Source organism: Alosa alosa, chromosome 7 (assembly GCF_017589495.1).
Source record: "Alosa alosa isolate M-15738 ecotype Scorff River chromosome 7, AALO_Geno_1.1, whole genome shotgun sequence".
In the NCBI taxonomy this organism is placed as follows: Eukaryota; Metazoa; Chordata; class Actinopteri; order Clupeiformes; family Clupeidae; genus Alosa; species Alosa alosa.
The window spans coordinates 25,552,960-25,697,138 of NC_063195.1; the positions used below are offsets into that span (position 1 = coordinate 25,552,960).

The following is a 144,179-nucleotide window of genomic DNA, read 5'->3' on the forward strand; positions in this document are numbered from 1 at the left end:
TCATTTAGGTCTATATTTTATTGTTTGTAACTGAGTCACTATTGTAACTATTGTTTGTAACTCAGTTTTCCAATGAGCAGCAATACTGTGTGTGCTCATGCAGGAGGTCTGCGCATTTGATAACGACAATCTGGAGACGGTGCTTTTGTCTTCAGCAACAGATTGTATAAGGTTGACAAAAGGGTTGCGATATGGTGAGGGACAGGTCGTGTTGCGCTATGAAGGAACATGCGTAGCCTACTTTCTAAACGTAAAAACGGTCAGCCATAGATAAACGTAGCCTACCTCTGTCGTGGTGGCTAGTTGCACCAGGCAGGGAAGATGTCCTGAAGTGCACGAACGTTAACCTTATGGCGGTCTTCTGATTGGTGGCGTGCTAAAACGTTTTCCTATTGCATCCATAAACAATTTTCTTTCAGCGAACCGCGCAAAAGCAAACCCCCGGCGCTTTAATTTCTTTACACCATGGCTTGTTAGTTCTCCCCCGTTTCCAACAGCTGCCCATCTCCATTTATTTTTTAACTTTTGACACCAGCCTTCCTTTAGCAATAATGCATCCATGACAGCTAGTGGCCTTGCCAAATAGACGCACACAAATCATGACGCTAATATGCGAGGTTCTGGTATAAATGAAAAATATTTTATAGCAAAGTTTTAAGTTGACTATTTTAATTGTATGGTTATTTTTTGTCAACATACACTCACAACCTACTGTCGTTAAAAGTGAGGCCTAAGCAAAATAGGCTACAAGGCTGTCTGTGCGTCACAAACAGACTGACCCCCTTACTCAACAGTTCGCGATGATGACAGTGATATTATTATTTTGTTTATGCTAACACGCTCAGTCAAAACCTTCCGTCGCAAATTGTGAAAAACATTGTTGTACATGTCATAACAGACGGGATAATAAATTGCATAGGCTACGGTTTATATTGCGTCGCTTTACACATAATGTTAGTTGCATTGATTAAAAACTGTAACAATAATAGTAGCCTACATCGGGTGGCATAGAAGGCTATCTGTTCAAGTCATAGGTGACACCCAAAATGAATGACCTCCCCTGACAAGAGTTCGCGATAGTAAGAAATTGTCTACATTGATGCACGGAAAGAACACAGCCTACGCTTCTTCTCCGAATTCGCACATAGAGCTCACAATATCATATCCAAAAAAGTTAAACGGATTGGCCAACCTCATCAGCTGTCTCTAATGTGTCACTATAATCCAACTTTTAGACCGTTATAGTCCTCCATATGTGTTCTTTGGAAAAGCAAAGGTGATAGCCCCCCTCCTATTTTTTTTCTCATCGGATCTGCATCGATCTCAAATATGACATTTCTAAAATCAAATTGACGGAAATCCGTCCTATGACGGAGAACTTTAATCCTTGTGGACTTGGTCATCTGTTCTAACAGGAAGTCATCGCTAACCTGCATGTCAGAAAGAAAAGGTTTGATGTCATGTCTAACATAAGTGCTGTGGACTCTCTCTGTCATGTTGTCTAGCATTACTGAGCTCTTGAAAGAGCTCGGTTACACTTTTATCCCTGATGTGAGAGCGGAGGAACCTTTTTAACCCATTCACTGTTAAATCATCATGGTTAGTGAGCATTTCCCTGAAAGTACCTGGCTTAGTTATCTTAAGCACAGCTCTAATAATTTCAGCCTCGCTAAACCCCTCTTGTAAAGCAGTGTCAATCTGCTTACAAAGACCATTAAAAGAAATGTCAGAACAAGTGTCAGATATCTGACCACTGTGTATTTTACACTCTCTACGTGGAAGCAGAGCAGTAACATCAGACAGCCTGACTACCTGGTCTGTTACAGTTGAGGATAGGCTTGTCCTACCATGGTGGGCACCATGGATGCCAATGACGCTCGGCTGGGCTGGTCTCCCTGTAGGAGCAGGTGCATGAACATCTCTGTCCATGAGTGACGTGTGTGTGTGCATGTCCATGGATGACAAATGTGTGTGAGTGTCCGTGAACAACGGGTGTATGTGAAGGTCTGTGGAGGACGGGTGGGTGTGAATGTCCACTGATGAATGTGGGTGGATGTCCCTTGTGGCAGGAGGTAAGAGTTGGTGTGTAGGAGTCAGTGTGCCGTCCATGCGAACGGTGGAAACACAAACCTCACCAGACCCAGAGTCTGCCGATGTAAGTTTCTGCAGCAGGTCCTGGAGGGAGAGGAGTTGAGCCATGCCTTCATCTTCCATTGCCTTCAACCTCTCGCTCCTGGTGTAGTCGATGATTAAGTCATAGAGCTCTGGCTCACTGAGGCCCTCAGTGCTTTCACCACCATCTTCAATTGACCTGGCAACTGACTGCAATTGACTGGAACTCAGTGCTGGAAGCTGTTTGATGATCTGGAGGATCAACATTCGCCGTGGGGTTGCTGTAGTCATCGTGACGTCTCACCGGTGACTGTTGCTCTCTGGATGACGCTCAACACAGCAGCCTTCCCTGAAGCTTGGACACCTGGTCTCACCGTCGCAGTGACTGTCTACCTCGCTTTGCGATGCTGAATCCCGGACGAGCCCCCAAGTGTTACCGGCCTCAGACCTAGGGGAATCTGGGCAGGTACAAGACCACAGGCTGGATAGCACTGTGGGTTGAAAAGAAGTGGAGATACAGAAATTATGTCTTTCTCAAGCACTGGACGTTTATTTTCGAGTAAAAAATCATTCAAGAGAGCAATAACAGATAGGCCTAGCACACACTATGGCACTGGACATATTCCAAAATATACAATTATAAAATATACTATAATAATATAATATAAACATTGAAATACCTCTTGATATTATAAACCATAGTTTCAAACATTACTAATATAATAAATGCAATCAATAGACCAATATAGAAAGCATTGGCATATATAATATACAATACAAAACACTTTACCTAGATAGTATAAAATAGACAGTGGTATACCTTTATAATATATCCAATATGCTTCAACAAATAACACTATACATCAAATGACATTGTATGTAAACCATACAATGTCCTAATACATTCCAGTGTAGGCTACATATACACAGGCTACTTGGCTATCGTGTTATCAATTAATTCTTCAAAGTGAACACCCATAAAATAACCTTCATCAAATACATTAACAACATTTTCATTAATCAAATACTTAGAATACTATACGATAATAATATAAAAACTACCAGTGAAACTGTTCATGTGACTGTCATAACTATTCACCAACACAACGCATCGGTCTGCCGTTTGCGTGTGTCTACATGCACGCGCACACCAACTGACAACACTGGCGGCAACGTACATTGAGAACCTGACAGGCTCTAGGTGGCGCTATACATGACATGAGTGGTTATGGAATGGGTTGACATGGCCCCTTGAGATCAACATACAAAAAAAAAATGGTCCTCCTAAACCTTACGGTTCGAGAGATATTCACAGAAAACTCTGTCTGCCCTACCCTCCTGTCGGGGGGTGCAGTCCAGCGGGGGGACTACAGATCAAAACGAAAAACGATGGTTCCATGCTATCCATGTGGGGTTACATGCCCACCAAGTTTCCTCTACCCCGGTCTTTCAGTGTCCCGGGAATCCTTGACGGAAATTTGGACATGCAAAAAAAAAAAAAAAAAAAAAAAAAAAAATCTGACTAAACCTATATGACCGCCGCTTCGCTGCGCGGCGGTCATAATAACCTACTGTCAAGCAGTCAATTGGCTACAGTGCAGTCAAGAGTTGGAAGTAGGGCAAATTAAATCACAAAGTGGGCCATACAGTTGTCTAAGCCTCTATTGCTTGTAGCCTATGAAAAAACGTCTGCTAGATAGGCCTAGTTTAAATCGCCAATAGCCTACCCTATTCTGATTAGTTCTTAAAAGTTATTTCTCCACTACTGGCTCATTCATCAAACAGGTGCTTTCTCTTCAACCTCCACAAATTAAGCTACAGGTAATTCTGTCAAGATGTTTTAAAAAAATTGTGTTTGCGATTGACAACGTTGTGATAAATAGGCTATAATACTAACTTTGCGGGTTGGGGCTGCGAGGCTTGTGGGTAAATTTGATCTACTGAAAGGGTATTATCAGGTTCCTTTGTTTGCTCGTGCTCAGGAGGTCTCTTCATTTATTACTCCATCTGGGTTATATTCATACAATGTTATAAGTTTTGGTCTTTGAAATGTGCCTGCCACCTTCCAGTGGTTGATGAATCAAGTTTGGGAGCTTGGGTGTTGGGTGGTCCTTGGAAGGATGTGCAGTTTATCTGGATGATGTGGTTTGTTATAGCGATACGTGTTAAGACCACGTAGTACACATCCATGCCTTATTATATTAAAGGTTGGCCGACGTCTATCTAACCATAAACTTGGCCAAGTGTGAGTTCTCAAGGGCCACTGTAATTTATCTGGGGAATGTGGTGGGACAAGTACAACCAGTCCAGCCTAAAGTATTAGCCATTGACTATTTTCCACCCTTTACTTCCAAGAGCTGATGAAGTTCCTAGGGATGGTGGGGTATTATAGAAACTTCTGTCCGAACTTCTCTACAATTGTAGCTCCGCTAACTAACTTGTTGAAGGGTAAGACTACATTCGAGTGGTCTTCTGTCTGCCAGAAGGCATTTGATAACGCCAAACTCTTGTTGAGCACGGCACCGGTCCTGGTGGCTCCGCGACTGAATACACCTTTTCAGATTCAAGTGGAAGAAATGGAGAAAAGTAACCTAACAATGTGATGTTACCTTGAGTCAGGGATACACTTTAGTGTAGCATCTGGCATGTGTTTGTTAGCTATCATTTTCTTATTTTCCTTGGTCATATCACGGCTGCGTAACAGAAAGTGAGACCGATAAACAGCGCCCTTAGAATCAACTGATATGTAGGTCTGCAAAAATAACACAAAGAGAGGCCAATCACTTGCCTGTTATTCTCCCTCTCTCTATCAATATTGCATGAAATCGACGATAGTCTCACTCCAGACTATGGTCACTGACCCCCCCTGTCTGACAGGGTCCTGACAACATACAGTGTTGATGTGACTGTCCAAAGTCTCTGATTTATAAGCTGATTTATATCAATGTAAAGTATGATGAACAAATTGTGCCCCTTTCTTACTTTTAAAACCTTTAGTGGTGCGTTATGGATGTGACATTATGGATATTACATAATGTGAATTTACAAGACTGGATACTTTATTTTACCTCAAAGCTGATAAACGTCTGTTTCAAAGCATTTCACCTTAGTGTTTACAATTGACATTTCAGAGATTATTAGGCTGATCAAAACCACAGGGAGGCCTAAGCAGGCTCGGACTGGTAATCTGTATAACTGTACAGGGCCGGTCCACATGTAGGCCGGTGACCTCCGGGATTTTTTTTTTTTTTTTTTAAGTTATTTAGCCTATTTGCGGCCCGTCATGTAGACCTAGGCTTAGCCTATAAATGCAGTTGCATCCATTTGGATTGGGGGGTGACAGGTCAATCATTTTGGCCTCTTCATGACAGGTTCAATGTGTGTTACGATCGCGCCCCCCTGCCCCACCCCTCAAGTGGATTTGTCCAAGCAGCCGCTTGGTTTGTGGGGAAATATAGCCTACGAGTCCATGCATGGTAGCCTAGGCTATATAAGTGCCCTCCGCTGGCTGGTGTTCACATCATCGCAGTTTAACCGTAAACAGCAATCAGAGGTGTCTAATTTTATTCCATAAATATATTGTTTTTATAGACGTAAGTTGCACGCGCTACGAAGAGCTTCTATTTACTGCACTATGTAGGCTAATGTAGTGCGGTTTGTCTGTCAACAAAAAAAAACTCCGGGTACCTACAATTTTCGCACAACTTGGTGGAAAAGTGTAGCACAGGTTAAAAAAAACCTATTCATGTTTGGACTCAAAAGGAAATTCAAAGTATTCACCCATATAGTAGCCTTTTAACTCACGACAGTGAAAGTGGAACTTGGAAAGTGGAAGTCTCTCCACCGAGTGTTACATTAGATGCACAATCAATCGCGAGTCGATGCACGTAAAAAGTATCAACTGGTAGGTTAGTAAACGGCGGTAGCCTAATTTTGCAAAATGTGATGACGGCACACAAACTTGGGCAAAAACGTTTAGTATACACTTGTGGTGATAGCCTACAGTTAATGTGAATCGCTGACTATAACCAATGTAGAAGATTTGCACCAAATAGGCCTAAAGGCTGTGGTTGTGTTTCTACAACATGTTGGCACAAATCGTAATTTCTGTCAACTATGACGATCTCCATGCATGTTCAGTAGCCTATATTTTTCATTTAGTCAAGCAGTGACATGTGGTTTAATCAGTGTTGGGCAAGTTACTTCAAAATCGTAATATATTATGTATTACTTATTACTGTCATTTCAAAGTAATTCATTACATTATAATATTACTGTCTCTGAATTGTAAGGCATTACACTACTATTGTATTACTTTTAAGTTACTTTTACCAAAATATCTAGAAATATGGATTTGGAATTCTAAATGCAGTTTATTATGCTCAATGCAGCTCATTGCACTTCTAATGGAGGGTGATGTGGTACAACTTAATGACTGAGCTAGGCTTAAGGCTACAGTAGAATGCAATAGGTGCAGTGATGGCTCATGATGCAATACAAGGAACAATCATAGCCAGAATTTTGTTTAAAGAAGACAAAAGGTCAAAGTCTGGTCAATTGTGATAGAAATGCTGTAACTTTAGGCTTAGGCCTACTCATTAAAATCAACAGAGAGCCCACTGCCTGTATATAGTAACCCAAAACTTAAAGACATGACAAGATAGGCTACACAGTGCAGCTACTGGCCATTTTGGTGCCCTAACTGGTGAAATACAGTATGTCATCATATGGCCAACTATTAAGATGTAATCTGCCTGTTCCCAGGGATGGGTAGTATTTCTGAAACATGTAATATGTGTTTCAAATGCAAAATAGTATTTTGTCATTTGTATTTTATTGGGTTGAAGCAAATGGCTCTGTATTTTGTATCAAAATACTTTATTGGTGTGTATTTTTGTATTTTAAAAATACTGCAAAATACTAAATGTGAAAAACACAAAAAAGTAGATACTACACACAGGTGTAATGAATAATTGGTAATTAGGCAACAATGGTTTATGTTTATCGCAATCAGCTAATGTGAGAACAGCTGTGTTCAACAACACTTACAGCTTTTCAGTGGTACGCAAGTAAAGATGAGCAAGTTCTATATATAAAAATATAGAAAATGACGTCATAAGACTGGCAGCCTTAACCCTCTTACCCCCCACAAGCACGCCATATGGCAACTGTGGCAAGGAAAAACTCCCATATTCCAGGAAGAAACCTTGAGCAGAACCTGACTTAATAGGAGCCCATCTGCTTCTGGCTGGCTGCCCCTCCAATAGTAGCAGATGTAGAATAATCTGAAAATGTAGTCTACAGGATAAGATGAGTTAACTAAAAGCTTTCCTGTACAGGTATGTTTTCAGATCTTTTTTAAAAATATTTACTAAACTCGCCTGCTTGATGTACAGAGGCAGGGTGTTCCATAGTTTGGGGGCATAATGGATAAACGCAGCTTCTCCACTTTGTTTGTGGAGCACTTTGGGTACGACTTTGGGTACGATATGATGACATACTTAGGTTAATACTGTATTTCACCAGTTAGGGCACCAAAATGGCCAGTAGCTGCACTGTGTAGCCTATCTTGACATGTCTTTAAGTTTTGGGTTACAATATACAGGTAGTGGGCTCTCTGTTGATTTTAATGAGTAGGCCTAAGCCTAAAGTTACAGCATTTCTATCACAATTGACCAGACTTTGACCTTTTGTCTTCTTTAAACAAAATTCTGGCTATGATTGTTCCTTGTATTGCATCATGAGCCATCACTGCACCTATTGCATTCTACTGTTGTTAGCCTTAAGCCTAGCTCAGTCATTATGTTGTGCCACATCACCCTCCATTAGAAGTGCAATGAGCTGCATTGAGCATACTAAACTGCATTTAGAATTCCAAATCCATATTTCCAGATATTTTGGTAAAAGTAACTTAAAAGTAATACAATAGTAGTGTAATGCCTTACAATTCAGAGACAGTAATATTATAATGTAATGAATTACTTTGAAATGACAGTAATAAGTAATACATAATATATTACGATTTTGAAGTAACTTGCCCAACACTGATTAAACCACATGTCACTGCTTGACTAAATGAAAAATACAGGCTACTGAACATGCATGGAGATCGTCATAGTTGACAGAAATGACGATACTGATTATATAATAACCTATAGGTCCAAATCTAAATGTTTGGGTTCAGTTTATGAAGTGTTGCTACAGCATGATACTGTGTGTTTGTTATTTATGGGGGGAATCAGGGGGGGATTTTGGTATCGGTGGGCTTGTGTGTGTGGTCGTCGGTCCAGTAGTGGGCCGGTCCAGGAGAAAATTGCCAGGGCCGAATTTTGTTCCCAGTCCGACCCTGCTTTAGACCATTATTAGCCAAGGTATGCTCATGCGTTTGGTAATGCCCTGTTGAAACCCCCCATAGGACTTTTGGTTACCCAAAATGCATACTGACAATAAAAGTATGCATTTCTGGGGTTTCTTGTAGACTATTGTGGATTGTATGTCAGGTTCTGACATAGAATGACTACACAAAATGGAATAATTACACAAAAGTCTCTATTTTTGTATTTTCTTTGTTGGCTTCATGGGTGTGTATAAGATGGACTATACATCTGCACAACTAATATTGGATAAAACAACATGAATAATTAATTCCTATGGATTCCTGTGAATATTTCAAGACCAGCAATGTAGTGGTAAAATAAGAGGTGGGTGAACTATGAATTTTGTGATCACGAGTTTTTGTGCTCCATGCGGTATCAGATTTTTAGAAAAGGCATTCAGAACTTGTTTGAAGATGGTGGAGGTTATTGTCCAATGTTTATAAAAGTGGCATTAAGTGGTTCATAGAGTGTTGATGAGTGTACATATTGTTATATTATAGTGGATAATACAGTGTGATTTTTAAATGTTCAGTTGTAATTGGTGAACAAATTCTTTTCAGAGGTGGATAAACTACTTGCGTTTAGCCTCCACTACATCCCTGTTCAAGACCCAATGCTGCATCTACTTATTGCTAAGGATATAGGCTACAATGCAGCTAGAAGGGAAGCATTAAAGGCAAGGAGAGGAGGAGGGCGTTTTTGACTAAATTGAATTGAGACATAGCCTACTACTACGTGCTAACGTTAACGTTACTGCCATCAAGCTGCAATGATTTGCTGCAAATGAATGCCGCCCAAATCTGTCGAGTCATCTTGTAGTGGTGCGTCAAGTGCAGCGTATATTCACATCCACTATTGATGACACGAAAAATAATAACGGTAACTCCACTGAAATTATTTGACTGAAATTATTTGAGTCAGTTTTGTAAAATGTAAGGAGTAGAAAGTACTGATATTCGTGTTAAAATGTAAGGAGTAAAAGTAAAATGTCACCACAAAAATAAATAGTAAAGTAAAGTAAAGATATCTGAAAAATCTACTTGAGTACAGTAACAAAGTATTTGTACTTCATTACTTCCCATCTCTGCATACACACTCACTCACACACACACACACACACACACACAAATATATACACTGACACACAGATATACACACTCACACAACACAGATATACACACTCACACACACAGACATACACACATACACACACACACACAGATAAATACACTCACACACAGATATACACACTCACACACACACACACACAGACATACACACAGATATCACACTCATACACACTCACACACACACAGATAAACACACACAGATAAACACACACACACACACACACACACACACACACACACAGATATACACACTCACACACAGAGATATACACACTCACACACACACAGACACAAATACACAAACATACACACTAGGGGACTTTACATTGCACGCGGCATGCACTTTGCCCGCTGCTCTCACACACACACCTACAGATACACACACACGCACACGCACTCACACCCCATGCAGATACACACACACACACCATATACACTAACTCTCACAGCTACATGCAGACACACACTCACAAGCACAGACACACACATTCTATTTTAACGAGCCGAAGCTCCTGGTAAATAAACAATGTTAACATATTTTTCATATTTATTGTTGCTATTGGTCTCAGTGTTCATATCAGTGTGGAAAGTCCTGTCAGAATACCCTTATTTTAACAAAAAATAACAATTTTAGCAACCTTTAATTGAGTATACGCATATTATCCCACCGGTAATAAAACTCACTTTTTCATGTACTATTCTACTTAAAAAAAAAAAAATCTTGATTATTTCAAAGGGTTGCTAATAAGACATGATTTGCATATTTGCATGTCTGGGAAAAATTTGGGTTTAAATGGGTTAAAAGTTATGCAAATTAATTCACTGATACTAATTTTGCCCCTACTCTAAGGCATTTTGTTTACCAATGAGTCCAACTGTCACATCCATAATGCTAGAACTGCCCAAGGAGTGAAATTAAGGGGTTGGTTTCGTAGTGTACAGTACAGACAGGCTACATGAACGTCTCAAGGACTCTAGCTTGATTGTCTAGTTTATCAACATTCCTCCCCCATCTTAATAATTACGCTGGCATATGGTTTCTCATGGCTTTTTTATCTTGCAAGAACAATGTCACTGCTGACACTCAGAGGCGCACCTTGTCAACACGCAAACCAAGCAACTGCTTGGGCCCCCGACCTGGTCTCAGCGCGTTTGCCTGTGGGTCAAGCGAGAATTTCGTCCAGAGATTGAATGATGTATTTTGCGTGCTCCTGCCTGTTGTACAAACAGTACGTGCATATGTAGGCCCTATGCTATATGGCTGTTCAAAATGGCTGTGTATGTATGGCTGTGTTCAAAAAAGTTCAAAGAATCCGCACATATTTAGGCATTGTGATAAAGGTCAATCGAGGGTGCAGTGATGACGGATCAACATCGGATTTTGGCATTTAGCCTACTCAGTGAAGTTATAGTAGGCTAATGTTAATTGGCAGAAAGATCGAACATGGTTTGCTACATCTATACGACAGTAAACTTCAGCTAGCTAGCGGCAGTTACAACTAGTTAAGCAAGGAGATGGTTAACGTTATGTTTGTATTAGGGATGTCAGCCATAACATGTTAATCGCGATGCAGTAAGGACCAGTATACGCGTTAATTTGTTAGAACCCGATTGACGCAAAGTGCGTCAAAAATAGACCCTTTCTTTATTGCATGACAGAGCAGAAGTGGGGCTTTCCAACAAGACTACACACTTGTCTGTACGATCAAGTATGAAAACAAAAGAAAATCATGAAATTAAATCAAATTGCATCATATTACAGCCTATACTTCTCTGCGTTCACCTGCTCACCCATTACTCTCGTTTGAATTACTCGCAAACCCGTGATCGCATAGATATGGCAAGCATATCAGATGAAAGAGGGGACACAGGGCTATCCATTGGTACCATGAATATCGATACTTTTGGCTTATGCAAACAGACGAAGTAACTGCAAAATAATAACGTCATGTACACAAACCAACGCTGCACACCCTCGTTTGAATTACTCGCGGACCTGTGATCGGATAGATATGCCACGCACGTCAGATGAAAGAGGAGACACAGAGCTATCATCTGATATCAATGACATCCTTCTGGGTTATAAAACAGAAAAAGTGACAGCAAAATAATAACTTCATATAGCTGGACTTACCCCACGTTTACGAATTTGTATCTGTTTTTGTGGCAAAGCATGTTCATAATCCGGTTTTGAAATCCTAGCAAATTCCTGCATGGCATCCAATTCAAGGCTCACATTGCATCCCAATTTGTTTAACAAAGAAACCCCTTTTTTGCTTCTACTTTGTTCATGGAAATGCAGTAAAAAGATGTAGAGAATCATTATGAGTGCATACACCATGCACTCAAAATTATATTTTGTGAGATACATTTCAAAGTATAAGAATTTTTATAATACGTTTTTTGTATTTTTATTATTTAACATAAAAACCTAATGGTGATATAACATAATGGTTAACTTGTCGGTAGGGCCCCCTTGGAATTTTTGCTTGGGGCCCCCACAGACTCTAGAATCGCCTCTGCACTGACATGTGGATGATATACGTGGACACAAACTCACTCTTGTGATCAGAAGCAGAGAATGAGCCGGGGAGAGATTAACCAAGACTAACAAAAGAGAGGTGAAAAGGACTTACTTGAAACTGTTCTGTTAAAATTTGGTTTCATCCAAGACGCTGGTCATCACATTAGTAGACTAGTTTAGAATGACAAAGTTTGCCACGCGACGTTACATCTGCATTCTCCTGGCTTGGGGTCTCATCATGGCGGTGATGCTTCACTTGTCTGTCAAGAAGACACCGCCGGACATACCTGTGATCTACGTCATCACCCCAACTCATACGAGACCAACGCAAAAGGCCGACCTGACCCAACTGGGCAAGACCTTGCGCCAGGTCCCGAACCTTCACTGGATCGTCGTAGAGGACGCCGACTTTAAGTTAAATTTCTTATTAAATTTGCGGATATCGTACACTCATCTGAATGTCCCCAAACCCGATTATTGCAAGTCAGGATGCGTGGCCAGAGGGAGCGAACAGAGAAACCTCGGCTTGGACTGGCTTCGGCGGAACAGGGGACCCCTTGACTCTGGTGTGGTGTACTTCGGAGATGATGATGACAACACATACGACCTGGAGCTCTCCGAGGAAGTTTGTGTTTACACTACTACATCAGAATCAAGGCTTAGGCTAATTGCCAACCCTTGTCTACATTGTATCGCACTGAACTACTCATTCAGTAGTTAAATTGGCAAGCATATTTGGATCTCTATTATCTGATTTGGAGTGGGGAGTTTTGACCAGTTGGCTTCTAACTTGTAGGCCTACATGAGTCACTAACTGCATGTGGCATAACATTGATTTTAAACTGTGTATAAAAACAGCTTATTATAAGCTCACACAACACCCCACCCTTTTCGTTTTCCTCGCCAGATGCGTTACACAAAGCATGTGTCGGTGTGGCCAGTGGGGCTGATAGGCTTCGGTACAAGCGGCCATTGGTGCGTGACGGGAGAGTAGTGAGCTGGAACACGAGATGGAAGGAGATTCTGTACAGACATGGCAGGCAAGTGCTATGGCAAGCCATTTTAACATATAACAGCTAGACTGGATATATGTTGCAGATATCTGTAATTCAGTTTTGCCTAGTCAAAACAAACATTTCAGATATCCGCATGTTGCAACTACATTCTTCCTATCCATAATTGTCATTTCAGATATCCACAATTGATTGATTATGGCGGGGAAAGGAAATTACATATTTATGGATATCTAAAATAGAACAACGTCATGCACAATAATTTGCACTAGTCATAATGACGTTTGAGATATCTTTAACTTTCATTCTGCCTAGCCAAAACTGAATTACAGATATCTGCAATTGTCCTTTAAGATGTGTGGCGAGTTGAATGTTGTTTTCAATGAAGTCATTGCAGATATCTGTAATTCAATTTGCCTAGTCAAAACTGAATTACAGACATCTCTATCTGTCATTTCGACTAGTCACAATTATGTTACAGATATGTTGAATGACAATTCCAAATATAGCCGCAAGCGGCAATGGCGGGCCCGAGCACCTGCGGGCCGCAACCCGTGACATTTCGGAACCCAACAAAGCACCGACGTGGTGCGCTTCTGAAATGTACATATTTGATGTGTGTGCTAATCTGATTAATCTGATGCATCTGATGGTGATATCCAACAGACATGGAAAAAACACATTCCTTATCTTGCCAATTGGTGGCGCTATGTAAGGCATGTTAATAAGACATTTGAATTTCATCATCATGATATCTAATTTTGTGTAAAATTTCAGATAAATCAGTCAAAGCATTGAACATTTTTGGCACATTTCCTGCTTGGCCAGATGGTGGCGCTATACTAGGCATGTGAATTACACATGTGAATATCATCACAATAATGATATCCAATATTTTGTAAAGTTTCAGATCAATCAATAAAGGCATTGCCAATTTCTGCCACATGTTCCTGCTTGGCTAGGTGGTGGCGCTATGCCAGGCAGGCTCATAGGGTGTCTGGATATCATCATAATCATAATATCTATTAACCTGAGAAGTTTCAGACCATTCATTCAAAGCATAGAACATTTCTGGCACATTTCCTGCTTGGCCAGATGGTGGCGCTATGCTAGGCCTGTGAATTACGAATGTGAATATCATCACAATAATGATATCCGATATTTTATAAAGTTTCAGATCAATCACTTAAGGCATTGTCCATTTCTGGCACATTTCCTGCTTGGCCAGGTGGTGGCGCTATGTCAGGCAGGCCCATTGGGTGTCTGGATATCATCATAATCATGATATCTATTAACCTGAGAAGTTTCAGACCATTCATTCAATGCACTGTGATTTATGACACATTTCCTCTTTATGTTGTGAGATATTAAAATCATATCAAATATATAACATATCAAAAATCCCTTCACAATTTAACATCAGCGACATCTTGGCATAATGTTTGCCAAATTTCACATGAATCTGACAAACCGTCTAGGAGTAGTATGTTAAAATTGATCATGTGATATCAAATGTAATTGTCATTCTTTCTGTTGCCAGTTGGTGGCGCTATGCCAAACATGCATTATGGGCATGTTTGGCATAGGTCTTCAATGACCTGTGAAATATAAAACATTTCAAGCCTTGCATTATGCATTTATGGGCATGTGAATATTATCATTAACATGGTCTTCAATGACCTGTGAAATATAAAACATTTCAAGCCTTGCATGGTGAGTTATGACACATTTATTGTTTTTGTTTATGCCTTTATGCCTGTGTAGCCATTGTGATACCAGATGTGTGTGCCAAATTCCAAGACTTTTCATCCATGCTAACCACCTCAAAAATAGCGTGAACAAATAATAATAATAATAATAATAATAATAATAATAATAATCTGGATCAAAACAATAGGGCTTCGCACCTCTATGCCTGTGTAGCCATTGGACGCCGATGTGCTTCGGACTTTTCCCCATAATAATAATAATCATTACAAAAAATAATAGGGGGCCTTTGCTCGGGCCCTAATAATAATCATTACAAAAATAATAGGGCCTTGCGCCCTTCGGTGCTCGGGCCCTAATAATAATAATAATAATAATCCTTCCAAAAACAATAGGGCTTCGCACCTCTTGGTGCGCACCGTCGGTGCTCGGGCCCTAACAATGATATTATAATATCAAGTTGGTATGAACAGCCTCCATTGCTTTGAAAATGGAAGCATGTAATGACATGATGCTAGCTATAGACATAGACATTTTCTGTTTGCAAATAAACTAAAGTGAATTGGGTGTGCCTGTGACATCCAATCGTCGGTCTGGCACACCTGAAATATTTTTGGCTTACACGGCTATGCTTGTCTGTTCTTGACATCTACTTTTTTGATGTCATTGTGCTTGAGATATCTGACATTTTCATGGAGACAATGGGACATGGTTGCCTTTGTCAGTGTCCTTATGTGAACTTGCACAGGTCAACTTGTTCATCTTTACTTGCATACCACTTCACACCAGTGCTTCAGACCAGAGCTGATGCTTCAGCAATAGCTGTCACTGAAAAGCTGTAAGTGTTGTTGAACACAGATGTTCTCACATTAGCTGATTGCGATAAACATAAACCATTGTTGCCTAATTACCAATTATTCATTACACCTGTCTGTAGTATCTACTTTTTTTGTGTTTTTCACATATAGCACTTTGCAGTATTTTTAAAATTACAAAATTACTATTTTGCATTTGAAACACATATTACATGTTTCAGGAATACTACCCATCCCTGGGAACAGGCAGATTACATCTTTATAGTTGGCCATATGATGACATACTTAGGTTAATACTGTATTTCACCAGTTAGGGCACCAAAATGGCCAGTAGCTGCACTGTGTAGCCTATCTTGACATGTCTTTAAGTTCTGGGTTACAATATACAGGTAGTGGGCTCTCTGTTGATTTTAATGAGTAGGCCTATGCCTAAAGTTACAGCATTTCTATCACAATTGACCAGACTTTGACCTTTTGTCTTCTTTAAACAAAATTCTGGCTATGATTGTTCCTTGTATTGCATCATGAGCCATCACTGCTCCTATTGCATTCTACTGTTGTTAGCCTTAAGCATAGCTCAGTCATTATGTTGTGCCACATCACCCTCCATTAGAAGTGCAATGAGCTGCATTGAGCATACTAAACTGCATTTAGAATTCCAAATCCATATTTCCAGATATTTTGGTAAAAGTAACTTAAAAGTAATACAATAGTAGTGTAATGCCTTACAATTCAGAGACAGTAATAGTATAATGTAATGAATTACTTTGAAATGACAGTAATAAGTAATACATAATATATTACGATTTTGAAGTAACTTGCCCAACACTGATTAAACCACATGTCACTGCTTGACTAAATGAAAAATACAGGCTACTGAACATGCATGGAGATCGTCATAGTTGACAGAAATTACGATACTGATTATATAATAACCTATAGGTCCAAATCTAAATGTTTGGGTTCAGTTTATGAAGTGTTGCTACAGCATGATACTGTGTGTTTGTTATTTATGGGGGGGAATCAGGGGGGGATTTTGGTATCGGTGGGCTTGTGTGTGTGGTCGTCGGTCCAGTAGTGGGCCGGTCCAGGAGAAAATTGCCAGGGCCGAATTTTGTTCCCAGTCCGACCCTGCTTTAGACCATTATTAGCCAAGGTATGCTCATGCGTTTGGTAATGCCCTGTTGAAACCCCCCATAGGACTTTTGGTTACCCAAAATGCATACTGACAATAAAAGTATGCATTTCTGGGGTTTCTTGTAGACTATTGTGGATTGTATGTCAGGTTCTGACATAGAATGACTACACAAAATGGAATAATTACACAAAAGTCTCTATTTTTGTATTTTCTTTGTTGGCTTCATGGGTGTGTATAAGATGGACTATACATCTGCACAACTAATATTGGATAAAACAACATGAATAATTAATTCCTATGGATTCCTGTGAATATTTCAAGACCAGCAATGTAGTGGTAAAATAAGAGGTGGGTGAACTATGAATTTTGTGATCACGAGTTTTTGTGCTCCATGCGGTATCAGATTTTTAGAAAAGGCATTCAGAACTTGTTTGAAGATGGTGGAGGTTATTGTCCAATGTTTATAAAAGTGGCATTAAGTGGTTCATAGAGTGTTGATGAGTGTACATATTGTTATATTATAGTGGATAATACAGTGTGATTTTTAAATGTTCAGTTGTAATTGGTGAACAAATTCTTTTCAGAGGTGGATAAACTACTTATGTTTAGCCTCCACTACATCCCTGTTCAAGACCCAATGCTGCATCTACTTATTGCTAAGGATATAGGCTACAATGCAGCTAGAAGGGAAGCATTAAAGGCAAGGAGAGGAGGAGGGCGTTTTTGACTAAATTGAATTGAGACATAGCCTACTACTACGTGCTAACGTTAACGTTACTGCCATCAAGCTGCAATGATTTGCCGCAAATGAATGCCGCCCAAATCTGTCGAGTCATCTTGTAGTGGTGCGTCAAGTGCAGCGTATATTCACATCCACTATTGATGACACGAAAAATAATAACGGTAACTCCACTGAAATTATTTGACTGAAATTATTTGAGTCAGTTTTGTAAAATGTAAGGAGTAGAAAGTACTGATATTCGTGTTAAAATGTAAGGAGTAAAAGTAAAAAGTCACCACAAAAATAAATAGTAAAGTAAAGTAAAGATATCTGAAAAATCTACTTGAGTACAGTAACAAAGTATTTGTACTTCGTTACTTCCCATCTCTGCATACACACACACACTCACACACACACACACACACACACACACACACACACACACACACACACAAATATATACACTGACACACAGATATACACACTCACACAACACAGATATACACACTCACACACACAGACATACACACACACACATACACACACACACAGATAAATACACTCACACACAGATATACACACTCACACACACACACACACAGACATACACACAGATATCACACTCATACACACTCACACACACACAGATAAACACACACAGATAAACACACTCACACACACACACACACACACACACACACACACACACACACACACACACACACACAGATATACACACACACACACAGAGATATACACACTCACACACACACAGACACAAATACACAAACATACACACTAGGGGACTTTACATTGCACGCGGCATGCACTTTGCCCGCTGCTCTCACACACACACCTACAGATACACACACACGCACTCACACCCCATGCAGATACACACACACACACCATATACACTAACTCTCACAGCTACATGCAGACACACACTCACAAGCACAGACACACACATTCTATTTTAACGAGCCGAAGCTCCTGGTAAATAAACAATGTTAACATATTTTTCATATTTATTGTTGCTATTGGTCTCAGTGTTCATATCAGTGTGGAAAGTCCTGTCAGAATACCCTTATTTTAACAAAAAATAACAATTTCAGCAACCTTTAATTGAGTATACGCATATTATCCCACCGGTAATAAAACTCACTTTTTCATGTACTATTCTACTTAAAAAAAAAAAAAATCTTGATTATTTAAAAGGGTTGCTAATAAGACATGATTTGCATATTTGCATGTCTGGGAAAAAATTGGGTTTAAATGGGTTAAAAGTTATGCAAATTAATTCACTGATACTAATTTTGCCCCTACTCTAAGGCATTTTGTTTACCAATGAGTCCAACTGTCACATCCATAATGCTAGAACTGCCCAAGGAGTGAAATTAAGGGGTTGGTTTCGTAGTGTACAGTACAGACAGGCTACATGAACGTCTCAAGGACTCTAGCTTGATTGTCTAGTTTATCAACATTCCTCCCCCATCTTAATAATTACGCTGGCATATGGTTTCTCATGGCTTTTTTATCTTGCAAGAACAATGTCACTGCTGACACTCAGAGGCGCACCTTGTCAACAGGCAAACCAAGCAACTGCTTGGGCCCCCGACCTGGTCTCAGCGTGTTTGCCTGTGGGTCAAGCGAGAATTTCGTCCAGAGATTGAATGATGTATTTTGCGTGCTCCTGCCTGTTGTACAAACAGTACGTGCATATGTAGGCCCTATGCTATGGCTGTTCAAAATGGCTGTGTATGTATGGCTGTGTTCAAAAAAGTTCAAAAAATCCGCACATATTTAGGCATTGTGGTAAACGTCAATCGAGGGTGCAGTGATGACGGATCAACATCGGATTTTGGCATTTAGCCTACTCAATGAAGTTATAGTAGGCTAATGTTAATTGGCAGAAAGATTGAACATGGTTTGCTACATCTATACGACAGTAAACTTCAGCTAGCTAGCGGCAGTTACAACTAGTTAAGCAAGGAGATGGTTAACGTTATGTTTGTATTAGGGATGTCAGCCATAACATGTTAATCGCGATGCAGTAAGGACCAGTATACGCGTTAATTTGTTAGAACCCGATTGACGCAAAGTGCGTCAAAAATAGACCCTTTCTTTTTTGTTACATTGCTCCGGAACTGTTCATTGCAGCGAGATCAACGCAAAAGGCCGACCTGACCCAACTGGGCAAGACCTTGCGCCAGGTCCCGAACCTTCACTGGATCGTCGTAGAGGACGCCGACTTTAAGTTAAATTTCTTATTAAATTTTATGATATCGTATTACTCATCTGAATGTCCCCAAACCCGATTATTGCAAGTCAGGATGCGTGGCCAGAGGGAGCGAACAGAGAAACCTCGGCTTGGACTGGCTTCGGCGGAACAGGGGACCCCTTGACTCTGGTGTGGTGTACTTCGGAGATGATGATGACAACACATACGACCTGGAGCTCTCCGAGGAAGTTCGTGTTTACACTACTACATCAGAATCAAGGCTTAGGCTAATTGCCAACCCTTGTCTACATTGTATCGCACTGAACTACTCATTCAGTAGTTAAATTGGCAAGCATATTTGGATCTCTATTATCTGATTTGGAGTGGGGAGTTTTGACCAGTTGGCTTCTAACTTGTAGGCCTACATGAGTCACTAACTGCATGTGGCATAACATTGATTTTAAACTGTGTATAAAAACAGCTTATTATAAGCTCTTGACATTCTAACCTGCTGTAGTGTCAACAAAAACCAACCATAGTAGCTTATCATAACGAGTAAAACATGAATAGCTTACCTTGGACACTCATTAGGCTACATGCATGGTTGAGTGTTTGTTTGTTCACTCTGTGAAGACACCCATTATGTCCTCAATGCACCCACGGCAGTTGAATAGCTTACTGTCTTTTGAAAGAGAGTTGGCATAAAGTCTGGAAAGACTGACCCGCCGTCTTGCACAGTAGCCTCACATTGCACCCGTCAAAACGCAGCTTGCGCGCATTATGGACTCGCCGAGTCTGATCTGACTGTTTGCACAGCAAATTAAGAGTGAAAGTAAGTGCTGGTTACTCCTGTCCCCCATTCGTATTAGTACAAGCATTGATTTTATTTTAATTTTTAAAGAATTAAAATATAAAACATAAAAATTCTTATATTTCAACATGTATCTAACCACAGCAAGATCATAGCTCTACATGCATTTAATGTGTGTGTAGGGCAGACTGTCCTGAATCGGGCAATATAATTGCCATGTTGGAGGGATACTCTGGGGCTGGGCAATTTACAGAAATATGTGGTGTGTGATTTACGGAAATAAATGCCATTTTTTATTTAGTGATGAAAAATGACCTTTCTGAGATCCATATCTGTGACACAAACTGATCTGACCTGACTTGACCCGAGGTTGCGTGTTAGCCTGCGTGCCTATGGTGTATGCACTCATAATGATTCTCAACTTTTTACTGCATTGCCATGAACAAAGTAAAGGCAAAAAAGGTGTTTCTTTCTTGAACAAATTGGGATGCAATGTGAGCCTTGAATTGGATGCCATGCAGGAATTTGCTAGGATCTCAAAACCGGATTATGAACATGCTTTGCCACAAGAACAGACAAAAACGTGGGGTAAGTCCAGCTATATGAAGTTATTATTTTGCTGTCACTTCGTCTGTTTTATAACCCAGAAGGATGTACTTGGTATCAAATGATAGGTCTGAGTCTCCTGTGGTCAAAAATATCCAGGCAACACTCAGGTGTGAGGAACCACTGCAGGTTTATTCACGATACCGGGAGCAGGTCACTAGCAACAGCATGTTCCAGTAACACTACTCAAAGTTCTCTAGGGCGAAGCCCCATCTTTTACATGTTAATTACATTGGTAATACAAATCACATGAGTGCAATGGTCTTTTCCAAAAAATCCTCATACATGCAGAAATACAACAATACATATACACTTCTTGGACATAGCATGTGATCCATGCGCCATACGCAAGTCATGTGGCTACTCCAAGTAAGTAGATAATTGGTCAATACATTACATATACATCCTTCAGCATTCTCTTGCCATAGTCTAGTTCCTGTCGGGATATTCCTAATATTACTGCCTCAGGCAGAATACCCTTAACTCGTGACAAAGGGGGTCGCATGACCTTTATTAGAAAATCATGACATGGAGAGAGCAAATGACAGACAAAGCAAAGTTGATGCACAGTATTGAATGTATAGAAAGCATATACAGAATATAAAAAAAAATTTTAGTAATCCAAAATTTCTCCTTCACTCCTCTTTCATCTGACATGCGTGGCATATCTATCCGATCACAGGTCCGCGAGTAATTCAAACAAGAGTAATGGGTGCGCAGGTTTTTTATTTTCATACTTGATCGTACAGACAAGTGTGTAGTCTCTTTGGAAAGCCCCACTTCTGCTCTGTCATGCAATACAGGTTTCATCTTGCTGCAATGAACAGTTCCGGAGCAATGTAACAGAGAAGAAAGGGTGTGTTTTTTGACGCACTTTGCGCCAATCGGGTTCTAAGGGTTAATGGGCAATCGTAGACTAGGATTTGGGGGTGGCACCTGGGGTGGCCAATCGTATCTGAAGGGTGGCCTTTGCCAACCAGAGCCACCCCTCTGGCTCCGCCCCTGCTTTTTATCTTGCAAGGACAATGTCGCTGCTGACACTGACATGTGGATGATACGTGGACACAAACTCACTCTTGTGATCAGAAGCAGAGAATGAGCCGGGGAGAGATTAACCAAGACAAACAAAAGAGAGGTGAAAAGGACTTACTTGGAACTGTTCTATTAAAATTTGGTTTCATCCAAGACGCTGGTCATCACATTGGTAGTTACAATGACAAAGTTTGCCATGCGACATTCCATCTGCATCCTCCTGGCTTGTGGTCTCATCATGGCGGTGATGCTTCACTTGTCTGTCAAGGAGACACCGCTGGACATACCTGTGATCTACGTCATCACCCCAACTCACACGAGACCAACGCAAAAGGCCGACCTGACCCAACTGGGCAACACCTTGCGCCAGGTCCCAAACCTTCACTGGATCGTCGTAGAGGACGCCGACTTTAAGTCGCCCCTGGTGGCTAAGTTCTTATTAAATTTGCGGATATCGTACACTCATCTGAATGTCCCCAAACCTGATTATTGCAAGTCAGGATGCGTGGCCAGAGGGAGCGAACAGAGAAACCTCGGCTTGGACTGGCTTCGGCGGAACAGGGGACCCCTTGACTCTGGTGTGGTGTACTTCGGAGATGATGACAACACATACGACCTGGAGGTCTTCGAGGAGGTTCGTGTTCACACTTCTATATCGGGATCAAGGCTTAGGCTAATTGCCAACCCCACATTAAATTGTCTACATTGTATCGTACTGAACTAGTCATTGTTAAATTTGCAAGCAGATTTGGAACTCCATTATCTGATTTGGGGATTTTTGACAACTTGTGCATAAGTCACACTGCATTGGTTTTAAACTGTGTATAAAACGTCTAATAAGCTCACACAACACCCCACCCTTTTCGTTTTCCTCTCCAGATGCGTTACACAAAGCATGTGTCGGTGTGGCCAGTGGGGCTGATAGGCTCCCGTCGGTACGAGCGGCCGTTGGTGCGTGACGGGAGAGTAGTGAGCTGGTACACAAGATACCCTGGAAGGAGATTCTGTACAGACATGGCAGGCAAGTGCTATGGCAAGCCATTTTAACATATAACAGCTAGACTGGATATATGTTGCAGATATCTGTAATTCAGTTTTGCCTAGTCAAAACAAACATTTCAGATATCCTCATGTTGCAACTACATTCTTCCTATCCATAATTGTCATTTCAGATATCCACAATTGATTGATTATGGCGGGGAAAGGAAATTACATATTTATGGATATCTAAAATAGAACAACGTCATGCATAATAATTTGCACTAGTCATAATGACGTGATCTCTCATTCTGCCTAGTCAAAACCAAAGATTCTAGAACGTAGCAATCTAGAATCTTTGGTCAAAACTGAATTACAGATATCTGCAATTGTCCTTTAAGATGGGCAACCAGATTTTCTGTTCTAAACAACCAAACCTAGAATGGTGTTTTCTATTGCTTCACTGTGTTCTTTCTTTAAGGATATGTGGATTCAATTATGTTTTCTATGTCATTGTCATTAGATAAACTAAATGTTCAAAAACGGGGCTCTGACAAGGAATCCAAAGAGAAAACTTTGACAAAAAAATAGGCCTAATTTTTCTGGCAGATGACCTGTCTATATAAGAGAACACCGATATTGTGACTCTGGTGATGACTCAGATGGACGTGCAATCTCAATATTCAATATGATTATGGGATTTTGCTGACGTTTTTGCCCAAAGCAACTCACAAATAAAAACAATACAATAGTTAACATTAACAGTGAACAGTTTTAAAATGTTAAAATGTTAAACTACATTAAAGAGAATAGCAATAATAAACAATAATGCCAATGCAATATCAATGATCAATAGCCTAATGAAGATAAACAAATACTATAATATACAAACCATAACCCATAAGATTAACCAAGTGTATGGTGAACAGATGTGTCTTTAGACCCTTCTTGAAAGACCCAAAACTATCACAGGAACACAGAACACTCTTCCCAGAGGAAACTTTTGCTTCTCATTTGTATCCCTTCTGTTGCTAAGGAGGCAAAATGGTGATTCTCTTTTAAGGATAATTTAAGTATTACTTTTTGTGTGTCAAAGATGAGACACATAGCAATAAGACAAGTAGGAGTCACATAAGAGATATTAGTTTGAGAAGCAGGAGAAATACAGGAGATCTCTTATATGTTAGTCTCACTTACAACTTGTTTCTCCTTAGGAGAAATAATAGAGCAGATGGAGTCACATAAGAGATATTAGTTTGAGAAGCAGGAGAAATACGGAAGATCGCTTATATGTTTGAGTGTAGTCTCATTTACAACTTGTTTCTCCGTACCACATCACCCTCCATTAGAAGTGCAATGAGCTGCATTGAGCATAATAAACTGCATTTAGAATTCCAAATCCATATTTCTAGATATTTTGGTAAAAGTAACTTAAAAGTAATACAATAGTAGTGTAATGCCTTACAACAACAAAGAGACAGTAATATTATAATGTAATGAATTACTTTGAAATGACAGTAATAAGTAATACATAATATATTACGATTTTGAAGTAACTTGCCCAACACTGATTAAACCACATGTCACTGCTTGACTAAATGAAAAATATAGGCTACTGAACATGCATGGAGATCGTCATAGTTGACAGAAATTACGATACTGATTATATAATAACCTATAGGTCCAAATCTAAATGTTTGGGTTCATTTTATGAAGTGTTGCTACAGCATGATACTGTGTGTTTGTTATTTATGGGTGGGCTTGTGTGTGTGTGTGGGGGGGGGGGTCGTCGGTCCAATAGTGGGCCGGTCCAGGAGAAAATTGCCAGGGCCGAATTTTGTTCCCAGTCCGACCCTGGTTATTAAGTTACCATAACTGTGTTTTTCTCTATCAATCGCGACATAAACTCATTGGTTTATTTTTTCTTTTCTTTCCCTTTTTCGCGGGTTGGGCAGTTATAATGCGCATAAGGTATGTTCACCTAATTTGAGTCAGAGCCGCTTGCTTTGTAAAGGTGTTTCTGTCCTTTCAAAACTTCCTTAAAATAGTGTGTTTACCAACCAGAATTAAAAAAAAAATCCCGGGAGGGAAATCTCCCTCATCCCAGAACTTTTAAAAATTGTGAAACACCCCTATAAGCCCACGTAACCACGTGCCACATATGGTGCGTACTATGGAATACAACCCTAGCGGAGCCCCTGCTCCTCCATCCAGCCTTCCTGCGGATACCCTTGCCTCTTTTTTAACAAACAAAGTGGCGGCAATCAGCAGTCAATTCTCTATATGCCCACAAGATGCGACAGACTCAGATATTGTACTGAGATATTGCAACCTCTGGTGGTTGCTGGAACCAGTGGCGATTCTAGACATTTTTAACAAGGGTGGCACTAGTGAGGCACTGATTAATTCAAGGGTGGCATGAGGCAAAATATCCAGATAAACAGAAACAGGCTCAAGATGTGAAATTAACACAAATACATTAGGGAAACCAGATGCAAACACTATACTCATAAATTGAAGGACAAAAAAACACAAATATCTTACTCTCACATAAAATTTCTTTGTACTCAAATAAAATGTAATACAAACATATTAAAGTTAATTATCAAAGTTGTCTGTCACTGGGCTATGCTGTGCTAAAACCAATTCCATCATGGGGACATTGAAATATAATCCATTTTATTCTATTCTATTAAATGAAGATATACAAATATACTCCCCCACAATAACTTATATCTATGGCCATCTATTTTTGTAGCTATTAAAATATTTTGACCTGCTTTTTTGTCTATTTGTTTATTTTCTTTAAAGTTCTCAAGAAACTTGAGATTGGTATGAAGGAGTGTGTTGTGTCTGTGAGCAATTTGATCTTCCTGAATCTCAATATTATGATCACAACAAATCTGGGCAAATTATTATGACCGCCGCGCAGCGAAGTGGCGGTCATACAGGTTTAGTCAGATTTTGTTTTTCTTTCTTTTTCGCATGTCCAAATTTCCGTCAAGGATTCCCGGGACACTGTAAGACCGGGGTACACGAAACTTGGTGGGCATGTAACCCCACATGGATAGCATGGAACCTCCTGTTTTCATTTTCATCTGTAGCCCCCCCCGCTGGACTGGACCCCCCGAAAGGAGGGTAGGGCAGACAGTTTTCTGTGAATATCTCGAAAACCGTAGGGTTTAGGAGGACCATTTTATTGTATGTTGATCTCAAAGGGCCATGTCAACCCATTCCATAACCACTCATTTCATGTATAGCACCACCTAGTTAAACACAAAAAAGTAAAAATGAGGTGTTGTAATCGCAGGTATCTGTGACCTAACATACCGGTAGTCAAAACTGCACGAAATTGGAAGTGTAGGATCAATATGACACCCTCTGAATGCACGCCAAGTTTCGTGGAATTCCGTTCATGGGGGCCACACAATAAATTAATTTATGTTACTATACACCAACTGGCCTGTAGGTGGCCGGAGACAGTTTTCTGTGAATATCTCGAGAACCGTGAGGGCCTAGGAGGTCCACCTTTTTTGTATGTTGGTCTTAAGGGGGCATGTCAACCTATCCCATTACCACTTATTTCATGTATAGCGTCACCTAGTTAAAAATTGAAAAGCAAAACATTAGGTGTTTTCATCACAATATCTCTGGCTGACATGGTCAAAACTGCACGAAACTGAAAGTGTAGGATCATTACGACACCCTCCGAATGCATGCCAAGTTTTGTGGACTTTCGTTCATGGGGGGCCTTACAATAAAATAATTTATGTGTACATTTAGTGACCGTACACCAACAAGGATTCCCGGGACACTGAAAGACCGGGGTACACGAAACTTGGTGGGCATGTAACCCCACATGGATAGCATGGAACCATCGCTTTTCGTTTTGATCTGTAGCCCCCCTGCTGGACTGGACCCCCCGAAAGGAGGGTAGGGCAGACAGAGTTTTCTGTGAATATCTTGATAACTGTAGGGCCTAGGATGACTAATTTTTTGCGTATGTTTGCCTCCAGGGGTCATGTAAACCCATTCCATATGCACACATGTGCATAAACAGATACACACGCACACACATACATTCACAGTAATCCTACGTATGACACATACTCACACAGTAGACATATATACGCATGCATGCACATGCACACACACAGGCACATAAACAGGCAAACACACACATGCACGCACACACACCCACCCACACACACATAAACATAAACATGTACACGCACACATGCACACAATTCAAGAATTTCTCAGAATTATGAACAGGCAAGATGGGGGTGGAGTTGTATAAAATGTATATTACATGTGAAATCTATGAACTAATCATGTTTTGGTACTTGTTGTCTAGCAGATACCAGTGAGAATTGAGTGTGCATAATGCAATTCAGTGAGATAGTTAGAATCATATATGCCTTTCAGCGTGACTTATTTTTGTGGAAAACATGTGCTGGACTGGGCGGCAGTCATATTTTATCTAGTTAATTAAATTTTCACGTGGGGTAACTTGTTGCAGGGCAACCACACATAAACGGTTCCATGTCTTCCGATTGGATGATTAATGATCAGTTTCTTGAGTCTACATAACAATCTTTTGCCAGCTCCATTCACATATAGGGCTGTATTTTGGGTCACCAGAGCATGGCGTAATACTCGTTATTCACCCGCGCAAAGTTGAATTCGGTATTTTGCACGTTTATTTTTTAAGCATTGCGCCCAGGGGTGTGGCAATTAACAACCTAGGGAGGGTCCTAGCCTAAAAATCGCCATCATACACCACCTAAACCTGGTCAGAAGTCAATGGCGAGTTGTTCATATGCTATTTTAAGAGCGCATGTCACCAGTGCACGCACCATCGGCAGGTGGCAGGTGCACGCACCATCCTTCTATCATTCATGAACGCACACCAGCGCACGTCCATGCAAAGCATTACAAATTGCACGATTACAATGGGAAACATAATTAGAACAAAGATATTACGAAATAGTGTACATCTCATAATGAGTAGTTATTCACCATCATTTGCAAATTGGTAATGACGGTTAAAAGTGATTAGGGGAGAGGCGAGAGACACGTATGGAGCACAGCTGAAGACGCACTGTCACGAGATATAAGCAACTCCTCTGCAGGATAAATGTTGTTTTATTCAGTCATTTGAGCAATATTAGGGTAAGTGTTGCTTTTTCCAGCCTATGTTTTCGGTGGTAACCCATTGTCAGTCAATAGTGAAAGTAACTGCATATAACTGTCTTGTCGTTGACTGACTCCTTGGTGAAGTTAGTTTCACTTTGACAATGAGTTCAAATAGACGAGTGCAAATGCGTGAAGGCTATGCTAGGTTTTAGTAAAGCATGATTTAAGAATGACTATTCTATACGGTCTCGCAAGCAGCCTCCTTCAAATGCGCCTTTGAATGCCAAAATACCGATGCATTTATTTGACATATCGCGCGTTGCGCCGTTAAAGGGAATGACAGATGTCATTCTCATTGGTTTAAAATTATGTTACGCCCCAAACACACCCATATGACTGATTAAAAGACCTAGGAACACCTTGTTACGCCATGCGCTCCACTTTTGATAGCGAAACCCCTCCCAATGTGAACTGGACATCCTACTAAATTTGAATAGACTTTTGACGAGTGACGATGCACTTTAGAATGTCATGATAGGGCCCATAGACTGTGGCTAATCCACAAACTCTAGCATTGTTTGTGCCACATTTATAGCACAATATTAACAATGATATGCATAATATCAAGTTGGTATAAACAGCCTCCATTGCTTTGGAAATGGAAGCATGTAATGACATGATGCTAGCTAGACATTTTCTGTTTGCAACTAAACTAAAATGAATTGGGTGTGCCTGTGACATCCAATCGTCGGTCTGGCACACCTGAAATATTTTCGGCTTTCACGGCTATGCTTGTCTGTTCTTGACATTCTAACCTGCTGTAGTGTCAACAAAAAACAACCATAAGCTAGAGATAGATAGATAGATACTTTATTGATCCAATAATAGCTTATCATAACAAGCAAAACATGAATAGCTTACCTTGGACACTCATTAGGCTACATGCATGGTTGAGTGTTTGTTTGTTCACTCTGTGAAGACACCGTCTTGCACAGTAGCCTCACATTGCACCCGTCAAAACGCAGCTTGCGCGCATTATGGACTCGCCTTTGGAGTCTGATCTGACTGTTTGCACAGCAAATTAAGAGTGAAAGTAAGTGCTGGTTACTCCTGTCCCTCACTGATGATCGAGGTTCTTGATGTCTGTCCAAAGGATATTTTCCCAAACATTAATAACTTACTTTGGCCAATCGGTTACACAGTCTTTGATAATCAATAAACAAAGCAGTTCACGTGTTGAATTGACTTATAGGTCTATAAAACCCATCTCTAAAATAGGAACTGAATTTGTATTCTGCCTTAAAATAGTTTATGGCTTATTTTTTCCTACTTAGATCTTCATTTAAGTTTGGAAATGAATCATGGTGCAGCCTGAAAGTGAATTATTTTTGCGAGTAGCCATATCCTATTTTCATGTGCGGTTTTTGATTGTCATTACGCGATCACGTTAATTTTTAAAGCACAATAGGCACAATTTATATTTTCATGTCATTTGCATCCCAACTGTCACGTCTCTCCTCACTTTCAGTCGGTTCTCATAGGCACACCTTAATTATAATCTCTGGCTATAACGATAACGTTCTAATTAAATGGAGTATCATAACAATAACGTTCAAATTAGATCTGCTGCATAGTGGAGATTGAAAGGACCCAAAAAGTATCATCCTTCTGTAACGGATGCCAGCTAGCTTAGCTGTGCTTGTGGACCGTTGGTAAACCTCACTCCCCGACGCCTCAAGAGTGCTGCTGGCATGCGAGCCAGTAGCCTGGGCTATTGGCTCAATTGTTAGCGCGCTCGCCTCCCGATCCGAGGTGCTGCTTTCGCTGGTTCGAGTCCGGGCCTGTGCAGGGCTGAATCGCGCAGGTTCAACACAACGCAGGTTACATTGGTGCCGTGACCTGGATCGGGAGTGAGGTTTAGGGGGGTGAGTGTAACGGATGCCAGCTAGCTTAGCTGTGCTTGTGGGCGGGTTCGAGTCCGGGCGTGTGCAGGTTCAACACAACGCGGGTTACACTTGCATGTAATATGCTGTTGCTGCATTTTGACATTGTAAACGTTCGGAAGACTGAAAACAAAAGCAGTTACAGTTAACACTTAATGACCTAGCAAATGTACTGGCAGATGCAATAGGTAAATAGATATCTTTGTGTGTTAGCACAAGCAGTAGCCTGTAGGCCAATAAAGACAAGTGTGTTTGCCACTTACAGTTCTATTGTCTGACACTTCAAACTGCTGCAAATGCATCAAGAAAGGTCCCGCCTTAGACCATGTTAACCCTTAGAACCCTAAGCTGTTTTTAGGGCATTTTTACTATACCTTTATTCATAAGGATTTATTCTGGTCACTAATACATTTCAAGTATTAGTACTAGCATTGATTTTATTTAGATTTTTAAAGAATTAAAATATAAAAAATAAAAATTCTTATATTTCGACACGTATCTAAACACAGCAAGCTCATTGCTCTACATGCATTTAATGTGTGTGTAGGGCAGACTGTCCTGAATCGGGCAATATAATTGCCATGTTGGAGGGATACTCTGGGGCTTGGCAATTTACAGAAATATGTGGTGTGTGATTTACGGAAATTACATTACATTACATTTAGCAGACACTTCTTGACCAAAGTGACTTACATATGTCAGCTATATTACAAGGGATCACATTGTCCCCGGAGCAACTTGGGGTTAAGTGCCTTGCTCAAGGGCACAACGGTGGGGGAATTGAACCGACAACTTTCAGGCTACTGCACGCCAGCCCAACTCCTTAACCACTACACTACCACCGCCCCGAAATAAATGCCATTTTTTATTTAGTGATGAAAAATGACCTTTCTGCGCTCCATATCTGTGACACGAACTGATCTGACCTGACTTGACCCGAGGTTGCGTGTTAGCCTGCATGCCTATGGTGTATGCACTCATAATGATTCTCAACTTTTTACTGCATTGCCATGAACAAAGTAAAGGCAAAAAAGGTGTTTCTTTGTTGAACAAACTGGGATGCAATGTGAGCCTTGAATTGGATGCCATGCAGGAATTTGCTAGGATCTCAAAACCGGATTATGAACATGCTTTGCCATAGAGAAACACACAATAGCGTTGGATTATAAACTTTGCCACAAGAACAGACAAAAACGTGGGGTAAGTCCAGCTATATGAAGTTATTATTTTGCTGTCACTTCGTCTGTTTTATAACACAGAAGGATGTACTTGGTATCAAATGATAGGTCTAAGTCTCCTCTTTCATCTGACATGCGTGGCATATCTATCCGATCAGGGGTCCGTGAGTAATTCAAACGAGAGTAATGGGTGCGCAGGTGAACGCAGAGAAGTATAGACTGTAAATATGATGCAATTTGATTAGACAAGTGTGTAGTCTCTTTGGAAAGCCCCACTTCTGCTCTGTCATGCAATAAAGGTTTCATCTCGCTGCGATGAACAGTTCCGGAGCAATGTAACAGAGAAGAAAGGGTGTGTTTTTTGACGCACTTTGCGTCAATCGGGTTCTAAGGGTTAATGGCCAATCGTAGACTAGGATTTGGGGGTGGCACCTGGGGTGGGTAATTGAATCTGAAGGGTGGCCTGTGCCACCCAGAGCCATCCCTCTGGCTCCGCCCCTGGCTGGAACATCTTTTTCAGCATTCGTGCCTCTCTCCGTGAGTGAGATATCTAGATTCCTGACATGTAGCCATCTTACCACATGCTTGTTGGACCCTATACCTACGAGCCCACTTCAGTCCATCCGCCTGACCATCACACCAGCTATCACACGTCATCAATGCTTCGCTAACCTCTGGCACCATTCCAACAACGTTCAAAACGGTCCGGGTAACAACGCCTCAAGTTGAGAACTGCCTCTCTCACTCCTACCTTTCCTATCCAAAAGTATTGAACGAGCAGTCTCCAAACAGGTCTCTGAATTCCTTTCACAGAACAACCTTCTGGGTCCAAATCAATCTGGGTTCAAAAGCGGGCACTCTACCGAAACAGCTCTGCTGTCTGTAACAGAAGCCCCAAAGGAAGCCAGGGCGACCGCTCAGTCATCAGTACTCATTCTGCTTGAATTATCGGCTGCCTTTGACAAGGTTAATCACCGCATCCTTCTCTCTATACTCTCGAACATGGGAATCTCCGGCTCTGCTCTCTCCTGGTTTGAATCCTACCTCACAGGATGCTCGTTTACCAAAGGCTGCAGATAAGTCTAGTAGAATTAATACAGATGACTAAGCAGAGGACTTACCTACTCTTAATGCTTCAGTCACACACAGTAGAGCAGTTTCAGTAGAATGATAGATAGGATAGATAGATAGATAGATAGATAGATAGATAGATAGATACTTTATTGATCCCCAGGGGAAATTCAAGATAGATAGATAGATAGATACTTTACTGATCCCCAGGGGAAATTCAAGGTCTCAGTAGCATACAGGCATCACACACACATTCACTAACAGCAGAAAAAAGTAATTAAAAGTATATAATATAAAAAACACAACTAAGCAATAAGGACAGTAGAAGATAAAGAATATACTAAAATACAAATTATACTAAATAACACTTAATCTAAATCAATTCTAAAAACAGTATCCACATAGTGGGTGATTAATCAAGAGGCACTTGCAATGCCTGGGATTCTCTGTGCATAGTAAGGTAAGATAGGTGCTCTGTGTGAGTGAGTGTCATGGTGATGGTGCAAATGACCACTCTTGAAACCAGACTGCATAAGGTCTAGCACAGGGCTGCCCAATTTTGGGCCCACGGGCCAAATTTGGCCCGCCATCGATTTTTTTTTGGCCCGCGCTCTGGTCAGAATTTTCTGTCTCAACGTTCTATCAACTCAAAAACTGGTTGCATTTCAGACGGGGCGGTAGGGGGTGCTATTGAGCTTCTGTCAGTGCAGATCCATAGTCGTGATATGATGATGACAAGTGTGAGGAAGGCTGAGGAGAAGCTAGTCAGGGGCGCCTGCAGGAATGAATGCTATGGTACGCACACCTATCTAATTTTGTGTTGAGTTGAGTTGAGTTGATTTTGAACGCAATTACTTTACAGAAAGGAATCTTTCATTGTAAATAGACTACTGTCATGCAGTTAATGGGACACTGTGCAGAGTTGGGAAGTTATGGTAGGGCAACTTATGAATAGCCTACAGGGGAAATTCTCTCTCGTTAGTAGCCTGATGGTACGCAGGGTACGTGCTGTGCTACACCTGCAGGCACGCCTGAAGCTAGTTAATCTGAATGGTCATTGCTCAATCAAATCTATTTGTAATAATATTTTGTTTGTTACTTATGTGTATTGATATTGTATGAATATTTATTTTATTATTCCTTAATATGTCTTCAACTTAAAATGTATGGAAAGATATTGTGTTGCACAACAAGTTTTTAAAAATATGGTTTCCATTTAAGTGCAGTATGTCTCCATTCCTGGAGAAAAAAAAAATGATTTTTCTAAAGAATGTGTCAATTTGTCCCATAAGGGCATGTTGTGTTCTATATAAATTAGGGCTGTCAAAATAACCGATTAATTTTGATTAATTAATTTGAGAAACAATAACTGATTAAAAAAATGAGTGCAGATTAATCGATTCCGTATGACCTTTGACCCCGAGCCGTTCTAGTCAGTAAAATTTAGACTGTAATATGAAGGAGAGAGAAGAAAACGTGCTGCCTGGATCATTGATTGGAACATTTACTTTTAAAAAACGGCCTGATGGTGTTGATAAAAAATAAAGTGTTGAAAATGAAGTCCTCTGCAATGAAATGCCTTGTATGTGAAAAAAAAACTTCTTCCCGAAGCACTTTTGAATTTATTTCCTTAGCATATTAGGTCATATCATAGATTATTATGGCAATTAATTGAACAGTGAAAATAATAATAAGTTTTTGAGTTTTTGAACTTTAATGTCACTAATGCTGATTATTCAATGATTCATTAGAATTTAAATATTTAAAATACTTTCACAGCAAAAAATATATATGCGATTAATTTAGATTAATTAATCACAGAGTATGCAATTAATTAGATTATTTTTTTTAATCGATTGACAGCCCTAATATAAATTATTAATTCATATTGATGCAAATAACTTTATTCCAAGACATAAAATTGCTCCATATATGCTTTTCTTCAAAGATTTTGATTGTTTCAGATAGACTGTATATTTCTACTCCTTAAAACAGCCAAATGGATGCATTTGATAATATTAATTCAAGCACTGTAAACACAGTGCAAAGATAAGCACAGTATAACTGTACGTACACACCGGCGCCGACTTGAGCTTCCAACGATGCTCGGGTCGCCCTGTCAGAGACGCTTATCAAAAAAGTACAGGGAAGCTTTGGACACTTTGGCCGCTCTGACGAGGCAGCATTTTACATTCGATCATGTTCTATCTTACTACTTTATTTAAAGGCCATCTATTCCGATTGGTTGCTGGTCATTGGTTGCTGAACCGTGTCATAGCTCATTACCATAAAGTTGACTTACTTTCAACTTTCTCCTTGACGCTCAAGTCGCTCAAGACGCCCAAAATGCGATGCCGACGGATTTGCCGCTTCTTGCAGCTGAGAGAAACCGGCTTCCATTGAAAATGAATGACTTCCTGAATCTTTGGAAGCTCAAGTCGGCGGCGGTGTGTACGTACAGTAAAGACTAGTGTTTGTTTTTTCTTAAAAAAAATTGTCTTTTTTATAGAATGTTAATTTTGCACAAATACGCAATACATTTAAATTTAATGGTCCACGGCATCCCTGGTCTAGCAGGTTGTTCTGATATAGGAAGTCACAGACTTGCTTAACGACCACTTTCTCCAAAGCCAATAAGAAAGGAAGACAGGTCTGTAGTTCTTCACATCAGTTGGATGAACTGTAGTTTCTTTAGCAAAGGTGTAACCCATGCATGCCTGTTGAAAAGAAGAAGGAACTATTCCAGAACTGAGTGAAGTATTGAACACATGCATGACTGCCGGCAAAACAGCAGGTGCGATAGACTGCAGAAGAATAGATGGGACAAAATCCAAAGGGCATGTTGTTTGATGACTTTGCTGAAGCAGTAGAGGAACCTCTTCTTCATTAAGAGGAGAGAAAGAGTCCAACGATGCCACACATGCAAAACTCTCCTTATAGGCTCATTAAACTGAGCACTTATTTTAGCAACTTTTTCAGTTTAAAATGTTGCAAAGTCATCTGCTGACAGTGAAGTAGCTGATGGTGGTGGTGGAGGATTGAGAAGAGACTTGAAAGTTGAAAAAAGTTTCAATTAGCCTCGTGAGCTTCAGTTTTCCATTTGCAGATCAGTCTGGCATCTTTTCGATAGAGAATATTTGGAGCAGTTCACCAAACGAACGGCCAATCAGCATTGGTTTTGAGGCGGGTTTAGGTGTGACGCAACGTACAACATGACAGCATCCACAGATGAGATGAGCGTAGCTATCGCGCAAGTTTTATCCGAATTAGAAAGTATTCCTGGGGAAGCTGTGAAGCTATGAGTCTCAGCCATGCAGCTGGGAGGAATGAACGACACAGACATTCTCCACGGCCGATTCCAGTCCATAATGGAGGAATATACTTTCTTCAGAAGTGTTGGGCCTACCGTGAAAACTTGGTGGGGATGAGGTTTGTTGATGAGGGTCATGTCACATGCAAATGGTAAGTTTAAAAACGTTAACGTTAGTTACGTTACCTAATGTAATTGTATGTTAAACGAAGGCATTAGAAGAACACTTCGTTCATCTGATTGGTTGATTTGGCCCGTCGATAACCAACATAGGTGGTGATAGACAGATGGTTCATCCAATCAGCTAATCAGTATTTTCGCCCCTTCCCAAAAGTTCTCCAACGGAAAGTTCCCAGATGGACATGCAGAGCAAATGCGAAGCATCCATCTGGCGGAGTCAGGTTAGCTCTCAATCTTGCTCTGATAGAATTCCTTTTTTGCAAGTGTAATAGTGGATGAAAAAGATGATAGCAAAGACTGGTAACTAAGATCATTTCCATCTCTGACAATATTATAATTTACTTAGGGTTTTATAATCATGAGTTAACCTCTGTAAATTTGTATTTGATAGATGTATTTTGCTAAAATGACACTGTTTTTAATGAAAATGTCCGTATAGCATAGCCAAAAGTGTAAAAATGTGCCATTTTGGACTAAGGCCGCCATATTGAATTTTTGGACAAAATTCAAGAGGCCCCGTGTTTTAATCTGTTCCAGTATGGGTTCTGACAAGGAATCCAAAGAGAAAACTTTGACAGGAAAATAGGCCTAATTTGTCTGGCAGATGACCTGTCCATAGGGCTGGCTCTGCCCCGAGGAACAATGTTGAGAACCACATCATTACGCTGTCTGATTTGGGGGAATCACATTAGCCGCCGATTAGTCTGTCAGTGTACAGTGCACATGAGGGTTCAGGTAGCGTGTGCTTCATTGTGAATACGTGTCTCACTGCTAGCAGTTACATGATGGCTACAAACTGTCATTATCTGTCACGCTGGTTTTATGGTTCATTCAAGTATGCTTATAACTATTCATTTAGCTATTCATTTTATCCAAAGGGACTAACATACATTTGGCTATTATCCGAAGGGACTAACATACTGTATGTAAATTACAGTTTAAGGGTCAGTCTCCCCAGAGCAACTCAGGGTTAAGTGCCTTGCTGAAGGGCACAACGATGGAAATTGAACCCACAACGTTTCTGGAAACTGAATTCTAACTCCTTACACACTATGCTACCACCACCCTTATATAATAATAGAGCCTTTCTCTTTTGCTGACATCTGGATATCATAAAATGTTATACTTTGGCAAATATTGACATATAAATATATAAATATACATATAATGTATCAGAAATTCCATGCAAAACTGTCATGTCTATAACGCCATAAATACCATGGCATTGTGTTGCCGTTATGGATGTGACAGTTTTGCATGGAATTGCCCATATATATACATTTTTATTTATTCCCTTTTTCCCCTCCTCTCCCTTAGGCTTTGCAGTTAATCTGAACCTCATCCTGGCCAATCCCGAAGCTCGCTTCAATTTGAAGGGGGCCAAGGCCGGAATGCAGGAGTCCGACTTCCTGAGCAAAATCACCAAGCTTGAGTATCTCGAACCCAGAGCAAACAATTGTACAAAGGTGAGGCTGATGGCTTGCCTTTATCACACCTATCCACTTCTATTATAAGCACTGCTTGTTCCTCTGTGTGAGGGTTTATTTAGCCTGCTAAATGTAATACTTGTACTGGCAATCTGACTTGCTAACATCCAATGATTACCTGGATATTTCCCGTCCCCTTATGTGCTCATCTGGCATGATGATATTCCTTAACACTCCCGTGTTTGTTTTGTGCTTAATTTGTGGCCATTTCTCCCACGGTTACTTACTAGACTGTGTATCTTGTGTTCAGCATATTTCCTCTTGCTTATATCATCTTGCACACACGTGTATGCTTATGCTTATGCTTATGTTTATGAGCAGGTGGTTATTATGTAATTCACATATTTATATCCTCAACACTTCAAATTTGATCCGGTGTTGTCACATGATTATTGATGGTAATCTGAGTAGAGAAGCGTACTAATGCAACTGTATGGCGACCATATGTGCTCTGTAAGATTTCCGGACACTGTTCGCTTCTGTCCAGTCAAGATAAAGTTTTCAGTTGTTGGTATGGGGAGAATTCCATGAACATATTTTAAACTTAACTTTTCTTGAAGAACTTAAAAGATCGTTAGTGTTCAAAGTGACAATTTCATTTAATATGTATATTTATATTTATTTACCAATGGTGTTGCACAACAATGTACCACACCTTTTAATAATCTGTGAAAAGAGTAAGACACCTCAGAAAAAAAGGTATTTTGTCATATTTATGTGATACCTCACCAATTGTGTGGATTTAAACGTTTGTAAAAGTTAATTAGTTGTAAATTAATTAGTTAATTTGTGTGTAAAAGCTTGGTTAATGGCCCTGTTGACCATCATAATTACTACAAACTGTTTTCCTGATTCCACAGGTTTTGGTTTGGCACACAAGGACAGAGAAGGCATCCCTCCACGAACATGTCACAGAAAATGTGGACATTGAGGTGTAAAGGTGCTTCACCAATTTGCGGCATTTTTCAGCAAGAGCCATTTGGAATGGGGAGACTGATCTACTGTGATGTCTACAGAACACGATGCTGTGATGATGATGCTGTATAAAGAACACCATACATTATTAGTAATGTAATAAAACCAGGGATGCCACCAAGGGGTGGCCAGGGGTGGCCACAGCCACAACATAAACTCTGGCCATGTGGCCGACGGACACAAAATGTGTCCAAATTCACACCCATTATTCTCTGTTGAATTGCTCACAGACTACTTATCACACATAAATTACACAGATATCATGTGAAAGAGCAGAACCTGATTTTCAAATGATATTAGCTAGGTGTTGTGACAAACAGTTTGCAGTATGCATGGCGTTTAATCATATTTCCATTGTGCACACCTCGCTTTGTCCATCTCCACCAGGGTTGTGCACAATTTGAATTGCAATTCTGCTTCCTGTTTGCTACCACAATTGAAATGCAAGTGAAATTCAAGAATTGAATTGGAATTTAAGAGCCAGTTTTAATTCAGTTCTGGAATTTTGCCCAAGCCTGATCTCCACACCCATTTTTCACGAACACCTTGGTCAAAACATAGCAAACCATATATCGAAATAAACAGCAGACCTCACCGAATATTCCTCTGTACAGTAAGCGGATCCCGATTAACCCTTTCGTGCCCGTGCCGAACATTCCATTTTTGGTGCTGGATGACCTCCTTACACAAAAAAACTTATATCTTGAGTATAATACATACCATCAATGGGATATACATACCATTGTAATCAGAAGGGTCAGTTCTATCAAATGATGTAAAATACATATGGTAATGTTGATCTAGTAATGAACAGTCTTCGAAAATCCTCTCCAAATGTATACCGAAATTCGTTAAAATTGAATTTCATTCGCATAAAAATGAATTATCATCATATTTCTATACGAGATAGAGAAAAATATAGAGTGTATGACATGTTCAGCAAGTTGTGGGCTATTTAACAAAAAAGACTGAATTGGAATATCACTAACCTTTCAAAAGTTATGATAAATTAAGTGATAAGTGTAAAAAAATGCAGTAAACGGGATTTAGAATGTTGACAGAATTCACATTCTCTTTCTCACCAAAAACATAAAAGTATGCATAAAAACTAATAATGAAGTCAGACACAATGGTTTAGATTTATTTGGTCCATCAGAATAAACCATTTATTTGTATATAAGCAAATGCTACAGTCAACAATAATGATATATAAAAGAAAAACATGTACCTTACCAGTAATACAGGAAGTAAGTATACTGTATATTTATTGAAGATCAATTCTGAATAGAGACATAGAATACATTTGATTCAACAACTTCCTTATATAAATTAGTGTAATATGAAAATGATATACATCTATAAAATGTATTACTTATGAAAAGCTAGGAATACAATCAACTTCAACATCACTCAAAAATCAATGTGTCTAAACATTTGAAAGTGGATAACATAGAACAAGCCTGTTGAGAATAAACACATACACACATATACACACAAACTCACACACACACACACACAGAGGAGGATAGGGAAAGGTGGGGTGGGGAACCTGAAGGTTAAACACAGAAGACCTATGACTCATAACTAAAACGCATCCCCTTCTGTAGAATGCCAAATCTGACAGCAATTTTGTTTACCAAAAAAAAGCAGTCACCTACCGCTAAACTCCAGGCCATACAAGCTACTTTAGTGTTATTATGTATTGTTTTATAACAAAGTCAACAATTTTTCTTTGGCTCCTGCTGTACAGGAATATGTACTTGATGAAAAGACAACAGAGTAGTAGTTGGAGCAGCTGAAGGCGAGGCTGAAATTTTGACGGAAATGCCTGCCAGCTGTTGTGATAGATTTTCACCAAAGTCTTTCTGGCTGTAGCTACCAAACCTAGGTTCAACACCAGATTCTGCATTGCCAAACTTGAAATAATAAGAAACTACTGAAACAGCAATGTCAATGGAGAAAAAGTGTACACAATATGTATTTCTCATTTGGTCAACGCTCCCTGATCCCTTCAGAGACTTGGTTCCCCAGTAGCAATGGATATTAGGGAGGGAAGTGAAGTCCCATGTCAATGATCAATCCCAGAAAACTGTGAAACTCTTCTGGGGTCTCTTCATCCCATGCCCCTGCACTGTGTGTTTGCATACGACGGCCTACTAAGCACAACCTCCCACCCGTTCCGGTTGGTAAAACCACATATGCCTGGGACAACAACATAAAAATCAACATAACAAGTCTATTTCACAGTGTTTTAGTGGCAGTCTACACCACCCTACGCACGCCACCTAAATCTATACCTTCTTCCTCCATCCTCACATGGTCTTCAACATTGTGAGCTAAGCTCATCAGCAGTCAGCTACCTCTTCAGGCCTGCAAGGAGGTCTGTGTAGGTCTTGTCATCCTCCATCTGAAACAACAGTAAAATCATACAAATGTAATACATTTATTAATTTAAAAAATAAAATCACAAAACTACAGATGTGTGTGTGTGTGTGCACATACATACACAAGAGGTAGCCTAAACTATTGAAGCATTTTGAGTAACTCAAAAAATATATATATATATATATAAAAGCATGAAAAGTTTTTTATTACACATGGGTTTAGCTACCCTAAATCTGATTGCCTGGCTGGCATTAAGATAAAGACAGATTACATTTCACCTAGTAACTAACTGCTTAAATGCAATAATGACATTTCTGACATAATATGTGATTTCACATCATGTTTTCTATAAAACTACATATTGAGAAGAGTAGAATATCAAGTCATGCCATCTTAGAAAATGTTGAGACAAGCACGTCTGATGTTTGTCATTTAGAAGTTAGCAAGGTAAAACAGTTCACTACAAACTGCCTAGCGAGGTAACAACCCGAGGAGAGGCAATAATGTTAATTAGCACTACATTTCTGACAGAATCCGGATTTCACATCTTTTTTTTCTACAACTACATATTGAGAGGAGTAAAAATATCGCTCAACTTATTTCATGTAAGAGAACGCAACTTAGAAACGCTGCATTGATTTATTCAGCTTTGGTATGCTATACTGACTTGCCAATATAATGCTTACCTAACAAGCAAATTGGTACTAGAAAACAAACTTACTTACAGGTTATATACTAACAGGTTTTAAATGAAACTGTCAAATGAAAATAACTGATATCAAAAGCAAACGAGAATACTGCAAGCAGTTCAGAGTAATGCAGCTAGCTAAAGTTACATGACGATGCACTTAGCCCCCGTTATGCCATAATGTTGACGCTGATGAGAAAGCATATTACTGTCAAATAACATGATTTTATGACTACAAATTAAGATTAACCATAACTAGAAACGATGTAAAATATATATTACCTCAGTTTATCCAGCTGTGTGGTTTCCAGTCGAGGTAAACTCCAACGAAGTGCAGGTGGCATCTGGCGGTCCATGTTAAAATGTAATGCGACTGAAGTGAAAAGTTTTTTCACGACTCATCTTCAAGTATCCAAAACATTTAGCGCCATAAACCCCCTTAACCAATCATATCAAATTGAAGCTTATGTTGTCAGCATTACGGGGAAGATTTCAGAAATAAAATCAGTCATTGGACAGCTGAGATATTAGATGATTGGTCATCGTTAAAATTTTAACGAAATTAGAACGGTCGGGCTTGTAAGGGTTAATCTGGTTTTGAAATTGCAGCAAAATTTGGATAACTACAAGTCTATTTACAGAAATGTAGGGGGATAAACCGGCCCCTCGTCTAATGGCATGACCCTACAAACGATCAAGTTCGAGGAAAACTGCTTGCTGTTTTACAAATGGATGGAAGGCAGAGAGAAAGGTTAGCAAAGCTAAAGCATTGACGTTATTGAAACTAGCACAAGCTAGTCTTATGTTGATATGTAGCCTAGGCCTAGCCTAATGACTAATTGGGCCACTCAGGCTGATAAATGGTTTGTGGAACTCGTTGGAACTGTCTGTAGGCTATGTAAGCCTATAGGCCCACTTTAATCATTCTCGTAGCCTACAAACCTATTCAAAGTGCCTGTTTTTTTTTTTTCAATTATTTAATTACCTGTGTTATTAGGTTGTAGGCTAGGCCTTTTTTAAATTTATACAAGCAACTATTGGAGTGCTATGATACCCAGATATGTCCTTGCATGATGCTTGAAATTTCCATCCACCCACAAAGCTGTTTTTATAGCCTACTGCACTGTTGCATATCTAGTTCCTTACACTTTTTTTGAAAGTGCCTGGTTTGTGGTTGATTGGCTTGTTGTATTGCATTAGCACTATATATTTGATTATGTGGAAGGGCTGGGAGTTGGGGAACGGAGACGGCGGCACCACGGTTAGCAAGCAATGAGTGCTTCCGGGAATGCGAAAGAGCCGCCAGACCCATTGGAACTGGCGTTTGGTGGACTGGGATGTGATCATGCATTGTTAAGCATGGATAAGTTTGAAACTAATGATTTGGAGGAGTTGTCAGGGGAGCATGATAGTGAGAGTAGGCCTACTATAAATAAGTGAAGGTGACGAAGGTGAATGGAATTTAATTCAAAGAGCATCGAAGAAAAGAAAGGGAAATACTAAACTAGATGAAACAAAAAGAGTTAGGACTGAGGTTAAAGTAGTGATTCGATTTCAAACCCCCTGTGCATTAAACCCATTAAAAGTCAGTGAAGCAATTTATAAGCAAATAGGAGGTCGAAGTTCGCTCCGTCAGAACGCTAAGAGATGGTAACCTGTTAGTGGTTTGTCAAGACAGAGATCAGAGAATGGGATTGAAGAAACTTAAAACGTTACTGGAAAAGTGTTAAAGCCCAAGACTGCCCACACAGCAAAAGGACTCTGCGGTGGTATGACGGCTTCCGGAACGGACCCGTGAAACGGACCCGTATTGGAGTCCAGATGCTCTCAGGAACGGATCCGCTATGAAGGCTCCGCACTGCATCCACTCCGCATCCGCGATTAAAACCTTACCTCCACGGCGAGTCCGTTTGGGATCCGCAAATTGATACATACATCCGCCGCGGACCCGCAACGGACTCAAAGGCTCATCTGGCCCGGGTCCGTTTTGGACCCGTTTATCTCATTTTCAAAATTCCTTCTGTTCTTGCTGTAGGATAAAACTAAGCAACTATAGGATAAAAGTAAAACTATCACTAGGCCTAGCCTAGGCTACTACAGCAATATAGGCCTACGATTAATCTGCATTGCCTCGTATTTTTAACTTAACAATACTGTCAATAAACCTAACAGAAAAGGTTTAAGTCAAGACATCAATTTACTGTACAAACGTGATCACTACTCAATGGAAATATAAAATGGACATTTATGGAAAGTTACAGGTTATAAGCTATTCTGTTTTTGTTAAGTAGCCTACATTGCCTAGGCTACTTTACATTCATTTTGTGGTCAAAACCTAATTTAGTGCTTTATAGGCCTAGGTCAGTAGCCTGGCGGGCCATCCTATATCATTGAAATGTATAGTCTGGAATCGAATCATTCACCTGCTTAATCCAAGGGGCGGGCAGAGAATTGTCTTTCAAACTGCCTAGGCATGCAATAGGCCAGCCCTTCGACCATATCCATTATCCGATTCGGCAAAACGGCAAATACATCCTTCTTGAAAGGAATGACTTAAGTGCATTGTGTTGCTCTACTTTCAAAGAAAAGCACAAGTCCAACTCCTCCAAAGTTGACGCCAACGCCGATTCAAACAACCGCTCTTAATTACGCCATAGCCACCTTCCTTGTTGTTCACCGTCGCGGGATGTCGTTATCCTGTTAAGCCATGTAAAGACTCTCTAACGAAATAGAGCTGTGATTGGAGAACATCCACGGTGTTAAGCCAATAGAAATTCCTATGGTTCGATACTAGACGTACAGGCTGAGCAAATTCATTTGCCGCCACTAGGGTGCGTCTAGATTTCTAGGCTACTAGGTCAGTGCAGACATGAAATATTTTATCTAATAGGCTACAACTTCAATGAAATACTGCGCTATGCACAGCTAAAATATCAGAAAATGAATAACTGGTGAATGACAAGAAGTTCAATAAAAAGATTGTTTAATGCTTATTTCTCCTATTACTCCATTTGTGTGGATGGAGGCGGAACACATCTCCTCGTTGCCCGATCCCCCGCCGATTGAAACACCTGATTGCGTGTTTGGTGACCTCAGTGTCCGTGGCAGACCGTGTCACCATGTTTTTCCTCACAGCACCTGTAATCAAACAGACAGATATGTTTATGTTTATGGTATGTAGCATCCAAAGCCAAGTATGCTTACACAATACAATATATGAGATAGGTATTAAGGAGATTAAATTTAAAAGAAACATGACTTACAAAGCTCCTCTGTTAAGCTGCGTTGAGGGCTGGTGTGGGGGTGGAGGGAGTTGAGGAGGGACTGCCGTTCCTGGCCCATAGTGAGGTGGCCGGTGTGCGAGAGGGGGAAAATTTTTTTATTAAATGGTAGTTATCTGTTAACCATGACTGATAATACACATGGGGCCTTTCTATTCACTAATATTTCAGAGATCAGTCCCTACCTTGAGTAACTCTCCGTATGTTAAATGCAGGTGCAGGTGCAGGGAGTTGAGGTGGTGAAGAGTGTTGCGGTCCTGCCCCATGGTGAGGTGTTAAGGGAGATAAATGGTTGTGATCTGTTAACCATGGTAGGCTGAGAGCTACAGGGCCAAACAATGGCAAACAAAAACAAATCTCTGGTCATGCTGGACATGAATTTGTATGTTTCAATATTTTGGTATGCACTATCTATATCAACTCCATGAATGGATTGACATTGAAATCAATGTGTTTCAATACAATCTGTTAATAATGAATGAACTTTTCAGGCAATATTGCATAAATGCAGATGACTGACTGACAAAATATTTGCATGAGATTTTGAAAGTAATGGATAAAGTATGCAGAAAATCTGAGATGGTAATGCAGAGGCAATCTGTTGATCTGAAATGGAGTGACTACTGCTGTGTTAATATAGATGGGGTCACTGTATTCAATATTATTTCAGAGATCAGTCTTTACCTTAACAGTTTTCTCCAGGTTGAGGGGTAGTGACTCGGCACTCGGCGAGATGGTGGAGCTGGAAGAATAGATACAAAGAGAGGGGAATGTCTTTAGCACTAAGAATGTTAACCATATCTCTGATATTAATATTATGATTTAGTTATTTCAATGTTAAGAGATTATTACTTACTTTGCCAGTGCAATTGGCTTGGGCTTGAGGCTTCAACTGATATACCAGGCGAGGTTGGAAGGTACCTCAGAGATGCAAAGTCACCATTTTTCTGGCTCTTCACTGTCATCAGAGTCCCCGAAACGATGGCTGTTACATAACGATATCATTATGGTTATTGCAATCCCAAAATTTCCAAATATGCATATAGTACAAGCAGACCCGGCGGCAGACACAAATTCACGGACGGGCATTACACCTTTCCAGGGGGTCACTGGAACTTAAATTGATCACGGTAGTTTAAACACACTTGACAAAACATTCCAATATGAAAATGTAGATCAATTGTTGTAAAATGGTGCAGCTCCTTTAAGAGAGCCCTGTGCGCAGGGATGGAGAGAGAGAAAGCGAGAGGGGATATGTGTGTTAGAACTGAGATGCGTGTGGAAAAAGTAGACGTGCTGTTGAGACTGGAACTAGTCATATTAAAAAAAAAATGCAAAAATAAATCCGCAGATAAAACCAAAATCCTCGTTCATTTGCTAACCACTTTCAGATAGAGTGTTAGGGAGTTAGCCCCGAAGTTACGGATAACTTCGGCCCTGGAGTGGTAAGCTCCCTGTTCTCCGACTAGGTCAGAAGAAAAAAAAACTGTAAAGGTTAACGCTATCAAACAAACCCAGAAACTACTAGGCATACTTCTACTGACTACGATATGAGATATAGCCTACCTGCGAGCCGATAAGCTATATTTGTCATCGGATGACAGGGGTTAGTGCAGAAGTGAAGTAGACTGCGCCACGTAACCTCCTCTCCATTTAGGTGATGGGCTTACCTAATGTTCCTGATTGATTAGCTACGGAATAATACAGATTTTACAAGTTTTATTTGCTACTTGCTAGACTGACAAACATATAGACTAGGCCTACATTTAATAAGTGTTCAAAATCAATCTATGGGATTGGGGTGGGTTGGAGCAGCCAAGCTCGTCTAGGGCGGGCACAGATGACTTCCAGGACGGGCCTGGCCCCCCAAAGCCCCCCCATGCCGCCGGGACTGAGTACAAGCATCTCTGGTCTATTTTGGAATGCTACGGGAATGTGTTCACATTACATTTTAACAACCCAGAAAGTGTCTTACTTGATCAAGCAAACCCAACAGAGGCAATCGTAACGTTAGATGCTAGAATCCAGCCGATAAAAGTTGACGCTGCAGAACAAACAAAATAGAAGATGGGGACCAAGTTCCATACAGTTAAGTTACGTTAGCATAATAAATCACAAACAGATGCCAATAGTTGTCTGAACCGACTTAAACAGTGATTAAAATGCCGAGGCTTTCATTACAAAGATGGCAGATGGACACTAAAGTTACGTATGAGACCAAACTTGGCAAAATGCAAACGTTAATTCACAGCTAGCTAGAGGCTAGGGCTAAACCATTATCAGTGAGTCAACATGTTAAAGTTGTAGGTAGCTATCATAGCAGACGAGTGCTTCACTGACTGAAATACCAGTGCCAGTATCACCTTAATCAAGGTTTGCATCGCAAACGTGATTTCAATATGTATAGCACTAATAGACATTAGCAATAACTTATGCAATTGCGCCTAGCAGCATGCTAGCTAGCAGCTATATGCTATAGTAGCACTATATGGACAACAGCGACACATTAAAACAGACCAGACTAATGTTAAATAACAATGTGTGTTTTTTAAATCACACTACCATAACATATTCTGCCGAAATTGCTATCCCATTTTAAATCAGATAGGCTACAGACTCATATGAGCATCACAGCTAACAATAACGTTAACTTAGCCTGTTGCACAAAATGACAAACGTCTCTGGTTGCACTAACGTTAACGTTAGTCCTAATATCAAACAACGTCATTACAATCAATAAACATGATGATTATAAAACCACAAAGGCCAATGTTTAGCTATTGTGAATGTCGCAATATATTAATAAATATCACTTACTCGAGAGGGTTCAGCGTAACCGTGTCCCAGCTAAGAAAATATCCACTAGTATGACTCTTCTTGGCTCTTGGTGTACAGTCATGTTCAACCGTTACAGTAAATGTGCGTCCGCGCCCGCGGATCCGACATGGGTCCACTCAGGATCCGCTGTTTGACAGTAGAATTTACGGGGCCGCCTGGAGGCGGAGCTGATCCTCTGTGCGGCACCAAAACGAATGCGACAGTCACGCGGGTTTGGCGTCTTGAAGGCGGATCCGCCTAGGAGTCTACTGCTGTGTGGGTTGCTTATGTTGGAATGTGTGAAAATGTACAAACAATCAAGAGGATGCCTTCTTGTATGTGATTTCTGCAACAGTGATACTGCAAACGTGTTCATAGCCTATTGTTGATTTTTATGCTGTAGCCTAGTGTAAAGCACGTCACAAAGTAGCCTAGCCTACAGAAAACACTCAATTGATGTGATATAATGATAACTTGTATGCCTACAATGGTTTATTAAACAACAGTCATTTTTTTAGTCAGTCATCATGTTCATGTTAATGAATAGGAAGGACATCTAAACGGTATCCATAAACCAAAATTTTGCGCAATATCTGCCGTGAGTCCCTATGCGTGAGTCACGAGCTCCTCCCAGCTGAAAAGCTTCTACCTAATGTGACTATTTTTTCCATGAACTGTAAAAGAAAACACGTTTTTTCCCGCTGTATTCTCCATAAAGAGTAAAGTTATTTCCAGAATTGATGTCACTTCCTGGACTCTTCTGAGGCTGGTCTAATGGGTCTGAGGTCTCTCAATGACTTAACCCCTACTGCCTTCCTCGGCAAAACGTCGACATGTGAATACATTGAGCCAATCATGTGTTGTGTTCTGAATACATTGAGCCAATCATGTAGTGTATTGTGAAGACATCGTGCCAGTCATGTGTTGTGATCTCACAGCTAGAGCAAGATTGGTGTTGTGAAGCCTTGCACACGCGCATTTCTGCCTAAATAGATGCCCAATAAGTGCCCAAGAAGTGCTCATATCAAAAATAATGCATTTTTGCATTTCTGCTGTGCCGTACAATATAGTTGCAATGCACTTCATTTTCTGTGATCAAATTACTGCTTTCCTGCATAAAATTAAAAAATGCAACCTTTTATGATCCAACAGCTGGATAAGTCCCAGTTTGTGTTCCACTCTGAAGATATCCACTCTTGGGTTTTGCTTCTGATTTTAATAAAGTGTACTTTATTGACTGGCATACATTCATTTAGGTTAACTGCTACGAGCTTGACTTTCCCCTTGGGGATCAATAAAGTATCTATCTATCTGACTCAGTGTTTTTCAACCTTTTTTGTGCCACGGCACACTTTTGACACATAAAATGTCCCACGGCACACAAACATCCTGTGTGAAGAAAAAATAAACATACCATAGCCTATAATTTCAAACTAGATGTACCGCGTAGCGGTACAAAATATGACCGCCACTCAGTCCTGTACATCCGTTCCGCGAAAATAAATCACACTTCAATTTGTCTCCATATTTTACTCCATCCCCCACTCTTGAAACTTTTGTGTATGCTTGTTTGGCATGCCTGAGTGTGTGTGTGCGGCTGCACAGAAAGTAGCCTACTGGTGCTGAAAAGGTGAATAGATTGTAGAATAGCCAAAGAAGATGTAGCATTGTTATAAAACCTTTAAAATCTCTAAACAATCACAAGTAGGGCAGTTCATCACAGTTCATCCATTGCAACTGGACTGATGAAAGGTCACTTACACCTGTAGGCTACATTGTATTTGGGAAAAGCAAAAAGGTATCAGCATAATGTTATTTATTTTTTTATTATTTTTTTTTAAATGTATTTATAAACAAAACATCTCTGTCAGTTCCATGCCGTTTTCAACAGCTATCAAAAACAAAGGTCATTTTGGATGGATGGATTTTTGTGAATGTTTCTTCTTCTACATAAGATTTTAGTCATCTTTAGTTCATGTAATACTTTATTGTCAATGCACAAATTAAGTAACAGTAGTCTGAAACGAAATGCTGTTTTACATCTAACCAGTGGTGCAAATAACTGGCATGTCCAAATGGGCCTTGATGAAATGCGTTAAGCTAGACTGTTCATACACATTTTAGCGGGCCAAAGTTGAAGAGCTTTTGTCGTTATTGTTAGTGCAAATATAGGCTGATTCATGTTCCCTTGCATTTGTGTAACTGAGATCCATGGCTAGTCTGGCTTTCATCAGACCAAGCTCAATCTTTTAAGAAATCAAAAAATAAATAGCGGGCAGATCAGGCTGGGTTCACCCAGCCTAGTCCATAGGCACCGATATTGTTTAATTTTCCGATTGAGATATACACGCTCTGGCTATTCTAAATGCAAAAATGCATCAGGGGAGTTATGACAAAGCGGTAACTAACAAACTAGATCCTAATAGAAAGCTGTTAGCTTCCCTAAGCTACAGGTAGGATTATAAGGTAGGCCTATTTACAACATAAATTGTCAATAGGCTATGCTGGCGACACAAATAAAATCTCCTTTGGAAACCAATGGCTTCGCCTTACAGTATCAAAGATTTTAAACTGCCATATCGTGGCAAAAGTTGTAATAACATTCACGCAGCTCCATGAGTCAAGGAAAGCGCTTGAATGAAGTAGCCACTTCTAAATGGGACCCACTACACAGTAGCTTAAGGTGTGTTGCCAAAGCAGCCATAATGAAATGAAGGTGTCATTGTTTGGATACTTCACACACACGTGCTTTTTAATTTCACAGACTACAACTACCAAGCTGGAATCAAAGCACATCGATTCCCCTCTCACACCCTGCACGCACTTAAAACAAAATAAACAGGCGTCTCAGTCTCCGCGCATGTATAGGCAAAACTGTATCAGACCGGTGTAACGTTGGTAAATCTTCCATTGCACAGAATGATTTTGTAGCATGTGCAATAAATGACAGTCGAAAGATACAAACAGTGCTGCTATCAATTTGCTTGGTATAACCGCATTTATAGTTTTCTACAAATGCAATCAATCAAATGGGCCTCCATCACTCAACCAACGCTAACGGTAACATTACCTAGGTCCTTATTGATATTACAAGATTAACGTACCTGCAGTAAAAACCAAGCATGTCCGATAAACATCCTCAGATTTATTGCGACTGCAAGATTGGTAGCCCAATTAACAGTCAGTGATGGTGACTTCTGCACCATGTATTCTATGCTATATGCCACTGTCTGTGCAGCACACCCCTATTCAACATGACTCCTAACCTTGGAAAGATTACAGAAGCTAGGTTAACTGTAACAATATCCTGGGTAATATCCTAACAGTTAATGATATTTTCCTTAGTAAAATCCGCATTTGAAAACCTTGTCACCAGTTGCCACAGTCTGTAGTTACTTTGCCTACTTAGACTCTGCATAATGAAAACGCTTTGAATGTTCCTTTTCTGCTTTGGCGGCATAGCTGATCTACAAAGCGCAAAAAAAGACAAAATGTGCATGCTGAAGGGCAAAGGGAATATTACAATGTTTTACACTGGCCTCTTTTGGGTTATGTATTGGTAGACATCCCTGATAATTTAGCATACACACTCACTCGCTCGATAACTTAGCATACACACTCGCTCGCTTTTCTGACAGTGTCACTACAAAGTAGGCCTAGGCTATGCTTTCACTCTGTTGTGTGTGTCAGATAAACCCCCTTCGGTTTCAGCCAATCAAATGACAGTACTTCTTTTACTGTCGTCCTTGCCGTTGGAATAGTCCAAATAGCACAAAGGAGTTCGCTAAAATATTGGTGGGGACAATTTTGTCATCTCAAAATTTTGATTGGGACTAGTCACTAGCGTCCCACCCTAAACCTGCGCCCATGGGTGGTGGCCCCCGGGGACGAAATGAAATTTTTCCGTAAAAGTCTAGTGGGGCTACATACCCACCAAATTTCATGTACCCCGGTGGTTCGGTGTCCCGGGTATCAATGACCAAAAATTCAGGAAGTAGATGACGGGAAAAATTCTTGAATTGTGTGCATGTGTGCGTGTACAAGTTTATGTTTATGTGTGTGGGTGTGTGTGTATGTGTGTGCTTGTGTGTTTGCCTGCGTATGTGTGTTTGTGCATGTGCATGCATCGTATATATGTCTACTGTGTGAGTATGTGTCATACATTATGATTACTGTAAATGTATGTGTGTGCGTGTGTATCTGTTTATGCACATGTGTGCACATGGAATGGGTTGACATGGCCCCTTGAGATCAACATACAAAAAAAAAAATGGTCCTCCTAAACCCTATGGTTTTCGAGATATTCACAGAAAACTGTGTCTGCCCTACCCTCCTTTCGAGGGGTCCAGTCCAGCGGGGGCTACAGATCAAAATGAAAAACGATGGTTCCATGCTATCCATGTGGGGTTACATGCCCACCAAGTTTCGTGTACCCCGGTCTTTCAGTGTCCCGGGAATCATTGACGGAAATTTGGGCATGCGAAAAAGAAAAAAAAAAAATAATCTGACTAAACCTATATGACCTATATGTCATAATAATACACAGATATGGCCTTATTATGGCTTCTATGCAAGACCTGCTCAATAAAACAAGCGCCCTCTGTTTCATTTGTAGGTGACTATATCTAATTTAATTGTTATGAACTGGATATGTGATGATTCTGTGAATACTGGATATGGGGCCCCCGTTGTACAATGCCTGCATACCACAAATAGTGCAATCATACAATCAATGAGAGCATGTGGTCATAAATTCTTTGATGCAACAGTTGCATTTCTGGACCAGTGAGTGACATTTGGGTAATTTTCTGCGGCACACCTGATGATCTCTCACGGCACACTAGTGTGCCCCGGCACAGTGGTTAAAAAACACTGATCTATCTATCTATCTATCTATCTATCTATCTTTGCATCTTTGCAGTTCAACATCACCTGAGCACTAAATGTATGTTTTTTACATTAATGCAGGAAAGGCACACAATGTGTTTTGAAGGTATATGCATGTTGGTGGCATTTCTTCACCTAAATCTGCTAGGTAAAGTGGAATGAACTACTACTTTGATTCCTTAGTGATTTTTTTGGGGTAAGGCTATTTGCACCCCTGGTACAATTAGCAGTGTATTCTATTCGTACCCTGGTGCAATTAGAAGTAAATTCTATTCGTACCCCCGTCTGGTACAAATATCAATGCTATTCGTACCCCGGTGCACACAGCAATGTGTTCTATTAATAGCCCGTCTGGTACAAATATCAGTGTATGCTATTAGCTCCCCTGTGCATTTACTCTGGCATATTGATCACACAAAAAAAAAAACGATCAACATGTTTTTGTTGTGACGTCACAGGGTGTGAATAGCTTAGCTGTGTAATAGGCACTCTGAATAAGGTATGCCGTTTGCATCAATGTATAGTTAGAAGTGGATGCTATTCGTACCCTGGTGTACATAGTAATGTATGCTATTTACACCCTGGTGCATGAACTAGCTAATTGTTGCAATCCAAACTTCCGTTTGAGAACCGAATTCTTGTTCAAATTGCGTGCCTTCGCTCCAGAGACGTTGGTATATGTGTGCTCTCACTCTGCCAAATCGCATCATGCAGGAACTGAACCCCGGTCTCCCATGTATAAGCTGTCTCTGTGACCACTGCACTATCTACTTCCACATCTAGATGGTTGTTGCAGGTAAACTTGGGCAGCCGTGGCCTACTGGTTAGCGCTTTGGACTTGTAACCGGAGGGTTGCCGGTTTGAACCCCGACCAGTAGGCACGGCTGAAGTGCCCTTGAGCAAGGCACCTAACCCCTCACTGCTCCCTGAGCGCCGCTGTTGTTGCAGGCAGCTCACTGAGCCGGGATTAGTATGTGCTTCACCTCACTGTGTGTTCACTGTGTGCTGAGTGTGTTTCACTAATTCATGGATTGGGATAAATGCAGAGACCAAATTTCCCTCAGGGGATCAAAAGAGTGTGTATATATATACTTATACTTAACTTATAGTTTATAGGCCTGAGCGTCATATTCACGAAATTTCTGTAAATTAACAAACTGACGGTTGTATGTGTTCACTGAACAAAGATTATTAAAATAAAACACAACTTTTCAATCTAAAACTTAATTTGAACATATATTAGTGCCGAAACCTTTCAGAATTCTTCACTTTCTGCTGACGAAAAAACAAATGTTGAATGTTTTTTGTGCACATGAGCAACGTCTTTTTGTTGTTATGTCACAGGGTTTGAATAGCTCAGCTGTGTGGCCATGGCTATAGGTAACAGGGGTGTAAATAGACACTCCGTTTTTTTTTTTTTGATTTCTCACACATACCTTTACAATCTTAATTGTATTTCCAAAATGGTAACTTGAGTCACTAGTATTGAATTTGTGTTTTGTTGCCATCGACCCTTTTAGCTGTACAGTGTGGTGAGAGTGTGACATACTCCACTACAATCTGTGGTCTTAAAGGAGCATCAGTGATCCTGCCCTGCAAATTTGAAGATCACCCGATCCTGTACTTTAGAAGAGGAGTATGGTACAAAGACAGGAGAGAGAGAGTCAAAGAACAAAGCAGCTCTGAATATTCTGACTGCAGCCTAAACATAGACAAACTTCCAGATGATCACAATGGTGTTTTATCACTTCAAGACGCTCTATGACAACTTGATGACAAAGACTCTGGGATTACAGTGACTGTTACCGGTACTGCTCAGCATGGGAATTCAAAATCATTATATGTTATTTTATCAGACCTATAATTAACTGGTTTTTTTATGTTGGTGAGTCATTATATCTCAACTTTTGATTTTTACTATAATCAGATATGAAAGTAAAGGAAGTTGATGCAGGGGATGAGAATCAGATTAAGGTGACCTGCAGCACCTCCTGCAGCTTGGGCTCTGACCTTCAGTATGTCTGGTACAAGAATGGACAGACTCTACAAGACAAAACCACAGCCTCCATGCTAGTCTATGAAGTGGCCAGTTACTCCTGTGCTGTGAAAGGTTATGAAGCTCTACGCTCCCCTGCAAAGTGTAAGTGCAGAACACCTCCAGTGTATTGGCTTAGAACCTCTTTTCAGTTAGTAAATACTGTATATTTGTGCTTTGTTCCATATTTGTTCAGTGGTTTATTTAATCTGACAACTTTGTATGTTTTTAATATGACAAAGTCAGATAACGTGGTGGAAGCCTTAACATACACAGCATAAAACTACACAGTACATAGATCTGATTAATATGGCTTTTGGCGCTCTTGTTGGGATGTATGATTATAGGTGTTCCCGATAAAAAGTGCTGGGGTGTGACCTATCTGTGTATTATTGGGCTCAGCAGTGGAGATCCCCTGCACTTACTTACATTCAAAACATCAAAGTGTCTACAAAACATTTTGGTTTAATAAACAAAAATCTAACAATCACCCAGAAGATCTCAATTTGGCTGATGAGTACAAAAATCATGTGGAAAATCTTGGAAACAACAAGAGCAGTTGCACTCTGAGACTGAAAGACATCAGAGTCAGTCACTCTGGAGAATATGTCTTCAGAGTTACAACCACAGAAGGAGAAAGTTACTCTGGATTACCTGGAGTCAACGTCTCTGTAACAGGTAAACTGTTTACCTTCTTCTCTACATACATCAGTGTGTTTCTTGTCTCTTTAAATACTTTATCCTCCAGCTCTGCAGGTGTTGACCCCTCCTGAAGCTGTGACAGAGGGTGAGAGAGTGACCCTCACCTGTGATACTACCTGTGCTCTGAGTAAAGACCCCATCTTCATCTGATACAAGAATGGACAGCCTGTGACCTATAAACACACAACCAGAGACAACAAGCTGCATCTAAACCCAGTCAGCAGTGAGGATGCAGGCAGTTACTCCTGTGCTGTAAAAGGACATGAGAGTCTCTCCTCAAATTATGTCTCTCTTAACGTGAGATGTAAGTGAACATATCTGCACTTTTTATAACTTCCATGTGATGTTAACATTCTGAAGAAAATTCTTTGCAGAGTAAAGCAGCTTTAAAATGTGAGTGATGGATGGATAATGTAAAGTGGTGTGGCACAAAAATCACTAAACAGACCTTTTAGACCTAATAGAAGAGAGAGACGCCCCCTAGAGAGATGGAGCTCAAGGATCTCAGGATGAAATGACAACACCAACCATGAGTCTCCTCATTTCTGACTGGTTGGAGTGACAGCCTGCCTTTGTCACTGGATGTTAGATTTGCTCTAACATGTACAGTACCAGGCTGTAGCATGGTAGACTTACATTAGAAGGCACGATGGCTACATCAGCACCACAGGACCAGAAGCCCACATGAGAGAACTGAACTCAACACACTATTATGCTGTGATCTGTGTGATACTGTATTGCTACTATTAGCATTGGCTGTGTGTGATGTGGCTGGCTTACTATCTGCCTTCTCGCTTCTCTGAACTGGACACCCTCTTCTGCATCCTCTATGTGTCTGTTTAAATACTCTGATCCTGAGACCAGTATAGGAAATCTCAATGTAGGCTTACTAAGTACTGTGCTGATATTTCTATACTCAGTTTTATTTGTATTTCTTGTCTGATGTTTGAGTGTGATAACCAGGTTTTCTTCTTTTACTGAAATTCTATTTGTTTATTTGAGCCTTTTTGTTCTGACTGAGAAAAGCTAGCTAGCAGCCAGTAGCAAGTGAGAGGTGGAGCCAGCTAGATCCCAGTTACCTAAATGAAGAAGGTGTAACGGTATGATAAGCCATTGGCCACGAGATATTTTTTCATCAAAAAATCTTTAAATGTGTTCTTTCAAGGAACAGAGAAGAGAGTTAGGGGTGTAATAAACTGCTAGAGTCCGTCTTTAATACTTAAATATTTGCCTGTCTTTCAAAATAGGGACAAAGGTATTAATTGGTTTCATTAAATAGGGGAAAGAAAGAATGTGTAACACGACCATTGTCACTTTTCAGTTTGTTTTTTTGTTGCCGCGGTTGCGTCCAGTATGTGTACGTCACCATATGGGCGTCACCAAATGGGTCAAGCAGACGTCATCCTCCCAGACACCAAGAGCCATAAGTACTATAATACTAACCTGACCCTAGCCAGATGAATTTCGTTCCGCTATAGCTCCGCCTAGCTTCACTCACATCCATCTGGGACCTCTTCCATTGAGAGTGATTTCTGCAACCGACTTTATGGTTCAGCCAATCAGGGCGCAGGGAGGAGTTTCATAGATGTGACATAGCTGTAGAAGCGACTGTGACACTGTTATTAGCGCCACGGGTTGGCTTCGATGTGAGTGGTTGAAGTAACACGTCAATAGATGACGGACAAGTGGCTTATTCAATCATATGCAAGCATTTTTTGATTAGGCCCAGCCTTCTGAAGCAACACTTCAATGGATCGGTTCCAGATGGATGAGTGGAGCTAGGCGGAGCGAAATTCATCTGGCTAGGGTCAGGTTACTATAATACACCAGCCTAAGGAAACTTTTTGTGGTGGGCAAGGCCCATCTTCATTTTATCATAAAACCCCACTGTACAAAAAGATTAGCATTTCATCTCCAAATTCACACGTTCTGTTTAGCCACTCGTCAGCGTTGCTATTTATGTACTGTGAGTTCTATCAGAGACTTTCTAATGAGGAGACACAGCACTCAAAAAATCCATAGAAATGCATGGGGTTAGTTTGTAACGCTGTCTACACATACAAAAAGAGAAGCATTTCATCTCCAAATTCACACGTTCTGTTCAGCCACTCATTGCTATTTATGTACTGTGAGTGCTATGACAGCTAAGAGACAGGAAGACAGGAGTGCTTACTGAAAAAAGGGTTTTACTGTATGCTGATATGTTCATACTCTGTTTTATTAGTTTTTCTTGTATGATGTTTGAGGCTACCAGTGTGATAACTAGGTTTTCTTCCTTTTATTTGTTTATTTGACTCCTTTAGTTTCCTTTTTCTCCTATGTTTAACATTGGTTAAAACTGAGGTATGTTGGTATTTCTTTTGTTTATGTTGATTATTTCCTTGTCTTTTAATAAACTGTGCATCATTTCCATCAGATGTTTGTCTTCTGTTGAGGAGGCAGGGACATTTATATTTAAGTCTGATTTTACCCTGATTTTACCCTGAGTTTTATGTAACTTCCACTGTATCGAGGTTGTGGCTAGAAGGGATACAGCTAAGAATGGAAGTTACGTAACAGATAGTAAAATCTTGCCGCTCAGGACAGGAACTAGGAAGCCATCATGTATATTCCCATAGACATAATATACTATGGATATTCCCATGGATATTCCAAAGAAAAATGGCTATTTTGCGAACATCAACATCACTTTTATGTTATAAATTCATGTTAGAAATACTATTACAAAATAAAAAGTTTAGTTATTCTGATCACGGGTGTCCCAAAGAAGTATAATATATATGGACGCGTAAGTTTAACTCTACGCCGCGTTACGAGAACTTATAATTAAAGACGATCTAACTAGACGTCTCAGCCATGGATATCCGTTTCATAAATGAAAACTATTTTTAAAACTATTTTTATGGATCGTTGATAAAGAGTTACTTCAATTGCACACCGAACACTCATTTCCCTTTGGGGATGGACCATAGACAATAAAACCAACTTGCTGTGATGGAGCAATTGGACTGAGATTGTAACTTGTGAAACCTGGCATGCAATATCTACTTCTGCATGGAGACTCCATCTGTAGAGAACACAACATGTAGGCTATATATGTGCAATGTATTGGCAGTACCATTATGAATAATATAGATATATGCAGTGAACAGAATATATTATAAGAAAAACTGAATAAATATGGTATGAACCAAATGGACAGATATGTACAGTACAGTTATGTGCAGTGTGGTAACAGTACTATTGTAGTGAAGAAACAGTAACATAAACGTCAGAGAGACTTGCTTCTACAGCTACATAAGATAAGAGTTAGAGTCCAATATTATTTAATTTAATTTTGGGGGGTGGGTTTGTGATTTTCACATACAAACAAAGCATTTTTTTAGCTGAACTCACTGTCCTGACCAAAACTGCGGTCTTTAGTTGAGACTGTAAACTTAAGTCATGGTTTCCTCCTTGTAATTACTGAGGTACTTCTCAAAACTCCTGTAGCCTACGACGAGAAGAAAGCTGCCATTGTTACAGTAACAGTATCGTCCGTAAACGGGCTCTGGTATCGTCGAGATTTTGATATATTTCACTATCTGTTACGGAACTTCCGTTCTTAGCTGTATCCCCTCTAGCCACAACCCTGTATGGAAACTGTTTCAGTTCACCCATAGTTCCCCTAGGGGCAATCATGAGTGAGTGCAAAATGAATGGGAGTGAGGCTAGACAGCTATTTCTTTTTTTTCACTTGCTTGTCGCCAAAAAAGTCACATTTTATTGTAGTTTTCACAACTACAGTATGGGTTTTTTCTACATCAAAAGCGAAACAAACAAATACCCGTGTCTTTTCGGTATTTTACAGGGTGGCCAGGTTTTGCCCTTAAAGGTCCGGGGTCACCGAGTATTGTCGGTATGAACACCTAGCTCGAGTTGCTGCAGCCAGCAGCTGAAGCTGCCAGGCAGTTACAGCGCTACACTCTGGGGACATGTTTGTGAGCTGTTGGCTAAAGAATCTGCTAATGAATGCTGATTGGTCAGTGAAGCTCCATAGGCTTCCATTCATTCTGAGCTCGCTCCAAGTGTCCTTGTGAAGATGCTGACTACATCTTCCCTGTTTTAGGACACTGTTTTTAATTCAATGCACTTTTGCATGTTCTTGTCCGCATGTTAGCTGACTAACTGTCTGCAGGTGTTTAATTGTTAATTAGTTAATTGGGCCACACCCATTTTGGTGCTCTTTAAAAGGGCCAGGGTGTTGGTGTGAGAGACTGATTGATGTGCAAGTTATTGTGTGTTGTACATTTTTAAACATTTGGATAAATTAAAGAAGGAAGATGTTTTCTACCAAAGAATATCCTGTTTTTATCTTTTTAAAAAACAAGATGGTGGACACTTTTTTTACATTTGGTGGCAGCGGTGGGATTATCCCTCTCGTTGTGTGGCGGGGACCCACATTTCAATTAATTTGGAATATGAAGGTGTACTGCGGAGAAGGGGATGGCAGGTCGATGAAGGGACCTGCTGGGGAGAGAGATCACTGGAGGAGTTACACTGCTGTCCTGTTGGGTTGGCCGAAGCCTGAAGGAGGAATAGCTTGGAAACTCCTTGTTGCTGACGTGCGCCTTGTGGGGAGCTATTGCCAAGCCTGGGAAAGCAGCAGTGGGTGAGGATTTCCTGAACATATCCAGTGGCAGACTGGCCTGTGGCCTTGGGAGTAGGCCAGTGCTTAGAGATCCTATTATCTGCTGGGACTGCAGAGGGCTGAGCGGTGTGGCAGGCAGTCTGGACGCCTGGATGAGGAAGTTTCAGATGGGCTATGTATGCTGTAAAGAGTGCAGTGTTGAGCCAAGGAGGAGTGATCTTGGAATGAAGACTGGAAGTGACCTGATAGACTTTTTAAACTATTAATGTTTTAAGCACTGTTGACTTGCACAAACTGTGTTTGTAAGCTTAAAAGAAGGGGAAGGTAATGTGAATATGCTGACTACATCTTCCCTGTTTTAGGACACTGTTTTTAATTCAATGCACTTTTGGATGTTCTTGTCCGCATGTTAGCTGACTAACTGTCTGCAGGTGTTTAATTGTTAATTAGTTAATTGGGCCACACCCCTTTTGGTGCTCTTTAAAAGGGCCAGGGTGTTGGTGTGAGACTGATGTGCAAGTTATTGTGTGTTGTCCATTTGTAAACATTTCGATAAATTCAAGAAGGAAGATGTTTTCTACCAAAGAATATCCTGTTTATCTTTTTAAAAAAAAGATGGTGACTTTTTGTGGGGAGCCAAAGCCTGGGAAAGCAGCAGTGGGTGAGGATTTCCTGAACATATCCAGTGGCAGACTGGCCTGTGGCCTTGGGAGTAGGCCAGTGCTTAGAATCCTATTATCTGCTGGGACTGCAGAGGGCTGGCGGTGTGGCAGGCAGTCTGGGCGCCTGGATGAGGAAGTTTCAGATGGGCTATGTATGCTGTAAAGAGTGCAGTGTTGAGCCAAGGAGGAGTGATCTTGGAATGAAGACTGGAAGTGACCTGATAGACTTTTAAACTATTAATGTTTTAAGCACTGTTGACTTGCACAAACTGTGTTTGTAAGCTTAAAAGAAGGGGAAGGTAATGTGAATATGCTGACTACATCTTCCCTGTTTTAGGACACTGTTTTTAATTCAATGCACTTTTGGATGTTCTTGTCCGCATGTTAGCTGACTAACTGTCTGCAGGTGTTTAATTGTTAATTAGTTAATTGGGCCACCCCCTTTGGTGCTCTTTAAAAGGCCAGGGTGTTGGTGTGAGACTGATGTGCAAGTTATTGTGGGTTGTCCATTTGTAAACATTTCGATAAATTCAAGAAGGAAGATGTTTTCTACCAAAGAATATCCTGTTTTTATCTTTTTAAAAAACAAGATGGTGACTTTTTTTTTTTTTTTTTTTTCTCCCACAGTCCTCTTTAGGTGAACTGCAGCCAGTGTCGGAAACCAGAAGTGTTCTGAGAGCGACTTCTCTTAATTTCTCTTCTGTGCCTCTACTGAGTGGATGCAGGAATGTTTGTTTTTTGTAGCTTAAATAACATTGCTTGTACAACACATGGACCTAATACTGATTAGTGGTTCATAAAGTCAGAATATTAATATACATTTATTCAGAAGAAGGACATCTGCTGTTATCATAGCCTAGTATCCTTCGTATACACGTGGTTACATGCAAAGACATGATTCTATCTTTAAAAAACAAGAACAAAAGCAGAAGCTCCACATGCAGTTGCTGTATATCGTCTGAGTGGTTATACTTAAATAGTCTGTAGTGTGGCAGACTAATTTGAGAGAGGAGAAATACACAGTCCTCTTGATTAAATAGACCCTGATCATGACTAGTCTGATGAAGAGAGGAAGGGATTGAAACGTCATTTGTGTTTGGGATTGAACTCAAATAAACTAAAAAAAAAAAAAAAAAAACGGAGAGCAAGTGTGCGGACGTTCTCTGTTACGTTAGATCTTGGACTTTGGATGTGCGCACATTCCCAAACTAAAATATATGGCATTAATTTACCGATCAACCAAGCCATTTTAAGGCAAATAGGGGATTTTTCCATTAAAGAACTTCTGAATGTTGAACAGACAAGACGGTTTTAATATTTTCAAATTACAGCCTAAGATATGTAAATGTTGTCCATTTATTGCATGACAATGTTACTTTTTATTTAGTTTTCTGCTGCTGCGGTCGTGTCTTTGCACCAGTATACATCACCACATGGGTCAAGCAGACGTCATCACCAGACACCAAGAGTCATAAGTACTGAATACACCAGTCTAAGGAAACTGTAGTGGGCAAGGTCATCTTCATTTTATCATAAAACAGAAGCATTTCTGTAGCATGTCATCTCCAAATTCACACGTTCTGTTCAGCTACTCGTCAACATTGCTATTTCTGTTTTGTGTTATGACAGCTAGGCCATTGAGACACAAGACAGGAGTGTGAGTGACACATTCATGCCTCTCCAGAGAACAGCTCAGGCTTAATTCTATGAGATTTTGAAGAGAAGAGAGATGCCCCAAACACAGATGGACCTCAGGGATCTCATAATCTTTGTTTTTCCACCCTCCATAACTTGAACTTGCATTGCTCGTCTTTTTATTATTATTATTATTATTATAATTATTATTGTAATGTGCACGGTTGCAGGCTGTTAGGGACAATGGTAGTTGCCTGTAGAGTAAACGTTGTCCATGAGCCATGTCTAATTAAGTAGAGAGCGATCAGGACCGAGACTGCATCATTGCTACAGTACGTGAGCAACAGAGGGCTGGAAGAACACTGTTAAAACTGAAGTTTTAAAGTAAGTCTGTAGATGCCGTCCCATAGCAAAGGTGTTGTGATTTGACTGACTATGCTGATCATTTCCATGTCTTAATTAAATACATGTTGCTCCGCCTATCTATAATATTTAGTATTAGTCCTATGCAAAGTTTCTTTGAGTGGTGCCATCCACGGGTGATGGACATGGCATTTCACATGTTAAATGTAAACTTGTGACTTTTTAGCACTAATAACATATTTTGAAGAACAAGGGTCTCAGTGGTTCAAAATAGGAAGTTTGCCTGCCACTGAAGTTTAGTGTTGTTTGCATAATAGACGTGAATTTATCTTTGGAAACAAGAACATCACACTCTGGATGAAACTAAATATGTGGAAATATCTGAGTATGCACTCAGGACATCATTCATGTTTCATTGTTCATGTTTCCTGCACCATAGTCACCACATAGGTCAAGAGGTCATCTGGCCCTCATGTGTACCAGCCAGTGGTAGAGATACAGATGATAAACTGGATCAAGTGCCACAAGAATAGACAACATTGGTCTGAGGAAGCTGTTTGTGGGAGGAGTGATCATATGTCAGCAAGGGCCATCAGCATTTTGGAAAAACCCACAGTGCAAAAGGAGAAGTACATGTATTTTCTCAGCTTATCGTTTCCACATTCACACGTTCAGTCACTCGCCAAAGGTGCCGTTATTCAGACATTGCCAGACATCTCTTCATAAGAAGGTAGGAGAATATTTAAGAAATCTTTAAAAAGACTTTTATTTTAGAAATATTTTTTTTCTTTTAAACTTGTGACATTTCAATATTTTTGTTTTGTTTTTAATCTCTGTGTTAACCTGCTTGTTTAGACTTGTATGTAGCTTCTGCTTCCTGTTGCTGCTATGAAAAATGTCTGCTTCTGATCTTAAAGTGTAGGTACTTATTTCAAGACTGCCATACAATCATTTTGGCTAAGTGCTACGAGCTTTGCAGTTCAACATCACCTGAGTGTGTGTTGCATTCATTAAAGCAGGGGAAGCACAGAATGGGTTTTGAAGGAATATGCATGGTGGTGGTATTATGTCTAAACATGTCAGGTAAAGTGGAACATACTGCTACTTTAATTCCTCAGTGATATATTTGGATTTCTTACACAGATATTGAAGATGAAAAAATGAAAACTGGAGTCACTAGGATTGAATTAATTGTTTGTTGTCATTGACTCTTTCAGCTGTGCAGTGTGTAGGGGATGTGCTGTACTCCACCACTAGTGTCTGTGGTCTTAAAGGAGCATCAGTGGTCCTGCCCTGCGCATATCGCTATTCCTGGATTGGTCACTATTGGAGAGGAGAGTGGTATGAAGAGAGGAGTGGGAGAGTCAGAGGACACAACCCTCCTAATTATGACTGCAGTCTGAAAATCGACAAACTTACAGACGATCACTCTGGTGTTTATCAGTTTCGGTTTTACACAACACTACACCGGAGCTGGATAACAAGCAAACCTGGGATTACAGTGACTGTTACTGGTACTGCTTAGCACAAGAATTCAAAAACATTACATGTCATTTTCAAATCATACAGGCCTAGCTATGATTAACTGATTTTAATGTCAGTAAGTCATCATCATTATCAACTTATGTCTCATTCTAATCAGATTTGAAAGTAAAGGAAATTGATGTAGGGGATGAGAATCAAGCTAAAGTGACCTGCAGCACCTCCTGCAGTTTGCACTCTGAACTTCAGTATGTCTGGTACAAGACTGGACAGACTCTACAAGACAGAACCACAGCCTCCATACTAGTCTATGAAGTGGCCAGTTACTCCTGTGCAGTGAGTGGTCATGAAGCTCTACGCTCCCCTGCAAAGTGTAAGTGCTAATCACCTTCAGTGTATGAGCTTAGAACCTATTTTAGTTAGAAAGTAAATACCGTATATTAATGCTTTGTTTCATATTTGTTCAATGGTATCTCATCGGACAACTTCATTGTTTTTATGTCAGAGTCAGATAGCTAGGTGGAAGCCTTAACACACACAGCGTTAGGGCTCTATCTTGCACTCCAATGCCTTTGCGCAAGTCGCTTTGTTAGCGGATCTAGGGCGCTTTTACTATTTTACTGGCGGGATATTAACTGTTGCGCCCGACACAAATCTAAAATGGGGTGGTCTGTAGTAGCTACATTACTCATGGCTGTGGTTTGGGGAGTAACATGCAATAAACCAATTAGAGCGTCATCTCACATTCCGTTTAACAACAGGCACGCTTGTTCCATAGCGGATTGCTATTATGATGGCGGATCAACAGGGGCCATTTGCGCCGGAACACGCCCCCTCTTCTCGCTGAACCTGTGGAGGGAAAATTCCAATATGCACTGACTACAAACTAGGAAAGACAAAAGCGGGAGTGCAAGATAGAGCCCATAATGTGCACTGTATGTTCTTATTGATATGAATTTTGGTGTTATTTTTTGGTGTACGATTAGGTGTTCCAGATAAACAGTGCTGGGGTGTGACCTACTCCTATGAGAATAGCTGTGTATTATTGGGCTCAGCGGTAGACATTCCCTGCACTTACTTACATCCAAAAGATGACAGCATCAACAACACATTTTGGTTTAATAAACAAAAATCGAACAATCCCCCAGAAGATCTCAATTTGGCTGACGAGTACAAAAATCATGTGGAATATCTTGGAAACAACAAGAGCAGTTGTACTCTGAGACTGAAAGACATCAGAGTCAGTCACTCTGGAGAATATGCCTTCAGGTTTACAACCACGGAAGGAGAAAGTTACTCTGGATTACCTGGAGTCAACATCTCTGTAACAGGTAAACGAGTAAACCCCCTTTTTGTCTACAAACATCAGTGTGTTTTCTTGTCTCTTTACATACTTTATCCTCCAGCTCTGCAGGTGTTGACCCATCCTGAAGCTGTGACAGAGGGCGAGAGAGTGACCCTCACCTGTGATACCACCTGTGCTCTGAGTAAAGACCTCACCTTTATCTGGTACAAGAATGGACAGCCTGTGACCTATAAACACACAACCAGAGACAACAAGCTGCATCTAAACCCAGTCAGCAGTGAGGATGCAGGCAGTTACTCCTGTGCTGTAAAAGGACATGAGAGTCTCTCCTCAAATGATGTCTCACTTAACGTGAGATGTAAGTGAACATATCTGCACTTCTTTATAACTTCCATGTGTGTGATGGATGGATAATGTAAAGTGTTGTGGCATATAACCTGGCTCCACTTATGTTTTAACAGACAGGCCAACACATGTCTCAGTTTCCATCAGTCCCTCTGATGGAATAAAGGAGGGGACTTCAGTGACTCTGACCTGCAGCAGTGATGCCAACCCACCAGTGCACACCTACACCTGGTATATGAAGAGTGGAGCTGAATCTCTTGTTAGGGGCACAGGGGAGAGCATCAGCTTCAATGTGACCTCTAATACCAGTGGACTTTACTACTGTGAGGCACAGAATGAACTTGGCTCTCAGAACTCTACTGATGCTGCAGTTCCTCCCAAAGGTCAGTGAGGTGTAGTTTAACACTAACAGTGGATTCATCTCTGGTTGTTAAGACTGTAACGGTGAGAAACATGGGTGTGGTGGAGCAGCAGTGACGTCACTGTCTGATAGTAGGTTGGCCTCGGCCCCTTTCCCAGACCATGTTATTGTGAGTCCATGTTGCTTTGGATTAAACAAAAGCATCTTCTTAATACCAGTCACCTTACATTTCTGCTCTAATGTGTATGTGTCAAGCCGCATGGAAGGCCATAGATGTTCCACTTAACTTGTCCAAAGTATCACTGACATCAGAGGTGATTATGTTTACTGGTTCTTCAAATTGTTTTTCATTTTCCCTTTCTTAATTTCTCAGAGGTAGCTGCCATGATCCTGACAGCTACAATCACCACATTAATCATTCTCGCTGTCCTGCTGATGCTTGGAATTCTGCGCTTGAGGTGACTGATAGTGTTTTTTGATGTACTTTTGTGCAAAAATAGGCATGGCATACACATTATTTGCTCCTGTATATTATTTATCCTTGATATGATGTCATTTTACCTCACAACATCAACTCAAAATGTATATGATTGTACGAAGCAGCAAGAAGAAAGCTAAAATGACTGCAGATACAAGGACCACAAATGCAAACACACAGGTTAGGAACTTGCCGCTCAAAGCCTTTTAATGTTGTCTATTGTGCAAACATCCTGTATCTTATATGAGACTATCCAAGCCTAAGTAAGCCTGGAAGCTTTTGCATGAGTTGTACACTATTGCACTTAGACTTCTGCATCACTCATAATAACATGATGATTTCTCTTTCCTGATTAGAGTGACGCTGGTCTTGTGTACAGCACCGTCACAGTAAGAGCCACGACCTCTGACCCCACACAGAGAGTGACCACACATGATCAAGACGACGTTCAGTATGCCAACGTTCAGATCAATCCCTCCAAAAGACAGGAAGTGCCTCTGTACTCCACTGTCCAGATGCCTCAATCCTCTGCACAGGATGTTGCCAACGCTTCAGTCCAGTTCCACAGAAGGAGTGCTGCCACCAGGTGGGCATTTCTTCTCATTACAACAAATCTTGTAGCCTCTTGCACATCAACGGTCTACTTACATTTGTACTGTAAGCAGAATTATTACACGGCTCTTCACAAGGCAAGTAGAACGCTCCATTGGCTTGAATGGGGAGTTTCGTGGGGAGTTTATTATTTCGTTTTGGCAAGTAGTCGTGTAATAAGTGGGATAATGTATAGAACACTGGTCATTATTGGGAAAATAAGTCCCTTCAGGGTGGAACAAGACCCCTCCGCTGCGCGTCAGGGTACGGTTCGCCCTGTCGGGACTTATTTTCCCAATAATGACCGGCATTCTATACATTATCCCTTACTTAAGACATCCGGGATAAGTTACTGAGCTGCGCTCAATGAATCCAAAACAAGAGCGTACAGGCTTAATTGGTTGCACAACGATCAAGCCAGGATGAGCAGACACAGATTCATCAAGCCAGGTGAAACCTATCCTGGATAAGTGCGTGCTCACGGCTCAAATAGACCCCGCCACCGATCACAGATTCACTGATCCACCGTGGCAACTAGAGCGGCTTCATTGCTCCTTCTACAGTGTAAAGTAGGTAGCCTTTTCACAACAGCAACAAACACCAACAACTCTGTTTAGGAGAATATTGCAACTAGGGTCACGACCACCACGCACAAAATGGTTATGGCGGTCCCATGACGTCACATTTTCGCATGACAGGTCGGAATATGTAAAAGTTAAGTAATGATATATGTGATAACAATGTCTAGTGGGCAGTGGAATAACTATTGGTTTCCGTTTGTGGTGACTGCTGACTGAGATAAGGGATGAGATTAAATAGATCCTGGAACTTAGCCTGGTCTGGAGCAGGCTAGCTCCACAGAATAAATCGCCATGGTCACTTATACCATAACATATCCTGCTGCCCCCTATCCCGCTTTTGTGCAACCGGATCACGGATAAATTTTGCCAGGATAACCAAGATATCCCGGCTTAATCCCTTATCCTAGTTTTGTGCAATAAGCCCCAGGTGAGGAGACCTCTACCCTGGAAAATCCAGAGTTCTCGCAATAGCACAATTTGAATTGTCTCTGCGAGACACTCTGGCTCCCCGCGATAGAAGTGGCAAAAGTCATTACTCATTGCCAATCACATCGGTGTATCTGATATAGGCGGGCCAGTAGTGTTATCCAATTGCGTTGGTCCGGAATCAGTCAGTAAACATTGGTCGTATAGTGTTATCCAATTGCGTGCAGTGAGATTTTCAAATGCACGCTAGGTGCCGTCCCTCGAGTTGGGCCATTACATTATTCATGGCCAGACCCTTAATCTTTCTAGATTACCAGGGTCTGGAATCTCGGAGACCTCAACAGTCTGACTTTAAACACATGGTGTGTTGTTTATCAGAAGCATCTAAAGCTTCCCAACCAGTATCCACAATTTAGCACCTAAGCTTAGTTGAGGCTGTGCAGCAGTTGTATTTGCACACATTGAAGGTCCTGTTCACATGTAAGCGTTCTTAAAGGTGCAATCAGGAATTTTACGCAATTTCAACCCCATAGCATTTTTTGTCACATTGAGCGATCATCTCCTCCTGACCGCTAGCTGCCCATTCCATGATTAGCATGTAAAAAGAGAAAAACGTTCTCTGTAGGCAGTGCAGGCTCCGAAAACTGGAAACAAACAAAGTGGGGGCACCTGTCCCCCAAACAAACACAAAACCCTTGGTGGAATTTCTCTGGGAATTCAGAAGGGAGGGGTGAGCTACCTTCCTGACGTTTTTTTTTCGGGTTGCACAAAAGTGTCTGCCGGTGAATTTAAACACAATCAAACTCGACTTCCTGTGCAATCCCTGACTGCACCTTTTATTAATGTGCGGTGGTACCCAGTGGAATACAGAGGATGCGCCTGTATTTCTGTTTTCCATCACAATCCAATGTCACTTCTCAGACTGTGTGCTGTTGTGTGATTGCAGAGCTGAGGATGACAGTGTGACCTACAGTACAGTCCACAAACAATGACAGGCCTGGAAACACCTGACCAGAAAGACCCTCAGGCCATCTCAGTTCATACAAAAAATATTGTTCTGGTTTACTCTTGGTGTTAAACTATTTGGAACCACTTTCTGTATTTGGTTAAACAATTGGTCACTGCCATCTAGCTACATAGAACTACAGTTTGTCTTTGCAATCATATCCAGATTAGCTTAAAATGTTCCATATAGATAAATAATAACTTTACATAATATTATACAGATATTACATATACTTGTCTGGGCCTTTTGTGTTTATGAATGGAAAGCAGTGTTTGTCTTTTTTAAATAAATACATTTAAAATCCCCTATTTGTGTATCATTTGTTTATATTTGTATTTCCTTCTTTATTTATTTCAAATATAAATTTATTTCATATAGGCTTTATATGATTTACAAATCTGAATGTTGCTTTTATTTACATTTTACACAATATTTCTGTTTTTCAGAAAGTTAGGGTTGTACATGGTTTACACACTTAGTAGAGGCAGTCATGGCCTACTGGTTAAGGCTTCGGGCTTGGAACTGAACAGTTGCCGGTTCAATCCTCAGTAGGAACGGCTGAAGCCCTTGAGCACCTAAAGGCACCTAACCCCCTTACTGCTCCCCTAGCGCCGCTGTAGCAAGGCTGTTCACTGCTCTGGGTTAGTGTGTGCTTCACCTCACTGTGTGTTCACTAATTCACGGATGGGATAAATGCAGAGTCCAAAATTCCTTGTATTCACCCCTTGCAAGTGACGTCACGTTTTGTTCGCGCCACAGCAAAATAGCCTAGTGGACGGCAAGAACACGAATCAAATCAATGGGTTGTAATGGGACATATCGCACAGCTAGGAGATTATAGTGAGATTTAACCGTAGTAATGCCCTTCCACGACTGTTGGCTTATTGTTTGGAATACAACAACATCCCATGTTCTTGCATAGATATATTTTGGTTTGTTTTCTTTGTGTTTCGGGAGTATTTCAACCACAATTGCATGCTTATCTCCTCAGTGTATGAAGCACAGCAGCGGTTGCTATAGCAACCATAGACTCTGAACAGGACGGCAGATAGCACTTAGGCAAAGTCTTTGGCAAGATCTGAATGTAGCTGCTAAACAGATAATACCGTTCAAGTTTTTTTTAAATTTCCTATTTCTTTCAATTCTTTAACTTAAGACATGTAAGAAGTAAGTTTATTAAACTGGGCAACGCATAAAACTGACGAAGTTACATTAGCCCTACCACTATGAGCTACGATAAACGTTAGCTAGAATAGCTAGCTTCTAAGTGTGGCAGCTAGTTATTATTTGATGTTCTGATATGACATTCTTAACGTTTTGACTATGTTACAACTGATAAAAGCAAGATAAATAAAGTAACCAAATCGCTTTGCAATATTTTAGTCCAGAAATACTTATGGGTGTTCATTTACCATAATGTTAATTACAGTAGCCTAACGTAACGTTATCTCCCCTTGCTGTTACCACCAGTTTTAATAACTTTACATTTGCGATCATGACCCATTTCATCTAACAACACCACTGGCATCTTCTTTGACTATCAGACCCCAAACAGCAATACATTGAACTACAAAGATGTTATAGTAATGGTGTTCAGTTCATCATAATCTTTATGACATTATGTAATTTGCCGTCCGTCTCCCATCTTTTTGCCGTCCAGCATGGAGCCGTCACGTGACTTAAGTCATGTGTCTGCAAGGGGTGAATATGCAAGTGCCAAAGTGCCATGACACACTGCCAAAACTTAATGAATGAGATTCTGTGCCAGGGAATTGTTCTCATGCTGAGTTTATCTCTCTCTTTCTATCTTTCTCTCTCACAAACACACACACAGACTCTCTCTCTCTCTTTTACACACACACACACACACACACAGCAAGAAGCTAGCCAGCTGTACTGGTTCTAAGAGGAATTCATATATGAGGAATTCAGATATTCCCACAGTGAAAAAACACTCAAAAAACACTGTATATCAAATTGTACTGTTAGGAGTACAAAAGCTTGTCACTGGGACAGTACCCTCAAGGGTAAATACACTATTTAGAAAACATATTTGGACATCTGTCATTATACACTGGAACTTGAATGACATCCCATTCTTAATCCATAGGTATTACTGTAATATGGAGTTGCAGCTGTAACGGGAAGACCAACACCATATTAATAACTATGGACTTAGACTGGGATGTATAAATTAATCTGGGTGTAATGGCAGACATTCAAATAATTTTGTCCTTATAGTGTATATGTACCCTTATAGTGTGTACCTTTTCTGCTGGAGAAATGGTAAAAATTCGTTGTTTTAAGGGTACTACCTCTGACAAAATATATTGTACCTTAAACTGTAGCCTGGTAATACCAGACTCACTATTTTGTTCCACTTTGTGAAGAGTCTGAACTCTCATGATTGGGAAACGTTTCCCACTCTACAGCATCAGAATGAACGTAGACTTTGTGTTAACTTTATCATTGGTCCAGCCTAACCAATCATATCGATCAGGGATTCCGTACATTTACATCCTATTCGCCTCATTTTTACAAACTGACAATAAACCGCATCAATTTCGAAACTATGCATGATCATCCCCTCTCATCGCTAATTGGCATGTCACCCTTTGTGTCTGAGGGAGACATTAGTGTATTATCGTGTGCAACACTTGTATATCATTGAGAGAAAAACATTCATACAATTACCGGTACAATAATTTTTCATTAACTCATGCCAAACATATAGATTTTTTTTTTAAATAGGAAAGTTGTGAAGTTCTGCTGTTTTGATTTTGCAATGACACTCATCCTCTTTGAGGACGTGGAAAAACAAGTTTGTGGTTTAATTCAGGCAAGAGTTTTGCAATTCTTTTGCATGTGTACATGCGAAACTTCAACATGTGTGTGGGACCCTAAGACTGCTAAGCATTGTCCTATTGTATATGGAGGCTAAGGTTTTGGAGGATTTTGTTCTTATTAGACTTGTTTGTTTAATCTTGATCAAACATGATAAATATCTATTTCTTTTTATCCCTCGATCACTTTGACTCAGAGCTTTTTGGGTTACATAGGTTTACATACCAATGTGCACAATCAAGACCAACCAGTTTGCATCAGATATATCTCCTCCCATTTCATGGTATAAAATCTCATCTCAGTATTTGTGATGAACCAGTTGCCAATTTCTGGTGTTGCATGTCAGACAAGAGTTTGCACAGCCACATTCCTTTGACTCCTCTGTCAATCACAGACTTAGGATTTTGAACAAGGTAAGTTTCAGTGGCAGAGACGTAAATGCCTGATATAATTGTCAACTATGTATCATAGGTTAGTTTTATAGTGTTCAACTACATGCAGGCATTCTTAGTTATCAGATATGCAGAGTATGCTTTGATGCAATAATGTATAGCAGTCATTGACCAATGATACTGATCCCATGATTTTCTCATTAGCTGGTCTGCAGACATGGCTGTGGTGATCAGGTATGTTACAGCCAGCAGAAATATATTTTTCTTATGATGTTGTACTATGTGTTCAGTGCAAAGCCTGAGACAGATAAAAAACAGTAAAATGCCTTTATAAATTATCATTATTATTATTAAATTATTATTATTATTAGTAGTAGTAGTAGTAGTAGTTACACTTCGGTGTGGAGAGGGTCCCCACAGACAAATCAAGTATTGTAAACTTTGTAAGTTATAATGAGGACTATTTATGAAGTCAGTGCATTATTTCAATTTGTCTTATGATCACCATCATCTTCAGGAGAAAGTGGCAACTTTATAAGATTAAAATTCTGACCTCCAAAACTTTTATTTAAGAGATGACCTCAGCCCGCCTGAGATGCATTTCATTAAGGAAAGACCAAGCGTAATACAGGATGCTCTGCGCAGACATAAGATTCACTGTCCTGAGGTGAGCTAACCTGCACGTTTGCATTCATCAGTATTCAGATTAATCAGCAGGGTCTTTATTAAAGGAATGACACACCAACGTTTTGGGCATTTATTTGACGTCACCCCCAGAGTTAATATGATACATACCTTACTTCTCTGTGTGTGCAGTAACTCAGTCTGACCAAAAAGTGACATATACAAATGCCGATGTAAAATCAGATTTCGAAGCATTTTCATACTCATTCATCTCATTCAGGTGAAGTACCGCTGTTTGGGCTGAGTGATTTGCACACAGTACCTGAAAAGTCCCAGTGTTACTTCTGCAAATTCCTAGTAGCAGTACTTTGCCTGAATGAGAATATAGCTCCAAGTACGTATATGCTTAGAAAACCACTGTCTTATTTTACACATACGTTAAAATGACAAAATGATAAAATGATACTTTGTGTCACTTCTGGGAGCTATAGGTTATTTCCCAAAATGTTGGTGTATTCCTTTAAGTCTTGAGAATATCGTCAAGATAAAAGCAAAATAGTATTTCTGTCCAAAATATAAAATCTTTGAGACCAATCATAATAATGTTATTACAAGAGAATCATAAAAAAAATTATAATAATACTGCTCCAATACTGTTTGTGTTCCTTCCCAGAAGGATGTTCCTCGTGTGGTACTGTTGGGTTCTGGGGGTGGCCAAAGGGCCTACATCGGCTTCCTTGGTGTTATGCGGCAGTTGGGAAAAGAAGATCTCCTAGACTGCATGCTCTATGTGGCCAGAGTCTCTGGATCCACGTGGTCAGTATCTGTTTATGATATTTGACAAATGCTTTTCTCGAAAAACATTACATGAAAATTAAAAAAGTAAAGCACTATGCATATATGATATATAAAATAAGCATGACAACATCATACTACAAGATTGCAGTAAAGGAGCCAAATATATTCTCTGTTCCTCTAAAGCAGCGTTTCTCAAACTTTTTCAGACGAAGGACCACTTAACTAACCAATAAAAAAGAAACGCACGGACCATCTAGCTAAAAAAAAAGATTAGACCTACTTCAACAGTAGGCTATATTAGCCTACACAATAGGCCTACTCACTGAACCACCTTGCTTATTGTCTTTGCACTTTGCTTATTGTGTAAGAGGATTCATATAATTTAAACTGGCATATCTTACATAGACAGTGTTGCAGAACTGTTTGGATTTACATACAAGTTGGTTCAATATTGCAAACAACTCATCTATATTATATTTTATAGCTTGCGGACCACCAATGGTCCCCGGACCACACTTTGAGAAACACTGCTCTAAAGTACACATTCAGAAGTTTCTTTTAGTGACAAAATCTCAAGCTTGTCTGCATCTTTATGAAGAAATGTCCCGACCCCAAGTGCTTAGGATTGTTTCAGTACCCTTATGAAGTCATAAAGGGCAGCAGTTTGAGGCAGAATACTGAAGCTGTGATTGGTCTACAATCACAATCTACAATAGCATTGCAATAGTGTGCCTTGTGCTGACTTTGACCTGAAATTGCAACTATTTTTTGCCTTTTTGCTGTGTTATGTCCACTATCTACTCTATGTGAATACCTGTTTGTTGGTTACAGGTGCATGTCCTCATTGTATCAAGACCCACAGTGGTCACAGCATGCAGAGGAGGCTGCAAATAAAGCACTTTTGAGCATGTCTGAGGGGGAGGGTGTCATTCCATGATGGCGTCGAGTGGATGAAGCAGAGATATGCAGAAGAATATTTTTCCCTCTCTGATGTGTGGGGGGTGATTACATGCTGGATAAAGGGTGTATCTGTGAGTAGACATACTAGATTTTATTTGTTTTAAATTATCCTACATTCAGTCAAAAATTACACTGAAAGCACCTGGGTATAAAGGCTTTATTGCTACAATTAGGTAATTAACCACAATTAGGCTTCTCTGCTGTTGTTTGTGTTGATTTGTTTTTAGAAATACATATATTTAAGTAACTAATTCAAGCAGATATGTCTTACTTATTCGGTAATATCCATTTCAGTGCAATGAGTGTTTTGGGGGACAGTTGTTACATTTGAGTTCCAATCAATGTGTGTCACAATTGTCCCCAGCCAACCATCTGCAATATTTGATCAAATCAAATAATCAAAATTTCACACAAAAGGAGCAGCTGGAAATTATACTACCGTCTGGTAGTGAGCTCACTGCTCTGAGTGTAGCTTATGTGCCCCCGGATGGGTGAAATGCAGAGAACAAATTTCTAGTAGAAACTTCCTACATGACCATACAGTTTAACTTAAGTTGACAAGGTAATATTATGATTTAATAAAAATAGCAGGCTATTGCACAATTGGTATTAAGCAATTCCTGATTCTCCGAGTCAGGGGAGAGCAAAGTTGCAAGGCTGTTTCTCTACTGGATGTAGGGTGCGGCTGGGAAGGCAACTATTTTCCCTGTTACAAGTTAGTTTACCGTCAAAATGACGTCAAAGCTGTTACATTAAGGTAAAAATACTTGGAACTTGGAAATGGAACATTGATGTTGTGATATCTTAGATATGCCATAAATATAAAATGTAAATAGCAAATGGCATTAATTTTCCCCTGATAGCTGGAGACCAGGCCTTTTATGGATGACAAAGATGAAAATGGGACCAATCCTTACCCACTCTACAGTGCAATGGAAAAACATTGCTTTCACAAGGAACAGCGAAAAGGTGCAATACTGTAAAACACACATAATATATCTGAGAGATTTGTATTTTTTAAATTATGGGATTGTGTTTGAACCCCAATGTAAAATAAATAAGGTTATGGATGCATTTTGTTAGTTCTCAATATAATAATAAAATCAGTAAATTGCACGTCACACGAAACGAATCACACCCAGCTATTCACCTTGCCGGTTTCTGCTCCTGCCTGGACAGTTTACTAAACTTCAAAGCTCTTCTCCTTGAACAGAAATGGGGTTTGAGTTTAGCCCCCATGAAGTTGGCTTCCTAGAGCCTGGACATCACTGCTGAAGAAGGACTTTGAGGGAGGGACATTGAAACCTGTGCAGCCTGTGCAGAGGAAGCCAATGGACATGGTTGAACTGCAAGGTTATCTTTTGCTATTAACACCCCAATGCAATAGCTCGACACAATAAATGCTGATGTTCTAATCCAGCACTACCGGTTGTACCACACTCCCCAGAAAGAGGAAGAACTCTGCTGAAATGTGATGCATATTATAATTGGTGGTTTCACTGGTATGTCAATGTTACCTCATAAGATTTCAGTGTGTGTGTATTCTGTACCTGATTGTGTCACACTGGCCTTCTTGGGGATGGGGAGGTTTTTTTGTTGGGGAGCATGGGTTACTGTAACCTGACTCCGCCAGATGGATTGCTTCGTATTCTGCTTCTGGGAACTTTCCGTTGGAGAATGTTTGGGAAGGGGCACAAATATTGGTTAGCTGATTGGATAAACAATCTGTCTATCACCACCTATGTTGGTGATAGACGGGCCAAATCAACCAATCAGATCAACCAATCAACGAAGCGTTCTTCTAATGCCATATTTTAACATACAAGTTAGGTAAGTAGCGTTAACGCTTTTAAACTTACCATTTGTATGTGACATGAACCTCATCAAGTTTTCATGGTAGGCTACACTTCTGAAGAAAGCATATTCCTTCTCGTTAAGTAACTAAGATTCAGGGCTACCAAACACTAACTGGAATTGGCATTGGGTGTGTTCAAAACGGATAAAGCTGCCTTTTAAAATATCTAACTGGGGAGCAAGGCAGCAAGTGCGGTTCGAAACCGAAAAAACAAATTCTGCTGCCTTTTAAGATATCTTAGAATTCCCAAATAACGGTCATTTTTGGAGGCAGCATCGATGCACACTTCATGCTCCCTCCTACCCATAATCCCTTGCGGCAACGTCTGAAACAGCTGTGAAAGGTAAACAAACATGGCGGATGACATCGGTAATAGCTGCTGAATCTGTTTAAAATGTCATTTGTGTGACCTTATTTTGCTTAGATTTGTAGATTTGAGATGACAAATAAACAATTTACTATCTAATTATGCAATTGTTGTAACCATTAATAGCGTCTGGTCTGATATATCTGCCGGCCGTAAAACTAATTTATACCGTTAGCCTGCTAGCTTACGTAAGCTAATTTAGTTTAACGTCAGGCCTTTGCTAACGTCATACCGTAGTGTTAACCAAAGATTCTAGAGTGCTACTCTCATTTTTAAAAGATGCATTTAATCCAAAGTCATGTCTAGTGAGACAGCACTCTATGTAGGGAGGGAGGCAGTAGGCAGCTGTCTTCCGTTTCAAACAGACCCCTGTCTGTGTCTGTGTCCTTCATTCCTCCCAGCCACATTGCAGAGACTCCTAGCTTCCTCAGGAATACTCGAATATTCGGATAAAACTTCAGCGATAGCTATGCTCATCTCATCCATGGAAGTCGCCATGTTGTTTAGATTGAACAGTATAGCTTCTCGTTGCGTCACACCTAAACCCGCCTCAAAACCAACGCTGATTGGATGTTCGTTTGGCGAACTGCTACAAAGTCTCTCTATCGGAGAGATGCCAGACTGATCTGCGAGTGAAAATCTGAAGCTCGCGAGATCAGGATGGTCTCATGGGGCTAGGGTTACTGATAGTTTGCGTCATTTTGTGTGTGTGTGTCCTGATGCTTGTAATGAATGATGAGCTGAACAGACATTCTTAATTCTTATCCCTCGGGATTATTATGCCCTAAGAGCACCAAGCATGACAACCTTGCCCCGCTAACGATATCTTATATTTTATATATATATATATATATATATATATATATATATATATATATATATATATATATAGCTGAATATATAGAAACAGATATCTAAATATCTAATGGTACTCCTGATTTAACCCTGATCTTTGCAGGAATGTGTGGATGTGCTATGGGAGATTTGGGCGAAATCCGAGATTATATGAAAAAGGCTCTCTTGAAATGGATCTCTCAATTAGCCCTGGTACGTTACATCACCGGGTTTTTTCAGCACATTATCATTTTTTACCACACTGTTTTCCATCGGTTTCCTCCTATCTAAGAACATTTTATGAATGATCTTATGAATCTGCTCAGTGTTCCCCTACTTTGAATATTCTCTTAGATATGTATCTTATGTCTTAAAATCTAAAATAAAAGATGTGCACAATTGTATAATACTTTATACTACTTGTATACTATATTTTTTTGTATGTATTTACTTGTTTACTAGGGAGGACAGTGTTCGCTCATTGGTTAATCATGAACCTTTGTTTAACAAGGAACTTAGAAGCTGATACGCAGCACTCTTTTTCCCAAATAAAATCCTCAAAAATGGACATTTCACAGTCTTGTGTTAAAACATCATAATGAGATGTTGAGGTGAGGTGAGATGCAATCCATTCAAGAGCAAACCAGACAGGACATTATAGTAAGAGGTAATAAAACTAGGGGGAAATCAAAGATTTCATTGCAGATACATCTTTGTTTACTTTGCCACAGAACATGCATGCTTGGAAATGGCTTGATTTCAACGATGAACATACACAAACAACTCTGGTTTACCCTTTGTGGTTTTATTGATAGGTGATGGGTACATGTAAACTGCTTGGCTTGTGTCTGTGTGTGTGTGTGTGCATGGGTGTGTTCTTACCAAATTTTCAAAGAATTATATTAATTTATATATTTATCTTTGTATCTTTTATTTTGCAGTGAAAGAAAATGGTGTAAATCCAGGTAAATGCCTTTGATGTGTTGTAGACTGTATCGGTCTACTTATTTTATGGCTGTTGAATAATATTACGTATGTTATATTCTACATTTTTTCAATTATTTCTGAATATGGTAACAGTTTACTTGACAGTATCGACATAAGAGTCACATGACACTGTCATGAACATATGACACTGTCATGACACATGAACCCTAATCCTAACCTCTAACCCTAATCCTAACCCTGACCCTGACCTTAACTCTAACCCTAATCCTAACCCTAAATTGTTATGGCAAAAACCGAATGTCACTTATTATTTCACTGCTTGGTTGAATTTCCCATTGTCCTACGTAATTTAGAACGACCATTAACCGTATGTTATTTGCACACCTATGAAGTAGATCCATTTTTTTGGCCGTATCACACTTGTATATTAATTCGCCGAAGTCGTTGTGAAGTTTAAATTAACGTCACGTTGCATCCAAGCTGTAAAATGCAGACTTTCAGAACATGGCAACATTGTAGCATATGACGGAGGTGGCTTTTAGCTAGATGGATGACAGCAGGCTAAGTAAAATAGCGATGTTTCAAAACTAAAGTTCATCTTGGGATGGGCTCACGCCCGCTTGACAACGGGAAAGATAGAACTAATGACTGGCCTTCGGCCGTAGCAACCATCTATTTAGAACTAGTAACGGCAGTTTGTCCTGCAAGTTGAGAAATTCGTTGATATGTGTCGGAAGAAATTAGTTCTACAAACAAGACAGTTTTAGCGATTAAAACGTTTAAATTGTAACAGGAAATGAACACAACGCAAGTGGCAACAGTGGAATAAGCGGGATAATGGACTCCACGGTGGTCTGTTCACAGACGCTTCGCGTCAGGGCCGTTTTACAACCTCGACCGTGCATTAATTTCTGTGAACAGACCACCGTGTCATCCATTATCCCTTACATAACAGAAGCGTTATGTCATAAACGTTTATGACTTGTTTATGACACATTCATGACAGTGTTATGTTGACACTGTCAAGTAAAGTGTAACCAAAGGAAAATACCTCAGCTTCTTAAACTTGTTGCTCAATTCGGTAAAGATAAAGGTCCTAACAACTTCACAATTTTTCAAATGAACTCTGTCAGTAAATCTGAATGCAACTGGTCAAACTAGGAAAAACGATGCATTGATTGATTATACATTTCTGGATATTCAACACAACACCTTGATCTAGACAATGCTGCACATGGAATCCTCTCAGCTTAGTATCCAAGATAATTTTGTCAGCTGATAAAACGGACTAGTTTATTGAAAAAGCCTTCACAGCTATTGTGTCTGTTCTTGTTTTAAATCTTACATTTAACTAGATGTACCGCAGAGCGGTACAAAATATGACCGCCGCCCAGTCCAGCACATTTTTTCCACAAAAATAAATCACGCGGAAAGGCCTATATGATTCTAACTGTCTCACTAAATTGCATTATCCACACTCAATTCTCACTGCCCCACCCCCATCTTGCCTGTTAATAATTCTGAGAAATTCTTGTGTGCATGTGTGCGTGTACATGTTTATGTTTATGTGTGTGGGTGTTAGTGTGTGTGTGCTTGTGTGTGTGCCTGCGTATGTGCCTGTGTTTGTGCATGTGCATGCATGCGTACATATGTCTACTGTGAGAGTATGTGTCATACGAATGATTACTGTGAATGTATGTGTGTGCGTGTGTATCTGTTTATGCACATGTGTTCACATGGAATGGGTTAAGATGACCCCTGGAGGCAAACATACAGAAAAAATTGGTCATCCTAGGCCTTACGGTTCTCAAGATATTCACAGAAAACTGTGTCTGCCCTACCCTCCTTTCGGGGGGTCCAGTCCAGCGGGGGGGCTACAGATCAAAACGAAAAACGATGGTTCCATGCTATCCATGTGGGGTTACCAGTGGTGGAGGAAGTACTGAAACTCAGTACTTAAGTAAAAGTACAAATACACAGAGAAATATTTACTTTAGTAAAAGTAAAAGTACCACAATGACAACCCTACTTAAGTAAAAGTAAAAAGTACCTGCTTTTAAATGTACTTTAAGTATTAAAAGTAAAAGTATTTGCATAATTTATTTTTTGCATATTATTTATTCTCTTAATATCTATATTCTAAAAGGAAAAATCAGTATGGGCTGTGGCATTTTAATCTAGTTAGTTTCTAAGCTAGTTTTAGGTTATACTCGACTAGATAGTTTTAAGTTAATGCAATTGTGCTTACCATCTGTGGCCCATTACATTCTGACCTACAATTCTAGAGACTGTAATTCTGGTTATCTACTAGGGTGATCTGCTGAGTAATATCATTCAGCAAAACACGAGAGCCTGAAGTTGAACGGGGTAGACAAGGGAAACGTCGGGTGGATCGTAATGCCAATTATGCTGATTGAACAGAAAAGTTGCTGAGAAAGGTGTCTTTATGATTAAGTTCAGTTTCACTTGCGCAGACGCATAGACATTGAATGAGCGCTGACGTTACGCCACAATTGTAGGCTATGCATCTTTATTTAATCACACACAATTAAGGAATATTTCCTAATCTGGAAAATGTTACGTCTTTTCCGGCCACCGGTTCATTAATAGTCTACCATTCATTTGTGCCGCAAATGATCAGACGTGTGACAGAAGCATGGGCATAGCCTGTAACTTCGCTGATCCGCGGATAGCAATCTCATCGGAGAGGAGGCCCTAACGCTGCAGATAACAGACAGAGAAAGGCAAAGAACACAGTTGCATGTACAGCATGGGTCTGGTGAATATAGCCTACCGAATGCAGATGGCTAGGCCTACAAGCTCACGCTTTGCCTGGTCTAGACTAGAAGCTTATGTTTCTAAGAATGCACGTAGCGCTCCAGAATCTTTGGTAGCAACCCCCCCGGTAAAACAAACGTGTTTGTCAGAGAGAAAAAAAAAACTGATCATAAAATGTATCGTAAAAAGGAACGATGGTGTTGTAGAAATGTAGCGGAGTAAAAGTACAGATAATTGCTGTAAAATGTAACGAAGTAAAAGTCAAAAGTATGCACTATAAATTTTACTTAAGTAAAGTACAAATACGTGGAAAGTTTACTTAAGTACAGTAACGAAGTATTTGTACTTCGTTACATTCCACCACTGGGGGTTACATGCCCACCAAGTTTCGTGTACCCCAGTCTTTCAGTGTCCCGGGAATCCTTGTTGGTGTACGGTCACTAAATGTACACATAAATTATTTTATTTTAAGGCCCCCCATGAACGAAAGTCCACGAAACTTGGCATGCATTCGGAGGGTGTCATAATGATCCTACACTATTCAAAGTCTATCTCATAGTCTGTCTGCCTCTTCACCCCCTCCATGTTTGGTACTGTCTGTCCACTAGCCACTTGTACCACTGTCTTTATGCCTCACTGTTTGCGTGCTATATTAGCACATTAGCACATATGCATAACCCCCCCTCCATGCCACAGCCTAACTGTGGCCACACTTATACATTTTCTTAAATAGTTAAATATATAGATATATAGACTTTACTTTACTTTATTTCTGCATTGTTGCACTGTTGACTTACTCATTTGCACTATCACCATGACCACTATCACCATTGCACTACCACCATGACACTCATTCACACAGAGCACCTTAGAGCACCTTACCATACCTTACTATGCACAGAGAATCACAGGCTCAGTCCCTGCCTCAGTCATTGCAAGCGCCTCTGATTTATTAATCACCACTATGTGGATACTGTTTTTAGAATTGATTTAGATTAAGTGTTAGTATAATTTGTATTTTTGTAATTTGTATTTTAGTATATTTTTATATGTTGTATTAAGTGTTAGTATAATTTGTATTTTAGTATATTTAGCATATTCTTTATCTTCTACTGTCCTTACTGCTCAGTTGTGTTTTTATATTATATACTTTAATTACTCTTTCTGCTGTTAAAGAATGTGTTTGTGTTGTATGTATGCTGCTGCTGAGACCTTGAATTTCCCCTGGGGATCAATAAAGTATCTATCTATCTATCTATCTATCTATCTATCTATCTATTTCGTGCAGTTTTGACCATGTCAGCCAGAGATATTGTGATGAAAACACCTAATGTTTTGCTTTTTATTTTTTAACTAGGTGGCGCTATACATGAAATAAGTGGTAATGGGATAGGTTGACATGCCCCCTTAAGACCAACATACAAAAAAAAAGGTGGACCTCCTAGGCCCTACGGTTCTCGAGACATTCACAGAAAACTGTCTCCGGCCACCTACAGACCAGTTGGTGTATAGTAACATAAATTCATTTATTGTGTGGCCCCCCATGAACGGAATTCCACGAAACGTGGTGTGCATTCAGAGGGTGTCATAATGATCCTACACTTTCAATTTCGTGCAGTTTTGACTATGTTAGGTCACAGATACCTGCGATTACAACACCTCATATTTTTTTGTGTTTAACTAGGTGGCGCTATACATGAAATGAGTGGTTATGGAATGGGTTGACATGGCCCTTTGAGATCAACATACAAAATTATCCTCCTAAACCCTACGGTTCTCGAGATATTCACAGAAAACTGTGTCTGCCCTACCCTCCTTTCGGGGGTCCAGTCCAGCGGGGGGCTACAGATCAAAACGAAAAAAGGTGGTTCCATGCTATCCATGTGGGGTTACATGCCCACCAAGTTTCGTGTACCCCGGTCTTACAGTGCCCCGGGAATCCTTGACGGAAATTTGGACATGCGAAAAAGAAGAAAAAAAAATCTGACTAAACCTATATGACCGCCGCTTCGCTGTTCTATACATTATCCCGCTTATTATACGGCTACTTGCCAAAACGAAATAATAAACTCCCCACGATATGACTTTAGCCTACATAACCTAGCCTATTTGTTACCGTTCATCGTGGCATTTGCTGAGAAACAAATAGTTCGCAACAACACACGCTGCTGAACTTGAATCAAACATTCTTTAGAACACAGCTGATCAACCGTCTGCTTTCACGTTTGAATGAAGTTCCAGTCCTTGCATAGTGATATGAAAGACATTAATCAGAAGCACAAAACCCGTTGCCATTGACAGCGGTGATTAAATGCTTTGCCGGTGATTTATGTAGATTTAACATAGGCCCGAACGTTAGGAAGGCCCATTCATGTGAATGGAACTTTCTGCAGCACTCTGAAGAGCCGTGTAATAAGACTTGTTTACTAAACATTCATGACAGTGTCATGTCACTCTTATGTCGATACTGTCAAGTAAAGTGTAACCGTGAATACTAGTCTGTTGGTCAGCAAAAATCTGAATAATGCATGTATGTTTCTATGTTTTGCTTTTACTTACAGGAAAGATTGACATTGTATTCATACTGGCTGACTTGATGGAGAACTATGCAGACATAGAGCACAGCCTCTGTAAGTTGGAAAGACTTAAAGGTACACTATGCAGGTTTAGGAATTTTTGGCGACTGTAGCTCCGTCTAATGCCACAATATATTTATATTTTACTCTGCTGTTGTAAATAGCAAACTTATCGTGACTTATGCCCCCTGTACGCAATAAAAATGCTTCGCCTATTGCAAGTTCGTTTACCATTAAATTGGCTTCATAAAGGTGAACATTTTGCACAGTGTACTTTTATGTATCTCCTTGGGGGTATAGTATTTTGTGTTTCACACGTCTACCAACCAACCATTTACACATCTTAAGCAACTGAACAATAGAAAGGACTTATAGACATTTGTTTTGCTGCCATCCATAGAGCAATGGAGAATTCAGCCCGTCACTCAAGCATCTAGAGCAGTGTTTCTCAAAGTGTGGTCCGAGCTATCCCAAGTGGTCCACGAGCAGACGTTGTAAAAAATAATATAGATGAGATGTTTGCAATATTGAACCAACTTGTATGTAAATCCAAACAGTTCTGCAACACTGCCTATGTAAGCTATGCCAATTTAAATCATATGAATCCTCTGACACAATAAGCAAGGTGCAAAGACAATAAGCAAGGTGGTTCAGTGAGTAGGCCTATTGTGTCTATTAGCTAGGTGGTCCGTGAGGTTTTTTCTAATGGTTAAGTGGTCCTTGGTCTGTAAAAGTTTGAGAAACACTGATCTAGAGCAAGAGACCTGGAGAAACATGATTGACCAAGAGAGGAAGAAACTTGTGGAAACCATCTTTGATGAACTGATAGCTTCAATAGACAAATGGGGCCACGACCACTCTCAAGTTAATGGCCCAGCTGGTGATGGTAAGCTGATGCAAAAAATTAGGCCTACAAGTGTCAATATTAAAGAAACTCTAACTCTAACCTAACTGTTCTCAGCCATACAATGAACTGATATTTAGATTACTCTTTGGCTTTATTGTATGTGTCACGGTCCACTCTTTTATAGTTGCTGCAGGTTTATTTTGATATATGGTTTGCCATGTGTTGAGTAAAGAGTTTTTGAGATAGCCCACCGAAGTAATGGATGTGGAGATGGACGCAGAGCTGTGTGCATATAATGTAAATATGTTTAAATTTCATGTTCAAAATAAATTTTCTTGTGAACCGTTTATCACAGCAACTAGCAATCGCTAATATAATTGGAAATCGTAGGTTGCACTCTTTCACGTGATATCTGTGTGATGAGTACACCGCAAGCATATCAGCAGTATCAGCAGAGAAGATGGGGTGTGAATTTGGATGCAATTTGCGTCTGTTGGCCACTGAGCTTAAGGGGCACAAACACAGTATGGACCCTTTCAAGAGAGTTCCATTATCAGCATCATAGTTGGCCCCACAAGACTTCCTTTTCAACATTCCATATGTTATCTTAATGCAGAGGAAGTAGATTGGGGCCCAAATAGAACGTTCAAGCATTGTTTTTGTTTTTATTGTTGAAAGGGTCTATAAAATTGGCCCCTATAGCATAACTTTGGCTGCACTAGCTATTAGCAGGATAACTCAAGCTATGCAGCACCGATTTCTTTTGTGTCATTTCTTTCTCTACCGACATTACCCAGTGACCTCGAAAGGCAGGATCCTATGTTGAAACTGCCCGCAGTTCTACTCAAAATCAGCGTTTGTCACCTATGATTTTCAGAAGTTTCATGAAAATGGTATAAAGGAATTCATGTAGGCCTACTGAGAACTTCCTTGTCTGTGTGTGCTGACCCACTCGTATTTGTGTGTAGTGTGGCATCAAATAAGCAACATGATTTTGCCCAAATAGCATTAGTTTGTGTACAAAATATAGCCTATAGTCTTTACATGTGAGATGGTGTCAAAGTCTAGTCCTTTAGAAATATTTTGTAAATCTTCACTGTCATGACAAGGGTGGGATGGTTTGTTTTAGTGTATTGTGCTCTATCACTTGGTGAGTGAAAAGTTACGTTAAAGAAAAAATAACGGTTGCTCCCAAATCTCCTCCCCCAACAATTTGTGACTGACATGCCACTGATTTTACCCCAAATTTGTTGCTCAAAGGTACAGTATGGTCCTTTTGTGAATTTATTTAGAAAAGGTACATAAATGTTCCAGAAATGCTACATATCAGTACCTTGGGGCTCGATTTTGATCCCTGCCAGGTACATTGTCAAATTTGTACCTTAAAGAACAAAAATGGACCCCAACCGTACCCTTTTTTCTGAGAGTGTACAAAGTATGCATGTTTGCCAACAGCACATAGCCAACACTATTTGTAATTTTGAAATAATTATGTCTGAAATTGAAGAGTACCGTTTTCAGATACTGACACAAATGTCATTTCTTTTCAGTGTGGTGGGTCATGAGACATGTAATGCTATTGTTCATTGGCTGGAAGTTTGGAACTGTGGCTAATTTCCTCTACAAATTTCAAGGTGATACTGCTTTACTTAGAAGATTTACAAGTGCAAAGAAATTACCTTTTTCTTCGGTAAATGAATGATCCATCTTCTGTGTTAAATGTTGCTACAGATGATGTCATACCTAAGGACATGATTCAAGAGGAACAGATGCATCTGATAGATGCAGGACTCTACCTAAACTCACCATATCCATCAGCCCTGAGAGCAGCCAGGGACATAGATCTTATCATATCTTTTGATTTCAGTGAGAGAAAACCTTTTAAGGTGAAAGCACCCATAGTCATGTAATTTCATCTGAACAACTTGAGCAAATATAAATATATGTACCCACCCACCACTGATTGGTTAAATATATATATCTCTGATAACCATTGTCTATGTGCAGTTTGATACACAATTCAAAAACTGCAACCAAAATTGTAATAGCCAAAACAGCCAAAATTGTATTGAGACATGATACAGAAAATGCCACTACCTACATGGGCTGATGTTGCATGGAATAAGGTCCTGTGGTTAGACCAATGACAATTCCATTCATTTTGAAAATCATGGACTCATCTGTGCTAAAGAGGAGAGGGCCTATCCAAGTATCCAACCTATCCAACTTGTTTTAGTGCTCAGTTCGAAACCCAACATCTATGTACCCAAGATGTATACAGGTTTTGAGCAACATACACTGCCATCTAGGACCTTGAATATTTCAGTAAAACAATGCAAAAATTAATTCTGCACATATTTAAACAATATTGCTCCATAGAGGAAAAGTCCAGGTGCTAAAATGGCCTGTCTCCAGTCCAGATTTCTCAAATTAGGTGCATCATGGAATGAAACACATGTCTAAGAATACCATATACTGTTGAGCAACTGAAATCCTATATCGGGGAGTAATGGGAGAACATCACATTCTCAAAACTCTAGCAACTGGTCTCCTCAGTTCCTAAATATTTACAGAATTTTGTTAAATGAACAGGTAAAGCCGCATAGTGCTAAACATTCCCTGTCCAAACTTTTTTGAAGCAATGTTGCATCAAATTCAAAATTAGCATAGTCTATAGTTTTCATGAAATAGTTCAAATTTTGATTTTCAAAATTTGATATGCAACATGTTTTCTATGTCCTGTTTGATGCTAAATATGGGTTTATGAGACTTGAATGATATCACATTTTGTGTTTATTTGCATTTTACACAACGTCACAACCTTTTTTCTGATTTGGGGTTGTAATTCGCCGATGCCATTGTGAAGTTTAAATTAACTGTCACCTTGCATCAGAGCTATCAAATAGCGATCTGACAGATGTTTAGAACATAGCAACACTGTAGCATATGACTGACGTGGCTTTTAGCTCAGTTACATGGCAGTAGGCTAAGTAAAACAGCGATTTTACAAAGCTGAAGTTCATATTATATATTAGAACTTTAACCTTGATTTGATTATATCCAATAGCCTACTGTAATTGCCTTGTACTGACTTATTATTATAACAATTGCTCTGTATGCTCAGACACTGAGGGTGGCCAGTCATTATGCAAACATCAACCACCATCCGTTCTACAATGTACAATTCTACAAAAAATTGGACCCTAAACGCCCAAAGTCCTACTATGTTTTTGAAGAAAGCGGCAAACCAACTGTAATCCACATTCCCCTCTTTAACATGGACAACTGCAAAAGTGGGTAATTGTGTTCTTTACTAAAACATACACTTCAGAGCATAGGCTACACTTCACAATAACCCAAATCACACTCAAAATAACTGATGACATGATAACATGATTTTCTTTCTGGCAACAACACTCCACTTTAATTATTACACTATAACAACATAATTCCCACTTATCACTGAGTAACATGAAAGCAAAGAAAGAATGATGCCTGCCGCTCAGTTAGTAGAGTTATATGTAGTTTATTTCCTATAGTTAATAAATGTCCATTATAATATGCCATCAAATATTAAGGAAACATGTTAAAGTTGGTCTCCAGCATACCATCTGGCGCTCTGTTGTTTTTCAAACCATTTGCTGGATTCTAAATCTCCTACACCTCCTCATCTCTTGTAGATTTGGCTACAGATCTCCTCAAACATTTATCACTTTCCAATTTGAAAGTTTCCCAATTTATTCAAAATTTTCTTCTTTGGCTTAGACCATGGCAATATTTGTTACCTTAGTGTTTAAAGACATTTGATTGTCTTCCTTATGAGGGGGGACTCAGATTAAAACAGGAATACAGATAAACGCGCAAAACTGATTTAGTTCAATATTCACAGAGAAACTACAAAAGTAGGCTACCAAATAGCCTACCGGTAATTTAACTCCCCCAAAGTGAACTGGCTGACTAGAAGTGCTGTGATTAAAATGTAGCCAAGCCAGCTGCCATGTCTCAAAACTCCCTAACAATACTGATCTAAACTGGGCTAGTAATTTTACTAGTACTTCCCTAGCCTGGGTGTCATTCCGAACTTAGTCCCGCCCGCAACATTTAAGTGGAAGTTCGGTCTGGCATTGCTCCATTGTGGAGCAAGTATGCTCGCCCTAGATCGGGCGGACCAATCAAATTGGGCTTTACGATGATGGACAGGTGAGCAACAGCCCCTGGTCTATCACGTCATCTGAGCACACTTAGATTAGGCTTATGTTTGAAACAAAAACGCTGTGGCTAGAAGGATACATGGCTTTTAAGACCCCATATGGAAAATGCATATTATTTAATGAGGTTTTATCACTGAAAACGATTATTTCTGGTTTGGCCAAAGTTGAGATGTGGGAAAACTGGTGGTTTCACTTTCATCAAGGGAAAAACAGGGCTGTTGCATTGTGACATGTTCCCTCGTTCGTTTGAAATCTCTGATTGACCACCTTTGGGGATTTTGCCAGCCTTTCCCAGCTGTTTAACATGTTTTGTAGCATATCAGTGTTCAACAGAATTAAAAAACGGATGGGATATAGGCTATCAGTTTTTTTCCTAATAACCTTTCTTAGATTTCGCTAATGAGTGTTGTAGGCTAGGAAACTCACTTTTACAAAAAGACCAGAAAACAATGTTAAGGCATTTGTGGAGAAGAAGGATGGTTCATTGGTTAGGTCTATCCAGTTGAGTGCAGAGGCATTCCCCACCTGTATCGGTTGAAACCCTGCCCATAATTACGTCCCAATGGAGCAGTATCAGACTCATATTCTAGCTAGAATTGAGTATGACTACGTCAGGCTAGTACTTCCCCTATTTCAAAGAGAAGTTTCTGCCACTGCAGAAGGCCTACATATGTAGGCCTACATAGGATACATTGTTTCCTGCCTGCAGCAAAAGAAGGCCTATATAGGCTATATTGTTTCCTGACTGCCACTGCGGTTTATGTTTATAAAGTTTAGGCGAAGTAGGAAGTAACGTTAGAAATCCCTGATCAATGGTTAGGGTGGACCAATGATTTCAAAGTTAAAGGTGCAGTCTGCGATCGAAGGCAATTTCAGGCCCATACCATTTTTGTCACATTCAGCGATCCAAATCTGCCCATCTCATGAGTACACAGCAAAAAAAACAAACAAACAAACAAAAAAAACGGTCTGCCCCCAAACAAAAACAAAACAGTGTTGGGTTTTTCTGGGAATACTAAAGGGAGGGGTTAGCTACCTCTATGTGTGTCATTTGGTCCTTGGTTAAAATATAATTGTTTCGGAAAAAAGCATCTGCTAAGAAAATTTAAATATAAACATAAACATAAACAAACACAACATCATGCACAATCGCTGACTGCACCTTTGCGATGCTAGAGTTGGAAACGTTTTCCAATCATTAGAGGCCAGACTCTCTTCACAAAGTGAATGAGTCTAATTTTACCACAAGAGCCACCTCTAAAACCTTACTGGCTTCACACACTCTTTGTCTCAATCTACAGATAGACCAACAATTAAAACGGAAAAGAATGAATACTCAACCTTCCAGTCAACCTACCGAGACAAAACAAAGATAGATCACCTGGCAAATCTGTCAGCGGAAAATGTGAAGATGAACCGAGAAAACATCCTGAGTGAGATAGAAAAGTCTGTGCAGCGACGCAAGCAACGGAAATAACTCTATGGCCTTTGTTGAAGCAGTCAGTATAAACATGCACTTACAGTACTGTACATGAAATCGTGTCAGTCTGACCTCTACAATGACAACCTATTCATGCCGTTCAACTACTGTCCTTAATGATCTTCTAGAATAGCAGAACATGATATATTAGGGGACAAAAAAACTGTAATTTTCTGTCATGAAATGCATCACTATTTCTATGTTTATTTTTAATATTGTTTGCTCTGTCATGCTGATATGAAGGAACAATGCATGAAGTCAAGGACTGTATTCACAAAGCATTTTATGTTAACACTAAGGGAATCCTAAATCACACTAAACGTTTTTAACCAAAAGTTTTCTCTTAAAAAGCCTATTAACACAGCTACTGAGACCAACTATTACTAAGGAAAAATGACAACTCATAAGATAAGAGCTTCATTGCTACGGTTGACTTTATTTCGCATGCACAAGCTTGTTTGCAGACTGCAGTGATTTCCGTGATTGGCTGATGCATTACAGGTCTGTGTTGGTGCATGCGCTAAATGAGTATGGCAATGGAGAAGAGATGAATAAATAAATATAGAAAGTTAACAAAAAGAGAACAAAAAGGCTACACATTTATATGTACTGTAGATATGTTTGAGTTGACCAATTTCTTTGATTTAGTTGTTTAATTTCATTTACAGTAAAACATTTAGTTTCATCTTCACAGTAAATGGTTTTAGTTGTTGATGGGGGTGTTATCGCATCCCTTAAAAGCTGGACAATTATTCCCTCATCACTGAGATCTCCTGTCAGTGATTCTGCATGTGCATTTCAAAGCATTCAGACTTGGAATGATAAAAACAGCTGCTCTTCTATCATTTGTGAATTGGTCTCATTGTGTTAAGAGTCCTTGACCTTTTCTAAGCTCTCTCAGATTGTTTTAGCATTGGTTTGTGAATTACTCTTGGTAAAAAAAAGTAGGAATCCTTTCTCCCAAATCCGTTAAATAAGAGGTACATTTAGCCTTAAGATGCTTTGTATGTATGGGCCTATAGGACTATAGTTATTGTACGTAGTCTCAGAGTCAGAGGGTGTCTTATTATGATTTTATTTTATTTTCATGATCTGTGTTTTTGTCATAGGGTTTCCGATAATCACATGGAGAATTTTTATCAAAAATATGTTACTCTTTAATCAAATAATTATTGGAGATGAGAATGTGATCAGTTAAGTAGATTAGTTTGTTTGCTTTTCTTTTTCTATCTTTTCTTTTTCATTCTTGCTCTCTTTTCCTTACATTATCTTTCTCTTTCTCTGACAGTATACGGAAAGGTAATTTCAACTATATGGCTATAATAAACACACACACACACACACACACACACACATTTACCCATGTGTCTATTCACACATGCACCCATGCGCATAGGTTGCCTATGCATGGTCACATGTGTCTATTCACACATGTGACCATGCATAGGCTACCATGTTTTTCTAGTCTTGCAGTGATTGTTTCTGGGAGTTCATAAAAGTGTCGGGTGATAGAGGATGAACTGATTCATCACTGTCTCGTTTAACTGGGCAAACAGAGGGTAGAAGAGGTGGCTGAGAAACAGGCACTGCACCACTGCTGCCACAAGGGGGCACTAGACTCTCACAGTCAGGGGTGCAATTCCCAAAACCATAGGTGCTAACTTAGTTAGTTGCTAACGGGTTAGCAACAATGGTTTTGTGAAACGCACCCCTGTTCGGGTGTGGCGTCTTTTGGTCCAGAACAGTGTTGTTGTATTACACTTGCTCAAAATAACTGCAGGTCTGCACACTCTGTTGCTAATGCCTGGCCTTGCCTGCCTGTCATCTTGGTGCAGAAATAGAGTGCAATCCTGATGTGTTTTTAGAAACACATAAAGCAGTAGTCATTACAATGGCATTTTTGCATGGATATTTTGTTCAGGATGTCCTGTCCTCAGTAAAGTGTTCATCATGTCATGACCATTTTGTTTTATAAAAAGTCTATTAAAGTTTATTAAAAGTCTATCATACCAATTAATGTTCCCTGAAGTTTTTTCAAGAATTGACAGCTACACCAACACCAGTATGTGCCTGTTTTATCCGGTACAGGTCATATCATATGCCACTTACCTGCAACCTGCCCCATGACTCTCTTGTCCATCCTCTATTTGTTTTCCATTAAAGGGCCTGTCTGTCATGTCATGTCATCTGCAGATTCTGCGGATGACATGACGCTGCACACACACACATACACATACACACACATACACACACACACACACACACACACACACACACACACACACACACACATACATACATACACACACACCAATAATTGAATTAATTTGAACCCCGACCAGTAGGCACGGCTGAAGTGCCCTTGAGCAAGGCACCTAACCCCTCACTGCTCCCTGAGCGCTGCTGTTGTTGCAGGCAGCTCACTGCGCTGGGATTAGTTTGTGCTTTACCTCACTGTGTGCTGAGTGTGTTTTACTAATTCATGGATTGGGATAAATGCAGAGACCAAATTTAGATAGATAGATAGATAGATAGATACTTTATTGATCCTCAAGGGGAAATTCAAGGGTCTCAGTAGCATCAGACATAACACACAACATGCACTTACAGCAGAAATGGTAAACATAAGTATAAGTATAAACAAATAACTAAACTCCACTGTACAATAAAGACAGTAGAAGATAAGACAGATAAGAAAACTAACAAAACTAAATACTAAATACACTATATAAGTTAAATTAAGAAAGTCCAATGTGCTTGAGGGTGATCAAGCATAAGACGCTTGTAGTGACAGGGCCAGGACTGGTGAGGTGCTAAAGGGAGTGAGTGTCATGGTGAAGGTGCAAACAGTAGTCCAACCATAGTCCTTAGTTATGTTTGCCTGGCAAGGTGCTCAAGAGAGTGAGTGTCATGGTGAAGGTGCAAAAAGTAGTCCAACATTAGTCCAACAGTGCAACAGTGCAAGAGTAAGGTCTAGAGACCAGCATAATATAGACAAATAGGAGAGCAAGTGTAATGTAGACAAGGTAAAATAAATAAATTTCAGTGCAAGAACAGGTTGAGGTAATAGGGTTATAGCCATTCATTCATTCAGTATTGTATCAGAAGCCTGACCGCAGCCATTGATCATGTGTGCTAGTATAGCATGAAAAACAGTTTAGCAATAAAACAGTAGTGAAAACATTAGGCTGTGTACAATAGTAAAACAGTAGTAAAACAGTAGTAAGCAGTAGTGGGCAGTCAGTACTCCTTCTTCTTTGTGCTTCCTCCCCAGCATACCACTGCATAGAAGAGGGCGCTGGCCACAACAGACTGATAGAACATCCTGAGGAGCTTGCTGCACACATTGAAGGATCACAGCCTTCTCAGGAAGTACAGCCTGCTCTGTCCTTTCTTGTAGAGTGCATCAGTGTTGGCTGACCAGTCCAGTTTATTGTCCAGGTGGAGACCCAGATACTTGTAGGTGCTTACCACCTCCACATGGACCCCATCAATGGAGACTGGTAGCAGAGCGGGCTTAGACCTTCGGAAATCCACCACCATCTCTGGTCTTTGAAGTGTTTAGTTGAAGGTGATTGAGTTTGCACCATTGCACAAAGTCCTCCACCAGGCTCCTGTACTCCTCCTCTTGCTCGTCCCTGATACACCCCACAATTGCAGTATCATCAGAAAACTTCTGCATGTGGCATGACTCGGTGTTGTAGCGGAAGTCAGATGTGTACAGGGTTAACAGGACTGGAGAGAGCACAGTTCCCTGTGGCGCTCCGGTGCTGCTGATCACAGTGTCAGAGAGGCAGTTCTTCAGTCTGACGAACTGTGGTCGCTCGGTCAGGTAATCTGTAATCCAGGTTACCAGGTGAGCGTCCAGACCCATCTGCAAGAGCTTGTCTCCCATTCTGAGGGGTTGGATGGTGTTAAAAGCACTTGATAAATCAAAGAACATGATTCTCACAGCACTTTTCCCCTTGTCTAGGTGAGAATGTGTCCTGTGTAGAAGATAAGTGATGGCATCGTCCACGCCCACTTTCTCCTGGTATGCAAACTGTAAAGGGTCTAGTGCATGGCGTACCTGGGGTCTGAGCATACCTAAGACCAGCCGCTCCATTGCGACAGACCTGAAGTCATTAAGCTCGCTGGGGTGTGGTTTCTTGGGAACGGGGGTGAGACATGATGTCTTCCACAGTGTTGGAACTTGTCCGAGACATAGACTCCAGTTGAAAATGTGCTTCAGTGGCTCCCCCAGTTCAGCAGCACAGGCCTTGAGCAGCCTTGGACACAGTCTGTCAGGCCCGGCTGCCTTACGAGGATGGAGTTTTTTTAAAAGATAACTTACTTGGTCCGATGAAATGTTGGGGGGGATGAGAGGAGTGGAGGGTGAGGAGGAGGAGGGGTGCTTCTGTGAGGGTTGTTGTGTGGCTAGAGACTGATGGCCATTGGCTGAAGCCATTGTTGTCGCACTGCTCGTGGTCACCATGTGGGGGAGAGGTGCGATAGCCTGATCAGCAGTGATGGGGGAGGGGTCTTGTCATTACTGGTTATCCAAGGCTTGTTATTTGGATAGCAGCGTACAGTCCTTTAGGGAACAACAATGTCCATACAGAAGTTCAGATAGTCAGTAGTGCAACGTGTGACCTCCCCTAAGTCCTCTCCATTCAGTAGCACACTCCAGTCAGTGGACTCAAAGCAGTCTCTCAAAGCCTCATCTGCGTCCGGTGTCCACTTCCTGAAGGTGCGCGTGGCAACTGGTAGCCTCTGAACTTTTGGCTTGTACATTGGCTGAAGATGAATGAGGTTATGGTCTGACTTCCCCAGTGGGGGAAGGGGGGTGGCACTGTAAGCATCCCTCACGTTTGCATACATGAGATCTATTGTCCTGTTTTTCCTAGTTGGGCAGTCAACAAACTGGTAAAAGTTTGTGAGGGTGGAATCCAGTGTAATGTGGTTGAAGTCACCAGAGATCGCAAAGAAGGCATCACTGTGCTGAGTTTGGAGCCTAGCGGCTGTAGAGTGAATGACGTCACACGCTGTGTCCGGGAGGGCTTGAGGCGGCACGTAGACACAAACAACAATGGAGTGCGAGAACTCCCTCGGCATGTAGTATGGTTGTAGACTGACCGCTAGTAACTCCACATCCTTACAGCATACAGTCTCCTTCACTGTAACATGTCCGGGATTGCACCATCTATTGTTTATATATAGCACCAGTCCGCCTCCCTTCTTTTTGCCAGAAAGTTTACTTAGAAAGTTTATTTCCCTCACGGGATCAAAAGAGTCTATATAATTATACTTATAGTACTTATCAGGAAACAAATTCTAATTGGCTGTCTGCAGCAGCAGCTGCTAGCTCAGACTCAACAGAGCTGGCCAACTTGTGGGTAACCTTTCACCTTAGTCTCAGTGTATCCTAACTATCAACACTCCACTTAAAGAAAGCCCATAAATCACACATCATTTTCAGGTATCCTTCCTTCCATTCACTGAACACCCACCCACCCATGTGTCAGGCTGCATCACACAGCATGGTGACCGTTCTGTATGTGGTCAGCTGGTTCAGTCCATGATGAAGCACTTCTCCATCAGTCACATCGTGACAACTCCACTCCAGCCAGCATCTTGATGCCATCCTCAATCCATCTCCTCTGCATCCACCTTCCCAGGGGGGAATCCTATGTAATCTTTCTCTTTCTCTCTCTGTCTCTATCTATCTCTCTTTCTCTCTCACACACTCACACACTCACACACACACACTCACACACTCACACACTCACACACACACACACATACTCACACACTCACACACACACACACACACACATTCTCTTCCCATTACTCATAACAACATACATATTACATTCCAGCATGTCGTGTATGTCGTACAGTATGCATATTCCATAACAGCATAACAGTGTTCAACAATGCTGATCAGAGAAAGTGCACACACACACACACACACACACACACATACACACACGCACACACACTCTCTCTCTCTCTCTCTCTCGCTCACTCACACACACACACACACTTACTTCTCAACTAGGGCCTGCTGTTGACAGGCCCACAGACAAAAGGGTCGAGGGACATGTTAATGAGTAACTTTCTCTTTAATTCAGCATTACTCTATGACTGTAGCAGTGCTTCAGCAGCATATCACCTTCTCCATGCTGTGTCTGTCCAAACCCCTCACTGCCCTGCTCCACTGGCCCAGACAATGGTAGATAAGTGGGGAGGGGTGCGGTGCGGAGAGGCTGGTGCAGGAGTGTTGCGGCGATTGTCTCTGGGAGTTCATAAAAGTGTCGGGTGAGTGAAGGAAGAGCTGATTCATCACTGTCTCATTGAAGCAGGGAGAATAGAGGGAGGGAGAGACGTTTTCAAAAGATCAAAAAAGAAATCGCTCTCAAAAAAGAAATCGCTCTGAACTGAATTACTGCTGCCACAAGAGGGCACTTGGTGTGTGAGAGAGAGATAGAGAGAGAGAGAGGAGGGAGGGAGAGAGAGAGAATGATAGAGACAGACAGAGAGGGGGAGAGAGAAAAGGAGGATGATGTGGGGAATAATGGAAAAATGATTGGCCAGTAAGATGAAAGAATTATAGATGAGAGGCCTATGGTCATCAAGCCTATGGTCCAACATGGCCTGTCCAGTGGAATGCTGTCTAGCATGGGATGATGCCTGTCGAGTGGGACATGGGCAACAGGGGTAGTTATCTACCATGCCGTTATGCCTGTCGAGTGGGACATGGGCAACAGGGGTAGTTGGCCATGTGGGCTGTCCTAATACAGCACAGTGTGCCTCTCCTCTAACTGCTGCACAGATGAGATCAGGCAGGGGCGCTGCTAGAAAATGTGGGCCCTATTACAGACAATAATTCTTGGAGAACCTCTTGGAGATTCTTGGAGAATCTCTTTGAGTGAATTGAAAGACCATGTGATACCAAGCACAACACCACAACTGCATGCATGCATGTATGAAAAAGAGAAATATTTTGATACCACTTTAGATTGTTATGGTGTCATTCCTTATTTAGAATATTTAGAATTATTGGCCAACAGAGGATGCTAATGTCAGGGCTGTTGGTGCTTCTCATTATTATTTTCTGAAGGCAATGGTTTATGGAAAGATTTTATTTTATTTTTTTTAGCATAATCCAAAAAATATATAACAAGATTGTACAACATTTATGAAGTTCTTCAGTAGCTGAGTGAGTAGCAAATCTTACAAACGAACCACCAATAAAGGATAAGACTGGCAAACAATATTATAACCTTATGACTGACCAGACTATATTGTATGAATTGTTTGGTAGTTGTTAATGGATGCCAGTGAATAATCGGACTCCTTCGGACCGTAGGGACTGTGTCAGCGTTTGTTGGGACAAATCTATTGTCAGATTTCCGCTGTGTTTGCGGCTGATTTTTATTCATAAGCCCGCAGCCTCCCGAGAGCCGCCAGGCGGAGCAGACTGGGAACACATGGAGAAAGAGGGAGAGGTCACAGCAACTCTACACTGAGGGTGAACCGCAGCCCCGCAGGGCCTAACTCACACTCCCTCAACCCCAGCCCACAGATGAGGGTGAGACACAGCAAGGGGTAGGGGAGAGTAGAGAAAGAGAGTGTGTGTAGGCATATGTGTGTGTGTGTGTGTGTGTGTGTGTGTGTGTGTGTGTGTGTGTAGACATATGTGTGTGGATGTGTGTGTCTGTGTGTGTGTGTGTGTGACTGTGTGTGTGTGTGTAGGCCTGTGTGTGTGTGTGTGTGTGTGTAGACATATGTGTGTGGATGTGTGTCTGTGTGTGTGTGTGTGTGTGTAGGCCTGTGTGTGTGTGTGTGTGTGTGTGTGTGTGTGTGTGTGTGTGTGGATATGTGTGAGTGTGTGACTGTGTGTGTGTGTGTATGTGTGTAGGCCTGTGTGTGTGTGTGTGTGTGTGTGTGTGTGTGTGTGTGTGTGTATGTGTAGGCCTGTGTGTGTGTGTGTGTGTGTGTGTGTCTTTGTCTGTGTGTCTGTGACTGTGTGTTTGTAGGCCTATATGTGTGTGATTGTGTGTGTGACAACAACACTCTCCACAATGGGGTGTCCCCCCTGTCTGCCCTGGTGCTTATTTCAATCACAATGGCAGCACATGTTTTCCATGCGTGTCTCCTTGGCGGATGTGGCAGCCTCCATATTTGTCTGCTCGAAGGAACCAGGTGTTGCCGCCTCACCAGGCCAACACAGCCACAAATCACTGGCCTCTATTGCCAAGGAGACACAGTTAGGTCCGGCTCATGAGGTATATGAACCCAGCGTCATGCTAGAAATATGAATCCATATTCAAGGACAATATATATAATTTTTCCATGGTTTATTTTGTGGACATTTTTTTCAAATACAGAGTACATGCAGTCAACACAAGCTAGAGCTAAACACTCTAAAGACTTGTGGAGATGGTTGTGGACTTTAGGAAGCACCCCACAGTGCTGCACCCCCCACCCACCCTAAAAAAATCATTGGTGCCCCCCTGCCCTCCCTCCAGAACTCGTACTCTGGTAGGACCAAGAAGGGGGCAGAGAACATCACCAAAGACCCCACACACTATCTTTAACGTCCTCCCCTCTGGCACAGAGTTTGAATCCACGTTAAAGCCATAAATATGACCTTATATATTCAGATCCAGCTTTGTCCAGATCCAGCTTTGTATTGGAAATATATTACAAGAAATTCCAACAACTGCAGTCAAAGTGACAGACATGACATAATAAATTAAATTTGCTTTCCATAAAGAATATCTGGTTTTCTTTGGCAGTAATGCATGGGCTATTATACAAACACGGACTCAAACAGGTGTTCATTGTCATATACATATGACAGTATCTGCACCTGTAACAAATCTTACCTACTCTTCAAATCGCCCTATAAAATTTGAAAAAAAATGTATTTCAAGTGCACACAATGTATCATGCTGTAATAATATCAGCCCATCATCAACTGTCAAAAGTGTCAGTTTTTTTATTTTCAGGATGTGAAAAGATTTAGGCCTACAGGAAGTGTATTTCACAAAACACTCAAAATATCATATTATTATACCATATTATTATTAAGCCAATGCACTATATACAGCACTTTGGTCAGTGCAAGCTGTGGTTAAATGTGCTCTAAATAAACTTCACTTACTTAGCCTACGTATACTTGCTCAATTTTGTTTCATTATTTATTGTTGTTGTTTTATCATGATTATGATTATATGTCGTGTCAATAACCAATAACAACCACAAAAAAACTAGCCACAAAGGGTTTAGAAAAATCATGGTCTGCTAAAAACAGAAACATGGTGGCAAAAACAACAACTACTACTGCACTAATAATAATAATAATAATAATAATGTAATACTATTATTTTTTAGTTTTATGTTTAAAAAAATGTTGCATTTAAATTAATTGTTGGGTCTACATTATGGAAATTAGCCTATATGCCGCCATAGGTCTATAATTAATTAATCTAACAAGCCAGTCTTTGAGGAGAAACGTTTATTCCAATGAACTGAACTCATGACATTTTGGCTCCTCCTCCACATCTAAGTGCCAAGTTGTCAACTAATTAACGGAGTTCGCCTTGTGCAAAAGCCCCATTGAACTGCAGACCCTGAGAGGGGACACACAGACGCAGCCAATCAAGCAGGGAAATGCATATACAAGTGAACAGACTTTGTTGCTGAAACATTTTGCGCATATCTCAAAGACTAAAGTTTCATTCACCTGGCATATTAAGTGAAGGCATTTTGGTGACTGGTGACGTCATGGTAGTGTATCGTTAATAAGTCTCGGCCTAACTTAGATTTCGATTTTTAAAACAATTTATCATTCCTGTTATCTCTGACCGCACCGGCGCGTCAGTCATCAGTCCTGTTCGTGATGTCCAGAGAAATTGCAACAGAAAAAGAGAGCCATTCTCCGTTGGACCATCTTCCACCGCCCGCATCCTCTAACAAGCCGCTTACGCCGTTCAGCATAGTGGACATACTCAGCAAACCCTCAGTAAAACGAGGGACAGCACTTATCTTTGCGGACGACAAACATGCAGGTCCACCTGGCCTAGGCCTACTGCACCTGCCCAAACGAACACTTGTCACCAAAGCTCCACTGTGCGCTCTCGAAGAACTTGCCAGCAAAACCTTTAGGGGGCTTGAAGTGGGTGTTCTCCGATCCGTAGAAGGTAAGCTAAACAATCAACCTGTGTTTAAATGCTATGTAATGGCCATTTTTAATCGATGTGGTTCAATTATAAAGCCTATGTAAAAAACATTTAATTGATGTGGTTGAATGATTAGGCCTACTAAATATCAAGATAAATCACTCATATTTTTTCTCTCTTTGGTGTAGGAAAGGATTGTTTGACACTATATACCCAACAGCATAACCCCAAGAAGCGCAGAAAGTCCAGGACCGCATTTACTACAAATCAAATCTACGCCCTGGAGAAGAGATTTTTGTTCCAAAAATATTTGTCTCCAGCGGACAGAGACCAGATCGCGCATCAACTGGGTCTAACGAACGCTCAAGTCATCACGTGGTTTCAAAACCGAAGGGCCAAGTTAAAGCGGGACTTGGAGGAGCTGAAGGCAGACGTAAAGTCGGCCACAGTTATTGGGAGTGTGCCGTTGGAAAAATTGGACAAACTGGCCGATTTGGAGAGACTGGTCAATGGGACCGCGGGGCACCGTTCACCAGACACTCAGTCGGAAAAGCAGTTTCGGATGCCCCCCACGTCTCCACGTTCAGACCACACAGCTTGTAAAGAAAGCTCAGACGATGAGGGCGAGGAGATTGACGTAGATGACTGAATGTAAAAAATGACTTGAAAATCCAACAGCTACAGTCTTTTTATAAATAGGACTCTGTTAGCGAGCTTGATATGCCTTCGCTGATAAATTCGCCTTCTCTCTCTCTCTCTCTCTCGCTTGCACATTTCGCTCAGTTTGCCACAAAAGCTCACCGTAGCTTTTTTTTATAATGAAATTAAAAGAAAAACTGTTGTCTGCATTTATTTATGTAAAGGGGTTAAAATATAATTTAATGTAAATTATTGTGTCTTGAAATCATGTTGATGCCTGTATAAAACGAAATAAAATAATAAAAAGAAAATATAAAGTTTGCTTTGATTTTATAACATCATTCTCCGTATCACTATAGGCTAGTTAAACGTACCCAAAAGTGTTGGGGGGTACAATGACAAATAACCCCCCAATATCTGCTCTCTACAGTCACTGCCCATGGATAGTCTAATATAGCAGCCTTAGCCTAAAAAAAAAACTCCTCCACAAGCACGTTCTTCATTCCAAAGAGCGTCCTATTTGACCCTGCAAAGTGTTTTCTATTCCCCTGGCAATTTATGTGAGAATCGCAAATCTGGGCCTTTTGGAAAGAAAAGGTCCAGAGCTGTGAAAGCAACAAAACCCCAAGTTTTGGGCCAATTTCTTCAGGTCTATATAATTCTTTTTTGTTCGGGTCGAGGCTGTAATTTTTAGCGTAAAGCATGAAACACGCGGGACAAATGAGAATGGTCCCCTGATGTGACAGGCGACAATGGAGAAAGCTCAGCCTCCCGTGGCTCCCAATGCTGAAACAAGCGTGTCCCGCTGCACGAAAAGGACAAAAACGTTTGGAGGCCATATGGTTTTTGAAATTGCCCTCACAATTTCGGACATGTTGATTGATTGAGTTAACCTCCGCTTTTTAAGCTGTTTAACTCGGCCCGAAACAAAGACAGTTTCCCATTCGCAGCCCTCTTCAAGATGCGCATCTGTGTCCATGAATGTCCGCTCCTTTCTCTCCAACCCCTTAAAGCTTGACGTTTTTAACAAGTCAATGAATTACAATGAAACTAGCGGTTTTGTAACACTTGTCTTCCATCCATTTAAGGGCCCCTGAAATGTTATTTGACTTCTCTCCAAAGGGTTACAGGTTTAAAGAATAGTAGACCCACTATTAGTGAAAAATCTTTTGATGTTAAATAGAGGGGGTTATAAAGTGTTTGAATGACTTGCGTGCCAGATTTGTGCAAAAAAAGAGGCTTTTGTTGATTTTTTTCAGTGCCGTTTGTCTGTTTTACTTTTATCCTTTGTGTTGTGGTGAGTGTAATGAAGCTGAAAACATTGCAATGTAAGAAAACACACTGAAAAGGAGAGACCATAGCAGCAGTCTCTCTGTGGCAATGCCAGGTTTGGAAAACCAAGCTGTAGGCAGCTAAAAAGTCGTGAAATAATAACAATAATAATGCTACTACTAGCATGATTTAATAATAATAATAGGGTAATAATAACAATAATAATAATAATAATAATAATAATAATAATAATAATAATAACAATTGTGCTCTTGCTAATGACTGAATCCACAGATTAGGCCTATCTGCTTTAATTTCAATGTATTTTTCATTTTGCTGCAGCCAAAATAACACCTTTAACCCAAAACGCCCAAATGCCTGAATTAATGACTGAACGGCTGAATTAATGAATGCATGTATGAATGAATGAATGACAAATTGGTTTCACTGCCTATAAATACAAACATTTATATCCAATGCACTGCAAAATAAATTGAACTTGACCTTTCATTTATTTTCTTTTTTTTTCCATATCTTTGAAAAGAGCTGAATGCAAAACAACACATTTACCCGAATGAATGAATGAATGAATGAATGAATGAATGAATGAATGCAAGGAAATTGAATTTGCAATTCCTGAAATGCAAACAAATTGAATTTGAAATTCCTGAAATGGAAATAATAATGCATTCCAGTAAATGAGTCAATAGAAATTCGTTTTTTCTTTATTAAAATACATGGAAATTGTGCCATAATGAAGTTGCACTCATTCAATAAAGAATAGTTTTGAGTGCAAGAGATTGGTACAAGAGATTGATAGAATTTTCCGAAAGAAGACATTAATTTTAGCACTTATAAAAATAATTTCAGGAAATCTTTAAACATTGCCCTGTTATTGCACTCTAAAAAATGATGTTATTAGATGTCTTGCTTTCACCCTAACAATAGATAAGTATTAAGTTACTGAAACTTATAAATCTCGTGACCAAACTTATAAAGCTGATAACACAACTAAACTTTCAGAACCTTCCAGACCCACGCCTGAGAAGTAACAGAAATTATGGCACAGGATCCTGTAGCCTGCATCGAACATCAAGGTACGTGAAAGTAGTCTAGCCTACTATTTTTGTGTTTGTTTTAAAACAGCTATCAAACAACGGCACACAGTGCATCAAAATCATTGTCACGTGACACTACATATGAAATTAATGTTACAGCTTGCCCTTTTGCTGAATATTTGAAAATATGGATTTAGCTAGCTGTCTACAGACAGTTAGCTATCGTGTCTTCAAAGCTAGCTGCTGCTTGCACAGTAATTAAACCATTTGAAAAGATGACTTTAGCTGGCATCTTCAAAGTTACCTGCAGCCTGCCTTTTTGATAATTTGGGAGTTAGTAAAAGGTAAATTTAGCTGTCTGGTGTCTTGAGACTGACATGAGAAAGTAAATGTGCAAAGTAAATCTTGACTACACATATCTCTTTTCTTTTAAATTGAATGTTGATGCAATTTTATTATATAGAAACCATTTGGACAATGGACATTGTCTCATGCTGCCAAAGAGCCCACAACACTTAATAAAAAGGCAACAATGTCATGCAAAGCATAACTTCTCCTCCAAATTATATGACTTAGATGGAAAAAGGGGGCAGTCTGCTTGATGAAGAGAGTACAGAGGAGAGAGGACAAAGGACATGTCAGATCATATACAACAGCATGTCTGTGAAGCATATTTATTATTCGCCATAGGCCGATAGGCTGACACCAGACATAATTTCACTGCATTTCTTACTTCCAGTAACTATATGCATGTGACAATAAACTTCCTTGTATCCTTGTATCCTTGTTTCCATATCAACATCAGGGATGTTGACTCAGAAGGTAAACCCTAAAGCTGACTAAACAGGCTATACAAAGCACAAGCTACAATGCCGGCTGACCTGTAGACCCCTGTGACTCTTCTATAGTTTCAAAATGAAAACAGTGAAGAAAATCTTGCCTTCAATGGAAGTTTATTCTAAGAAATATAATACCTCAAGAATGTTTTTTTTTTTTTTTTCAAAACACATGTGCCATTATTGACACCCACAGAATGGGTGTATTGGCAAAGGCAGGAATATAAGCCTGCCTTTGCCAATACAATTTTTTTTTCTTATAACAACTCATGATGTTGATGAATACAATGCAAGCCAGTACCTTGGGACCTTTCCTCTCAACAGATTCTCTCTGCAGATTCCAAGGTCCTCACTTTAGCTCATGGCAACAGGTCACACCCACACTGCCACTGGTTTTCTGAGAGATCAGATCACAGGACGACTGCGGAGTAAGCTTGATTTTGGTTTCAGATGTTATTGTGTTGATGTTTTGGATCATCATTCTGCTGGATGATCCAATCATGACCCACTTTCAGTGTCTTTGCAGAGGCAGCCAGATTTAAATTTTAAAATGTCCTGGTATATGATCATGTTTATGATACAGTGCACCCATTTTTGTCTTTCTAACCATCCTCTTATAAATATTCCTTGTCTAGATAAATTTGTCACAGTGTCAGTTGATTGACAGCACCCTTTAGATTTTTTGGCACCCCTGGTCAATTTATTTCATTGTTTCAATCTCAATTTAGAAAGATTTCAGAAATGTCTATATTTATTTTTTACACTTTTAACACCACATAACTTTTATTTAATGTCCTTAGTAGTGGACAGTCTTACTACCTCCTGTCATTAATCAATTTCCATGACATACTTCAGAAGGCAGTGAGGGTTTTTCTGACTCTTTAGTTTAGAGTCAAACTTAGCAATGTGTAGGGCTTTAAGGTTTATTAAATGTTACTATGCTATGCGTAATTTGGAACGTTTCTTGCATGCAAAAGACAGAGAGATATAATATATAAGAGACACCAGCTGGCGTGTCATTCTTGCCATCTCCTATTTAATAAGAAACTTTAAAAGGAAATCCCAAATTCAACAAAGACTGGGAGTCGTCTGAGAGGCTAGAAGAGGTGGCGGAGTTATCAAGTTCCCATCACTATTTATAAGCTCTGGTTGGTGAGAGGGCTATTTAACAATTGGCTGTACTCACTGATTTGTAACTTGGCCAAAAATGTAAATATTACTACTTTGTCTTTGAAGAATTGAGTTGGTGAGTGAGGCTATGGATCAGCCTTATCCTTGTGAGCAAGAGTTGGCAAAAGGACGTTATACGGTTTAGTCCGGCAGCTATGGGGTCAGACCTGGTTTTGTTGGTTAAAGTTTTTTTTTTTTTTTTTTTGCAGAATCTTGTAGACTAGTATCTCTTTAAGATTTAGGAGGGTGCCCAGTGACATCCCTTGGGCAATTTTGTATATTAACCCTTTTTTGTTCAATGTATTGAATACAATGTGAGACATTACAGGTGAATAGGGTAAAAAAAAATAACTAGCAGATTCACTATGAAACTTCCCCAGTTGATTACTTACATTAATATGGAAAAAAATGAATTACAAGTTATCTGAAATGTAATGTTTAAATATGCAAATTAGGCATAATCTAATTAAATATGTGCTGATTTGCATAAAGTTTAAAAAGAAAAAATCTGAACATCACAAAACCAGGTTCACCTAAATTTGGCATTTGGCTGCCAGACTAGTTTAGACTCAAGTAACAATGCATCATAACAATGCATCAATTATAAAAACTTTTATAATTTATTTATTTAAATAAATTATATGCATCAATTATAAAAACTTTTATAATACATTTATTTAAAAAATAACACTAATAGTGTAAATTATTGGCCTTTTGTGTACTTTACTTTTTGCTGGGTGGTTGCACAATTATCCATCCATTCCAAACAACTGTACCTCTGCCATGCTAGGGTTCTCAACTCACTAGCGTTTCACTCAATTCTTGGGTCCATCACACAGGGGTCAGGGGTCAGACTATGGGGGTCCCTTATACCGCTCATACTCTGGGCAAGTCTCTGATGGGCTCACAGCGAGCCATCCCAACATTCCTTGGCACCTATTAATTCCTCAAATCGCCTAAGATCCCATTGTTATTCCATGCAACATGTGTGTGACCCGATGTCCACTGCAAGGGACATATGATAAAAAAATAAACATTGTTGCAATATGTTTTCTTCAACCAAATTATTTAAAGGAGAACTCCGACGATTTATTTACATATATCTCTGTTCCTCGAGGTCTCAAAGTACTATCGGTATGAAAAAAAAAAAAATAATAATAATAATCAGTGCTACCTACAGTAGTTCGAGTGGCTGCAGTCAACAGCTAGAGCAACCAGACAGCTAGTGCTACATTTTGGGGGTATCTCTAAAATATTAATAATGACATTAAAAAAACAACAATCTGAGTCCCAGGAAGGGTGTAGGATGCTGGACAAACATTGAAATATTAGACCCTCAGAATATTAAATATTAGACCCTCAGAATAAGTCATGCCTTTTATTATGGCCTCGGCCTCAGCTCCCATCTTTGATGTGGCCATATTCTATTATGAATACATATCTGTCATAGGCCTGTTACGTAACATTTTAGAAGTTAGTGAGTTATGCAGTTATGGACAGCACTAAGGCTAAAGGTTGAAACACAATTTCACAGTTGCTCAGGCCTATAATTGCTTATCTAATAGGCTAATGTGATCCAAAAAGATATGCCTAATTAACAGGGCCATAATGTTGATAGCATTTTAAGATCAATTTAAAGAACTAAATAAGGTTGTTTCTTGTTAAACAGAGCGTTAACTTTTTGATAAAACGTGGTCAAAAACGTGTTAACTTAGCAGGTGTAGACCCTAGACCGTGTAGGCCTACCAGAGAATAGGCTCTGGGCCTACTCAGCCGCTGATACTCGGCTGCCATCTTCTGGTGAAAAGGCGTAGCCTACTGTGGAGGTTCCTAGACATGATAAGATTGCAAGACATTGCGTTGACAGCTTATATAATAACATACTTTTAAAAACGATGTTAGGTTAAGCTAGGCAGACATGCAATGTCCAAAAAATGGTTTTATGGAAGACCTGACAAATAAATACATTTGCCATGTTAATCTACAAGACATTCCATGTTAATCTAGGCTTTGCCAGAGACTTTACAGGGCGAGGAATTAAAAGGACTTTGACGTCAAGTGTCTCATCGCTCTCATTATCTTGGTGCCACCGAGGAAAGCGCTTTGGTGCCGCGTCTTGCTCTGGCAAAGGGTGGGAAGATTATTAGTTATTAGTTTTCTTTGATATAGAGAAGGCATACGATATGCTCTGGAAGGAGGGGCCTCATGATGCAGCTTTTAAAAGATTGGGAGTAGAAGGTCAGATGTTCAACTGGGTCTTAAGTTTTTATTTGGGCTGCACAATACAGGTTAGGGTAGGAGCAGAACTGTCAGTGGCAACAGAGGTAGAGAATGGCACCCCACAAGGTAGCGTCATTAGCCCTGTGTTATTTAATATAATGATCAACGATATTTTTAAGTGTGTAGGCCCAGACATGGAGGTCTCCCTATATGCTGGCGATGGAGCACTTTGGAGAAGGGGGGGGAATGTCAACTTTATAGTGAACAAAGTCCAGCAGGCTATCAAGGAGGTTGAAAAGTGGGCAGGAGACTGGGGGTTCAGGTTCTCAGTATCCAAAACCTGTTGTGTTTTCTTTACCAACAAAAAAGTGGCTAACAATGTTAAATTGTATTTATATGAGGAACCATTGGAGAGAGTGGATGTGGTAAGATATCTGGGGCTCTGGTTCAATAACAAATTAACATGGTCAACACACATTAAGAAGTTAGAAACTAAGTGTAAAAAAGTCATAAATGTGATGAGATGTCTAAGTGGGCTTGACTGGGGGGGGCAAATAGATTTTCTTTATTAACAATGTATTATGCTCTTTTACGGTCAGCACTAGATTATGGATGCATGGTATATGGCTCAGCATCAGCTACACAGCTTAAGGTATTGGACAGGGTCCAGTCTCAGGCACTTAGGCTATGTTGTGGAGCATTAAGATCATCCCCAGTGGTGAACCTGCAAGTGGAACTTGGGGAAATGCCCTTGGTGTTGAGGAGGAGGAAATTGGCCCTTGCTTATTGGGTAAATTTGGGAGGTCATGGAGTGGAACATATAGTGCAAACAATACTGGAGCCATGCTGGGAATATACAGTTAAAAAGGGGATGGGGTTTTGGATGGAGCATTGGGTCCTGGGTACAGGAGGTGGGGCTCAGAAAAGAAATGGTTGCCCCAACGGTGGCGATTTCCCCAGTCCCACCTTGGTTTTTCCCCCAACCAGCAGTAGATATGGCCATGCTACAACTGGTGCATGAAGAAGCAGAGGTTGAGTCTTTGTCTGGGTATGTACAGAGCTATATAAGGGACACTTATCACTCATTCAGAGATATCTACACTGATGGATCAAAGGACCCAGAGTCAGGGCGAGCAGGAGCCTCCATAGTGGTCAGAGGTGTGGGAGTTGGCTCCTTCTGGAGACTGACTGATGAGGTGTCTGTCTACTCCACAGAAATAATTGCCATAGCTAAGGCATTGGAGTGGGTAGAAGAGGCAAGGCCAGAAAGGGTGGTGATCTGTTCAGACTCTGCATCAGTTTTAAGTAGTCTACAGTCATTCAGATCGTGCAGAATGGACATACTGTATGAAGTATATATGTACTTATACCAATTAGAAAGACTTGGAATTACGATTAAGTTTTTATGGATTCCAGCACATGTTGGAGTGTGGGGGAATGAACGTGCTGATACGTTAGCAAAAAAAGCCTTAGAGAGACCAGAGCCTGAGATAACTCTCCACTTGGGAAGAGGGGAAATGAAAGTGCTGGTACAGAGGGCAATGGTGAAACAGTGGCAGGTCATTTGGCAAAGAGAAAATAAAGGAAGGCATCTATATAACATTCAAAGGAAGGTGGGGAGAGAGGTTAAGGTGGGTGGCAACAGGAGAGATGAGGTTGTCATGGCCAGAATGAGAATAGGCCACACACTGTTAAACAGCACTCAATTCAGGACTGGGAGAAGGGCATCAGGGAAGTGTACTTGGTGTTCATGTGAAGATGAAACCATTCAACACGTATTATTTGAATGTCCAAAGTACCATTCTGAAAGGATCCAGTGGAAAACAGAGTTGCAGAGAGTTGGTTGCACTGAGTTTAATCAGACTACAGTACTGGGAATGGAGGGTGATATTAGGAAGTTAACATTATCTTAAAAACTCAGGGCTCTATGCCCGAATTTAAGCCCTAAATAGCAGAATCTCCTTGTACCAGTAGGTGGCGGTATGCGACGTTGAAGCGTAACCCGCCAATAAAACCAAAGAAGAAGAAGAGGTTTATTTCTATGGTAGACACACTACTACTTCCTGTCACGTGGAAAAGTGACTGGCGGTATTTTTGTTTTGTTTGGGAAGCTTTGCAGTGGAGATGGTACGCAAGTTGTTGTCGAAGTTAATTTATCTTAACTTTACATTTTCTTTTCATCATTATACAGACTATACATTTCAACTCTAAAATTACACCCGTCATGGTCAACAGCGTTTATCATCTGTGTAATATTTACTGCTAGCTTCCGTTGACAATCGTTGTTAGCAAATGGTTAAAGTAAGCTGGCGTTACTTTGCTTCATCTGAGATGAAGATGTCAGGCAGACATCTACAAAATGTTATCAGGGCAGTCCAGTCCATATGTAATGCATTATCCTAATATTTTAATGCAACAACTATATTTTCTTTCACTTGGCAGGCCGCTAAAGCACCGTTTACTTTTGACCAGTCGCCTAGGGTTGATATATGTTCGGATGCAGCAAAGGCGGAAATACTGGATGAGTGCGAAGAGGCGTTCTCTCAACTTCAAAAAGTAAGAAATTTGCTAACTATCAAGTAACTTGGTAGAAGCACAAGTTAATTAACTTAATACCTAGTTCACTCCAACATTGTATTATCACTCACCTCCTTTTCTCTTCTGTATTAGAGGTAACGTTAACGTTCGGCCAATTCTCGTTGACCAGGACAGCTCAGCTGACATTTGTAATGGCTTATATTTTCGTTATGTTGGCAAAAAGAATGTTATGTTGTTTTCCAGATTCAGAATATGGTTATATCGGCTGACACACAGGCCTGTGATGGTGAAAGAAATGACGTGAGTGATTATTTTTCTTTTCAAAACTACCCAGGCAACCCAGGAAGGCACTGTATAGGCTCCATCAATTGGCCGTAGGGAGTAAACTCGTAAATCGGGTGTTGCATGGCAACTGGCTCCCGTGTTAACTGGCTGCGTTGATGACGTTTCATGATTGATGACGAGTCTTTGACAGATGTGGCCGCTTGCAGATTTGTCACTTTCTGATATACTAGAGAGGCACACAAATATGCATGACATGTTTAAAAGTCAAAATTGTATGTAGTACTACATGCACTGGACCATTAATATACCACCCAAAAAACAAACACCTAAATAGCATAAATTAACTTCACGTGGGTATCGAACCACGAATAAATTGACCTGTTTGCTTGGGAATCAGACGTCTATCAACTTGCGCCACGAGCCAACTGACGGCACTCACAGAAATTGACTTCAGTCGTATGATTAAAAGAAGTCAGCTAACATTATGATAATTGTAACAAGTTAACATAGCTGTTCATGTTATCTGGCTACCATGTTATCATGCTACCGTTGCCCAAGCCATTTAGTAGGCCTTCAAAGTATCATGGTTAAGTTTTACAAACGTTTCACTGAGGTTAGGCTTTGGCCGCCCCTACCTGAAGTGTCTGTAGAGCAAATAAATCAAATAAAATTGTGTATCCTTGTGTTGTGTAGCCTATCCTTTTGTCCAGCCTATTCTTTTAAGAATTCAGTTCATGAAACACAGGCATTGAAACCCACACTGCAATGGGCAGGAGAAGTGTATAACATGTCCATATTTTACACAAAATTTGCGCACAGGGAGAGTCAAAACTCTAAGGGTTATAGGCTATTAACGTTAATGTTGCTGACATGTAAACATGGGTTTGATATTTTATTGATATTTTATTTCCCAATTCACACGTTGATGCTTCTCCTGTGGCGCAACAGGTTAATGCTTATATAGCCTATTGCTTTTTCACGCAGTCGACATGGGTTCAATCCTCCCCATTACACGTTTTTTTTTTTATTATTATTTGTTTATTTTTAGACCAGCAACGCTTCCTCAATTTAGACTACAGATACTAGGTGGCCACAGAGAGCCTGACCAGCAGTCAGTGAAATGTTTGAAAACTTAACCATGATACTTTGAAGACCTATTGGCTTGGGCAACTGCTGTAGCAAGACAACACCATCAGCCATGCATGTTAACTTGCTACAATCATCAGCTGACTTCTTCAAATTGTATAGACTAAGTCAAATAAATTTCACTATGACTTATCAGCTGGTTCGTGGCGCAAGTACGTAGATGAATGGTTATCATGTAGCTTAAGTGGTTTCATTTAGAAAGCAGGTTTGTTACCCACGAGTTATTATTAGGCTATTTGTATTTATGTTTTTGGTGGCATATGCATGGTCCAGTGCATGTAGCGTACTACAGACAATTTTGACATTTAAATATGTCATGCATATTTGTATTTGTTCGTCTCCAGTTTCCATCAGAAAGTGACATCTCATCACTCGTGAAACGTCACCAACACAGCCAGTTAACATGGGTGCCAGTTGCCATGTAACACCGGTACTGGTTAGAAAGTTCAGTCATCTGCCATCTCCTCAGTACAGACTCAAATGACAGAGATGATGAGCCAGTGACTGACTGATAGAAAGCTAGATAGGCTAGCTTGTGTCTCTAGTCTCTGTACTTTCTTGAATTTCCCCTGGGGATCAATAAAGTATCTGTCTGTCTGTCTGTCTGTCTGTCTGTAGGCAGGCCTACTCTGCAAATTGACAATAAAGTTGAACCTAATCTAAGCTAATCTTTTTTTAAAAAAGGCAGAGACATTCATTTTGGGTTTTTATTTCTTCAGAAGTGGCAACACCCAAGGCCAGCTGTAATGTGTGTGTGGGTTATAGAAAATTATAGACCCTTTCAACTGCATAAATAAACGAGTTGTAATGAATAAATGAGTTCCTAATGCATTTCCGGTAGCACCAAAAACCAAAAACCTGACCTAATGGTAACTTGGGGATGAACATAAAAAATTAAATAAATAAAAGTTTTGAAGTCAAAATGTTGTATAGTATAGTAAGTCATATTCATTTCAAGTGTCTGCAGTGGTTTTGAAATCCTCTGGAAAGAGATTTCAAGGCTCTATAAAGAAATCCCTGGATAGAACAACATTTTTTTTTTTTTTTTTTTAACCAAAGTTTCACAACCTTGCATGTTGTTCTTACCATTCCTTGCTGAACAAGATGGCTCAGCCTTTTAAAATATTTTTTGCCTAATGTCTGTTTTCCACTGAAACAGGCTCCAGACTATCTGAATGCCTTAGCAGCAGAGCTTGACCAGTTGAAACAAATGGAACCCAAATGTAATGTGGAAATTCCTCCTCCTTATTATTATTATTATTATTATTATTATTATTATTATCACTATTATTATTTGGCTGCACTGTTAATTTACCTCTGGCTCCCCTCATTCCACAGTGATCTCCACAAACCCTGAGGTTCTGGCAGCTGTGGGTAGGGATGAGGTATGTGTGCTTGCCTAACCTCTTTTGACATTATGCCCAATTCACACCAAAGACTCACGACGAGACGAAGCCATTGCAGAAAGAGTTGAAGCGGTGTGAATTATGTTGCACGTTGTTGCCAGCTGTTGCAAGCCGTCGCAAAGCATTCACCATGTCTAGTCGCAGTTGCAAGGGTTTAGAGCGTTGCAGCTCACCTCGTCGTGAATCTTTGATGTGAATTGGGCTTTAGGGTGAGCCTTGTGTAATCGTTTAACTTTTCTTTTCCTCATGGAGCATTTGTATTTTCATGATTGTAAGGGTATACCTCAATGTCCAGTCTCAGTGTCAAATATAAATTTGATTCATTGAACAAAACATTAGAAATTACACACAAGGTGTCACTCAAAATAAAGTAAACATTTCTTGTAAGGTATCTGTAAGCTCTTTGAAACAACAAAAATGCTTTTTTCTCCCTGTGACCTAATGTCCTCCTGTTTTAACAACCTTGGTGTTTGTGTCTAAATAGACATTGTGGTGTTTTCAGGTAGTTTTAATGTGCTGTCTTGTCTCTCACAGCTAACAACACTCAACGATCAGCTGGACATGGTGGTGACTTACTACGAAACAAAGAGAGAGTCTCTCCGAGAATCTTTAAGAAGGTGTTCTTCCTTAATGCCCCACATTTAATACCCCATTTAGATCTCGCACATAAAAACAACCTCTGGAGGTCAGCACATCCCTCTATAGTCAAAGTATAGTGTTCACTAACACACAGCACATAACATGTCACAACCATTTTATATGACACCAGTTTGTTTTTGTGTTGCACCAAATTGCACATTGCAAAATAGAAAGTAATTGTACTAAATGTGCTGTCAGTGATTTCAAGCCTGTAAAAATATAAAAATAATAATCACATTCAGCAATCATCTCTTCACAATTTGCTAGCTGCCCATTTCCTATGTACAAAAAAAAAAGGTCTCTGTAGGTAACCGGAAGCAAACAAAGTTGGTGCACCCTCTCCCCCAAACAAAAATGAAACCCTGTTATGTGTGAAGTGTGGAAAAAATTAGCTTAAAGATGTATAAATACTGAGAGTCTGAAGTAAGCTTTGTCTTCCTCGTTAGTAGTTTATTAATCTCTGCGCAGAGAGGTCTCATAAGCATCAGGCAATCAGGATACAGAGACAAAGTCTGTGTACCTAAGAGACGGTCAGTTGTTTCTCACGCACACATTTATACCTCGCACAGTATCATAATCTCATTGCATCATTGTATCGTTACACCCTCTCTGCACATACACATGACTTGGTCAATACAATGGGTTATTTAAGAATCAAGGACATTTAAGAACATTTCTATAGTCATACAACACATGATTTGCCATCGGAACATTAGTTATTGGAACAGAAGTATCAAATAATAAGAACTTTAAGAACTAGATTAGTTTCCAATGGAAGAATGAATTCACACTGCAATAGAAGTATCCATGGAACATCACAAACTAGGCTAAGCTTTAGCAAAAGAGTCCATTCAAAAGTGTAAAATCTTAAAGAATCACAAGTATCAAATCAAATCCATTTGCAAACTCCACGTTTTTGTCCTGTTTTAGAGAGAGACTGTGGCTGGACGAGAAGAAGCAGGTTCTCAACGCGGTCACTGATCAAGTGGAGGCAGTGCGCCTTGAAACCAACAAACTGACAGAAAACAGGTAGCCTCTGTCAAACACTACTACATTACCACCACCCCCCCCTTCCCCCAACTTGCGCTTCAAACGACACATTGAATGGTGTCTTTGGCATGTGATGATGCATTCTATACGGTGAATGGCATCTGGCATTGCTAATGAACACCTGGGTTTACACACTTGTGTTACTTTGAGACCTAGGCAGTAACTTTCAACCAGATGCCTCCTTGGGTGATCATGTGCGTTGTTTGTGCCTTAGTAAATTGCAGGACATGAAGAGGAAGATCAAGAAGATGAAGGACTACCAGGCTACCCTCATGGAGACTCTCAGTGACTTGTTGGAGGAGCACTTCCCAGTCCCTGACCAAGGAAGAGGGACAGCCGGAAGGAAGAAGGTTAGACTCTCCAAAATAAGTAGATGCAGAAGGGGACAGTCGCATGGAAAAAATGAGTGGTGAAGCAGGCACACTCAACTCCCAAAGACACAACGACTTGGGTGCGAGGTAGAAAATGCTATCAAATTAACATGAAAAACCGCACTCCCAAGATTTTTCCTCATAATGCTTTTTATTGGACCATGTCCGCTAACACAAACGCGTTTCAGCCAAAGTCGTCATGAGTGTGTCAGCTGTTGACGGCGTAGGCAGAAACACTTTTGTGTTCTCTAGATGTTAATAAACGCTACAAATGACTTAAGCAATTCCTGTTTCTTTTCATCGATAAATTAGCAAACTTTGGTTTCGCCACCTGTGGTCAAACAAGGCAAATATTGGCTGATACTGATGTTAGGCTGATCCCTACTGATCTCAGTGCATCCCTAATTCTAATGTAATTTTAGAAAAAGTGAACTTTGTTTAACCCTTACACATGTCTGCACATGTCTGCTTTAGAAAGCAGGTAGAAAAATCCTGTATATATCCATTTTTTATGTCTGTCTGTCTGTCTGTGTCTATCTATCTATCTATCTATCTATCTATCTATCTAGTCAAAAGTTTGGAGACACGTACAAAAGTCCATTCCACTCCATTATAGACAATACCAGCTGAGATAATTTGCATTGCTTTTTACTCAGGGCAGCAGTTTTCAGATACATTATGTTCTTACATAATTGCAAAAGGGTTCTCCAACGTTTTCTCAGTTAGCCTTTTAAAATGATATCAGATTACTAAATGTATGTGCCTTTGCCACATTGAATGGACAGTTGCTGATAATGGGCAATGTAGATATTGCATTAAAGATCAGCCATTTCTTTCTACAACAGTTGAGAACCCTTTTGCAATTATACAGTTAAGCACATAATGTAATCTGAAAACTGCTGCCCTGATTAAAAAACGATGCAACTGATCTCAGATGGTATTATAGCTGGTCTATAAGGAGTGGAATGGAAATTTCTAAGTGTCTCCAATCTTTTGACTGGTGGTGTATTTTTAAGTACAAATAATATATATAGTGTGTGTGACTGATCCTACTCCTGCTTGCAGACTACAATTGAAACAGAGGTGGACTTTCTTCCACTCAATGAAGTCCTGGAGGTACGTGCTTGTGGTCAGAGACTTTACCGGAGCAAAGAAAAAAAGAATGAATTGGGAGTCTACCTAACATTGATCAAAATCAGTGTTTGTGTTTCCCTGAAAGCAGTAATTTTAGTAAGGAAGATTGCATGCATTTTACCTGGAATTTCGGTGATTAATTGGTGTCTGTTTTGCAGCTACTGACGAACAAGACTTTGGAGACGCCCCATGAACCGTACGTAACCATGGACGACCGCTTCTGGCAGCCCTATGTTGAAGTGCTTCTGCGTTACGGAATCGCGGCAAGGCACTCTGAAGACCATACCAAAATCCGTTTGGAGAGTTTTTACTGACTGCCTCCAGATGTGCTGTGGTGTGTGTTATGGGGATGTTAAAAGAACTGTCCGCATGCGGAATGGCAATGGTATGACTTCAGTGCTTTACATTGATATCCGACAAACACGAGGCTTTGTATAATACTTAAGTATTTCCTATAAGGATTAAATTATTACATTTTTTCACACCTTTTGTTTTCAAGAATATGTTCTTATACCCTCACTTGATGACATGCAATCTGAACTGAAATTCCATCTGTGTGAACTCATTTACTAACTAGCACCCATTGACTTCAGTTCCTATCATATTGAAATGCCATTTCTGAATGTTTACAACAGTAACACATGCATGTTCCAGGCAGCAGATCTAGATATATTTGTCACACAGCATTGTTGTCAAACATTACTGACTGGTTGACACTTGGAAACTCTTTTTCAACCATGTGCTTTGATCACCATGCAGAACATTACATGTGAGTCTTATGACTTGTACTGCAGTTTGCACTGAATTTCCATTGGTTCCCTGTCACCTGATTATGTGGTGCCCTACCCAAGCAAAAAGTGAGTTCTTAGCTTCCCAGCTATTTTTGGTACCGTATTATTGACAAAGGCTTAGTCATTTCTTTAGCTTAATTCCCTCCTGTTTTCACAAGATTTTGCTGATCATCTGACCACTAGGTGGGCCTCTGATACAAAAAAGGGTGTGTGTACGTGCACCTCACACCTTTTTGTGTAAAGATTCCAAAGCGGACATGGACATGCTTGCAGAACACTTAATTAGGGTGTATGAATTAGGGTGAAAATGAATACTTTCAGTATTCATTCAGTATACTTTAAGTTCATTGGCTTATTAAATTGAACTACATACAAAGAAGTTCAGTAAGATTGAACAAATGACTGACATATTTGGGGCAGCCGTGGCCTACTGGTTAGCGCTTCGGACTTGTGACCGGAGGGTTGCCGGTTCGAAACCCGACCAGTAAGCGGCTGAAGTGCCCTTGAGCAAAGCACCTTAACCCCTCACTGCTCCCCGAGCGCCGCTGTTGTTGCAGACAGCTCACTGCGCCGGGATTAGTGTGTGCTTCACCTCACTGTGTGTTCACTGTGTGCTGAGTGTGTTTCACTAATTCACGGATTGGGATAAATGCAGAGACCAAATTTCCCTCAAGGGATCAAAAGAGTATATTTCTTATACTATTTGGATCCAAATGTAGGCAATTATTTATTTTCCAGATAAAATAACAAAAAAGGCTTGAATTGAAAATGAAAAAGACCATTTTACAAAATAACTAGACATGCATTTCCTGAAGGAAATACCAGTGCATGGAAAGTTGCTAAGTAATTAAATATATAATATTCTTAGTTCAAGGTCCAAGTTTGTATGTAAACCATTTATTTAGTAAATACACACAGAAAAATCCTGTAAGAGAGTTAGGAGAGATGAGAAGACATCATTCATGGCATTGAGTGTTAAGAGGAGGAGGTGGGGGGTGTAAAGAGAAAGAAGAAGCTACACAGGAAAAGGGATAAAAGATGGTTGAAAATTAAGAAATGCCGCAATTGAAAGAGCCATTGCTTTGTATGTGATGATGAGCAGGACTTGATGCAAAAACAGATTAGTCTCTTCTCAAATTTTCTTCAGTTATGCCACTATATCCTACAGAGATCAGGAGCTTGTGTATTTTTATTTACATTTAAACATATTTTATTGAGAGTTGACTAATGTCTGGTGTTCTTTATACAGTATCATCACAGCATAGTGTTCTGTAGACATCACAGTAGATCAGTCTTCCCATACCAAATTTTCCTGCTGCAAATTGGTAAAGCACCTTTACGCCTCGATGTCCACATTTTCTTTGACATGTTTGTAGAGTGGTGCCTCCTCTGTCCGTGTGTGCCAAACCAAAACCTGTGGAATCAGGAAAACAGTTCATAGTAATTATGACGGTCAACAGTAGCCTGACGTCATACTCAAATTCTAGTCAGAATACGAGTCTGAGACTGCTCCATTGGGATGTGATTATGGGGCCTGTTTCAACTGATACAGGGGGTGAGTACAAGGATACAAGGAAGTTTATCGTCACATGCATATAGTTACTGGAAGTAAGAAATGCAGTGAAATTATGTCTGGTGTCAGCCTATTTGTGCCCACCAACAAGGAGCACCCAAGAGCAACTTGAATCCTGTAGGAAGAACACCCAAACCATCCTTCGTCTTCACAAGGGCCTTTACATTGTTTTCTGGTTAAACAGATTGCACTGTCAATATCTTTTACAATGACGAAATCTAAATGTTTGCCTTCTAGCAACAGTGTTTTTGTTAGGGAGAACCGGGATAAATTAAAAACTGTACCGTAAGTAAATGTCATTTACAAAGACATCGTACCATAATGAAAGCTAATATTTTGTCACTAGCAACCTACATCTGTCCTTTGTCAAACACAGTTACATTTTCGGCTCTGAACAAAACCATTCAGGAGTTCTCCTGGTCTAACCGCTCTGGTTTCGGCATAGTTGCTCCACAACAAGTCCAGACCGAACTTCCCGACCTCAAATGTGGGCGAGGCTAAGTTTGGCTGGCATCCAGGCTAGGTCAACAGGGCATTAACCAAGCTTTTACAAACGAACGAACTAATTAATTAATTAATTAATTAATTAATTAACAACGAATTCACTTTTACAAACGTTTCCAAAGTTAATATGGTTCTGTGGAATTCTCCCCACATCAACAACTGAAAACTTTGTCTTGAGTGGACAGTCCCCGAGCAGTGTCCAGAAATCTTACAGAGCACATTTGGTCGCCATGCGATTGCATTAGTATGCTTCTCTTTTCAGATTACCATCAATTATCATGTGACAACAACGGGTCAAATTTGAAGTGTTGAAGATATAAATATGTGAATTACATAATAACCACCTGCTCATAAACATAAGCATAAGCATATACTTGTGTGTACAAGATGATATAAGCAAGAGAAGGAAATGTGCTGAACACAAGATAAACAGCGTAGTAACCGTGGGAGAAATGGGCACACATTAAGCACAACACTAACATGGGAGTGTTAAGGGATATCACGCCAGATAAGCATATAAGGGAACTGGAAGTATTGGTTGTTAGCAAGTCAGATTGCAAGTACAAGTATTAAATTCAGCAGGCTAAATAAACCCTCACACAGAGGAACAAGCAGTGCTTATAATAGGTGTGGTGAAGGCGACCCATCAGCCTCACCTTTGTACAATTGTTTGCTTTGGGTTCGAGATACTCGAGCTTAGTGAGTTTGCTCAGGAAGTCAGACTCCTGCATTCCGTTCCTGGCCCCCTTCAAAATGAAGCGAGCTTCGGGATTGGCCAGGATGAGGTTCAGATTAACTGCAAAGCCTAAGGGAGAGGAGGAAAAAAAGGGATCAATAAAAATGTATATTGTGAAATGTATCTGTCAGAAATAGAAATGCTCCACCTATTACAGAGTTTTTCTGATCTAACAGAGAACAAGGAACATACTTCCTAAAACCCCAATTGTTTCAGTTTGTATGCATTTGTCCAGAACAGATTGGAGTGAAGGCCTGAAACAATCATGACTTATCAAAACTTGCTACTACATTTGCACCATTGTAACATTTGCACTCCTCTTGGATTAGTCATCTTTAATGAAAAGGGCCTGCACAAGGTTTCTGGTGCACAGATATTCACATGACTGGCACAGATGTTCACATCACATGACTGACTATACGTAGACCATTAAATACAGGTAGGTAAATCCCTCTATCCTGGTTCTCTGTGTCAATATTGGCCAAAGTATAACAGTTTCTAATATCCAAACATCAGCAAAAAGAAAGGCTCTCTTATTATACAAGGGTGGTGGTAGCATAGTGGGTAAGGAGTTAGAATTCAGTTTCCAGAAAAGCTGTGGGTTCAATTTCCCAGCTGCCACCATTGTGCCCTTCAGCAAGGCGCTTAACCCCAAGTTGCTCTGGGGAGAATGGCCCTTGTAATAATTGACACACAGTATGTTAGTCCCTTTGGATAAAATGAATAGCCAAATGTATGTTAGTCCCTTTGGATAAAATAAATAGCCAAATGAATAATTATAAGTATAATGTGAATAAACCATAAGTGTGACAGATGATGACAGTTTGTAGCCATCATATGACTGCTATATAGCAGCCAGACACATATTCACATTGAGGCACATGCTACCTGAATGTGCACTGCACACAATGACAGACTATCGGCGGCAAAAGTAGTTACCCCAAATCAGACAACGTAATGATGTGGTTCTCAAACTTGTTCCTCAGGGCAGAGCTAGCCCTAGGCAAAGGTTGTATAGGCAGATGCTATCGCTCCATCCGCAGGGGGGAGCCCGAACTGACGTTTCTATTGCGTGGAAAAATTAGTTGATAGCCTACTATATAACTCTAGCAACTCTGTTTGATTGTGGACTTGAAATCAATAATCCATGTTATGTCATTCAGCTATTTATTTACAAATAAAATACCAAAAGCAGATAAAGTACCACTACTGCCTGACCCTGTGTGTTCTACTTCATCATATGAAAAGATTGTCTTCCACTTGTTAGGTTTTTGAACATTTATTTCAACTAATTACATAGAAAACATAATGAATTACATCCACATATTCCTATGCATTATGCACTATTACTAAGACTGAAGCCTAACTACTCTCTCGCTGAAGTGCCCTTGAGCAAGGCACCTAACCCCTCACTGCTCCCCGAGCGCCACTGTTGATGCAGGCAGCTCACTGCGCCGGGATTAGTGTGTGCTTCACCTCACTGTGTGTACACTGTGTGCTGTGTCTGTTTCACTAATTCACGGATTGGGATAAATGCAGAGACCAAATTTCCCTCACGGGATCAAAAGAGTATATATACTTATACTTATACTTAAATTATTATTATTATTGTATTGGATTAAAGTTGTATTGGTCTACAACACTACAAATGGCACTGGACCCCCTACATATTGTTATATTTTATTCATCTGGTTTAACGACAAACACATCTTATATAATGTCTGCCAATAAGTCTGCACTATGAGCAATAATCCATGTTATGTCATTCAGCTATTTATTTACAAATAAAATACCAAAAGCAGATAAAGTACCACTACTGCCTGACCCTGTGTGTTCTCCTTCATCATATGAAAAGATTGTCTTCCACTTGTTAGGTTTTTGAACATTTATTTCAGCTAATTACATAGAAAACATAATGAATTACATCCACATATTCCTATGCATTATGCACTATTACTGAGACTGAAGCCTAATTACTCTCTTAAAGTGACAGGCACTCAATTTGACATACTGCCAATAGGTTACAATGTAATGACATTAAAGGTAAATGTATGTCAAAATAATAATCAATATGAACTATTTAAATTGTAATTATGCAGATCCTAAAATACTATAAATTATTAACAAAATATATAACCTTAATATGAATTTTATGTATGAAATACATTCAGTGAGTGTGTGTTGGGGTCCCAAATCAAATCAAACAAAGATCAAGATTATTGGCTTATTATCAGTAATCAGTATCAAAACAATCATTTTGGCATTGGGACAACACTATTTTTTGTATTATTATTATTTTTATTCCTGAATTCAGAAACTGATGCATGAGATAGATAGATAGATAGATAGATAGATAGATAGAAATATAGATAGATAGATAGATAGATAGATAGAAATATAGATACACTTCGGACCTGTAACCGGAGGGTTGCCGGTTCGAACCCCGACCAGTAGGCACGGCTGAAGTGCCCTTGAGCAAGGCACCTAACCCCTCACTGCTCCCCGAGCGCCACTGTTGATGCAGGCAGCTCACTGCGCCGAGATTAGTGTGTGCTTCACCTCACTGTGTGTACACTGTGTGTGTTTCACTAATTCAAGGATTGTGATAAATGCAGAGACCAAATTTCCCTCACGGGATCAAAAGAGTATATATACTTATACTTATACTTAAATTATTATTATTATTGTGTTGGATTAAAGTTGTATTGGTCTACAACACTACAAATGGCACTGGAACCCCTACATATTGTTATATTTTATTCATCTGGTTTAACGACAAACACATCTTATATAATGTCTGCCAATAAGTCTGCACTAAAAGATTGTGCTGTATACTGAGGAAGAAATTTTATCTTACATGTCTGTACTGTAAATACTGAGTGTGAAATAAGGTTTTGTCTTTCTCGTGAGTACTTTATTAATCTCTGCGCAGAGAGGTCTCATAAGCATCAGGCAATCAGGATACAGAGACAAAGTCTGTGCACCTAAGAGACAATCAGTTGTTTCTCACGCACACATTTATACCTCGCACAGTATCATAATCTCATTGCATCATTGTATCATTACACCCTCTCTGCACATACACATAACTTGGTCAATACAATGGGTTATTTAAGAATCAAGGACATTAAGAACATTTCTATCGTCATACAACACATGATTTGCCATCGGAACAGAAAGTATCAAATAATAAGAACTTTAAGAACTAGATAGTGTCAAACAGCATTAGAAGAATCAATTATAAGGAACATCATGAACTAGGCTAAACTTAAATAGAAGTGTAAAATCTTACAGAAACACAGTATCAAATCAAAGGTTAAGGTTCCTCTTTGTCATTTTCCCCTCACAATACCCAAATAAGCCAAATGCCTTCCCAAAAGATGACATCCTGGTAACCCCTCTGGCCACTAATGGGAAAACCTTTAATGTAAATCATAACTGAAGCCCAACGATTAAGGATATTAGTTGGGCTTCGGTTATGATTTTTTGACAGGTGAGAGCTGATAATGATAATGTGTCTGATAGAGATTTGGTGACCATCGCTGTTTCGGGACATTAAGCCACATTAAGCAACCTTAAGCCTTTTCCAATAGGCACCAATAAAAAATAGCATTCGTAATCATGCGTTTTGATTATGACAGGTGTGAGTGTGTTGTTTATGACAAAGAGATGTGTGAGACTTTATGCTGTAGTAGGCTAATTGTAGTCAATGGGGAGGAAATCGCTCAACTAACATCCATAATCTTTAATTTTCGGTTTCGACTTTTTGATTGGTTAAGTATTTTTGACAAGAGCCTGAGAGCAATTTGGTGATTGATTGGTTGTTTTTTTACATTAAGCCCCGTTAACCTTTTTCAGGATATCCTATGCGTTTTAGAATGTCCCTATATGGAACGTAATTGCGCTTGGATATGTGATTGATCGGTCTACTTTATAGCACTTGCCTGCCATGTCTGTACCGAATCTCCTTCCAGGGAATCCCGTGTACCAGCCCACAACTCTCCCGTCGCGCACCAACGGCCGCTCGTACCAACGAGCGGCTATCAGCCCCACCGGCCACACCGACACATGCTTTGTGTAACGCATCTGGAGAGGAAAACGAAAAGGGTGGGGTGTTGTGTGAGCTTATTAGACGTTTTATACACAGTTTAAAACCAATGCAGTGTGACTTATGCACAAGTTGTCAAAAATCCCCAAATCAGATAATGGAGTTCCAAATCTGCTTGCCAATTCAACTAGCCCACTGAACGAGTATAATGTAGACAACTTAATGTGGGGTTGGAAATTAGCCTAAGCCTTGATTCTCTCTGAATGTTTAACACTCTGCAAAGCGCCATGAAACATGTGTAATGTTTTGGCGCTCTAGGCTATAAGTGAAATTAAATTGAAATTGATGTAGAAGTGTGAATACGAACCTCCTCGAAGAGCTCCAGGTCGTATGTGTTGTCATCATCTCCGAAGTACACCACACCAGAGTCAAGGGGTCCCCTGTTCCGCCGAAGCCAGTCCAAGCCGAGGTTTCTCTGTTCGCTCCCTTTGGCCACGCATCCTGACTTGCAATAACCAGGTTTGGAGACATTCAGATGAGTGTACGATATCTGCGAATTTAATAAGAACTTAGCCACCAGGGGCGACTTAAAGTCGGCGTCCTCTACGACGATCCAATGAAGGTTCGGGACCTGGCTCAAGGTGTTGCCCAGTTGGGTCAGGTCGGCCTTTTGCGTTGGTCTCGTATGAGTTGGGGTGATGACGTAGATCACAGGTATGTCCGGCGGTGTCTCCTTGACAGACAAGTGAAGCATCACCGCCATGATGAGACCCCAAGCCAGGAAAATGCAGATGGAACGTCGCGTGGCAAACTTTGTCATTCTAAGCTAGTCTACTAATGTGATGACCAGCGTCTTGGATGAAACCAAATTTTAACAGAACAGTTTCAAGTAAGTCCTTTTCACCTCTCCTTTGTTAGTCTTGGCATCTCTCCCCGGCTCATTCTCTGCTTCTGTTCATAAGAGTGAATTTGTGTCCACGTATATTAACCACATGTTAGTTGCTGTCAGTGTCACCGGCAAATTAGGTATGATGACAACATTTTCAAACCTCCCTAAACTCAAAATTGATCACATGACTAGACAGAGCAGAGAAAATTCCCTTTGCAATAGTACCTGGATTGTGAAAATCAGTTGAGGATTGAGAAAGTTAGGATATTTATAATATCAGTGATTATATTAAAATATTAGGCTAGCCTACAATAGAAATCATGTGACCGGAAATTCATACTATTCACATGTTTTTGCTGGTAACTTCTTCATTTTATCAGATATTTGCAATGGAATTTGAACAGAAGGTAGATTTTTGTTAGTTCTTTCAAATTAAATCATTAAAATGTACCATTCTAATTAGAATGGGCATCAGACTCACTGTACCTCACTAAAAACAACTATAATTAATAGCCTAAGCATTCATTCATATTCAAAAACATTTATTTGACAAAACAAAGACAAAACAATACACATCTATTGTTAATTCATGTGTTCAATTTACCCTTTTTCCTCCTCAAGATATGAACAATTTAATTTTACTTTTCTTCAGTTCACATATTCCTTTTTTTCATACTAACAGTGAATGATCAGTACAACAAATATACAAACAAATATTCAAGCTCATTTTCTCCTCTTGTGAGCTCTGGAAACGCTTCCTCAATTTTGTCTGCACCTAATTCTTCAATCTTTTTCTCCAACACTTTCCGTTCTTGTTGGCTTCTTTTTCTTTCTTTTGTGGCTTGGCGTTTGTGTAATTCCTCCTGCAGCTCTCCTTGCTTCTTCCTCCTCTTGATGACCACTTCTTGCTCTTTCTTGTCTAAACTGTCTAAGTGTTAAACGGTCTTGTTTTTCTGCGCTCTCATTTTGCATGACATGTAACAGATGGTGGCATTTTGGTGCCTTCTCCTTTAATGCGCTGAACATTCCCATCCCTCAGCGTCCATGTTGTGTGATCTTGCAGAGGTTGTCTCTTGTTTTATTTTCTCTGTTACGTTCCATGTATCAACAAAGTATTGCCGATACTGTCTTTCAAGTACGGAAATGACCGCTCTCAGACCGCCTTCCATCATTTGAGTGAACATGACCATGTCTTTTGGTGGTTGTTTCAATTTCTGAAGGATTTTGTCTGAAGCATTCAACTGATTTCCGAAGTAGTCTGTTGTGCGAGTGAGGAATTCATCGGGTGAGCATAGTTGATCTTTCAGATTCTGTACAGTTTCTTTAATAATTTCAATACCTTGAATGTGATCAGTTTGGTCATCTGCTCCAGTGTAGAATTTGGTCATCCAGGGTCCAGTCAGCAATTTCCCAAGCAACCCCAGAACTTGCATTTCGACCTGTCCAGCAGTAGAGTCGAAGTCTTCGAGTATGCAAGCACGAAGGCCTCCACAGGATGTTCCTCCACAGAGATATGACTTCAGTGCAGAATGGTGACTTGAGAATATCCCACATGTGGAAAAGAATGTGCAGCCGATTACCTCTGTAGCGTGGTATGAGGCTGAGAGGGAGATTTTTGTTATTCAAAAAGATCTTAAAGCCACGAGGGTCACCCTTGCCATCCATGTACCTCATTTTATTAATCTCAACTACAATGTTGGCCCCAATGCACTCTTTCTATGGAAGAATATCTGACTCAAAAGCTTTGTACGTGTGTATCACGTTTTGAAACTGTAGACATTTTTGTAACTGTAAAAATGATCTGTACAAGTAATTGTCAATATCACAAATATGCGCTACACTTACAAATCTATTCTACGGGTACGGATCGGTTTTACAGCTACAAATCATCCTACAGTACAAAATATTTTACAATTACAAATATATTCTACAATTACACATCAATATTCTACGCACAAAAAGCTGCTCTACAGTTACAGATCTTTTCTACAGGTGTACAGACTTTTGCACCACCTTAGGGATGAAAAGTGTCTCATATGTGTTGTGTGTGTGTGTAACAGGATTTGTAACTGTAAAAATGATTTGTGATTTAACAAAAAAATAACACGAACAATTTTATGTATTACTCATATGTCGTTCACTTACAAATATATTCCACAGGTATGAAATATTCCACAGTTGCTGTCTTTCAATTACGAAACTATTCTGCCATTACAAATCTCTGCTGCTCGCACAAGTATTTTCTACAAGTATACAAATCATTTTGAGACTGTTCTGGCGCTTCCTGTTGAATAGCCAATGGCGGTCCTCGGGTTTGGCTAGCCAACCATGAATCTCAGTTCACTAACCAATCACAGAGCAGGAGCAGCGCCGTCGTTGTCTGTGGGTGCAACCAAACCTGGAGTCTATGCTTGGAGCACGCCATTTTCCTGTATTCCTTGAAGTATGTTGGTAGCCTACACCACACAGACATGTTCTGTCCACTATTCCTTGTTAATACAGCCAGTGTACCTGATATACGGGGCAACGAGGTGAGATCAATCAATGGCAACTAATGTGGGCAACAGACAAATAACTATTAAATATATATAGCAAGCTACCGCTAGTTAGCCAAATCCCACTCAATCAGTCTGTCAGTTTAAGCAGCATACAAGTGCTAATGGAAATGTAGTGTGTGGATGGAAATAAATAACAACACTCAACATACTTTTGAAGACATTTTGTTTCAAGTTTGTAACAAATGCGGGCAAAGTTTTAAGGGAGTTTGTCAGTCGGTCATAAGGTAGGCTCAGCAAAAACGAGGCAGGCGGCTAGCATTATTATCAAGAGGTGTGCTAACCATTAGGCCTCGTATGCCAGGTCTACCTCCAGATTGTGAGGTGCTACTTCGGACTTGACGAACTCTTATAGTAGGCAACAGAAACTCTTTACTGCAGAAAAAACGTAGTAGGTTTGATGCTCAACAGATTGATTATAAGCAGAGACTTTCTAATGAGGAGACAGCGCTCAAAAATACTCCATAGAAATGCATGGGGCTAGTTTGTCACGCCAATATGGCCGTTGTCTACACATATCCCACCCCTTCCTCGGCAAAACGTCGACATGTGAATACATTGAGCCAATCATGTGGTGTGATGTGAATACATTGAGCCAATCATATGGTGTGTTGTGAAGACATCGTGCCAATCATGTGTTGTGATCTCGCCGCTGGAGCAAGATGAAGCCTTGCGCACGCGCAGTTCGACCCAAAGTCTGTGCCCGATGAGTGCCCATAAAACGTTGGTATGTGGCCGCCGAGTGGAGGGACTTGCCTAAAAGGACTTTGGTTATAAGTTAATAATAAGTATCCATTGATATGTGTGACAAAACATACCAACTGGTGTCAACATCAGCTAGGCTATGTTGGCATTTTCTGATGGTTCTTCATGACTGATCATAAGGTACAAAATAAATAATACAGAAATACAGTGCTGGGCATTGGTAGACAATCATATTAATCTGTCTATGTATCTATTTCTTCTGTGTAAGCAGTTTCTTATGGATCCCCAGTTGCTGCCTCCTTCTGAAGCACAGGTGGGTCATAAAATATATTTTACTGTCTATGAAAATAGGTCGTCACCGATGTGAGTTTCAAAAGGATACCTTTTGAACTTGTTGACGGCAGTATTCCTACTTAAAACAACATCCTCTAATGTGTATGTTTTATATTTTTGTAAAAAGTTAAAGAGAAATCACTACTATTCTATCTTAAAAAAGTCAGTTTATTTTCAAATGTTTTTGTTGGTTCCTGTCAGTGATAGATCATTATCTATGATAAATTTATAGTTACTCTCTACACTGGCAGGTTATTAGAGAGGCTGAAAACCAGACTGGAACAGGCTCTTCAAAGGCAGCCTCTGGACCTGGACTATTTAGAGTTCCTCTGTACCAGTGAGTTTAGCCTAGTTCACTGAGTACTCACATGCCATTTCCAGAAGAGGTAAGCAAAGTCTGTTTGTTTTTTGTGCAAAATAAGTACAAACATTACCCCTGTTTTCAGAATACTTTCAGAAGGTGCCATTGAGTCCTGCTGTCCTGCTAAAATAAACTTCACTGACAGTTTTTACATATTTTTCCCCTCACAAACTATTAGATACCAGAATACAGTTGTTTTGTACTGTAAAAATAGTATTAAGTGTTGATTTATATATATTTAAAACAAAAGAGGAGACGGCAGAGCCTCATGCTTATAATCATTAATTAATTATAAAATAAATCATGGACCTACACCAGTAATCCTCACTATTTTTCTCACAAGAGACACATTGGCAGTGCAAAATCAAAAGGAGAGCCTCTTTTACGACAGCATACTAAGTCACCTTTGCAAATGTGCATTTCTACATATAAATTGGACATCCCACAAAAAAGAAATAACACAGCCAATACATTTTCATTTGAGACCAGTCATCTAATACTGGGATGAGTGGAAGCTGGCATGCGTGTCCTTGACTTTCTTCATGCTGTAATTTTAGTAGCAGGTTTGACAATACCCCCTTTAGGAAGCACCATTAAGACTTAATAACTTCCTTTCACCTTCATTATTGTATTTGGGTGAAGGGAGAAGTATAATTAAGATGTTTTTTTGTTTTCACAGTGCAGGATTGTATGTTTATGAAGCACATTTGAAAAAAAATATTGACTGTTACCACATACAGTGGGTCCCATTCAGAAGTGGCCACTTCTTTCGCGTTTTCTGTGATTCATGCAGCTGTGTGAAATGTATTACAACTTATCGCCACAAGGTGGCAGTTTAAGTCCACTGTAGCATTTGTAAACAGGGCAGCGGAGTGCATTCAAGGCGTTGCAGTGGCAGTGAGATGTAAGCAGAACGAAACTGAAGATCACCTCGTTGAAGATCACCTCGTTGAAGTCATACAGTAGACTAGGCTAAATCAGAGCTTGCTTTTGTTTTTATCAACCTGGGGCCAGAGATGATGGCTTTGGCGAACAGTTTAGGCCTACTCAAAATGAGTAAAATCAAAAGCACTATACAGATGACATGAAAAAGGTTATGATGTATGGATTCCCAAGTGTCCAAGCTTCCAAATGGTGTATAACATAACTATGCTTCATAGCAATATGGGATTTAGAATGTTGGGGGAAGGAGGGTAGGTGTTCTTCATAAGGTTAAAATATTGTTGTTATGATACGTTTAACAGGTCATAGGCAGACGGGAAAAGCAGGCCTTAAAAGTGGGCTACAGGATACTGGGGTGCTCCCAATGATAACAGAATGGCCAGAACTGGCTAGAGTTCTGTTCCCACAAGGTGTCTCATCTCTGATGGATCCTAAGGTATTAATGTTCAAGCATGGCAATTTAAACATGGCAAGCATGACACATCCTCTCACATTCTTTTTGCAAAGGTAAATTTGTAAATGGAGGAAAACAACTGACAGAATAAAGTACATCATGACTATGGTACAGTGCACAATAGTATTCCAAACAGGGCACACTGTTTTTGTTGCAGATGATTTTGAAAAGAGAGGTTTGACCAGATGAGGCGGAGGTTGACGAAGATGAAATGGAAGACTGCCGTGTCACAGCCTACCTCAGACAATACGTTGCCGTGCCTACCTCAGACAATACGCTGTAAGTGGTATGACACATATTTCCTAAGATCCCCCCCAGATTTTGAAACCTGGCTGATCAGAGTGATTTGGATTTGATGAGAGATCTGTACTTGAACCACTCGCAGACTGAAAAATATGTGAAAGTATTTTTTCCAAAGTAGATTTTATGATTGTGATGACTACATTTGCCATACACTCTATTCAGTAATATATCTTACAGTGCCCTCCACATTTGTTAGCTCCGAGGAATCACAGATGTATGAAATGTTATAACTTTGTTCAGTAAATCACAAATATTATTTTCTAAGTATATAGTATAGGTATATATACTCTTTTGATCCCTTGAGGGAAATTTGGTCTATGCATGTATCCCAATCCGTGAATTAGTGAAACACACTCAGCACACAGTGACGTGAAGCACACACTAATCCAGGCACAGTGAGCTGCCTGCAACAACAGCGGCGCTCGGGGAACAGTGAGGGGTTAGTTGCCTGGTCAAGGGCACCTCAGCCGTGCCTACTGGTCGGGACTCAAACCGGCAACCCTCCGGTTACAAGTCCGAAGCGCTAACCAGGCTAGCATTGTATAACAAACGAACTACTACTAAAAGTATTTTCTGATATTGTCTTTTAATTCTTACAGGTTCTTTAGAGACATTGAAAGACCTGGTGGTCTTCTGGACGGGATGGTCTGTTGGCAGGGGCAATGCCGACTGTACTCCCCCTAGGGACAAGAATGTATGACACCTTCAAAGAAGCTATGAATGCAGCGCTGAAATAAAGCAATTATGGTTTTGGCTTGATCTAGTGTTTTCTGCAAGTTCAATGCAGTATAGTCAACAATTTCAGTGTTTCAGACGGTGACCAGAGTTCCAGTTCTTCAATGAATAAACTATGCAATGAGAAACTGTATGACGATTGCTATTTTTCCTAGTTGTATATTTAACTACAATGTGTGCACCATATGCAGTAGCCAGAAAAGTTGTGATTTTGTTTCTCAGCTGCCACAAGGCACCTATCCCCAACTTGCTCTGAGAAACTGACTCTGGTAAGAATTGATGTCTAAGTTGCTTTGGATAAAAATGTAAGCCTAATGAATAAAATTATTTATTAAAGTTCACATATCCCAGCATTAGGGAATAATATTTAAAAATGCAATTTTAAATTTATCAGACAGGACAGGGGAGAAGTCTACAATAATGGTGTTCAAAGACTAGAATACAATAGACCTAAGAAACACATTTTAAAGAACAAATATAGGAGGGAAGGAGATGTATTTTCTATTCAGTGGTAGGCTACATATTCTCCATGCTGATGTAGATAATGGTCCAGTGATCCAGTGGAGTGATCTTGAAGGCCCTTGATAAGAGATATTACATCAGTGTTTCTCAAACCTTTTCAGAACAAGGACCACTTAACCAATAAATAAAAAAACCTCACAGACCACCTAGCTAAACAAAAATAAATAGTAGGCCTACTCATTGCTTATTACCTTGCTTATTGTCAGAGGATTCATGATTTAAACTGGCGTAGATTACATAGGCAGTGTTACAGAACTGTTTGGATTTACATAAAAGTTGTTCAACATCGCAAACAAATCATCTATAGGCCTATTTTATTTTAGCATGCCAGCTCGCGAACCACACTTTGAGAAACACTGGCTTAGGCTACATGAATAGACAAAAACAACGATGCATATTTACATGCACACTGAAACACTATGTAGAAAGAGAGCATTCTGGAAAAGCATGATTGTATTTGTAGTAGCTTATCTGCACAGGTACAGTTGGCAAATTATCAAAGTTAACAAACCATCAGAAATGTAAAACGATGACTGTAATTAACATAGCTGAAGTCGCCCATTTGAAATGTAAATAAATTGATAACTTAACTACCTAGGAACATCCAGAAAGATAACTGCCGATAGAGAGGGAAAACATTTTGTTAACGACTTGCCCCGTGTATCAGGTACACTGGCTGTATTAACTATCAATCATAGACTGTAAAAAATATGGACAAAGCGTCTGTGACGTCACCCATAGATTTTCTGAAGTACGGTTATGAAGCCGTTTATGGCAAGGGGGCAGGCGAATTCCCGGAAGTAGAAGAATCGACGTAGGCTGGAGGGACCACCTCTCTGCTAACTCCCATAGAAGTCCATTCATTCTAGGATTTTTTTGAAATACCATAACTTCATATAACATATATCCTGTGCTGATATTGTAGATTTTGTGTAATCAACATAAACACAACAAAGGCAAAACAGACTCCACTACCTCGTCCGTAACGTTGGTTACCCGTAAGAAGAATGGTTAGCTTGATCGGTTGGAGGGAAGCTAGCTTTGACGTAATCTCTCTTTCGCGCCGTAGGGAGATAACCGTATTGTTTGGATAAGAAGCTCAGTCCACCTTACTGTCTGACGGTAACTCGTAAGCAAAACCTAGCATACACGACCGTATGTTAAGGTAAAGCATTACACAGAGGCAACCTAAATAATAATAAAAAAGTAAACCTAATTAAAAAAAAAAAAAAAAAAAAAAAACGGCAGTAATTATTTCAGAGGTTTTCGATGGATTGACCGTAGGTCGGAAAAGTGGAAAGAAGATAGCTTCAAGGCTATAACTTTTTTGTTTTGTTTTAGCATGACTGTTTGTATGGTAGCTTCAACATTAACACGACTTGGTGAGGATGATATTAATAATAATCCATAAATAAATGTTTAACTTTGATGGCGAAGGAAATGTGAGAAGAATGTCTGTGTATCTATCATATGAGTTACAAGATTCAGTTCTATGGCTAACGTCACGAAGTTAAGTGTGAGGCTGCGCAGTACTGGGGGGACCAACTGAAAAATCGTTCTATTTGACTCAGTGCCCTCCCATTGAAAACGACGGAGTCTGTTCGTCCATTTCTTTTACTGTCTATGGTTTATGGGGGGTGTGGGCGGCACCATCTTGGAAAACCTTGGGAAATCCTAACCCCGCCCACCTCCTGAGCAAGCCGGTGAACCCGCCTCGTCGTCAGCCCGAGCAGCCTCAGCTAAGCTATCTGTAACGTTAGGCCTATAAGATGGACTGGCACAGACGTTGCTGTAACATAATTTGCTGGTAAGTTTGATCTGCTAACGTGAAGTTCATGTATGTTTCTTAATGCCATGTTCAGACACTTTTTAATTTTGTATGCTGAAAGGTATTCGGGTGAACGGTTGAAAAGTAGAGAATGAAGAGATGAGTTTGCAGATTCTAGCTTCTAGGTAAAATAAACTAACGTTAGCTATCCCTCCCTTGCTGAAGTTACGGTAAAATAACGTAGAGTAATTGAGCAGTTTAGCGTTACAGGTTCAGCAACTCGTACTGACAAAAATGTATATTTGCCTTTATTGTTTTGTGATTAACGTTAGCATCTCATATCCTCAGTGGCAGCCATCATTGTAACGTTAATTAATTTAACATCAGCCAGCTCGCTGTATTCTGTCAACGTGTGGTGTGAATTGATAACAAAATCGTAGTATGAATGATAATGAAAAGTTTACCTTTCTATTTTGGCAGTTCGCCATGGGGAGGAGGCGGCAAGGAGGTCCATAACCTGGGACTAGAGGTCCAGGTGAAGTGGTTTGGCTGGGGTGTGGTGATATTGAACCCATTGAGACTATACAGTACATTTCACTTTATGTCTATTGATGGACTGTTACACCTACCCTTTACTTATGCCAAACCCATTTCTGTTCTTTAAATATCAGAAAGCAAACTTACTGTTGATGGCACTGAACTTGCACTTGGAAATGTTTATGGAACTTTTCTGAACTGTGAATTACATTAAAACTCATGCCAAACCAATTTGCCTGTGCTTTCAAAAACATTTATACAAATCCGTCAGCTTCAGTCAGTAGGTTGAATTGAAGACCCAGATGCAGAAGTTAAGGTGATTTTTTACTTGTATATCTTGAGCATTACAGGTAACCACTGAATTTGTGAAACTAAAATAACAAAAACTAATATGTACTAAGCTAGTACATAGTCAATACATATTAGATCACAAGACACAGATGCAAATGCTGTAAATAAAGGTGAACAAAGTCCTTGAAATCAGAAGCTGCCACTGCTCAATGACGTCTGCCCCATCTGGTAGGATTTCAAAATGTTCCAGATCTGAAAACAGAAATATTGGTATATATATGTCACATCCTTGAACTTACTGTAAACTATGAACAAGTGCTCACAAATTAAGCTAAAAAAGTGTAGACTGTGGAGGCAATATATGACAACAACGAAGTAAGATTTGCAGACTCACTCCGAATATTTATAATGAACAACAAACTCACAGAACACTTAGCTGAATGGGGACAGGACACGCGTATTCAACTATTGCACATGCCCTGTTTATGCGGACAATAAGCAAAAACAAATGTGGTGTATTTAAAGTAATGTAGAATAAATATTTCTTGTATTTTTGTGTTTTCAGTGAAACAGTGTAAGCTCATATCTACACCCTATTGAGGTAGTTATTAACAGTTAGGCCAAGGTCCAGTCAAACAATAGCCAGCCACTGGTGCCATATTGTTTAATTATGCAATCTGTATCCAACCAAAACCTGCTGATTTGAAGGCATAATGCAACTACTTTCCGTGTGTGACTTATCAAAAGATGCTAATGATAAATTATTTTGATAGTTATTGCACAGATGTGCCCTGGACTGCTCAAAATAAAAGGCCACTCTAAATGTCTGAAATGCATTCATGTTTGTTCAGTATATGGTAACGATGTCTGGAATATACAACCAGTAGGTTGCTCCAATTAAATGTATGAAAAATGTCAAAGTACCATGGAATCAGTGCTGAAGTGATGCTTCTGAGTGTCGACTGCACAGACGAGAATTGAAGTTAGGAGTCCAGAGCCCTCTCCAGCACCCAGCCTGTCTGGATTACCTACAGGGAAACTTTGCATAGACAAGAAGTGTTCGTTCAAATTTGTGTTTAACAAATAAATGGCATCAATAAGAGTGTCAAACGTCAGTTATAACTATCGCTTGTTATCACAGCTCCATGTTCAAAGTATACGGTCAATGGTTCATAGCGGTTCACAATTTTGCCTCAGCTAGCCGACAACAAGCCTTTTAATGCTTCGGCTGAAGTTTTTTTTTTATCTTAAACGTAACAACCCAAAGACTGTATAAATTGTCAATGGACTAAGCATTCCCACAGAGCGTATTTACAAAAGGTTTTTTGACGAGAACATGCTTTGTTGCACCAGTATGTTTGTGAACTAACGTTAACTTTAGAGCTGTCTGTTCATTGACTCACACCTGGCTAGTATGACCAACGTTAGGCTAACTCATAACGGGAGCACAATGGTTTTCACTTACGTTAACTTTATTCAAGTTAACTAAATGTATGTGTGTGCTTCTGCCATTCGGTCATCATTTTCGACATTAACTTATTTGATATGGCGATATGCCCACGATGCTAAATAATGCTAACATCTAGTGCTACGTTGAAATAGTAGTGGAATGAATGTCCACCTGAAAAAAACTGGAACGAAGTCTTCTGAAAGTGCTTAAATAATGCTAAACCATTTTATGTCTAATAAAGTGTTCTGTGGTAACGTGAAATCAGTAGTGGAATGAATGTCACTTACCTGAAAAAAACTGGAACGAAGTCTTCATATATTGATAAAATGTGTCTAAACTAGAGTTAGTAGGCTTCAATTAATATTTGCTTAGCAAACCATTTTATGTCAGGCTTTTGTTCAGAAATAAAGATGTTCAGAAAGGATTCTCTGTGGTAACTTTGTGTATAATCATGGCCTGAGGACGTTATAGTATCATCAAACTGTGATGAATTTTTCTAACTCATTAGTTTAGATCACATTTAGATATACAATATATGAATAATTAAGGGCGTGGTCGGCTTGATTGACGGCTGACGTCGAGGCATACAGCAGCAGACGTTGCCAGCTGAGTGGAAACCCTGAAACTTTGACGTCTCAGCCATGATTATACACAAAGTTACCACATCCTTTCTGAACATCTTTAGAATACAGAGCCAATCGGTATGTACAGTATTAGACACACACTCACACACACACACACACTCTCGGAGGAATCAACGCTGTTACACCTATCCTGTAGATGTCAATTAATATGAATTAAGACATGTCACACCTTCTTATCATATGGCGTACATAGGCCCATATTCTAATATGCTCCAAGCGTAGACTCCAAGTTTGGTTGCACCCACACAACTAGCCACGACGACGGCGCTGCTCCTGCTCTGTGATTGGTTAGTGAACTGAGATTCATGGTTGGCTAGCCAAACCTGAGGCAAAGATTGTTAAGGCGGAGCTTTGCCTGAGGATCGCCATTGGCTATTCAACAGGAAGCGCCAGAACATTCTCAAAATGATTTGTATATTTGTAGAAAATACTTGTGCGAGCAGCAGAGATTTGTAATGGCAGAATAGTTTCGTAATTGAAAGACAGCAACTGTGGAATATTTCATACCTGTGGAATATATTTGTAAGTGAACGACATATGAGTAATACTTAAAATTGTTTGTGTTATTTTTTTGTTAAATCACAAATCATTTTTACAGTTACAAATCCTGTTACACACACACACAATACATATGAGACACTTCTCATCCCTAAGGTGGTGCAAAAGTCTGTACACCTGTAGAAAAGATTTGTAACTGTAGAGCAGCTTTTTGTGCGTAGAATATTGATTTGTAATTGTAGAATACATTTGTAATTGTAAAATATTTTTAACTGTAGGATGATTTGTAGCTGTAAAACCGATCCATACCCGTAGAATAGATTTGTAAGTGTAGGGCATATTTGTGATATTGACAATTACTTGTACAGATCATTTTTACAGTTACAAATAATGTCTACAGTTTCAAAACGTGATACACACGTACAAAACTTTTGAGTCTAATATTCTTCCATATCTTTCCCCTTAATTTTCCCAGTAATCCCCATTGATTTCTCAATCTCCTTCAGAGTACACTTTGTTTTTGAACCGATTGTTTCCAGAGAATGGAGGTTGCAATTAAGCTCATTCAAGGCCTTTTTCCAGGACGCACAGATTAAACGAATGGCCGCATGATTGGCAGCACAGCAGTCAGTCAGTGAGCATGTTGGATATATTCCCTATAATTTTTTGAAGAATGATTTCATAGTCTGCCTCAAAAAAATGACAGTAGACATTTGCAAGGTTACTAATGGAGTCACAAATATGGATCTGGTAATCCTCAGCAGAGCCTCCTGGAAGTTCATCTACAGCAACAGCATAACAGTTCTCTTTGGTGGTGAAATGTATGCTGTTCAAGTGGACTCCCTCCTGTGTGGTTGCATCAAAACCAAGGGTACAGTGTGTGTTGGCTAAAAGTGCTTCGGCAGTCTGGAGGTCACTTATGGTCCCCAGTTCTCTGGTCATGGTTTCCACAGTAACCATTTTTGGCACATCACTTAAACTAATGTTGAAGCGCAGCCTAAACTTTTTAATCAAATTGTGGATGTTGGTAGTAGGCACCGGATTGGATATCGCGTCAAACACCATCAGTCGCATTTCATTTGAATATGATTTTGCATCTGTTTTTGTAAACTTTTTTTCACTTTCCAAATCCTGGATTTTTTCTCTCAAAGCAAGGTTTTCAACCTGAAGATCAAGAATCTCACTGTTCATTGAATTAATTCTTCTTCTAACTCGCAGCATCTTTGTTCCACCTCATCAACAGAATTTGATTTCACCCCTCTCCTCATGTGTGTAAGTGATTTCTTCAGGCGCATATGACTTCTTTCTTTAATTTTGTATTGCTTCTTTAATTTAGCGATGGTTTCATCCTCATGCGATTTCAACAGGTTTTTCAAGTAGGATATTTGCTTTTCTTTTCTTTTCAGTTTCTGATTAAGTATCCTTATTGCTCCCTTTTTCTGCCGTGCTCATGAGTGTCTTAATGGCAAGGTACTTGTTTCTCTGCATCTGCAGATGTTTCTGCCTCATGTTTTTCAGAGACTCCTTATATCTGATACAAGAAGGACAATTGGTTCAACCTGTCTTATCTTCAGAGGACTGTTTCAGAACTTGACAGACTTTGCTCGGGGAGCTGTGGTGGTAGTGGAGATTCCACAAAATCTTTGGCTACATATTCCTTCAAACTGACTAAATTCTTGTTCATTACTTAGCTTTCTGTATTTTTTAAGTCTTTTCAACAAGGATCTTCACTTTAGTTTTTGCCTGATCTTCGGTCATTTCTGGTATGTATTTAATAATTTCTCTTGCAGTTTTAGTTCTGCTGGAATCCCCAGCTGTGACGTAAACATGGAGAATATGTCCATTTTGGATCAATTGAGGAGGAGGTACATTACAGTAGCCTACTTGTCCAGGAAGTGCTGTCTGGCTAGACCTGGCTGTGTGTTGGGCCCCTTTCTCCTTTTCATAATTAGCTGTGAAGACATAATATCAATTATTAGGCTAGAAAGCCCCTCAATTGTACATATTGCATATCAATGTTGCAGACAACAAGCAAGCATAACTTTTTGATCACATTCATAGATCCAATTAAATTCCACTAAATTTTGAATTTGAATAAAGTAGGCTACCATCTTATCTTATCTAAATGATGCACACATAGTTATATATATATATATATATATATATATATATATATATATATATATATATATATATATATTTATATATATTTGCTGTGTTCAGCTAGAGGTTACATGAAAAGTGCATGTTGTTTTGCTCAACAACCTGAACCGCTTCTTTGCTCGCTTTGAAGCACAAAACAGCACCTGCCCACAGAAGACCCATCCCCCTCTACATGAGCAGCCCCTGTGCCTCTCTGCCGACAGCGTGAAGAGGGACACTTGCTGCCATCAACACCGTAAGGCAACAGGTCCAGACAACATCCCAGGTCGTGGCGCTGAAGGACTGTGCAGGGGGAGCTTAAGGATGTCTTCACAGACATCTTTAACACTTCCCCTGAAGCAAGCCATCGTCCCATCATGTTTCAAAGCTGCCACCATCATACCTGTGCCGAAAAAACTGCTCCATCCTGCTTCAATGACTACCGCCCTGTGGCACTGACACCCATCATCATGAAGTGCTTTGAGCGGCTTGTCATGTCACATATCAAAGCCATTCACCCCCCACCCTGGACCCCTTCCAGTTTGCATACCGAGCCAAGCGGTCTACAGAGGATGCAATCTGCTCTGCCCTCCACCCAGCCCTCACCCACCTGGAAAAAGAGACTCATATGTGAGATTGCTGTTTATAGACTTCAGTTCTGCATTCAACACCAAAATACCACAACAACTCATCTGCAAACTTGACAAACTGGGACTCAGTACCTACCTCTGCAACTGGCTACTGGACTTCCTCTGTCAGAGGCCCCAAGTAGTGCGTGTTGGCAACAATACCTCAAGCAGCATCACACTGAGCACAGGGGCCCCAAGGCTGCGTGCTCAGTCCGGGTTGCTCTTCACCCTGCTGACGCATGACTGCACTGCAACCTACAGCAACAATCACATAGTGAAATTTGCTGACGACACAACTCTGGTGGGTCTCATCACCAAGGGCGACGAGACTCAATACAGGTTGGAGGTCGACCATCTGACCACGTGGTGCAGGGACAACAACCTCCTGCTGAACGTCAGCAAGACCAAAGAGATTGTTGTTGACTTCCGGAGAGGTCACACCCAACATAAATAAAGCTGACTTTGACTTTGACTTTGACTTTGATGAAAGATCTAAATAGCACTATGCTTCTTCACGTTCTGTCAAAACCACATTGCAATTGCCCAGACCTAACTCTCATATCAAGTCTTATCCTATGAATTTAGACAGGGATGGAGTTACAGGCTAGACCTCAGTAATCTAATTCGAAATTATGTAAACTATACACTGTAACAAGATTCTGTGATTTTCACAGCATCACTGCTGTTTTTGAGAAAAATGTGTACTGTATTTGTGAATACAGTATGTTGCTGTAGTTTCGCTATGAATTATGGTCAAAAATGGTCAAACTACAGTAATAAAAATTTGCTGCGAATCATAACACAGTAATAAATCTGACTCCTCCCTCACTTGTCAGCTTTTTGAAAATTTTGAAAAACATGGCGGAAAATCAGTTGGGGTTTTCTGTTTTCTTTTTTACATAAATACAAAGTTAAGCTCCCAGATAGCAAGGTGACATTGATATTATGTTGATTTTCCATCCAAATCATCATTTTGAAAAGATATTGAAAAGTCATGGATTTATGGTTTACTGGGAAATTTTGACGTGGTGATTGAAACGTGCACCGCGCGACGACGTTTGAACTGTCCGGCGGCGGGAGATCATTTTTGAGCTACAGTTCAGTCAGTCAGACCAACGGTGTTCAGCACTCTGTCAAGTTCGCAGCTCCACCTTAATCGTAAGCAAGCATTTATTTATGTAACGTTAATGTTTCATTGTGAAATTGTACAACATTAAATTCGGGCATGTGTACAGTCTATGTACGTTGTACTGTCTAACTTACAAACTCATCCATGCTTGTTGGATCAACTAAGTAACGTTAGGCTAGCTATCATAGTTGCTGTTGCTGTGAAGGTGGCATTAAGTTTTATGTTACGTTAACGTTTTGGTAGTCTCGTTTATATTAGGCCTACCTTAGTTCTCAGTAAGTTACAGTTTAATATATTCATATAATTTATATAAAACATTCGCTAGTAGTGCTAGGCCTAGTATGTTACTGTCACAATGTTAGGCTGAAGATGATGTGCTGCTGGTTAACGTTAACGTGGAGGTTTAGCTGCTACCAGCTAACTTATGTAACGTTAACTCATCGTAATCAGTACATATATCTATGTGTTGCTGCAAGCAAACATCATCAATGAGCTCACCCAGCTGGCTAACGTTAGCAGCTAAATATACCTTGCGAAACTGAGTTATGCTAACACCATCTTCAGCCTGGCATTTTGACAGTAAACTCAAAAAACATACAGTATATATATAAATGATTATTCTAAAGTTTCACTTGTAAGTAGCCTTCAGTTTCAGTTGAAAATTGTTATCTAACACTGTTTATCTTTTTTTCTTCTATTTCTGCTAGGTGCTGCTTCACTCTGCTACTGGTGGTGGATCAGGCTGACTGCAACCGTTGGTCTAACGTTAGGATGCAGCACACGAGAATTTCTAAACGGAAAAAGTGAATAAATGTACTTGCTTTTCAAACTGATAACAAGTTGTCAATGGTTATTTATGCAAGTTTGTGTAGCCTAAACCATACCTAGGCCTAGTGAAATTTATCCTGGCTGTAGATAAAGCAGGATATGAATTTCCCAAAATTACTGTATATAATATTACAGCACTGGTATTACTACTGTACTAAGTTACAGTATGATCCATAAGTACTGTGATTAAAAATACGGTAGACAATTCAATACTGTATACATTACAGCACTGGTAGTACTACTGTAGTTTGCATTTACAGTATCAGGCATAGGTACTGTGATTTCATATACAGTAGGTGTACTGTAGAGTGAAATACAGCAACTTGCTGGTTATTTGCTGCCAGCAAGTTGCTGTAAATTTTACGTTAAACTTTATGTTAATATTTTAACAAGTATAAGTCAGGAAAACCATGAGATATTAAACTAGATAGCAGCAGTGATAATTTTAAGAAAAACACTGCAAGAATGAGTTCAATCAAGCTGGTGTTAATTAGAATGACACCTGCAGTGCATCTGCCAGGACCCGCCACAAATGTGACTACCGAATTTCCGCGATTTACGGCTCCCACACACAGCTGCGTGCATAGCATTGCTGGAGACGCATCCCATTCACTTTAAACGGGCTCACGTGATCCGTTGCCGAACTGAATTGTGGGTCCGTCCCGTCGCGTTTCTCCTGCTGCTCGCGTTGAGGAGTTCAGCTGTTGCTGCACTGACAGACGGCACCGGCCAATCAAGCCAATCTACGGACGGCACCAACCAATCACATTACGGTTTTACTTCAAGTCATTTGCATAGCTACCGTCGGGAACACCCACTGGAATGCGTTGACGGAAAACAAGCATCTTTAGCAGGTCACTGGCCAGAGTGTTTGAGTTGCGAGAACCGCTGCAAAGATTTCTTACAGAAAAAAAGTCACCGTTAGCTGCACATTTTAGTGATGAGGACTGGGTGTCAAAACTCGCTTACCTGTGTGACATATTCGCTTAATGACCTTAACCTGTCACTCCAGGGGAGAATGACGACTGTCTTTGAACTGGCAGATAAAGTCGCTGCATTTACAAGCTTGATTTGTGGGGACGATGAGTGGACCGGGGTGTATTTGATATGTTCCAAACATTAGTGGGGGTTTTGGGAGAGACTGAGGCAGGGCCCTTTCTCTCGCAGCTGGTGCGCGATCGCCTTCCCAGATAGCAAGCATAGTCGGCCCGATTCTGGCTGAGTGCTGGCAGTGTCGGCTGAAGTCCGAGTCGGCTGAAGCACAGTAAACACAGTCGGCCCGATCCTGGCTGAGTGCTGCCACTGTCGGCGGAGTTTCAGGTCGGCTGAGGCACTGTCCCCTTGAATGGGCCGACACTGACACGCAGTAGTTGGGCTGATTACTGAGTGTCTATTGGCCCGATTGGGGTTTGATTTCTTTTACTGTCTATGGGTTTGATGGGCTACTGCCAGTTTTCGAATCAATCTCGGCAGACGGATTTCATACAGTGTGTGGCCCGATACTTCAGGAACGAACACTGATCAGTATCGTGGCTGTTGGCGGCAAAAATGAAACATTTAGCGACGGACGCTAAACGTACATGGTCCAATTCTGTAAAGTGACTGTCGGCCCATTACAAGTGGAAGAGCCACGAGCAGAGCAACTGTTCAGTTTGAAACCAGCAGGACGGCGCGAAACTGTCTCGTTTTGGACACTGCCTGTGGTAAGTAACATGCAACTTTACCTTTACCTGTTATTGCATGTAAATCATTATGAATGTACGTAGGCTTATTATTGCAGACAAAGTTTAACAAGTAGCATAACAAGAATGGGTGTTTCAATCTAACCCCCTTGACGATGACGAAGCTAGCGGTAACATTCGTTATGATTTCTTAGCCTACTTTGTTCGTTAACGTCAGTGTTGGTGGTCAAAAACGTTCAGTGCTGTAACGTTAGCTATACTTGCATAATTATGTGGTTTTCAAAGAAAAGTGTGATCTAATCATTTTAGAAATAGCTTAGCAGTTAACCAGTATTGCATGACTTAGAATATAGCGATTGGTAGTTGGGCATTTCATCGTTATCTATCCAACTTCAGGCACTAGGCAGGCAGGACTGAGACTGTATGCCTTAAGAGAGTGTGTGTGTGAGAGAGAGAGATGGTAGCAGGGTGGGTCCTGTCCTGGTCATGTAAAGCTCATCAAAATCTGTATTTTAAGGTCGTTCTGTATTTTGTACTGAGGGGTTGTTTATGAT

At 40.1% G+C, this 144,179-nt stretch overlaps 6 protein-coding genes and 9 long non-coding RNA genes across 18 annotated transcripts in view; 12 read left to right on the plus strand and 3 right to left on the minus strand.

The window, feature by feature from the left end:
• The first annotated feature begins 12,157 nt into the window (after positions 1–12,157).
• Positions 12,158–13,185, plus strand: LOC125297105 (galactosylgalactosylxylosylprotein 3-beta-glucuronosyltransferase 2-like). The gene is made up of 2 exons (XM_048247271.1): positions 12,158–12,768; positions 13,051–13,185. Exons 1-2 carry the CDS (start codon positions 12,325–12,327, stop codon positions 13,135–13,137), a joined length of 531 nt encoding a protein of 176 aa, XP_048103228.1. The 5' UTR covers positions 12,158–12,324; the 3' UTR covers positions 13,138–13,185.
• An 8,956-nt stretch (positions 13,186–22,141) lies between these two features.
• LOC125297096 (galactosylgalactosylxylosylprotein 3-beta-glucuronosyltransferase 2-like) lies at positions 22,142–39,167 on the plus strand. Its single transcript, XM_048247262.1, has 4 exons — positions 22,142–22,841; positions 23,087–23,228; positions 37,324–37,472; positions 38,354–39,167. The coding sequence occupies exons 1-4, from the start codon at positions 22,389–22,391 to the stop codon at positions 38,429–38,431; spliced, it is 822 nt and encodes a 273-aa protein (XP_048103219.1). The 5' UTR covers positions 22,142–22,388; the 3' UTR covers positions 38,432–39,167.
• Positions 39,168–42,606: 3,439 nt separating this feature from the next.
• Positions 42,607–44,534, plus strand: LOC125297150. Its single transcript, XR_007193959.1, has 2 exons — positions 42,607–43,901; positions 44,399–44,534. It is a non-coding gene; the product is annotated as an uncharacterized LOC125297150 (long non-coding RNA).
• A 289-nt stretch (positions 44,535–44,823) lies between these two features.
• On the minus strand, positions 44,824–48,356 carry LOC125297134. Of its 3 annotated transcripts, none has more exons than XR_007193940.1 (6): positions 47,640–48,356; positions 46,798–46,866; positions 45,679–45,807; positions 45,507–45,564; positions 45,008–45,145; positions 44,824–44,874 (listed from the first exon to the last, which is right to left on the minus strand). It is a non-coding gene; the product is annotated as an uncharacterized LOC125297134 (long non-coding RNA). The 3 variants fall into 3 exon arrangements; XR_007193941.1 differs by having other exon boundaries at positions 45,008–45,079; positions 47,640–48,352; XR_007193942.1 differs by lacking the exon at positions 47,640–48,356 and adding an exon at positions 47,385–47,633.
• A 15,791-nt stretch (positions 48,357–64,147) lies between these two features.
• LOC125298324 (B-cell receptor CD22-like) lies at positions 64,148–69,365 on the plus strand. Its single transcript, XM_048249026.1, has 9 exons — positions 64,148–64,153; positions 64,210–64,408; positions 65,022–65,366; positions 65,442–65,699; positions 65,803–66,069; positions 66,421–66,505; positions 66,648–66,705; positions 66,882–67,111; positions 69,070–69,365. The coding sequence occupies exons 1-9, from the start codon at positions 64,148–64,150 to the stop codon at positions 69,113–69,115; spliced, it is 1,494 nt and encodes a 497-aa protein (XP_048104983.1). The 3' UTR covers positions 69,116–69,365.
• Positions 69,366–74,531: 5,166 nt separating this feature from the next.
• LOC125297152 lies at positions 74,532–76,228 on the plus strand. The gene is made up of 3 exons (XR_007193961.1): positions 74,532–74,818; positions 75,611–75,716; positions 75,961–76,228. It is a non-coding gene; the product is annotated as an uncharacterized LOC125297152 (long non-coding RNA).
• Positions 76,229–78,403: 2,175 nt separating this feature from the next.
• LOC125297157 lies at positions 78,404–84,594 on the plus strand. Its single transcript, XR_007193965.1, has 4 exons — positions 78,404–78,470; positions 78,745–78,768; positions 84,091–84,159; positions 84,506–84,594. It is a non-coding gene; the product is annotated as an uncharacterized LOC125297157 (long non-coding RNA).
• Positions 84,595–84,850: 256 nt separating this feature from the next.
• Positions 84,851–86,808, plus strand: LOC125297158. The gene is made up of 3 exons (XR_007193966.1): positions 84,851–84,991; positions 86,503–86,586; positions 86,684–86,808. It is a non-coding gene; the product is annotated as an uncharacterized LOC125297158 (long non-coding RNA).
• Positions 86,809–100,268: 13,460 nt separating this feature from the next.
• On the plus strand, positions 100,269–101,495 carry LOC125297100 (transcription factor LBX1b-like). Its single transcript, XM_048247266.1, has 2 exons — positions 100,269–100,833; positions 101,001–101,495. Exons 1-2 carry the CDS (start codon positions 100,533–100,535, stop codon positions 101,459–101,461), a joined length of 762 nt encoding a protein of 253 aa, XP_048103223.1. The 5' UTR covers positions 100,269–100,532; the 3' UTR covers positions 101,462–101,495.
• An 8,547-nt stretch (positions 101,496–110,042) lies between these two features.
• cenpk (centromere protein K) lies at positions 110,043–117,058 on the plus strand. The gene is made up of 10 exons (XM_048247263.1): positions 110,043–110,134; positions 110,450–110,563; positions 110,789–110,845; positions 113,136–113,199; positions 113,315–113,361; positions 113,917–113,999; positions 114,952–115,050; positions 115,286–115,421; positions 116,508–116,558; positions 116,735–117,058. The coding sequence occupies exons 1-10, from the start codon at positions 110,132–110,134 to the stop codon at positions 116,888–116,890; spliced, it is 810 nt and encodes a 269-aa protein (XP_048103220.1). The 5' UTR covers positions 110,043–110,131; the 3' UTR covers positions 116,891–117,058.
• Positions 117,059–118,139: 1,081 nt separating this feature from the next.
• Positions 118,140–125,567, minus strand: LOC125297095 (galactosylgalactosylxylosylprotein 3-beta-glucuronosyltransferase 2-like). Its single transcript, XM_048247261.1, has 4 exons — positions 124,596–125,567; positions 124,125–124,266; positions 120,101–120,249; positions 118,140–118,781 (listed from the first exon to the last, which is right to left on the minus strand). Exons 1-4 carry the CDS (start codon positions 125,046–125,048, stop codon positions 118,704–118,706), a joined length of 822 nt encoding a protein of 273 aa, XP_048103218.1. The 5' UTR covers positions 125,049–125,567; the 3' UTR covers positions 118,140–118,703.
• On the plus strand, positions 125,035–126,915 carry LOC125297149. The gene is made up of 3 exons (XR_007193957.1): positions 125,035–125,117; positions 126,254–126,402; positions 126,490–126,915. It is a non-coding gene; the product is annotated as an uncharacterized LOC125297149 (long non-coding RNA).
• Positions 126,916–128,392: 1,477 nt separating this feature from the next.
• LOC125297137 lies at positions 128,393–131,603 on the plus strand. The gene is made up of 5 exons (XR_007193944.1): positions 128,393–128,690; positions 128,962–129,096; positions 130,316–130,449; positions 130,625–130,746; positions 131,370–131,603. It is a non-coding gene; the product is annotated as an uncharacterized LOC125297137 (long non-coding RNA).
• Positions 131,604–134,654: 3,051 nt separating this feature from the next.
• LOC125297142 lies at positions 134,655–136,384 on the minus strand. 2 transcript variants are annotated; one of them, XR_007193951.1, is made up of 3 exons: positions 136,361–136,384; positions 135,548–135,662; positions 134,655–134,875 (listed from the first exon to the last, which is right to left on the minus strand). It is a non-coding gene; the product is annotated as an uncharacterized LOC125297142 (long non-coding RNA). The 2 variants fall into 2 exon arrangements; XR_007193950.1 differs by lacking the exon at positions 136,361–136,384 and adding an exon at positions 136,245–136,278.
• A 6,784-nt stretch (positions 136,385–143,168) lies between these two features.
• The window catches only part of LOC125297138, a 2,422-nt gene continuing 1,411 nt past the window's right edge, over positions 143,169–144,179 (plus strand). The window contains exon 1 of the long non-coding RNA XR_007193945.1: positions 143,169–143,646. This is a non-coding gene — a long non-coding RNA (uncharacterized LOC125297138). The remainder of the gene's footprint in view (positions 143,647–144,179) is intronic.

Coding starts and splice junctions, on each gene's coding strand:
- LOC125297105 (XM_048247271.1), top strand. CDS start 12,325: ATGACAAAGTTTGCCACGCGACGTTACATCTGCATTCTCCTGGCTTGG. Junction 12,769..13,050: donor ACCTGGAGCTCTCCGAGGAA/GTTTGTGTTTAC, acceptor TTTCCTCGCCAG/ATGCGTTACACAAAGCATGT.
- LOC125297096 (XM_048247262.1), top strand. CDS start 22,389: ATGACAAAGTTTGCCATGCGACATTCCATCTGCATCCTCCTGGCTTGT. Junction 23,229..37,323: donor ATTCTGTACAGACATGGCAG/GCAAGTGCTATG, acceptor CCTCTCCCTTAG/GCTTTGCAGTTAATCTGAAC. Junction 37,473..38,353: donor GAGCAAACAATTGTACAAAG/GTGAGGCTGATG, acceptor CTGATTCCACAG/GTTTTGGTTTGGCACACAAG.
- LOC125298324 (XM_048249026.1), top strand. Junction 64,409..65,021: donor TCTACGCTCCCCTGCAAAGT/GTAAGTGCTAAT, acceptor GTGTACGATTAG/GTGTTCCAGATAAACAGTGC. Junction 66,506..66,647: donor CTTGGAATTCTGCGCTTGAG/GTGACTGATAGT, acceptor GATTGTACGAAG/CAGCAAGAAGAAAGCTAAAA.
- LOC125297100 (XM_048247266.1), top strand. CDS start 100,533: ATGTCCAGAGAAATTGCAACAGAAAAAGAGAGCCATTCTCCGTTGGAC. Junction 100,834..101,000: donor TGTTCTCCGATCCGTAGAAG/GTAAGCTAAACA, acceptor TCTTTGGTGTAG/GAAAGGATTGTTTGACACTA.
- cenpk (XM_048247263.1), top strand. Junction 114,000..114,951: donor CTCCGAGAATCTTTAAGAAG/GTGTTCTTCCTT, acceptor GTCCTGTTTTAG/AGAGAGACTGTGGCTGGACG. Junction 115,051..115,285: donor AACAAACTGACAGAAAACAG/GTAGCCTCTGTC, acceptor TTTGTGCCTTAG/TAAATTGCAGGACATGAAGA.
- LOC125297095 (XM_048247261.1), bottom strand. CDS start 125,048: ATGACAAAGTTTGCCACGCGACGTTCCATCTGCATTTTCCTGGCTTGG. Junction 120,250..124,124: donor ATTCGGTACAGACATGGCAG/GCAAGTGCTATA, acceptor CCTCTCCCTTAG/GCTTTGCAGTTAATCTGAAC. Junction 118,782..120,100: donor AAGCAAACAATTGTACAAAG/GTGAGGCTGATG, acceptor CTGATTCCACAG/GTTTTGGTTTGGCACACACG.